We start from the raw sequence: 121,896 nt of genomic DNA, 5'->3' as shown, positions 1-121,896 counted from the left end.
TGAAAGACCCTTTAAGAAGATAAAAAGACAAGCTCCAGAATGGGAAGAAACACATGTTTCTGACAAAGGAGTAGCAAGCCACACATTAAACAAAAGACTAGTATCTAGGATATATAAAGAACTCTGAAAATTCAGCAGTAAAAAGCAAACCATCCAATTAGCACATGGGCAAAAGGCATAGACATTTCACTGAAGATATACAGATGGCAAATTAAACACTTGAAAAGATGTTCAACATCAGTAGACAGCAGGGGAATTCAAACTAACACCACCATGATAATATCACTATACACCTATCAGAATGGATAAAATAAAAAATAGTGACAACACCAAATCCTGGAGAGAATACAGAGAAACTGGATCAATCATACATTGCTGACAGGAATGAAAGATGGTACAGCCAGTCTGGAAAATAGTTTGTCAGTTTCTTTAAAAAACTAAACATGCAACTACCATATGACATAAAATTACACTCCTGGAGACTTAAACCACATAAATGAAGACTTATGTTCACATAAAAACCTGTACACAAATGTTTATAGTAGTTTTATTCATACTAGCCCCAAACTAGAAATAACAGGTGAATGGCTAAACAAACTGTGGAATATCAATACCAAGGAATACTACTCTACAGTAAAAAGGAAAAACTACTAATACACTACAACCTGGATGCATCTCCAGAGAATTATGCCGAGCTGAAAAAGCCAATCCCAATAGGTTGCATACTGTATGATTCCACTTATAACATTCTTAAAATGAAAAAAATATGAAAATGAAGAACAGATTAGTGGTTGCCAGGCGTTGGGACAGGGGGGAAGTAGATATGTTTATACAAGTCAGCATAAGGGATCCTTGTGAGGGAAATGTTCTGTACCTTGACTGTATCAGTGTCAATACCCTGGTTGTGATATTGCTATAGTGTTACAAAGCGTTACCAATGGGGAAAACTGGGTAAAAAGTACATGGGATATTGCTGTATTATTTCTTACAGTTGCAATGTTAATCCAAAATTACATCAAAACAAAAAGCTTAATTAAAAAATATAAACAACAAAACACAGAGTGGGTCAAATAAAAAGAAAAATGTGGTTACCCTGGGTTGGATTGTAGATATGGGTGCCCAGTGGATAAGAGTCAGTAGTGGCAGGGATACCTTTTAGTATGTGCCTTTTTCTTGACATAGGAAAATTCACAAATCATAAATTTATATCTTAATGACTTATCACAAAATGTACCCACCCACATAACTACCACTCAGATTAAGAACTAGGATATGACCCGACCCCAGAAACTCCCTTTGTGCCCCTTCCTGTCACTACTCCCTGTCACTCTTCCAAAGATAACCACTGAGTTTAAGTACCATAGATTAGTTTTGCCTGTTTTCAAATTTTATAAAAATGGAATCATACAGAAATCATTCTTTTGTGTCTGGCTATTATAAATCAACATTACATTAATGAGGTTCATCCATGATGGTGCATGTAGCAATAATTTGTTCAGTTTTGTTGCTATGTAATATCCTATCATATAAACTGTAATTTATCCATTCTATTCTTTATAGACATTTGATTTTTTTCCCCAAATTTTATGAATAATGTTGCCATGAAAATTCTTTTTTTCTGTGTTTTTTTTTTTTTTTTTTTTTTTTGTGCACATAGGTACAAATTTTCCTTGGATGACTAAATGAAAATGAAATTGCATTTCTTGTAAGGCAAGTCTGGTGATGATGAATTCTCTCAGCTTTGTTTCTCCTCCATTTTTGAAGCACAGTTTTGCTGGATGTAGTATTCTTGGTTGACAGTTTTCTTTCAGCACTCAGTCAGAATTTTGGACACATGTTCCACTCCTGTCCTTCCCCTGAGGGAGAGGTGTGGAGCTATATCAGCCTCCCTCTGTATGCTGTTCCACAGGCCCTCTGGGGCAGCAGCGACCTGCCAAGCTCTTTTCTGTTGTTCAGCAACCCCCGGGCATCTAGAGTATATCACGTCCCATCAGTGCTCTGAGACAGAAGACAGATACCCGTCCTCAGGCAGCCCACAGAAAAGGTGGAATGCTGTATATATGTTCCAACTCTTTTCCTCCCCAGGGAGAAGTAGAGAATTGGGGTTTTTCTCCTACTTGATCCACTGAGCTGGGGAAGGGTCTATGGTAAGTGAGTGTTCCAAAATGTTGCCTTGTTCTCAGTGGCTTCCAATCTGGTGCTCTTTCGTGTCAGTTAGATTAAGGCAAGACAGAGACCAGTCCTTCAGGCAGCCACCCCTTCCCCGCTGCCACCCAAAGTCTAAATGTTAGACATATGTTTCAATCTTTTCTTTCTCTCACTAGGGAGAAGCTAAGATCTGGGAATTTTCTCCTGATTGTGCCACGTTGAGTAGGGGGAGGAATTATGGTGAGTGCTGTGAGTTTTCCTACCCACTTTGATGTGACTGATTTTGTGCTCGTCTGGGGTACAGGAGTCTCTTAATTGGTTTCTAAGTTTCTCACAAAGGGAATTGGTTCCTGTATTGTTGTGTCAGTATGTCATGGGGGGAAAGAGGGTATGGGGCTTCCTGTTCTGCCACCTTGCTCTCTATTCTCTATCGTTATCTTGGCTTTGTCTGTTTTTGTACCAATGCATCACTGTCTTAATTAAAGTAGCTTTATATCCAGTAGTGGAAGTTTTCCAATTTGTTTTTTTTAAGAGGTCAGAGTTATTGACCTTTTAAATTTCCATATAGCTTTTAAGTTAACCAGTTTTCATGCATACACACACACACACACAACCCTGCTGGAATTTTGTTTGGAATTTCATTGGATCTATAAGATGAACCATGAAAACTAACATCTTTACAATTGTAACTCACAGTATGTGAACATACTACATCTCACTATTTAGTTCTTATTTAATTTCTCTTAGTAATATTTTATAGAGTTTTTACATAGTTTTCATTAGATTTATTCTAAGCTATTAGGTGTTTTTAAAATCTTATTATAAATGTTCTTTAAATTTAAATTTTTTTTTTTTTTTTTTTTGCAGTATGTGGGCCTCTCACTGTTGTGGCCTCTCCCATTGCGGAGCACAGGCTCTGGACGCGCAGGCTCAACGGCCATGGCTCACGGGCCCAGTCGCTCTGTGGCATGTGGGATCCTCCCGGACCGGGGCACGAACCCGTGTCCCCTGCATTGGCAGGCGGACTCCCAACCACTGTGCCACCAGGGAAGCCCAAATTTAAATTTTTTAAATTTAAATTCTATTTGTTAGTTACTAGTATTTAGACACAAAATAGATTTTAAATATTGTGATTGTTTTGAATTCATGTATTAATTCTAATAGTTAATCTGTAGAATTTTTTGGATTTTTTAAATACTTATTATACTATCTGGAAAAATGACAGTTTTGTTTTTTTCTTCCAATCTTTTTCTTATGTTTTTCTTGCCTTGCCTTATTGCAATAGCTAGGACAGTGGTGATTAGAATTGGTAACAGCAGACGTTCCTATCTTGTCCTTATTCTTGGAGTTACAGCTTTCATTATTCTACCATTCAGTATGATTTTTTCAGTAGGATTCACAGATACCTTTTTCTGCAATAAGTTGGTCCCATGTATTTCTACTATAGTAGTAATTTTTATCATGAATAGATGCTTAATTTAATAAAATCATTTTCCTGTATCTACTGAGATGATCATATGATTTTTCTAATTTAATCTTTTGATGTAGTGAATTACATTGATTTTCAGATCTTAAATCAGCCTTGTATTACTAGAATAAACCAAATTTGATCTTGATATATTGTCCTTTTCAAATATCTTTGTACTTTGCTAATATTTTATATAGTATTTTTACATCTTGAATCCTTATCTTACAGTTTGCTTCTGGGAAAACCTAGTATCAGACAGAGAATATATAATACAGGATAAATATAGCATCAAGACACAAAAAATCTTGGCCATGCTTAAACAAATAGTGATTTATTTTTCTCATGCAACAGAAATTATAGTGCTTAAATTTGATAGAATTAATTCACTTGCTTAGTGATGCCAGCAGGAACCTAGCTTTTTTCTAACTTCTCTTCCATCCTTAGTATTGCCTTTTTATCTTCATGGTTGTTACCTCATGCTATAACTTACAGTCTCACAATCTCAAGATTTGCAAGGAAAGGAAGAGGATTGGGCAAGCCTTTCCCTAAGTGAGGCTATTTATATATGGGGAGCTCCCAAGCATGTGTCCTACCTGTGATGTTTCTTTGGCCAGAAGTGTGTCACACACAGATACAGAGAGAAATCACTGGTACAGGAGAGCAAAATTCCTATATCTGGATTAAATCAATCATGATTAATCTTCTAGGTCAGAAAGAGACCTATTCTTCCTTGAAATCAGAGATCTATGTGTGCTACAGTATCTATGTCCTTTTAGCCAGGAAAAAATAGGGGAATCATACCTGCTACAAATAGTTCAAGAAAGAATAATTTTATGTGACTCTTAGAATTATAGATGCCAAAATTCTTACCCAAATGTAAGTTTAATCCAGCAAGTAAAAAAACGTCATGAAGTAGTTATTTCAGAAAAATGTAAGTAAATCCTGAAACAGAAGACTACTACAAAGCCATAGAAATGAGACAATATGGTGCAGAAACATAAATAGATCAATGGAACAGAATCGAGTTCTCAAAAACAAGTACATGTTTACATGGGAACCTGATATATATAGAAATGGACTTAATAGAAAAGGATGGTTTCTTCATTAGATGACAGTGGAAAAACAAGCCACTATATAGGGAAAAATAAAGTTAGTTCTCAAAAACACAGTTTAGATTAATCACAGGCTTAAGAATGAAAGATAAAACTACAAAGTGAATAAAAATACATCAGAAAAATATCTCTGTGTTTCTGAGTTGCAGAAAAATTATTAAATAAGACCCCAAAAGTACAAGGCATAAGATAAAAAATGATGAATTTGACTACATAAAAAATTATGAATTTCTATTCAATGAAGGGAACCATCAGTAAAGTCAACTGACAGGGAATAGGCTGAGAGAAGTTACCTGAGAACTCAAAAACTGACAAGGGATAATAACTAGAATATTTAAGAAACCCTTATAAAAAAAAAGAGGAAACTAACAGATCAATGGGTAAAGCAGAATCTATAGACTCCAACAGCTAATCTGGAAAACAGTCTGGAGATACTTAGTTTAATTTCATATGCATAGGTCCCAGGACCCATCCAGTCCACTCCAGGGGAACTTGTGGTTTATAAGGAGGCATGTGTAAGAATGCTTGATTACACATCATTTGTAGAGCAGGACATTGTAGACAACATAGGTATCTATCTCTAGGGGAGCAGATGGGTGAAATGTTGTGGATATTCACAGAGGTAACAAATTAAAGAGAGAGTTATGTGGAGAAGTCTTTCAAACATAGTGTTGAGAGAAAAAAGTAAGATAACAAGAGATCTGTAACATGATTTACCTGGCAAATTTAAAACATAAACACACAACAAAACAGTACCTCTTTTCAAATATACCCGCATGTTCAGGAAAGGTGCTAAACATATTAGAGTAATTTCCTACAGGTGGAGGAGTGGATTGGGAGTGGAGATTGAGGATAAGAAGAAAAATAAAGCAATAAAGCCTTGCATGGACAGTCGATGACTGTGTCATGAACTTGGAGTGCAATCAACTCAGTTCTCTGCATTCTAAATTATATGTTTACTTTCTAAGTCCTATGAAGATTCTAGCTTGCATGCTAGCTCCTAGTTAAGCATACCCACTATTTTAAATATTGCTTGTTAAGAAATAAATTTTACGTAGAGACTTTCCAGTAATTATTTAATTTGTAGAAGCCACTGTATACCAATATAAGTCCTCACTGTAAACAAATGATTACCTTCTTCCAAAATCACACTTTTAAATTATTGATGGGGATATGTTGTCTTTTTCATTCTGTCTCAAAGGCTTTAGTTTCTAAAAACGCACAACTTCATCTGTAATTTTACTCAATTTAAGTTCCATTTTGCTCTCTACTTTCTTACTCCTTTTTTAAACCAACAACATTGTTAAAACTTTAAAACTCCTCTGTAATACTGATCAGGTTTTCACTATTTTTCCATTTCTCATGAGAATGAAGTTCATGAAGAAATCTGGAAAAATTATACCTTGATCTGAAGACATTTTATAACTGAAGATTTGACTGGTTAATTTAAGCCATGGTTCAAAGCTGAGCACACTATATTCACTTGGTAGAAAGTTCTGAAATTCATTCTGAGATATGGGAATGAGAAGATTTTTCATGTAACTCTTTTCTTTAATTACTAGGTAAATTTAGGTAAATTACCTAAAATTTACTAGGTAAATTTTCTTTCTGATGAAATTATGATTTGATTATTTTTAATTGATTGCTTATTGTGTGCCAAGACATATATGTTATTTTATTAACCATGGATAAGTTTGCCTGACCCATGAAGTTCACTGAGATTCTAATGATGGTAAGACCAATTAGTTGATGCTGATTAGGAAACTGCTACTCAAAATGTGGTCTAAGCCAACAGAATTACCTGGGAGATTTTCAGACATGTGGAAACTCAGGCTCAATCACATACCTAGTGAATCAAAACTTGTATTATAACAAGATCCCCAGGTGATTCTTAAGTTCTTAAAGTTTGAGACATAGTGGGAATCATCCCTTGGCATCTAGACAATAACGTCAGGTTGAAGAATAGCTGTTTTAAAATTTAACCTATTTTTACATAGTTATCCTTGCTTTTCTGATTATTTCTATCATTCATTCATTCAATAAGCATTTAGTGAGTACATTACTGTATTTCAGGCTGTATATTGGGAGTACACAAAAGCAGAGAAGACATGCTAAGGAATTCCTGTGGGTTTTTTTGAATGCAGAAATAAATGTAGGGGCTTCCCTGGTGGCACAGTGGTTAAGAATCCGCCTGCCAATGTGGGGGACACGGGTTCGAGCCCTGGTCTGGGAAGATCCCACATGCCGCGGAGCAACTAAGCCCATGCACCACAACTACTGAGCCTGTGCTCTAGAGCCCGCGAACCACAACTACTGAGCCCATGTGCCACAAATACTGAAGCCCGTGCACCTAGAGCCCCTGCTCCACAGCAAGAGAAGCCACCGCAATGAGAAGCCGGTGCACGGTCGTCACAACTAGAGAAAGCCCATGCGCAGCAACAAAGACCCAATGCAACCAAAAATAAAAAAAATAAATACATTTTTAAAAAAGAAGAAGAAGAAAGAAATGTAGAAGAAGCTGGAGTGAAACCTGCTTTTGGCTGTCTGGGAAAAAGTTCCCAGCTCACCAGTCTGACAATGGCTACACAAGTTATGGAGACAACCATCCAGAATTTGTTCAGTGGTACTGTCTGTGCCCTGGAAACTCTCAGCAAAGCAATCAGCCTGAAATTAGGCACTGCTTGGCTGGGGGGACCTTGGTTTCTGGGCTCCCAGTTGAGCTTGGGCCAACTCTAGCTCTCCAACTCACAGCTGATGGCTGGCACCCAGACCTGCCTCCTCAGCTTCAGGGATGGCTTGTTGTCAAAGAACCAGAGAATGAAATTTCCATGACAGGGTGGGGCAGGGTTTGTCCAGCATAGGGTATCTTCTATAATCCTGTGTGGTCTGATTCAGGTGCTATGAGCAAAAGTTTTTCAGAACTGTGAAGGAGTAGAAATGATGGAGTGGATTCTAATGGAGAACATTGAAAATCAATGAATCTAGGCCTAGTCCCAAGAGATGGCAGGAAAATGAAGTTCTTTTATATTAAGTTTTATGGTATACCAAAATCGCATTGCATTAGAATTTTTAAAGTAATGTGTATATTGATTTCGTAATTCTTGCTTCAGAACTAAGAGTTGAAGAATCTTCAACTGATATCTGATAGCTACTCCTTTTTATGTGAATCAGGCACATAGTGAATTAGTCTGGGAAGGAGACATGAGAAATGTCTCATAGAACCTACCATCTAGTCCAGGTTTGCACACAGATTTTTTCTTTTTCTTCCTTCCTTTTTTTTTTTGCTATTCAGTGTCTCTTGCCACAAAGTTGGAAATTTTGTTAAGAAAAAGCCAAGGAAAGCAAACTCTACTTATGGGAAGAAAATCTCAGCTTTGGTGAGATGAATTTTCCTCTTTCCTTCCCACCCATAGTGCAAAGAGCAACCCTTAGTATCTCTCTATGTGGTATCTGACTGCCAAATGGGTGAGGAAGGAAGAAAACACTTGAAGTAACTGATTATTTATTGGTGATAATTTGTGAAATGCTACTTGGCTCTAGATATGGCTTTGTCATATTTGTGAGATTCAGTTCCCTTACCTGTAAAGTGAAGATAATTAGACTACACCAAGATTAAATGAAATAATGTTTATTTTGCTTAATTAGGGCAGGTTTTTAAAAATTGAGATATAGTTGATTTGCAATGTTGTGTTAATTCCTGCTGTACAGCAAAGTGATTCAGTTATACATATATATAATTCTTTTTTTTAATATTTTTTCCATTATGGTTTATCATAGATATTGAATATGTTCTCTGTGCTATATGGTAGGACCTTGTTGTTTATCCATTCTCTATATAAAAGCTTACATTTGCTAAACCCAACCTCCCACTCCATCCTTCCCCCAACCCCATCACCCTTGGCAACCACCAGTCTGTTCTCTATGTCTGTGATTCTGTTTCTCTTTTATAGGTAGGTTCATTTGTGTCATATTTTAGATTCCACATATAAGTGATATCATATGATATTTGTCTTTCTCTTTCTGCCTTACTTCACTTTGATAATCTCTGGTTGTATGCATGTTGCTGCAAATGGCATTATTTCATTCTTTTTTATGGCTGAGTAGTATTCCATTGTATATATGTACATCTTCTTTATCCATTCATCTGTTGATGGACATTTAGGTTGTTTCCATGTCTTGGCTGTTGTGAATAGCGCTGCTATGAACATTGGGGTACATGTATCTTTTTGAATTATAGTGTTGTTAATTAGGGCAGTTTTGGGTACATGGCAAGCATTCAATAAATTCTAGCTATTACAGTAGGGTCAAAATTTACACCTAGGTACTAAAGTGAGATAATGGCATGGGAAAACCCTGAACTCACCTCTTCCCATAAACATAACAGATATACAGCTACATATGAAACAGTTCCCTCTGAAAGGAACCTGAATACTAGCTGAATACCTGCTCTACAATAAAAGATAAAAGGGTCGCATTGAAATGGATAGAAGGGGCAGGGACAGGCTATTACCAGAAAAAACCTCACCCCCAGCATGATGACTGACAATTGGTATGGATCTCAGAATAATAATAATAAAAAGACCTTCTCCCTGAGGAACAAGGGGTTTGCACTCCAGTTTGTGTCTAGTTACCAGGTCACGATACAAAGTTAATACAATATTGTTATATACAGTTCTCTTCTGTCAGGGAAGAGTCAGCCAGGTTCTTTCAGGCTATTCACATATGAATAAACCAGCTTGTTTTCTAGCATTTAAGAAAAGCATCTTTTTTCCCCTGAAAGCCTGATCTTGTAATGCATTTACCCCACAGCATAGACTCTCTTTGAGGAGGAAAGACCTTATTTGGTTCGCTGAATGAAGTGGCTTGGCTGCTCTTTGCATCTTGGTGTGCAGAGGCAAATATTCTAATATTGAATTATCCAACCTCCTGAAATGCAACCATTGTGCTTTCTTGGACCTATTTGATCCCACTCATGTCTGTTCCCATATGATTTTCTTACATTTAGTGTATTCATCATTGCAGTGTGGGAAGAGGAGCTGGGTAATGGTGCTGTTCAGTGAAAGAAGAACCAAAGACTATGCAGAAAAGAGTTGCAAGTACATTTCTTCTAAAAAAATGTGGGAACACCTTTTTAGAAATACAATACATGTTTTTCAATGGGCAGTTCTTCCATCCTATGGTTGAGGCCCCCCTCTCTATGTAAATGGATACCCTTCAGAGTCTGCTTTCCTACAACAAAGAGGTGCTTTATCTACTCCAGAAGTTAGGGCTCCAAAATTGATAAATACAAGACTTTTTTTTAGAAACATAATGCAATACTAAAGAGATGAAAATAACAAAATACATTTGTCAAACTTCAGATTTATCAGGCGTAAGAGCTTGCACAACTTAATGACTTAGATGATGCCTGATGCTTTCTTGCCTGTTACAGGATTTAGCAATCTGGTTCTATCCTCTTGATTTGTCGTGTGGGTTATTTTGATGTGTGGAAATCACCTAGAGAAAAAAGTTCTACCATATAGAGGGGATTCTCTGGTTTAATTCCTTACTAATTCATGTCCTAGAAATCCTGGGAATGGATAACAAGGGTGTTTTGGTTTTGTTTCATTTTGTTTGCTCCTTTTTGCTTGTTACTTGTGATGCTGCTTTTCTGATGCTTGAATTTCATGTTAGGTCTCTTTACTGTGTTTGACATCAATACCATGCAATCTGAGGCCAAATCTGACAAAGTAAAAACAAGTGAAGAATTAGAGTTATGATCTTGGCCACTCAGGCAAAGGAAAAATTGCTTTAACCTTAGAAAGTAAAGACTCAGTTTCAAGGATGCATGATTATTTCTGGCTAGTTGTATGCATTGCTTTTTGTCCCTTTTGCTTAAATCTCCATTTTAAGGTTGACCTGCACTCTTCCTGGCTTTCTGGCATTGTACTCATGTCTGAGGAACTCTTAATGGAATAAAATTCCAAGGTATAGAGTGAAATGAGAGACTGGGTTGGACTAGCAGACTGAGTAATATGTAATCAGAATTTAGAGTATCTATTAACCTCCAAATCAAAACAGATTTGTTTAGCATACAATGAAATTTAGTTTTCAGTACCTTAATGGACTTAATGTCATCTGGATAAAACATTTCTGCTTGGAGCCTTGGTTTTTCTACTCAAATAGTGATATACTCTGGGCTGTTACACAAATATTTGAGGATTAGTCCTTAAGTGATACTTTACCTACCCAGCACTCACGTATTGGCATTACACGTGAAAGCCAGATATAAACCAAGTGTTTGATAAATAACCAAATTAAGTAATAACACCTTGAACTTTTTCCTTTATTATATATAGGTGTACAATGTAGTGATTCACAATTCTTTTCTTTTTTAACATCTTTATTGGAGTATAATTGCTTTAAAATGGTGTGTTAGTTACTGCTTTATAACAAAGTGAATCAGCTATACATATATTCCCATATCTCCTCCTTCTTGCATCTCCCTCCCACCCTCCCTATCCCACCCCTCTAGGTGGTCACAAAGCACTGAGCTGATCTCCCTGTGCTATGAGGCTGCTTCCCACTAGCTATCTATTTTACATTTGGTAGTGTATATATGTCCATGCCACTCTCTCACTTTGTCCCAGCTTACCCTTCCCACTCCTCGTGTCCTCAAGTCCATTCTCTAGTAGGTCTGTGTCTTTATTCCCATCTTGCCCCTAGGTTCATCACGACCTTTTTTTTTTTTGATTCCATATATATGTGTTAGCATACAGTATTTGTTTTTCTCTTTCTGACTTACTTCACTCTGTATGACAGACCCTAGGTCCATCCACCTCACTGCAAATAACTCAATTTCATTAATTTTTATGGCTGAGTAATATTCCATTGTATATATGTGCCACATCTGCTTTATCCATTCATCTGTTGATGGACACTAAGGTTGCTTCCATTTCCTAGCTATTGTAAATAGAGCTGCAATGAACATTGTCGTACATGACTCTTTCTGAATTATGGTTTTCTCAGGGTATATGCTCAGTAGTGGGATTGCTTGGTCGGATGGTAGTCCTATTTTTAGTTTTTTAAGGAACCTCCATACTGTTCTCCATAGTGGCTGTATTAATTTACATTCCCACCAACAGTGCAAGAGGGTTCCCTTTTTTCCACACCCTCTCCAGCATTGATTGTTTGTAGATTTTTTGATGATGGCCATTCTGACTGGTGTGACGTGATACCTCATTGTAGTTTTGATTTGCATTTCTCTATTGATTAGTGATGTTGAGGATTCTTTCATGTGTGTGTTGGCAATCTGTATATCATCTTTGGAGAAATGTCTATTTAGGTCTTCTGCCCATTTGTGGATTGGGTTTTTGTTTTTTTTGATATTGAGCTGCATGAGTTCCTTGTATTTTTTGGAGATTAATCCTTTGTCAGTTGCTTCATTTGCAAATATTTTCTCCCATTCTGAGGGTTGTCTTTTGGTCTTGTTTATGGTTTCCTTTGCTGTGCAAAAGCTTTGAAGTTTCATTAGGTCCCATTTGTTTATTTTTGTTTTTATTTCCATTTCTCTAGGAGGTGGGTGAAAAAGGATCTTGTTGTCATTTATGTTATAGAGTGTTCTGCCTATGTCTTCCTCTAAGAGTTTAATAGTGTCTGGCCTTACATTTAGGTCTTTAATCCATTTTGAGTTTATTTTTGTGTATGGTGTTAGGGAGTGCTCTAATTTCATTCTTTTACATGTAGCTGTCCAGTTTTCCTAGCACCACTTATTGAAGAGGCTGTCTTTTTTCCATTGAATATTCTTGCCTCTTTTATCAAAGATAAGGTGACCATATGTGTGTGGGTTTATCTCTGGGCTTTCTATCCTGTTCCATTGATCTATATTTCTGTTTTAGTGCCAGTACCATATTGTCTTGATTATTGTAGGTTTGTAGTATAGTCTGAAGTCCAGGAGCCTGATTCCTCCAGCTCTGTTTTTTTTCTCAAGCTTGCTTTGGCTATTCAAGATCTTCTGTGTTTCCATACAAATTGTGAAATTTTATGTTCTATTTCTGTGAAAAATGCCATTGGTAGTTTGACAGGGATTGCACTGAATCTGTAGATTGCTTTGGGTAATATAGTCATTTTCACAATGTTGATTCTTTCAATCCAAGAACATGGTATATCTCTCCATCTGCTTATATCATCTTTAATATCTTTCATCAGTGTCTTATAGTTTTCTACATACAGGACTTTTGTCTCCTTAGGTAGGTTTTTTCCTAGGTATTTTAATCTTTTTGTTGCAGTGGTAAATGGGAGTGTTTCCTTACTTTCTCTTTCAGATTTTTCGTCGTTAGTGTACAGGAATGCAAGAGATTTCTGTGCATTAATTTTGTATCCTACTACTTTACCACATTCATTGATTAGCTCTAGTAGTTTTCTGGTAGCATCTTTAGGATTCTCTATGTATAATATCATGTCATCTGCAAACAGTGACAGTTTTACCTCCTCTTTTCCTATTTGGATTACTTTTATTTCTCTTTCTTCTCTGATTGCTGTGGCTAAAACTTTCAAAACTATGTGGAATAATAGTGGTAAGAGTGGGCAACCTTTTCTTGCTCCTGATCTTAGTGGAAATGGTTTCACTTTTTCACCATTGAGAACAATGTTGCCTGTGGGTTTGTCATATATGGCCTTTATTATATTGAGGTAAGTTCCCTCTATGCCTACTTTCTGAAGGGGTTTTATCATAAGTGGGTGTTGAATTTTGGCAAAAGCTTTTTCAGCATCTATTGAGATGATCATATGGTTTTTCTCCTTCAATTTGTTAATATGGTTCATCACATTGATTGATTTGTGTAATTTGAAGAATCCTTGCATTCCTGGGATAAACCCCACTTCATCATGATGTATGATCCTTTTAATGTGCTGTTGGATTCTGTTTCCTAGTATTTTGTTGAGGATTTTTGCATCTATATTCATCAGTGATATTGGCCTGTAGTTTTCTTTTTTTGTCACTTCCTTGTCTGGTTTTGGTATCAGGGTGATGGTGGCCTTGTAGAATGAGATTGGGAGTGCTCCTCCCTCTGCTATATTTTGGAAGAGTTTGAGAAGGATAGGTGTTAACTCTTCTCTAAATATTTGATAGAATTTGCCTGGGAAGCCATCTGGTCCTGGCCTTTTGTTTGTTGGAAGATTTTTAATCACTGTCTCAATTTCAGTGCTTGTGATTGGTCTGTTTATATTTTCTGTGTCTTCCTAGTTCAGTCTGGAAGGTTGTGCTTTTTTAAGAATTTGTCTATTTCTTCCAGGTTGTCCAGTTTATTGGCATAGAGTTGCTTGTAGTAATTTCTCATGATCCTTTGTATTTCTACAGTGTCAGTTGTTACTTCTCCTTTTTCATTTCTAATTCTATTTATTTGAGTCTATTTCCTTTTTTCCTTGATCAGTCTGGCTAATGGTTTATCAAATTTGTTTATCTTCTCAAAGAACAAGCTTTTAGTTTTATTGATCTTTGCTATTGTTTCCTTCATTTCCTTTTCATTTATTTCTCATCTGATCTTTATGATTTCTTTCCTTCTGCTAACTTTGGGTTTTTTTTGTTCTTCCTTCTCTAATTGTTTTAGGTTTAAGTTTAGGTTGTTTATTTGAGATGTTTCTTGTTTCTTGAAGTAGGATTGTATTGCTATAAACTTCCCTCTTAGAACTTCTTTTGCTGCATCCCATAGGTCTTGGGTTGTCGTATTATCATTGTCATTTGTTTCTAGGTATTTTCTGATTTCCTCTTTGATTTCTTCAGTGATCTCTTGGTTATTTAGTAGCATATTGTTTAGCCTCCATGTGTTTATATTTTTTACAGTTTTTCCCCTATAATTGATATCTAGTCTTATAGTGTGGTGGTTGGAAAAGATGCTTGATATTTCAATTTTCTTAAGTTTACCAAGGCTTGATTTGTAACCCAAGATGTGATCTATTCCTGAAAATCTTCCTTGAGCACTTGAGAAGAAAGTGTATTCTTTTGTTTTTGGAAAGGAATGTCCTATAAATATCAATTAAGTCCATCCTGTTTAATGTGTCATTTAAAGCTTGTGTTTCCTTATTTATTTTCAAATTGGATGATCTGTCCATTGGTGAAAGTAGGGTGTTAATGTCCCCTACTATTATTGTGTTACTGTCAGTTTCCCCTTTTATGGCTGTTAGCATTTGCCTTATGTATTGAGGTGCTCCTATGTTGGGTGCATAAATATTTATAATTGTTATATCTTCTTCTTACATTGATCCCTTGATCATTATGTAGTGTCCTTCTTTGTCTCTTGCAATAGTCTTTATTTTAAAGTCTGTTTCGTCTGATATGAGAATTGCTACTCCAGCTTTCTTTTGATTTCCATTTGCATTGGATATCTTTTTCCATCCCCTCACTTTCATTCTGTATGTGTCGGTAGGTCTGAAGTAGGTCTCTTATAGACAGCATATATACGGGTCTTGTTTTTCTATCCATTCAGCCAGTCTATGTCTTTTAGTTGGAGTATTTAATCCATTTACATTTAAGGTACTTATGGATATGTATGTTCCTATTACCATTTTCTTAATTGTTTTGGGTTTGTTATTGTAGGTCGTTTCCTTCTCTTGTGTTTCCTGCCTAGAGAAGTTCCTTTAATATTTGTTGTAAAGCTGGTTTGGTGGTGCTGAATTCTCTTAACTTTTGCTTGTCTGTAAAGATTTTAATTTCTCCATTGAATCTGAATGATATCCTAGCTGGGTAGAGTAATCTTGGTTGTAGTTTTTCCTTTCATAACTTTAAATATGTCCTGCCTTTCCATTCTGGCTTGCAGAGTTTCTTCTGAAAGATCAGCTGTTAACCTTATGGGGATTCCCTTGTATGTTATTTGTTGCTTTTCCCTTGCTGCTTTTAATATTTTTTCTTTGAATTTAATTTTTGATAGTTTTATTAATGTGTATCTTGGCGTGTTTCTCCTTTGATTTATCCTGTATGGGACTCTCTCCCTGTATGGGAAGTTTTCAACTATAATCTCTTCAAATATTTTCTCAGTCTCTTTCTTTTTCTCTTCTTCTTCTGGGACCCCTGTAATGCAAATGTTGGTGCGTTGAATGTTGTCCCAGAGGTCTCTGAGACTGTCCTTAATTCTTTTCATCTTCTTTCTTTATTCTGCTCTCTGGTACTTATTTTCAGTATTTTATCTTCCAGGTCACTTATCCATTCTTCTGCCTCAGTATTTCTGCTATTGATTCCTTCTAGAGAATTTTTAATTTCATATTGCATTTTTCATCATTGTATATTTGCTCTTTAGTTCTTCTAGGTCCTTGTCAAACGTTTCTTGTATTTTCTCCATTCTATTTCCAGGATTTTGGATCATCTTTACTATCATTACTCTCAATTCTTTTTCAGGTAGACTGCCTATTTCTTCTTCATTTGTTTGGTCTGGTGGGTTTTTACCTTGCTCCTTCATCTGCTGCGTGTTTCTCTGTCTTCTCATTTTGCTTAACTTACTGTGTTTGGGATCTCCTTTTCGCAGGCTGCAAGTTTGTAGTTCCCCTTGTTTTTGGTGTCTGCCCCCAGTGGCTAAGGTTGGTTCAGTGGGTTGTGTAGGCTTCCTGGTGGAGGGGATTGGTGCCTGTGTTCTGGTGGATTAGGCTGCATCGTGTCTTTCTGGTGGGCAGAACCACTTCCAGTGGTGTGGTTTGGGGTGTCTTTGACCTTATTATGATTTTAGGCAGCCTCTCTGCTATGGGTGTGGTTGTTTTCCTGTCTTGCTAGTTGTTTGGCATAGGGTGTCCAGCAGTATAGTTTGCTGGTCGTTGAGTGGAGCTGGGTCTTAGTGTTGAGATGGAGATCTCTGGAAGAGCTTTCGCCGTTTGATATTACATGGAGCCAGGAAGTCTCTGGTGGACCAATGTCTTGAACTCGGCTCTCCCACCTCAGAGGCACAGGCCTACACCCAGCTGGAGCACCAATAAATACCCTGTCATCCACACAGCCAGTTATGTGTGGAGGTTCTTGCCTTTTGAGAAGTCTGAGGTCTTCTGCCAGCGTTCAGTAGGTGTTCTGTAGGAGTTGTTCTACATGCAGATGTATTTCTGATGTATTTGTGGGGAGGAAGGTGACCTCCATGTCTTACTCCTCCACCATCTTGAAGGTCTCTCCTGCATTTCTTAAAGGTTATACTTCATCTACACTTATTATAGAATATTGGCTGTATTCCCTGTGTCATATAATACATCCTAGTAACTTATTTTATACCCCGTAATTTATAGGTCTTAATCCCCTACCTGTATATTGTTCTTCCCCCTTCCCTCTCGCCACTGGTAACCACTAGTTTATTCTCTACGTCTGTGAATCTGCTTCTTTTTTGTTATATTCACTAAATTCTTGTGTTTTTAGATTCCACATATAAGTGATAGCATGTGGTATCTGTCTTTCTCTGTCTAACTTATTTCACTTAGCATAATGCCCTCCACTTCCATCCCTTTTCCTGCAAATGGCAAAATTTCTTTCTTTTTTTATGGCTGAGTAGTATTCCATTGTACCTTGCACTTTTCATATGAACATCTTTCAGCTTCTCCTGTGAGACTTCTACATTACCACTTAGAGTAAGATGGCTTCTGTTTTCTAAGCTCTGGTCAATTAGGAAGATGCAGATTTCTGGTTGATAGAAGAGCTCCTTCAGGCAGATACATTGGCTACAGGGAGTTTCATAACAAGAGAAGCCTTCAGTGTGAGAGCTGTAGGGGAGGAAAGGGACAAGAACAAGATAGAAAGTAAATATGAACTCAAAAAGAACATGTGTCTGGGGTGAGTATGTAAATTGATATTCATCATGATTGTCCTGAATTTACCAAGAAGATGTCCAATTTTGATTGCTATCTTTTGATTAAGAACATGAAATCCATTTTGGAAAGTTTGTCAACCAAATAAGTAAATAAAATTTAAAACCTTTTGATGTACAAAGCTTTATATTCTCCTTTATCTGCAAAACTTAGCTTCCTGAGCAGCTTTTTCTTCTTAAGGAAGAAAAAGGAAGAGATTGGAAACTAACTCATGGGCCATATTTGATCTACAGATGTGTGGATTCATTGGAATGGAAGCTTTGAGTTTGTCACTCTCTCCAACTCCAGCCCAGACCTGTGCCAGTGGGGCAAGAAGACAGCTTTAGGATCACAGATGAAAAGAGGAATGGAAGTTTTCTATATATTCACAAACAAATAGCTAGATAAAAACCCAAACCACCCCAGTTTCTTTCCTCATTCAGTTAGCTAGAATTTCATTTTCTGTAAAAGCTAAGAAAAATTATTAGGTTTTACTTTCAGTTTTATTTAAGACATTTACTCAACACTAAAGTAGCTATACCTTCAAGAGAAAATGTGTGGAAAATAACTAAAACAATTGCAAGAGTATAGATTTGAAATGATCCAAAGATTTTTTTTTTTAAAAAGGATTGCTTCTAATAATTAGGGTTAGAAGCATGGAAAATTCCAGAATTAAAAAACTTCCAGGTCTTCAATTCAACTAGAATGAAAGAAGCATAATACTCAGAAGTTCTTTAGCAAAAAACCTCTTCTTTCATCTGGGGCCTGCACTCTTTGACCAGGGGTGCAGTGTGAGGAGAATGTGAGTGGTGAGGGTGGGAGATGGCTGGTCACTCCAGCCAGCTGCACAGATCCTGCCATGCAGATTGATGGGGTGGAAGACAGGGTGGCTTGTTGCTTATCTGTCTGGAATAAGAAAGTGGGCTGTTTGTTAAACATTTCATTTAAATACAAAATTTGTAAGAACTGAAGAATATTCCAGTTTTATTAAGTATGTGCAGTGAATTCTTTCTGAGTAAATGGCTTCATGTCACTTAGAGGGATGTTTGCTATCTGAGCCTCTGTGACTTCTGGCCCTCCCCTCTGCCTTCTATATTGATCTGTTTCCCCCTGAGTTAGCTGCTGCCTTCATGCTCTCTCCACTTTCTGTAATTAAATGTGTTCTCAGGAAGGGAACTGGAAGCTATTTATGCTAAAGGCTAAAACTGAAGAAATGAGTAAACATTCAGTCATCAGCCAGGAGGTAGAGGAAGGATGTGGGACTTTCTAACCACCTTGTCCTCACTTTATATGATATAGACTCATATAGACCATTTGTTTCCAAAGTAAGGGAGGTGGGTGAGCATTCCAGGAGGTACTCAAGATAATCCATATTAGAACATACATACACATGCACACACACACTCAAACTCATACTTTAAATTCACATTTCTGTGTATGGTTTTATAATACACATAATATGCTAGCACTTATTACATGTATATAATATACAAATAAACATAGGGATTTTTGATGGATGTATGTGTCAACTAGACTGGGCTAAGGGATGCCCAGATAACTGGCAAAATATTATTTGGGGGTGTGTCTTTGAGGATGTTTCCAGAAGAGGTTAACATTTGTGTTGTTAGATTGAGTAAAGAAGATGCTGTCACCAGCGTGGGTGGGCATCTTCAAGCCTCTGAGGGCCTGAATAGAATACAGAGGCAGAAAAAGGATCAATTTGCTCTCTGCTGGAGCTGGAACATACATGCTATCCTGCCACTGGACATTGGTGCTCCTCGTTTTTGGGACTTCAGACTTGGACCAGGACTGGGAGACCATTGGCCCCCCAGTTCTCAGGCCTTAGGGTTTGGGCTGGAGTTACACTCCTGGCTTTCCTGGGCCTCCAGCTTGTAGATGGCAGGTTGTATCATTTCTCAGCCTCCATAGTTGCATAAGCCAGTCCCTCATAATAAATCTCTTTCTATATATCTGTATATATCCTATTTGTTCTGTTTCCTTGGAGAACCCTGACAAATACAGATGTCATGATCAACAGTTGTTTTTTTCCTGATCAAACTATAATGTCAAATATTTTGGAGATTACTTATTTAGATAATCATCTGTACACTTGCCCATAAAGCTGTCCTTGTTTTTCAAAGGTTTGGTATAGTACTTACATAATGAAATTATTTGTTTTTATAAGTCCTTTTTTTGCTGTCTCTTTTCTCACACTTTATTGTAGTCAGGTGTGTTCTGCTATGTCAGACGGGGGGTGGTTGGCAAATGATTCTTAGTTCATGTCTGGGGTTTTGACCTCTGGAGACTTCCCTTACTTTTTTCACATCTCATCTATCCCTGCCAAAGAACGTTAGTTATATTTAATCCAGTATTTCCAGGAGGTTTTAAAAAATGTGTCATATATACTATAATTCCAGAAATGGAGTTATTACATTTCAGGGAAAATGCTTTCTTATTACCCTCCTATTTTGTTTTACTATGCAGCTGAATAAATTCCTCCTTATTACTCATTTTTTCTTAATTCTTAACTGTTACTGTCTGTTCATTCTTTCAAGGAAATTTACTGTTAATTTTGCCAAGTTCAAAAGAAAGTGCTACTGAGAATTTCATTATGTGTGGATTAGTACTATGATTGCTACACACTTTAAGGAGATGTCTTCCAGCCATTTCCCCTACAGAGCTACTCTTTCTAACATAAATAAAAATTTCAAAGCCATCATTTCCTCCAGGTCTGGCATATATATTTATAAGATGGGACTACTATAAACATTTTCTATTTTACAGAAAATTTACAGAAAAATTGGAAAATATTTGAGGATGACTGCTATGTGTCACCCTCCCCACCTCAAAAATTCTATTATACTTGCTTTATCATGTATCTATCAATCCTTCTGCAATCCATATCTTATATTTTGCATTTCAAAGTAAACTTCAGATATCAGTATTCTTCCTTAAGAAAAGCATGCATATCAGTCATTAACTAGAGTTCAATATTTGTTCTTTTATTCTTTTAGTTAAAATTTAGATATAATTAAATGCACAAACAAATGTGTACATTTACTGAGTTTTGAAGAATGCTTGCTTGAACCTCTACCAAGATACTGAACATTACCACTCCTATCAAGATATTAAATATTACCACCACCCTATAAATGTTTCCCATATGAGAGGGGGCTCTTTTTGTATGTCTGATTTACAAAGTCATAGTGTACAAAGCAACTCTATAGGTAAGTAATGCTTTTGGCTGCAAATAAAAGAAAACCTGACACACAGTAAATACCAACTAGAGTTAAATTTTGTCACATAATGAGTCTGGAGGGAGGAAGCTGTTGGTATTAATTCAGTGACACAATGATATCAAGGATGATGTCTCTGGAATTCTCCTGATTTTACCTTTAAGTTTGAAGTGGCTGTTGTAACTCCTGGCATCATTCAACAATATTTATTTATTCAATAAATATTTATGTATATTGCAGGTACTGTCCTTTTTTTGTTTTTTAATTTTTTATTTATTTTTACTTTATTTTTTATTGAAATATAGTTGATTTACAACATCATGTTAATTTTTTCTCTACAGCAGAGTGACTCAGTTACACATACATGTATACATACATATATATATATATATATATATATATATATATATATATTCTTTTTATATTCTTTTCCATTATGGTTTATCCCAGGACATTGAATATAGCTCCCTGTGCTATAGAATAGGACCTTGTTGTCCATCCATTCTATGTGTAATAGTTTGCATCTACTAACCCCAAACTCAACAGTCCATTCCTCACCAGCCCCCCACCCCCACCCTCTGGCAACCACCAGTTTGTTCTCTATGTCTGTGAGTCTGTTTCTGTTTTGTAGATAGGTTCATTTGTGTCATATTTTAGATTCCACATATAGGTGATATCATATGGTATTTGTCTGTGTCTGACTTACTTCACTCAGTATGACAATCTCCAAGTCCATCCACATTGCTGCAAATGGCATTATTTCATTCTTTTGTATGACCGAGTAATATTCCATTGTATATAGGTACCACATCTGCTTTTTCCATTCATCTGTTGATGGACATTTAGGTTGTTTCCATGTCTTGGTTATTGTGAATAGTGCTGCTATGAACATAGGGGTGCATGTATCTTTTTGAATTATAATTTTGTCCAGATATATGCCCAGGAGTGGGATTGCTGGATCTTATGGTAACTCTATTTTTAATTTTCTGAGGAAACTCCATACTGTTTTCCATAGCGCCTGAACCAACTTACATTCCCACCAACAGTATAGGAGGGTTCCCTTTTCTCCACACCCTCTCCAGCATTTGTTATTTGTAGACTTTTTAATTATAGCCATTCTGACCAGTGTGAGGTGGTAACTCATGGTAGTTTTGATTTGCATTTCTCTAATAATTAGTGATTTTGAGCATCTTTTCATGTGCCTACTGGCCATATATACGTCTTCTTTGAAAAAATGTCTATTTAGGTCTTCTGCCCATTTTTCAATTGGGTTGTTTGTTTTTCTTTTGTTGTGTTGTATGAGCTGTTTGTATATTTTGGAAATTAAGCCCTTGTCAGTCGCATCATTTGCAAATATTTTTTCCCTTCTGTAAGTTGTCTTTTCATTTTGTTTAAGGTTTCCTTTGCTGTGCAAAAGCTTGTAAGTTTGATGTCCCATTTGTTTATTTTTGTTTTTATTTCTGTTGCCTTGGGAGACTGACCTAAGAAGACATTGGTACAACTTATGTCAGAGAATGTTTTGCCTCTGCTCTCTTCTAGGAGTTTTATGGTGTCTTGTCTTATATTTAAGTCTTTAAGCCATTTTGAGTTTATTTTTGTATATGGTGTGAGGGAGTGTTCTAACTTCATTGATTTACATGTGGCCGTCCACTTTTCCCAGCACCACTTGCTGAAGAGACTGTCTTTCTCCCATATTATATTCTTGCCTCCTTTGCTCAAGATTAATTGACCGTAGGTGTGTGGGTTTATTTCTGGGCTTTCTATTCTGTCCCATTGATTTATATGTCTGTTTTTTTTTTTGCCAATACCATGCTGTTTTGATTACTGTAGCTTTGTAATATAGTCTGAAGTCAGGGAGGGTTGTGTCTCCTGCTTTGTTCTTTTTCCTCAGGATTGCTTTGGCAATTCTGGGTCTTTTATGGTTCCATATAAATTTTAGATTATTTGTTCTAGTTCTGTGAAAACAGGCACTGTTCTTATTGAGATAGAGCAGCAAACAAAAAAGTTCTTGTTCCCCAGGTAGGAATAAAAAGGAAGATACAACCTAGGTCTTACTGTCCACTTATCATGAAGGCAAAATCTTTCTCAGAAAACCTTCTGTCTCTTTGGCAGAGTTCTTGTTTCTCATTGGATGCTAGGGAAAAAAATGAGTATTTATATGTTTTAATCTCCTTCTTGTGAGAAGATTTGAAATAACTGTGGAGTCAGCCAATCACCATTGTCTGCCAGAGGAACATTGGGAGCTAAGTTATGGTCCACTTGGTCTCCTTGCAGCAATAAATTGTATCCACACTTACACTAGCATTCAGATGGTAGTATGATGGGTTTTCATCACCAGAGAGATTGGGTTCATTTTCATTTCCTAGAGTGATGAGTTCTACAATTAACTTCTCCCTAATGCTGACAATAAGAAAGTTATCAAAGACCTTCAGTCACTGGCATGTAGCCTTGTGTAGGAAAAGAGTCGTGAATTGGGAGTTAAGTGACCTGGTTTCTAAGTCTGTCTTTGGTTTGCCTACTGTGAAAATGTAGGTGAATTATATCACCTCTTTGGGCCTCAGTTTTTAAACTGTGAAATGAGTGGCTTTCATGCTTCAATTTTGGGCTTCAACCACACATACTCAGGACAGAGGGATTGATCATTATAAATTATGTATTTTAGTTTTAGAATTACAATGTGCCAGTGCTTTTTTTGAGAACAAGTGGACTTGTAAAACTGTTATGCATACTCTTTGACCCTTCTCTGTTACTCCCTCCTCTTCTGCAGTAGGCAGAATAATGGCCCTCCCAAAATGTGCATGTCTTAATCCCTTATATTTGGGAATATGTTATGTCACATAACAAGGGGGATTAAGGTGCAGATAGAATTAAGACTGCTGACAAAATGACTCTGAGATGGGGAGATTATCTTGGTTTATCCTGATGGGGCCAGTGTAATCACAGGGGTCCTTATATGTGAGAGAGGGAGCCAAGGGAATCATTGTTAGAGAGATATGAGGTGAGAAAGACTTGACTGGTCTTTGATGGCTTTGAAGATGGAGAATCCAAATAATGCAGACACCCTCTAGAAGCTGGAAAAATAAGCAACAATTCTCCCTTAGAGCATCCAGAAAGGATTCAGCTATGCTGACACCTCAATCTTAGCCCAGTGAGACCAATTCAGACTTCTGATGTCCAGAACTGCAAGATAATAAACTTGTATTGTTTAAGTCACTAAATTTGTGGTAGTTTGTTACAGCAACAGTAGGAAATTAATATACCTTCCCACATGACTAGGTCAGATAAACTAAGGTTAACAAAGCTAAGCAGAAGGGGGCACAAGTGGGATCAAATAAGCCAAGGCAAGCATAATACTGCATTTCAGTAGGCTAGATAATGCAATATTAGAATGTATGTTTTTATATATCAAGATTCAAAGGAAAGTCAAACCATCACCTCTAGAGAATCAAATATGTTTTTTCCTCCTCAGAGAGATACTATGTTGTGGAGTAAATTCATTAACAGACCAGGGTTTTAGGAAGAAAAAGAATGCTTTTCCTAAGTGCTAGAAAACAGGTGATTTAGACATATGTGAACAGCCCAGAAGAACTTGGCTGACTCTTGACAGAGAAGGAGAGCCACAAAAAAGGTGATAAGATCCCAAATTTATGAACTCAGAATGGAAATTTGTGCCTTTCCATCATGGGTTATTGGGGGGATGACTTCAAACTGAGTTCCCACACCACTAAAAGGACACGTAATGGAGACTTGGAATCATAGTATTTTCATTTTCTAATCTTTCAATCTCATCATGTGTGCTGTTATATTCCTGCTCTTTGCTTTGGCTATTTCCCTCCCCACCCCACTTCAATCTTGAGAAATACTCCCTTACAATAAGTTTTCTTTTAGGCTGTTGAATATTTGTTTTGTTAAGAATAATTGAAGGCAGGAGAAACCCTTCATTACATTGCAGAGTGCCTTAAATAGAGTACACACTCCATAAATATTTGTTGAATCGAACAATGTTTAATCAACATCTGTTTAAGGCATATCAATGGGAAAATTATTCATTGGTGTCCAAGCCACTTCTTTTGTTTGTCTTTGAATGAGAGAGACTCATGCTGTAGCCCAAAAGAGAAATTATGTTCAGGAATAATATTGCCTTATAAGTCTTACCTTAATAGAAAAGAAAATCTCTTAAAACAGGTAATTATTCAAATAAATTCAACATTTTCAAATACTAAAACAAATGCTAAATTATGACATGTATTGGAGTTTTTAAAGTCATTCTTTCCTTTCTGTTGAGTTTGAAGGTGTAAAGGGTAGGGTTTGGGCTTCATGATTCCTGGAGTGTGCTGGGGCTGGCTTACACCAGCTGGTGAGAGTCAATCGAGCACATCTCTTTACGGATCTATGTTCAGTGATATCACACTGGTAGCTTGAAATTGGCCATGGTTGGAGTAAGTTCACAATGTAAACAAGCAAATGCTATAAATCAGGACTTGGAGAGCCAGCTGTGAAACATTTACCTGCACACAATTGTTAATAGACCATGGGCTAAAAAATGGACCACAGAGGGTTAATATTCTTGGCAGAGAGATGAGTATAGCAAATCATTTTGATCTTAGAAATGGCTGTTTGTTAGGGCTCAAGTTGTTTCCCTTAATCCTAAGGTTAGTCCTTAGACCTTGAGTGCAGCTCTCCAAATATGCAGAAATTCGAGCCCTTCTCACTTGGCTAGGACCTTCAACTCCAACCCCTGTCTCCCTAGCACCAGGAGGCTGCTCACTTCTGTGCTTAGCTTTCTAGCCTCCTAGCTGCTGTCTTTGTTTATGGGTTTGTTTTTATGTGTGTACTACAATCCTGTGCACACAGAGCCTTGCTGTCAGCTGACTACCAAAAAGGAATTTGTTGGCAAATCTTTAGAAGAACTGTGGTTCCTTGCTCTCTGAGACTTTGCCCCTTACATTTTAGCCTCTTTGGCTGCCCAGACTTGGACCTCTGCCTTGCCAGCCCAGCAGGACCACTGTTTTTGTTTGGGTTTGCTTCATTCCTGAGCTCTGTAAATTGGGAAATACTCTTAGGGAAAAAAAGCCAAGGTGATTGTAAAGTTCATTTCCTCTGTTTCCCTTTTCTGAAGAAACACAAAGCCTCTTATATACTGCTGGCATTGGCTTCTCTATATGCCTTCAACCATTTGTAAAGTATGTTGTCCAGCTTTCATAACAATGTTAAGCAGGAGGTTTAGTCCAGTACCATCTACATTGTCACTGCCAGAGCTAGAAATCTGAAGGAAAGCTTTTAAGTCTAGAAACATTATTGAGTCTTCAGCAAAACTAATTTCAAAAGCCATTCAGTGTTGGATAATCATAGTTGAAGGCAATTCATCTCATTCAGAAAAATCTCTATCTTGGCCTTGAGCTCAAAAAACAGCAATAAAATTTTATCTTGCTAAGCCATGGAACTGCTGTATGGTATGACAAGTGAGTATATTCAGCTTCTATTCTGACAAAATGCAAAGAACTGAAAATAGTTTCATATAGTTTTCATGTGTTATGAAATATTCTTCTACAAATTTTTATAACATTTAAAAATTTAAGAATCATTCTCAACTCATAGGTCATACAAAAACAGGCCATGGGCTGATATTTCCCAAGTCCTGGTATATACCATGAAGTTTAAATATTCATTTTGAAACTCAGTAGCCAAGAATTGAGTCCTTTCTCTGACCTCAGCCTATCTCTGGATGCCAGACTTTGAAGTTTCATTCCCCATCTCTCAGTTATAAGTTCTGCGACCTTGGGCAAATTACCTAACTTCCCTGTGATTTAGTTCCGTAACTCATTAATTGGAACTAATAATAGTACTTCTATCTTAGGGTTGTTGTGATAATGAAATGATTTCATAGGGATAAGGTGATGAATTCAGAATGGCCTGGTTACCTTGAGGAATGGGTGTTGGGAAACCCAAGGAGAAAGTAAAAACTAAGAGCAACCCAAGGATTAATATTTCATAAATATTAACGTAGTTATTTTTCTCCAATATAGGAATTTACAGTTATAAATTTACCTCTAAGAACTGTTTTGCCTATATCCTGTAAGTTTTTGTACATTGTAGTTTTGTTTTAACTCATCTCAAAACATTTCCTAATTTCTATTGTGATTTCTTCTTTAATACATTTGTTATTTAGGAGTATGTTGTTTCAATATATTTGTGAATTCTCCCAATTTTGTTCTGCTGTTGATTTATATTTAATTCCATTTTGATCAGGGAATCTACTTTGTATAATTTCAATCCTTTAAAATTTATTTAAACTTGTTTTATGACCTAGCACATGATCTATCTTAGAGAATGTTCCACAGGTACTTGAGAAGAATGTGTATTCTGCTGTTGTTGGGTGAAGTGGTCTAGAGATGTCTGTTAGGTCTAATTGGCTTATAGTGTTTTTCAACTTTTAATAGCCTTGTTGATATTCTGATCAGTTGTTCTTTCTATTATTGAAAGTGGGGTATGAAGTCTTCAACTATTATTCTTGAACTGTCTCTCCTTTCAATTCTGTCAGTTTTGCTTCATATAGTTTGAGTTTCTTTTGTAAGGTGCATGTGTATTTATTATTGTTACATTTTAATGATGGATTGACCATTTTATCAGTATAAATGTTGTTCTTTGTTAACAATTTTGTCTTAAAGTATATTTTGTCTGATATTAGTATAGCCACTCTAGTTCTCTTTTGGTTTCTGTTTGCATGGCATTATTTCCCACCACTTTACTTTCAACTTTTTGTGTCTTTAAGTCTAAAGTGTGTTGCATATAGAGACTATCTTTTAAATCCCTTCTACAATTTCTGACCTTGCTATTTCTTTTAATATATTTTTTGCATTTTTAAGTGGTTGTCCTAGGATTAAAATTAATAACCTAACTGAAAACAATCTAGTTTACCTTAGTACCAACTTAATTTTAGTAGAACACAAAACTTTGTTGTAGCATAATTTCACTCTCTCCCCACTCCTTTGTGTGATTACTGGTGAACAAATTACATCTTCAGCATATTGTAAGTGCTTCAACATGGTTTCATAATTATTACTTTATGAGGTTTTCTTATAAATCAGATAGGCAAAGTGTTACAAAAAATACAGTTGTACTTCTTCTATTTATCTATATAATTATCTTTATCAGTGTTTTTTAATTTCTTCATATGGATTCAAGTACTGTCCTGTGTTTTTTTATTTAACTTGAACGAATCCCTTTAGTATTCCTTATAGGGCAGGTCTGTTAGTGATGAATTCTTTCAGTTTTTGTTTATTTGGGAATGTCTTATTTCTCCTTCATTTTTGAAGGATAGTTTTTCGGGATATAGAATTCTTGGTTAAAATCTTTTTATTAGCATGTTATTTATGTCAATCCACTGTCTTGAGGTCTCCCTGATTTCTGGTAGAAATCAGCTGTTGATCGCAATTGGAATGTTCATTTTCTCATTGTTGAGTTTTAAATGTTCTTTGTATATTTTGGATATATTCCTTTATCAGATATATATTTCCCTTATCAGATATATTTTTTGTAAATATTTTCTCCTAGTCTTTGGTTTGTATTCTTATTTTCTTGATCATTCTTTATACAGGGATTAAAATTTTTTGACCTACTTATAATAATAATTAATAATAAAAGGTTTCATAAAATAAGTGCAACATTTGGTGCCCTTCAGATAAATTTCTGATGACCGCTATTTTTCTTGTGTACAGGCCATACTTTTCTGCTTCTCTGCAAGCCTTACTATTTTTGTTGTTGTCCTTGTTGTTGAAAACTGGATATTTTAGATAACATAATGTGGTAACTCTGGAAATCAGATCCCCATTCCCACCCACTGCCACCCCAAGGGTTTTTCTTGCTGTTTGTTTGGGGGTTTTTTGAATTTTATTTTATTTATTTTTTTATACAGTAGGTTCTTAATAGTTATCCATTTTATACATATTACTGTATATATGTCAATCCCAATCTCCCAATTCATCACAGCACCACCACCACCTGATGCTGGTTTCCCCCCTCGGTGTCCATACGTTTGTTCTCTACATCTGTGTCTCAATTTCTGCCCTGCAAACCAGTTCATCTGTACCATTTTTCTAGGTTCCACATATATGCGTTAGGGTACGATACTTGTTTTTCTCTTTCTGACTTCACTCTGTATGACAGTCTCTAGATTCATCCACGTCTCTACAAATGACCCAATTTTGTTCTTTTCTGGCTGAGTAATATTCCATTGTATATATGTACCACATCTTCTTTATCCATTCATCTGTCGATGGCAATTTAGGTTGCTTCCATGACCTGGATATTGTAAGTAGTGCTGCAATGAACATTGGGGTGCATGTGTCTTTTTGAATTATGTTTTTCTCTGGGTATATGTCCAGTAGTGGGATTGCTGGGTCATATGGTAACTTTATTTTTAGTTTTTTAAGTAACCTCCATACTGTTCTCCATAGTGACTATATCAATTTACATTCCCCCCAATAGTGCAAGAGGGTTCCTTTTCTCCACACCCTCTCCAGCATTCGTTGTTTGTAGATTTTCTGATGATGTACATTCTAACTGGTGTGAGGTGATACCTCATTGTAGTATTGATTTGCATTTCTCTAATAATTAGTGATGCTGAGCAGCTTTTCATGTGTTTCTTGGTCATCTGTATGTCTTCTTTGGAGAAATGTCTATTTAGGTCTTCTGCCGATTTTTGGATTGGGTTGTTTGTTTTTGTAATATTGAGCTGCATGAGCTGTTTATATATTTTGGAGATTAATCCTTTCTCCATTGATTTGTTTGTAAATATTTTCCCCCATTCGGAGGGTTGTCTTTTCATCTTGTTTGTAGTTTCCTTTGCTTTGCAAAAGCTTTTAAGTTTCAGAAGGTCTCATTTGTTTATTTTTGGTTTTATTTCCATTACTCTAGGAGGTGGATCAAAAAAGATCTTGCTGTGATCTATGTCAAAGAGTATTCTTCCTAAGTTTTCCTCTAAGAGTTTTATAGTGTCCGGTCTTACATTTAGGTCTCTAATCCATTTTGAGTTTATTTTTGTGTATGGTATTAGGAAGTGTTCTAATTTCATTCTTTTACATGTAGTTGTCCAGTTTTCCCAGCACCACTTATTGAAGAGACTGCCTTTTATCCACTGTATATCCTTGCTTCCTTTGTCATAGATTAGTTGACCAGATGTGTGTGGGTTTATCTCTGGGATTTCTATCCTGTTCCATTAATCTATATCTCTGTTTTTGTGCCAGTACCATATTGTCTTGATTACTGTAGCTTTGTAGTATAGTCTGAAGTCAGGGAGTCTTGATTCCTCCAGCTCTGTTTTTTTCCTTAAAACTGCCTTGGCTATTCGGGGTCTTTTATGTCTCCATACAAATTTTAAGATTTTTTTGTTCTAGTTCTGTAAAAAATGCCATTGGTAATTTGATAGGGATTGCATTCAATTTGTAGATTGCTTTGGGTAGTATAGTCATTTTCACAATATTGATTCATCCAATCCAAGAACATGGTATATCTTTCCATCTGTTTGTATCATCTTTAATTTCGTTCATCCGTGTCTTATAGTTTTCTGCATACAGGTCTTTTGTCTCCCTAGGTAGGTTTATTCCTACGTATTTTATTCTTTTTGTTGCAGTGGTAAATGGGAGTGTTTCCTTAAATTCTCTTTCAGTTTTTCATCATTAGTGTACAGGAATGCAAGAGATTTCTGTGCATTAATTTTGTATCCTGCAACTTTACGAAATTCATTGATTAGCTCTAGTAGTTTTTTGGTGGCATCTTTAGGATTCTCTATGTATAGTATCATGTCATCTGCAAACAGTGACAGTTTTACTTCTTCTTTTCTGATTTGGATTCCTTTTATTTCTTTTTCTTCTCAGATTAATGTGGCTAGGACTTCCAAAACTATGTTGAATAATAGCGGTGAGAGTGGACATCCTTGTCTTGTTCCTGATCTTAGAGGAAATGCTTTCTGTTTTTCACCATTGAGAATGATGTTTGCTGTGAGTTTGTTGTATATGGCCTTTATTATATTGAGGTAGGTTCCCTCTATGCCCACTATCTGGTGAGTTTTTTATCATAAATTGGTGTTGAATTTTGCCAAAAGCTTTTTCTGCATCTATTGAGATGGTCATATGGTTTTTATTCTTCAGTTTGTTAATATGGTGTATCACATTGATTGATTTGCGTATATTGAAGAATCCTTGCATCCCTGGGATAAATCTCACTTGATCATGGTGTGTGATCCTTTTAATGTGTTGTTGGATTCTGTTTGCTAGTATCTTGTTGAGGATTTTTGCATCTATATTCATCAGTGATATTGGTCTGTAATTTTCTTTTTTTGTAGTATCTTTGTCTGGTTTGGGTATCAGGGTCATGGTGGCCCCATAGAATGAGTTTGGGAATGTGTCTTCCTCTGCAATTTTTGGAAGAGTTTGAGAAGGATGGGTGTTAGCTCTTCTCTAAATGTTTGATAGAATTCACCTGGAAGCCATCTGGTCCTGGACTTTTGTTTGTTGGAAGATTTTTAATCACAGTTTCAATTTAATTACTTGCGATTGGTCTGTTCATATTTTCTATTTCTTCCTGGTTCAGTCTTAGAAGGTTGTACCTTTCTATGAAATTGTCCATTTCTTCCAGGTTGTCCATTTTATTGGCATAGAGTTGCTTATAGTAGTCTCTTATGATGCTTTGTATTTCTGCAGTGTCTGTTGTAACTTTTCCTTTTTCATTTCTAATTTTATTGATTTGAGTCTTCTCCCTCTTTTTCTTGATGAGTCTGGTTAAGGTTTATCAAGTTTTTTTATCTTCTCAAGGAACCAGCCTTTAGTTTTATTTATCTTTGCTATTGTTTTCTTTGTTTCTATTTCATTTATTTCCACTCTGATCTTTATGATTTCTTTCCTTCTACTAACTCTGGGTTTTGTTTGTTCTTCTTTCTCTAGTTCCTTTAGGTTTGAGATTAGATTGTTTATTTGAGATTTTTCTTGTTTCTTGAGGTAGGCTTGTATTGCTGTAAATTTCCCTCTTAGAACTTCTTTTACTGCATCCCATTGGTATTGGATCATCATTTTTTCATTGTAATTTGTCTCTAGGTATTTTTTGATTTCCTTTTTGGTTTCTTCAGTGATCTCTTTGTTATTTAGTAACATATTGTTTAGCCTCCATGTGTTTGTGTTTTTTATGTTTTTTTCCCTGTAATTGATTTCTAATCTCATAGTGTTGTGGTCAGAAAAGAAGCTTGATATGATTTCAATTTTCTTAAATTTACTGAGGCTTGATTTGTGACCCAAAATGTGATCTATCCTGGAGAATGTTCCATGTGCACTTGAGAAGAAAGTGTAATCTACTGTTTTTAGATGGAATGTCCTATAAATATCAATTAAATCTATCTGGTCTATTGTGTCATTTAAAGCTTGTGTTTCCTTAGTAATTTTCTGTTTGGATGATCTGTCCATTGGTGTAAGTGAGGTGTTAAAGTCCCCCACTATTATGGTGTTACTGTCGATTTCCTCTTTCACGGCTCTTAACAGTTGCCTTATGTATTGAGGTGCTCATATGTTGGGAGCATATATATTTATAATTGTTATATCTTCTTCTTAGATTGATTCCTTGATCATTATGTAGTGTCCTTCTTTGTCTCTTGTAACATTCTTTATTTAAAGTCTATTTTATCTGATGAGTATTGCTACTCCAGCTTTCTTTTGATTTCCATTTGCATGGAATATCTTTTTCCATCCCCTCACTTTCAGTCTGTATGTGTCCCTAGGTCTGAAGTGGATCTCTTGTAGACAGCATATATATGGATCTTGTTTTTGTATCCATTCAGCAAACCTGTGTCTTTTGGTTGGAGCATTTAATCCATTCACGTTTAAGGTAATTATCAATATGTATGTTCCTATTACCATTTTATTATTCGTTTTGGGTTTGTTTTTGTAGGTCCTTTTCTTCTCTTGTGTTTCCCACTTAGAAAAGTTCCTTTAACATTTGTTGTAGAGGTGGTTTGGTGGTGCTGAATTCTCTTAGCTTTTGCTTGTCTGTAAAGCTTTTGATTTCACCATCGAATCTGAATGAGATCCTTGCCGGGTAGAGTAATCTTGGTTGTAGGTTCTTCCCTTTCATCACTTTAAATATGTCCTTCCACTCCCTTCTGGCTTGTACAGTTTCTGCTGAGAAATCAGCTATTATCCTTATGGATAAGGATATCCCTTGATACATCCCTTGTATGTTATTTGTTGTTTTTCCCTTGCTGTTTTCAATAATTTTTCTTTGTCTTTAATTTTTGCCAGTTTGATTACAATGTGTCTCAGCCTGTTTCTCCTTGTGTTTATCCTGTATGGGATTCTGCACTTGGGTGGCTATTTCCTTTCCCATGTTAGGGAAGTTTTCAACTATAATCTCTTCAAGTATTTTCTTGGGTCCTTTCTCTCTCTCTTCTCCTTCTGGGACTCCTATAATGTGAATGTTGGTATGTTTAATGTTGTCTCAGAGGTCTCTTAGTCTGTCTTCATTTCTTTTCATTCTTTTTTCTTTATTCTGTTCCTCAGCAGTGAATTCCACCATTCTGTCTTCCAGGTTACTTATCCATTCTTCTGCCTCAGTTATTCTGCTATTGATTCCTTCTAGTGTAGTTTTCATTTCAGTTATTGTATTGTTCATCTCTGTTTGTTTGTTCTTTGATTCTTCTAGGTCTTTGTTAAACATTTCTTGCATCTTCTCGATCTTTGCCTCCATTCTTTTTCCGAGGTCCTGGATCACGTTCACTATCATTATTCTGAATTCTTTTTCTGGAAGGTTGCCTATCTCCACTTCATTTGGTTGTTTTTCTGGGATTTTATCTTGTTCCTTCATCTGGTACATAGCCCTCTGCCTTTTCATCTTGTCTATCTTTCTGTGAATTTATTTTTTGTCCCATAGGCTGCAGGATTGTAGTTCTTCTTGCTTCTGCTGTCTGCCCTCTGGTCCTTGCTGTTTGTATTTTTTTGTTGTTGTTGCTTATATGTTTGTTCAGTGACTTTATTAGACTATATGTACTCCCTGTTTTATGCAGGGGCTGAAGTCTTTGCTTGGTTAACTTAGTAATCAGGTAATGATTGGTTAGATATTTCCTTAAATGGCTTAGAGCAATAAGTCTTCCACCCTTTGCTGAGGTGTTTTATGTGTGTTGGACCACACCATCAGCCTTATTCAACTTACAACTCTCACCCTAGCCTTCATTTTCTGCTTACAGGGGCCTCAAGGTCAGACAGAGGCAAGAGATAGGTGCATGAAGAGGTCTTTCCTGGGCTTGTGCATAGTCCTGCACATGACTTGGTTCCTCTAAATCCTCAGAAATATATCAGAACTTTTTTGTGCCTGCCCTCTGGACATCTCATTCCCAAGATCTTCTTTGTAAAATTTTGGCCAGGCTCTTGGTTGCCCAAAGTGGTATCAGAGCCTCAGGAAGCTGTGATGGCAAACAGTTGTCACTGATTGTTTTTGACAGACACTATCAGGATAGACCTTTTTCTTTGGAATGAACTGCTAATTAGGTCAAATAATAAAAAAATACTGCAACTTGGCACTTTTTCAACTTGCTGTGCAATAGGTCAAATAGTGTCAATGCTCTGGGGCTGTAGCTTTTTGAGGCTCTTCAAACCTAGTGTTCCTTCTCTTGTTTTTGTAAGGCTATTGTTGGCTCTTGGTGGTTGAAAGACTGCTGGTCTTCAAGGCTCCCATGGAGCTAGGGAAGGGGGTTGGGAGTAGGTCAAGTGAAAATGCCGTAAGTTCTTACTGAGATTCTGCATTATATCTTTAATGAAGGTTCCCAAGATTGTTGAAAACGTTTGGTTAAATTTTAGAGTTCTGAATTTATTATTTTTTTTTTTAATTCTTGAATTAATTCACATAAATTTTGCTAGGTTTTTACTGCATTTATGTAGGAGCATATTTATAGAGGTCCTCACTCCATCATTCCCTCCACCTGTTTCTGAGCCTCAGTAGAAGCTGGTTCTGTGATTGGAATTTTAAATATTTGATTACGATTATGATAATAATGAAATAAAAACAATAGATCTGTTATCTATTTTAAGAAGTAGAACATTCAAGAACTTTAAATGTATGTGTATTCATTTCCCCAAGAAATAGAAGTAAACTGAATTTTGTTGTATTCCTCTTTTGTTTGTTTCTCATGAGCTGTCTGTATCTATACCTATCTATATATATATAGATATATATGTATAGATATATGTACATATATACACATATCCCTCAAACAACATATTATTTAACTTTCGCTTGTTTTTACAGAAATAGTATTATAGTGAAGGTATTATTTTATAAAATGCCTTCCTCTCCCTCAACCTTGTTTCTAAGATTCATTGATATGGACAAGTTTAGCCACAGTTCTTTCATTTTCATTGTTGTAAAGTATTCCATTGTATAAATGTCAGTTACATCAAGTTGGTTGATAGTGTTCAAGTCATTGTATCCTTACTATTTTTCTATCTAGTTCTACCAGTTATTGAAAGTGGGGTATTAAAATCTCCAACTATAACTGATGAAATAAATAGGTATTGAGAATAAAGGAGATGATCCAATCTAAGGAAAATAAAAATTCTTGATAAATAAATATAAGAATATAGGGCAAATGTCATAATCAGGGATGAAGAAAATTTTTTTTCACAAGCTTGGAAAACTTCTTAATTTCCAATTTTTTTAAATCAAATTAAATATAAATACATCTAGATTTTTTTCTTGGCAAAAGCTTGAACTTATGTGATATTGAAAATCTCTTGCAAGCTTCCTGGCATGAAAAAAACAGTTGCTGTATTTCAAGAGGCTCAAATAAGGTGAACCTCAATATTCCCTGAAATGTGAAGTGCTGGAAGATAGTAGAGCATCTAGCAAAGAGATTTGTGAGAAATGTCTGTGTTTCAAGTATTCTCTTCTTAGTGAAGATGTTATTCACATGTATAGACAATAGAAAAACATTCTCAAATATGCTATGACACAGAAAAAGTACTACTCATACAACATGGAAATATTTTCTTGGGCTCTTGGCTAATCAAAGGTAGTGCATCAGCATCACCTGGGAGCTTGTTAGTAATGCAGTCTCAAGCCCCTCCCCAGACCTACAGAAGTTAGAACCTGCATTTTAACAAGGTCCCTAGGTGATTGATATGATATGCACATTAAAGTTTGGAAAGCACAGCTCTTACTGATCAAAATTCAAAAATAAGAAGTAAAAAAGTGAGGAAGTCTGACTATAAAAAGGCTATATTATCCATTAATACAATTTAAACATATAGAGCTGTATAGATAACCCTTAAGCATTAAAAATCATCTTTGAAATATATGATCTATAATGTAAAAGTGTAATAAAACAATTTATGTTTAAACCCTTAGGTTATATTGGCTAAGATCAGTATAATGTGGGAAATAAGATTGTGCTAAATTCTTTGCCTCTGTGAGGATGGGGTCATTTCACAAAGGAAGCAGTGTGAAGTGCCTAAAACAAGATGACAGATGAATTTATTAACTATGGAAGTTAAAGTGAATAAATTAAACCATTGTTTTAAAAAAAACCTTTAAGATAGGGTTTAAAAACATTCCTGAGAGGAAGAAGTTGGGGAAATAATAATTTAATATTATTACTTTGTGTTTCTATTCTATGGCCTGCCAAAATTAGTGATGTCTATTCTCTCTGGACAAAATCACACTTTGATTCTTTTTTTTTTTTAATTGCAAAAAGGTGGGAATTTAAAAAGATACCAAAAGGTGGAAATTGATCAATGAATTTTGTCAGTTTATTCCCTATTGATTGCAAGACTGAGTATTTCCTGTCCTGCTTCCAGACTCTTCCTGAAGGTTGGCTTCTCCACAGCTTCAAACAATCCTAGGGTGTGACTTATGGGAGCAATGGCAAAGGGATTTTGCATACAATTGGCAACCAGCAACCAACCACTGCAGGGACAGCCAGGTGAATATGTCACTTTGGGGGGTGGGGGGAAGCGGAAAATGGCAAGAGCGTGGCCCCATTCTTTAAATTTTTTTTTTTCAGAGAAGATAATGTGAGCCCATGGTCTCAAATCCTTTTTGCCTTAATTAGGTACAAAGGAACAAATTTCATCTAATTTTATTTTTTTTTCTCTTATTTAAAAATCAACAGTTATTATGAAATATTTTACATTTGTAGATAATTGTAGAGGTTAATGTTGTGAACACTTACATGTCTATCAATCACATTAAATCATAAGATTTTTGCCATTTTCACTGGAGATATTAAAAAAAATTAGTTAGAGTTGAGGGTACAGTATCCACCTCCCTAACTCTATTCCCCTGCCCCTGCTCCAGAAATAACTACCATCATGAATTTAATGTCTTTCATGTTGATGGTTTTTAAAATACTTTCTGTACAAATCTAAACCTCCATAAACGTTGAACAAATACTTGTGGATTTTGAAACTATGTATTATTATACTGTGTTTCCTTCTGCAACTCATTGATTTCTTTCAACATTCTTTCTGAAGACTCTCTATGTTAATTATATGTGGCCCCAGTGCATTCAGTTTAATAGCTGCAGTTTTCCATTGTTGAATATGCTGCCATCTATCTAGTCCCCTGTAATGGGCCATTGAATTTGTTTCTGAACTGCTCTTGCACATAGTAGTATGAGGAACATTCTCATGCAGGTCTCCTTGTGCAAGCATGCAAGCTAAGTTTCCTAGGTATTACCAAGTTGCTCTATAATGCATGAGTACCAAACTCCTCTCTCCTCAGCAGTGAATGAGAAGTCCTAGTGCTATACTACTTCATCAACACCTGGTATTGTTTGACTTTAAAATATTTGCTACTATAATGGGCATAAAATTGTATCTCATTGATATTTTAATTTGCCTTTTCCTTGTAACTTTAGGGGTTTAACACCTTTCGTTAGTTTGTTGGCTATCCAGATTTTCCCTTCTATGAATCACTGCTCATATTCTTCACCCATTTTTAAAACTAGACTTTCAATCTTTGTTTCCCATCAATTTGTTGGAATGCTCTGTGAATCCTGGGTACAAATTCTTTCCTGGTTGTGTGTCTTCTCCCAAACTGTGGCTTCATTTTTGTTGTTTCCAGAAGCTTTTACTTATTATATAGCCAAATATAACAACATGGATTTTACTTTGTGTCCTGTTTAGGAAATTCTTTTCTGCTTTAAGTTCCTACCGATGTTTTTTTGTATTTTATTCTAAAAATTTCTACCTGTTATTGATTTTCATGTCCAGTGTGAGCTAGAGATCTAATTTTATTTTATTCCAAATGGATGCAAAATGATCACCGACAGGTTTATCCATTCTTCTCTTTGTAATGCCACTTTTATCCTAAACCCAGTATCACTCTGCTAGAATGTAAGATCTATGATGGCAAAGATCTTGGTCATTTTTGTTCACTGATGTATCCTAAACATCTAGGACAGTGCCTGGCACATAGTAGCTATTTAAATTTATTGGTAAATAAATGAATATTCAAATGGCATTTCTGGTGTAGAACATAAGCAAGCATGATTTCTCAACAAAGGGACTTTAATTAGGGGATTTAAGGGTGTTTTAGTGTTTTCCTCTCTTCTTTCTGAGAGGCAGGCCAGCCCATGTCTCTGAAGGGTCTCAGATACTTATAATACCTCATTTGAAAACAATAACCTCATGAATCTTTTGTAGTCAAAAGAAAAAATTGTTCCACTTTAGTAATAGATACCAGAGGAACTATTACATACACCATTAAATATAGGTATTATGTGATAACATTCAAGTGTGAATGGGAGGGGAGAAAGAAAGGATGAAATTTGATTGATTGAGTATGTCAGGTGACTTTTACTCCCACCTCCTGTTTCATTTTTTAAGGAATGTAATTGATCATAATACTACAGGGGTTGTCTTGGAAGGGAGTGATTGGCAGGTGGGGAGGGAAGTGTAGGGTGATGAGTGTGCTTCATGGCAGCAGTCACAATCCTATAGGTCACAGACATTGTCCTTTGGGCTTTCATTCAGGTCTAGAACTGAAGGTTTTCTTGAGCTACACTCTACTGCTTATGATTTGATAAGGGCTTCTTTGACTGGTGTAAAATCATAGGGAGGAACAGAAAGCAATGATGGGTTCAGATAATGCCATTCATCGAGGAGAGTCAAAAAGAAAGTTTTGGCATAAATAACTTAGACAATAACTTCGGCTGGAAGGAGTTGCTTTCATTGAACCTCTCTACCCTGTGAGATTACTGCTGTGATGTCTGAGAAATCAGCATCTCATGAGGAGTCTAATGCCTGCAGCATCATAATCTCAGTGGCATTTTGGGTTGGCCAATAGAACCCTCCATTTCCCTGAGTTCACATAGACGTACATCCTCCATGTACACTGTGGCATAAAAGGAGGCACCTTATTACAAGGTGACCACACATGGTGATGCACCTGTTTGAGGGGCCACCTAGTAGGAAGAGGACAGATTGGGATGGATTATCCTGTTCCCAGGCAATCTGATCATGTTATAGTGTTAAAGTGTTCACAAGTTTTAAGTCAACAATGAGCGATTTATCTATCTGTTGTAACAACCGACATCATTTGATCCCCTTATCAATTTTCTGAGGCCAGAACCTTCACTTATCACATGACATGAGAAGTGCAAGTTCCTCTGTGCTTGAGACTTCTTTAAATCTTCATACCATTCCAGGGTCATCTGGAGGAAGAGTCAGGTTTCTTGCCTCTCTCCATCCCTATCTACTCAGATGCTTCTTTCTTAGTACCCTTATTATGAATTATGTAAAGGTTTGTGTTTTATCTCCTCTGTTAGTAAATGGAGAGGTCTTTGAGAATAAGGAGTTTGTGTTATTCACTCTTGTAGCTGTGGGCCTAGGACAATGTCTGGAGCTTCAAGTGAGCAGAGAGTGTGGGGTGAAATGAAATAGAATAGAAGCTTGCCTCGGTCTACTGAATCAGCTGGGCTACACCAACTTTCTCATGATCCAGACTAGTGTTCTATGATTCATCAACTTCCTTTCACTTCAATTTGTATGTGTAGGGTTTTTTTTAATGTTTTTTTAAAATTGGGATATAGTTGATTTACAATGTTATTTTAGTTTCAGGTGTACAGCAAAGTGATTCAGTTATATATATATATATATATATATATATATATATATATATATATTCTTTTTCAGATTCTTTTCCATTGTAGGTTATTATAAGAAAATGAAGTTAGTTCCCTGTGCTATACAGTAAGTCCCTGTTCTTTATCTATTTTATATATAGTAGTGTGTTTCTGTTAATTCCAAATTCCTAATTTATCACTCCCCCCAACTTTTCCCCTTTGGTAACCATAAGTTTGTTTTCTATATCTGTGGGTTTATTTCTGTTTTGTAAATAATTTCATTTGTATGCTTTTTTCAGACTCCACATATAAGTGATATATGATATTTGTCTTTGTCTGGTTTACCTCACTTTGTGTGTGTAATTTTTCATTTTTGTTTATCTGCTTCAGAATTTTGAATTTTTATAGAAATTGGTAGATTTAGGTATGTATGTCAGTTTTAAAGAGTGACAGTTTATTGGGCTTCCCTGGTGGCGCAGTGGTTGAGAGTCCGCCTGCCGATTCAGGGGACATGGGTTCGTGCCCCGGTCCGGGAGGATCCCACATGCCGCGGAGCGGCTGGGCCCGTGAGCCATGGCCGCTGAGTCTGCACGTCCAGAGCCTGTGCCCCGCAACGGGAGAGGCCACAACAGGGAGAGGCCTGCGTACCACAAAAAAAAGAAAAAAAGAGTGACAATTTATTTAAGGCTCTTTCTAGCTCTGGCCTGGTCTGAGTCATTGGCTAAGAGTAACAGGACAATTTATAACATTAAAACAAATGTTAAATTACTAGTGATAATATCAGATGACATGGTGAAAACTGTAAACTTACCAATATATCAGAACTTGTGACCAGAGATAAAACCCACCTTAACAACTTGAATTTTTATGTCCATCTCTCTTAGTGCATTTTTCTTTGATCAGTTTTCTAAAAGCAAAATGTCCAGGGATGAACTGTGTTGTGAAGCTGGTGATCAGAATTGGTAGAATTTGAGACCCTGACTCAGCAACATTTTACTGAGTCCTTCACTGGGATGAGCACGAATAGTTTGGCTGAGTAATAATTTTTCTGACAGGCTGCTGGATATTAGACATATATTTGTGTATAGGATGCTGTAAAGGAAACAGTAAATATGAAGACATCTAATTCTTTTTTTGCTTATGTCATATTTTTGTTGATGGATAATATTTCTGGGAGAAAGGAGGCTTCTAGATAAGTAGTACCATTCTTTCAAACTGAAAAATATGAAATGTGTTAAGAGTTCCTAGGGACTTAACTGAATAATCAGTTCTAGGAGCTTTGTCTGTCTCTAAGATCCAAATTTGCTTCCTTGCAAGAGTGTATTAGTCCTTGGGGCCTACGGGAAGCACGTGTTGACAGCAGCTCTTAAATCAGTGTGCTGTTCTTTACTGCAGGCATTTTCACCTTGTAGAGACATCATAGTCATGCTGTTGTATACTTTTTCCCCTCATTGTAGATTACCTTTTCCAGGTGAATACAACTTGAAACCCTCAGATGATATAGCATCCCTGTGAGAAATTATGTAGCTAGTGTAGAGACCTATTCCCAAACAATTACCAAATAAAGCAGCCTTCAGAGGCTGCCATTATACTACTGTTACACTCAGTCAGGTACTGCCATCCATATCATTTCCTAGGCAGGAAGCACATCATTTTAAGTGGCATACTGTCGCCCCTCATGTCAGATAGACTTTGGATGTTGAGCCAAAAAGGTCTTATCTGCTATTTTAGCAGCAACTCATCTTTTCTATGCCAAACTGCTTTTAATGAGGGGACTGTGGTTAATATACGCTTTCCCTCCTTTCTTTAGTATTTATAAAGCCAAGAACCCTGTAAAAGTTTGCTTTTGTGAGCACACATGGGGATACATATTTTGGTAAGTGTTGACACCTTTTTTTCTTCCAGAGGAATCAGCTGTCTCTTTTTTGCTTACCGTGCTACACTTTCATTTTTACTATTCTGGTCACTCTTTCAAATGCTTCAGGGAAGTAAGTTAATGGTTCAGTGTGAATGGGAAGAGGAAGAAATATACAGAAATGTTTTCTGGGTTGTATTATTTATACATTTGTTGGTGGTATTTATTATCTTCCTAATATATGAAGAGTTTCAATATTTGAACTGTCATTCTGATATTTCATTCTAAGCACCAAGCTTAAATCAGAGTTTTGTGAAGAAGGAACACTTGAAAACAACTCTCCAAAATAGAATGTTAAGGAGCCTAGCACTAATTCACTGACATGTATATTTCTGTATAAATCATAAAGTAAAAATCATAAAAGCTTAGCTCATTTGATCAAAATTATATTTAATAGCAATTTCTTTTCTTTCAACATTCCCAGACAATTTACCCAATTAGTTACTTAAAAGACATAAATATTAATTTGGTCCTAAAGACTTGAGTCCTCACTAAGTGAATGATTTTGTTCATCTCTTTGGTAATTCAGAGTTATAATTCATTAATGTAGTAATCTGAGATGCTGCTTAGTACCTGTGAAACTTTCCCAGTATGGCAGACACTGCTGGTGCCCTCGTTTTGAAGAAAGTATGCACATTGTGGAAAGACACAATCATACAAAAGGAAAACAATAGGAAGAAGTAGGCCTTCTGAGCAACCTCATGTACAGGGTCAATGTGTTATGTGCTTTACTGTGTAGACATCTCATTTGATCCTCAAATGTCCTAAGCAAAGTGTTATTGTCCCCATTTTACAGATGAGGAAATTGAGGCTCAACAAAGGTAAATCATTGGCTGAAGATGAAAAGAAAAGAATTATGTTTTTCTGATGCCATCATGCTTCCAGAACAAATTCCGTAAGTGGAGGGGGAGAACTGCTGTTCAAGAAACACACTATTTTGCATTTAGAAATCATTTCTGGTGATGTGATGGATGTCACTCCTTACTCCTCTGGATTTAAGTTAAGGGTTCCGTAGGAAAGGAGGGAGGAAGAAGTTTTCACAAATATTTTCTAGGCTGTATTATTTATAAATCTGTTTATTGGCTTCATTATCTTCCCCATGTGTGGAGAGCTTCAATATCTCAGTTGTTAGTTTAAATTTTCTAGGGAAAAAGATACTTGAAACGATCCTCAATCTTAAACTAGGACTCTAGCTTTAAATAATTTAATATTCTCCTATAAAACAGAATTCATCCAAAACATGTCCTTTCAGCCTTTGTGTTTGATGATATGAGTTTCTTCAGTTTGTTAATTAATATGGCACGCATTTTTGGTATGATTCCTCTGTCTTTCCAGCCTGATTATGCACTGAATCTTATTAAAATGAATCAGCATTTCTCTGAGCTGACATTAGGTCTGAAGGGTCCCAAGTAGAATTGGGCCTGGGTGATTAAATAGTACGTTAGATGCTATCTGGTCTCTTTATGCTTTTAATGCGTGTATTGACTTATCATCTGTACTGTCAATGACCTTCAGGAAAAGAATGTAAAATGCACCAAGAAATTATGGTTATTTGAGAAATAGTAAGTGAAGTAGTGACAGATGGATAATGAATAAATGGTAAATGCCAAGGGATCACTTTTGTTTTTTAAAAGAAGACTTTGAAGCATCCTTATTTTGTTGTAAACCAGAAAACTGTGACTGTGTCTTTTGTCTCCTAGGTATCTGTTAATCTTAACATGTTTGCAGTTACATCACATTTATTTTTAATAGGAACACTAAATAAAGCTGATTAGTTTTAGCTGGAAGTTAAGAAGAGCTTTTAAAATTTATAACTTTCAGATGTCAGATTCCCAAATCTCCTTCACATCCATTTACTTTTTCTAAATATGCTCATCTTCCTCCCCCTCCTCCAATCCAAATTTTAGAATCCAAATAGTTTTGAAATCTGTAGATAAGAAAACTAGGCTCTAAATCTGAATGCAAGCATGAGAACAGTGAAATTTTAAATGCAACTGATCTCTAAATTCAGTGCAGTGTCAGCAGGTAATATTATAGTAAGACTCTAACATATTGAATCTCTCTGCATTCAGAGATTTAAACTCATGTCAGGACCTACTCTATTCATTTCAGGCTGTACACAAACTTAAGTCAACTTTGAATATGTTGTAATGTAATCCAATATAGGTAGAAGCTGCAGGAAATTTACGAAGAGAAAGGTAATGGTAAACCTCCATGGACTTGGTTCTTTGCAGGTCATTTGGTAATTTTGTCTTCTCCAAATCTTCACAGTCATGCCTATTGGCATCAACTTACCCACTCCCCGTGGGAATTCCACGATCCCAAGGAACATGTCAAATGATCTCCAGAGTCAGGAATTAGAAGAAGAAAGATTAAATCTTTGTATAAGACACCTTACTAAAAATCTGTCATTGGTTATTGTTGTCTCTTTAATCTGACTCAGTATTTTTCAGAACATTTTATAAGTAATAGAGATTGTTTGACAACCTATTTGATTGAACGTTGTGTCAGAAGCATTTCTCTTAAAGCTTGGCATTAAGTTGGTATCCTATGATAGTGTATTAGTTTTAGCATAAGTATAATAATATTTGTGCATAGAAACTTCTGTGGGAAGGTAACCTTCAGAATGTCTAAGTATGGCTTGTTAACTTTTTTATAACTTTGGTTCACCTGTGTATTCATTCTAGTTTCTTGAATGTATATAAAAGGAAATCCCATAGTAATAGATTTGTATGCCATATACAAATACAATGAGTAAGACCCACATGGCCTCATATTTTTGAGGTAGTCAGATACAACTCTGGATAGAATACTATTGAGCTGTATTATTGGAAAGGCATCAGAAACAGAAGTATCAGCTCATCCTTAAAGGAGTTTTCAATCTGGTGGATGAGGTAGAATATAAGTAGATGTGAGTTACTGGAACTTTATGGTTCACCCTGCAAACAAGTGGAGACCCAGTGTGCCAGGCTAAGGAGGCTCACAGTAAAGTGGTATTCAATAGCATTCCATTAAGGAAGGCTTCCTAGAGGTGGTAAACCTTTTTGAAAATTTTTTTAAAAAGCTTAAAAAGCTAATACATGATTGCAAGTACTCTGAAAGTTCAGATAATTCAGAATTACATACAGTACTGGATATAAATTTTCCTTCATAGCCTTCCTCCAACACACAATTCCACTAACTTATCTAAAGATAACTTCTGTTAGCATTTACCATGTAATGCCCTATTTATCTCTTCAGATATCTCTTTATCTATCATCTATGTTTGTATGATATACCATATACATTATTTTGAATCTTGCTTTTAACTTGTCAGTATGTATTAGAGATCTTCTCATGTTAGCATATACATATGTGTGTCTTATCCTTTTGAAAATTTTTACATAGCGTGGATGTATCATAATTTAAACTTTCATTTACTGATACATTTTTTTCTGTCACAAACAGAACTGCAATGAAAATCCTTATAGATAATTCATTCATTTATTTACCCAATATTTATTATGATTACTACATGTCAGATATTGCCTTAGGTGTGGCAAAAATGAACACAAAACACAAAATAAACAATCATAAAAATATATAGTTCCTGCCAGATTTGGAACCAGGATGAGGTGAGTGAGCCACTTACTTTAGGCACAAAATTTAAGACAATACCAAAAAGCTCAGTAATCAGGATAAATAATATTTTAATATAATTTTTAAAAAATAAAAATTCCATGATGAATAAAATATGAAAATTTTTTTTTTTTTTTGCGGTACACGGGCCTCTCACCGCTGTGGCCTCTCCCGTTGCGGAGCACAGGCTCTGGATATGCAGGCTCAGTGGCCATGGCTCACGGGCCCAGCCGCTCCATGGCATGTGGCATCTTCCCGGACCGGGGCACAAACCCATGTCCCCTGCATCGGCAGGCAGACTCTCAACCACTGCGCCACCAGGGAAGCCCAAAATATGAACATTTTAAGCAAAAGCAGACATAACTAAGACTGTGCTTAGCTTACAGTCTAGTTATGGAGATAGTGATAATCACAAAATTATTATTATTACTGTTATTTACAAATTGTGATAAAAAACAATAGAGTAACAAGAGAGGATTTTGTGCTAATTTATATTTAGGTTTCAGAGACTGTCACAGATTGGGTTGCTTTAGAAGCCATTTCAAAGATTAGCATTTAGGGGATTTATTAAGGCATGTTCTTGGGATGAACACCCGAGAAGGAAGGAAAAGAAGCTGGGTTTGGCAGGGTGAGAGGTTGCAATGCTGTTTCAGTGGAAACCTCAGGTTATCCTTTGGGGAATTCTGAAGATGGGATGACTCCTCAAAGCTCCACTAAGTTCGGTTGCGGGGTCTGGGCTTTTAAGTCCCCATGTCAACAAGTCACTTGATGTGGACTGCTCTGGGACGGGGGTGTGTTCTTGGACCAGGTGGCTCTCTTCATTTAAGGCAGTTTCCAAGGGGGTTGACAGTGGAGTGCTGGCTGCTGGCGGCACTCCCAATGCTGGAGTAATAAGTCCTTCATTCTTGAAGGGGGGCCTGAGAGACACATCACAGAGATGACAGGGTCCATCACAGACATTTCCCAGAGGAAATGAGGCCTGCTGGAGAAATCATAATGTGAAATTCATTCAACAAGTATTTTATGAAGCTCCTATGATATGATGGGCACTGTCTGAAGTTCTGGGAAATACAGCAGAGAATGAAGAAAAGTTTTTTAATTGAAAGCTTATGTGGTGCCATGCCATGTGTTAAGCCCTTCACGTGAATTATTTGATCCTTTCTTTCCAATGAACTTGTAAACTAGGTCCTATTATTATTTCTATTTTGTAGATGAGAAAATCGAGGTTCAGAGATTTTGCATCTTGCTCAGAGTCCTACAGCTAACAAGAGTTGGAAGTAGGATTTGAACCTAAAATTTTCATTCTGCAGGTCCTTGGGTATAACTGACCTCAATTTAATAATTCCTCCTTATTGTGTGCATGTTAAACTATCAATATTTCTATATTATTGATTCCTGGAAGTATAATAGTTGGGTCAAGTGCATACACATTTCAAAACGTTTGTAGACACTACCAAACTAATCTTTTTTTTAAATGTATTTTTTAAATTTTATTTTATGTTATTTTTTTTTTTTTTGGCTGAGTTTGGTCTTAGTTGCGGTACGTGGGATCTTTCATTGTGGCACTTGGGATCTTTTGTTGCAGCATGCGGGCTCCAGAGAGCGTGGGCTCTGTAGTTGCGGCATGTGGGCTCTCTAGTTGTGGTGTGCGAGCTCAGCAGTTGTGGTGCGTGGGCTTATTTGCCCTGTGGCATGTGGGATCTTAATTCCCTGACCAGGGATCGAACTCAGGTCCCCTGCATTGGAAGGTGGCTTCTTTACCACTAGACCACCAGGGAAGTCCCCCAGACTAATCTTTAAACAGTACCAATTTATGTCTTCACTCAGGGTCCATGGAAATGCCCATTTGCTCACACCCTTATTAGATAAATTTTTAAAAATTAAGTAGTCAAAGCTGTCGCTTTCCTTTAAATTTTCTAGGTTTTATGTGTTGCTTACAAAAACTTTTACTACCACAAGAATATTAAAACATTTTGTATTTTCATATATTAAATAATATATTCATTATAATTATAATATATAAAATATCACATATTTTATAAATAATATATATTTAGATAATATTTATATATGATTCAATATATAATATATGTGAATTCATTATATTATTTTCATATGTATGTATATAATTCATTGTTAAGTGATCTATTTGTAATTTATTTTTGTGAATAATGTGAGATAGAAATTTAATGTAATTCTTTTTCAAGTGGATAGCTCAAACTCTATTGAGTTTTTCTGACATTTTAAATGTTACCTTTATTATGTACCATTAATACTAGCTCTGTTTCTACACTCTATTTAGTTTTATTATTTTATTTTTCCATTCCTGAGCCAATTTCATGCTGTTTTAATTACTGCAATATTGTCATAATTACAGTATCTGGTAGGGCAAGTTTCTTTTCATTCTTCCTCTTGATGAACTTTAGGATCAATGTATCAAGTGCTATAAAATATCCTTGTGGGATTATGATTGGGCTTGCACTGAGCTGTAGAAATTTGGATGAAAACTAACAGTTTTGTAAGGCTGAGACTTGAAATTAAAATATAGTTACCAATTTAATCAGTTTTTACTTCATGAACTTCCATAAATTGTTAGCTTTCCTTATATATTTTATAATTTTCTTTGCATATTTCTAGCATTTAGGGTTAAATCATGATACAGTATTTGTTGGCATTGTAAAGTGTAGCTTTCTTCATAATATCTTTGAATTGTTGATTCCTTGGGCCAAGACTCAGAAGAAAATAGCTAACACTCAGATAGACTTCACCATATGTCAGGCATAGTACTTAACACATATTAAAACATTTAATCCTCAAACCAACTCTGAGGTGGGTGCCATTATTAATCCCATTTTATAGATGAAGATACTGAGGCATAGAGAAGGTAAATAACTATACCACAGCTATAATAGATCCAGGAAGAAGTGGAACCAGTTTAAACCAAGGCCAAGACTTTCTCCACGGTCTGTGCTCTTGAACCACTATACTATTAAGCTGTGCAATGGTCATGTCCCTGGGCATCTTCCTAAATCCTTTTAGAACTTCTAATCATTTTTTTAAAGTTGTTTGTCTTGGGTTAACTAGGTAGAAACCATATAATATGCTAATCACAGCAATTTTTAATCTTCCGTTGAAAATCTTTATTCTGCTGTGTCTTTGGTTTCATATTGCTTCAGGGCATTGTGCTTGCTGTTCCATCCTAGAACACTTTTGCCAGCCTCATCCTTTAGATCTCACTTCATGTTTCACTTTCTCAGAGACTGTCTTCTTGGTTACTCAGGCAGTAGCACTGCCCTTCTTCCTCACTCTCATCCTGTTTATCTCTTACACTCCATTCTACTTCCTTCAGGGTGCTATCACTTAGCATGATTATTCTGTATTTCATTCATGTGATTATTGGGAGATTACTTAGAATTTTCTATATAGATAACATGTTATTTGCAAAGAAAGATAATTTTACTTGTTTCCTTTCCTATCCATGCATATTATTCCTTTTTTCTGGCCTTATTATCTTGTTGAGACTTCTAATAAAATATGGACACCTTTCTTTTTAGGGGCAAATAGTTCAATGTTTCACCATTATGTGTGATGTTCACTCTAGGTTTTCAGTAGATACTCTTTATCAGGTTGAAAAAGTTCCCATCTATTCCTAATTTTTGGAGGGTTTTTATCCTGAATGAATTTTGAATTTTGTCAAATGCGTTTCATGCATTTAGATTATCACATAATTTTTGTTTTGATTTGTTAATATGGTGAGCCACATTGATTAATTTTATTTAGTTAAACCAACTCTACATTCCCATGATAAATCTCATTTGGTTATGATTTCTTATTATTTTTATATACTGTTGAATTCAACTTACAAAGTTTTTGTTAAGAATAATTGTTTCGGGCTTCCCTGGTGGTGCAGTGGTTGAGAGTCCACCTGCCGATGCAGGGGACACGGGTTCGTGCCCTGGTCCGGGAAGATCCCACATGCCATGGAGCGGCTAGGCCCATGAGCCATGGCCGCTGAGCCTGTGGTCCGCAACGGGAGAGGCCACAACAGTGAGAAGCCCGCGTACCACCAAAAAAAAAAAAAAAAAAAAGAATACTTGTTTCTATGTTCCTGAGGGTTATTGCTCAGTAACTGTCCTTTCTTTTAATATTGTTGTCTGGTTTTAGTAATAAAGTATTGCTGGACTCACACAATGAGTTGGGAAGTGTTACCTCCTCTTATTTTTCTAAGAGTTTGCAAAAAATTGATATTATTTCTTCATTAAAAGTTTGGTAGACTGCATCAGTGAAGCCACCTAAGCCTGGGATTTTCTTTGTAAGACATTCTTAACTACAAATTGATTTAAAAAAATACATATAGGACTATTTGACTTATCTATTCTTTTTTAAGTGAGCTTTCATAGTTTTTGTTTTCAATGAATTTGTACATTTTATGTAGATTGTCAAATTTAGTGACATAAAGTTCTTTATAATATTCCTTTATTACCTTTTTATTTATTTATTTTATTTTATTTTTGCGGTACACAGACCTCTCACTGTTGTGGCCTCTCCCGTTGCGGAGCACAGGCTCTGGATGCACAGGCTCAGTGGCCATGGCTCATGGGCCCAGCTGCTCCGCGGCATGTGGGATCTTCCCGGACCAGGGCACGAACCCGTGTCCCCTGCATCGGCAGGCAGACTCTCAACCACTGTGCCACCAGGGAAGCCCCTTTGTTACCTTTTTAATGTTGGTAGGTATGTCCCCTCTCTCTTCCTGCTATAGATGGTTTTTGCTTTCTCTCTTTTTTTTTTCCTGATCAGCCTGGCTAAAGGTTTATTAATTGTATTGATTTTCTCAAAGAAACAGCTCTTCGTTTCATTCATTTTTCTCTATTTTGTTTTTCTGTTTTCTAATTCATTGATTTTTGCCTTTATCTTTGTAATTTCTATTTTCGTGCTTACATTGTGTTGGATTTATTCTTCTTTATTTTCTTAAAGTAGTTTATTTCTGATAAAAGCATTTATGTCTATAAATTACTTTTTTAAAAAATATTTATTTGGTTGTTCTGGGTCTTAGTTGCGGCAGGAGGGCTCCTTAGTTGCGGCTCACCTGCTCCTTAATTGCGGCACATGTGCTCCTTAGTTGCTGCTGGCAGTCTCCTTAGTTGTGGCTTATGGGCTGCTTAGTTGCAGCTCACTGGCTGCTTAGTTGAGGCAGGCGGGCTCCTTAGTTGTGGCTCACAGGCTCCTTAGTTGAAGCTCACCAGCTCCTTAGCTGTGGTGTGCAAACTCTTAGTTGCAGCATGCATATGGGATCTAGTTTCCTGACCAGGGGTTGAACCCAGGCCCCCTGCATTGGGAGCGTGGAGTCTGTGCCACCAGAGAAGTCCCTATAAACTACTTTTTAAGCACTGCTGTAGTTGCAGTATACAAATTTTGATATGTTGTGTTTTCATTTTCATTCAGTTAAAGATACTTTTCAATTTCCCTTGCGATTTCTTTTGACACATGGATCATGGATTATTTAGCAATGTGTCATTACATTTCCAAATACTTTGGAATTTCTTCTTATCAATTTCTAATATAATTCCATGTTACCAGAAAACATACTTTGTATGACTTGAATCCTTTTAAATTTTTGAGACTCATTTTGTGGTCTAGAATATGGTCTATGTTAATAAATATTCTGTGTGCAATTGGTTACTATGTATATTCTGCTGCTATTAGGTGAAAGGTTCCTTAAATATCAGTTAGTTTGAATTTATTGATAGTAGTATTCACGTCTCCTATATCCTTACTGATTTTCTGTCTACTTATTCTAGCAGTCATTGAGAAAAAGGTGTTGTGATCTCTGTCTATAGTTTTGAATTTTCTATTTTTTATTTCTATGTATGTTTGCTTCATATATTTTGAATCTCTGTTATCAGTGACATGAAAATTTAAGATTGTTATTCCTCTTGATTTTTGTCTACTTTATCTTTTGAAATGATGTTTTTTATCCCTGGTAATACCCTTTGCTCTGAAATTTATTTTGTCTAATATTACTACTCTAGCTTTGTTTTTTAGTAAAGTTTGTTGTATTTATTTCCATTGTTTCATTTTTAATCATTCTATAACTTTATTTAATGTCATTTTTTAAAATAGACTGTATATAATTGGCTATGACTTTTCATCTGTGCTTCAGTTTGGATAATTAGCAATGCCATGTTTTCAAGTTTCCTGATCTTTTCTTTTGTAGTGTCTAAATTGCTGCTAATTTTATCTACTAAAATTTTTATTTCAGGTATCATCCTTTTTACTTGTACTAGCTTCAGTCATTTTATTTTATAGTTTCTATTTTCTCTTCATGTATTCTTATATTCCTTTAAATCCTTGAACATATTTACTCTAGCTGTTTTAAAGTCCTTGTCTGATAATTCTGTAATGTCTGCCATTTTGGTCCTATTTTTATTGAACATCTTTTCCCCTGGTTATTTGTCACATATTTCTTCTTCATATGTACAGTAATTTTTTAATTGGATATTAGACATTTTGTTGAGGTTGTTGGTTTTCTTGTTTTCCTTTAAAAAGTATGGAATTTTGTTTTCATTCTGATCTTTTCCAGGCTTATTTTATGCTTTGTTATTATGGGCCTGCAGTAGACTTTATTTAGCTGATTTGGCTCTGCTATTCAAGCACAACCCTTCTGAGATCTTTCTTCAATATCCTGTGCTCTCAATGAGGTCTCTTTACTATGACTTTTCAAAACGTGTATATCTCTCAGCTCTGTGTGAACTTGGGGACTGTTTAGATTAGAATTCACCTACAGTACTTTGCCACCTGGCTTTGTAGAGGTTCCAATTACTCATTAAGTGTGATTTGCTTGGATTCCCACTCTCTGAACTATGATTCAAAAAAAATGCCTTCAGGCAGAAAGACAGTATGACCATAGGGCTTGCTTCAGTTGTTTCCCTCTCTTCAGGGATCACATGCTGCCTGGTACCCAATGTCTGAAAACAGTTGCTTCTTGTAATATACCCAGTTTTCTATTTATTTATGGTGGTGAGAACAGGTCTGGTACCATTTATTCCTTCATTGCAGAAGTGGAAATTCTCTTCGTAGTTTTTAATTCTGTTGATGTATTGAATTTCATTACTCATAGTTACATTGCTATTATTTTTTTGAATTTTATTTTATTTATTTTTTTATACAGCAGGTTCTTATTAGTTATTCATTTTATACATATTAGTGTATATACGTCAGTCCCAATCTCCCATTTCATCATACATTGATATTTAAAATCCTATTTTATATTACTCATTTAATATATTTTTGGATAATTTTTACTAATATTTTAATTAGGAATTTTGTATTTGCACTCAAGTGAGGTTGGCTTATAATGTTTTAATCCTTTCTTTATTTACCTTTATCAACATCTTGTCTTTTTTTTTAATAGATCTTTATTGGAGTATAATTGCTTCACAATACCATGTTAGTTTCAGTTGCACAACAAAGTGAATCAGCCATATGCATACATATGTCCCCTATCCATTCCCTCTTGAGCCTCTCTCCCATCCTCCTTATCCCACCCCTCTAGGTCATTGCAGAGCACCAAGCCGATCTCCCTGTGCTATGCTACTGCTTCCCACCAGCTAACTATTTTAAATTTGGTAGTGTATATATGTCAATGCTACTCTCACTTTGCCCCAGCTTCACCCTCCCACCCCATGTCATCAAGTCCATTCTCTGTGTCTGCCTCTTTATTCCTGCCCTGCAACTACATTCATCAGTACCTTTTTTTTTTTTTTTAGATTCCATATATATGCGTTAGCATACGGTATTTGTTTTTCTCTTTCTGACTTACTTCACTCGTTTATGACAGACTCTAGGTCCATCACCTCACGAAATAACTCAATTTCACTTCTTTTTATGGCTGAGTAATATTCCATTGTATATATGTGCCACATCTTCTTTATCCATTCATCTGTCGATGGACATTTAGATTGGTTCCATGTCCTGGGTATTCTAAATAGTGCTGCAATGAACATTGTGGTGCATGTCTCTTTTGAATTATGGTTTTCTCAGGGTATATGCCCAGTAGTGGGATTGCTGGATCATATGGTAATTCTATTTTTAGTTTTTTAAGGAACCTCCATACTGTTTTCCATAGTGGTTGTATCAATTTACATTCCCACCAACAGTGCAGGAGGGTTCCCTTTTCACCACACCCTTTCCAGCATTTATTGTTTCTATCTTTTTTGATAATGGCCATTCTGACCACCGTGAGGTGATACCTCATTGTAGTTTTGATTTGCATTTCTGTAATAATTAGTGATGTTGAGCATGTTTGTATGTGCCTCTTGGCCATCTGTATGTCTTCTTTGGTGAAATGTCTATTTAGGTCTTCTGCCCATTTTTTGTTGTTGTTGTTGTTGTTTTGTGGTACGCGGGCCTCTCATTGTTGTGGCCTCTCCCGTTGCGGAACACAGGCTCTGGATGCATAGGCTCAGAGGCCATGGCTCACGGGCCCAGCCGCTCCACGGCATGTGGGATATTCCCAGACCAGGGCATGAGCCCGCGTCCCCTGCATCGGCAGGCAGACTCTCAACCACTGCACCACCAGGGAAGACGCCCATTTTTAACAGGATTGTCTGTTTGATATTGAACTCTATGAGCTGTTTGTATATTTTGGAGATTAATCCTTTGTCAGTTGCTTTGTTTGCAAATATTTTCTCCCGTTATGAGGGTTTTCTTTTCATCTTGTTTATGGTTTCCTTTGCTGTGCAAAAGCTTTTAAGTTTAATTAAGTCCATTTGTTTAGTTTTGCTTTTATTTCTGTTACCCTAGGAGGTGGGTCAAAAAAGATATTGCTGTGGTTTATGTCAAAGAGTGTTTTTCCTATGTTTTTCTCTAAGAGTTTTATAGTGTCTGGTCTTACATTTAACTCTTTAATCCATTTTGAGTTTATTTTTATGTATGGTGTTAGGTAGTGTTCTAATTTCATTTTTCTTTTACATGTAGCTGTCCAGTTTTCCCAGCACCACTTATTGAAGAGGCTGTCTTTTCTCCATTGTATGTTCTTTCCTCCTTCATCATAAATTAGGTGCCCATATGTGCATGGGTTTATCTCTGGGCATTCTATCCTGTACCATTGATCTATATTTCTGTTTTTGTGCCAGTACCATACTATCTTGATTACTGTAGCTTTGTAGTATATTTTGAAGTCAGGGAACCTGATTCCTCCAGCTCCATTTTTCTTTCACAAGATTGCTTTGGCTATTTGTGGCCTTTTGTGCTTCCATACAAATTGTAAGCTTTTTTGTTCTAATTCTGTAAAGAATGCCATTGGGCCATTGGTAGTTTGATAGGCATTGCATTGAATCTCTAGATTGCTTTGGGTAGTATAGTCATTTTCACAATATTGATTCTTCCAATCCAAGAACATGGTATATTTCTCCATCTGTTTATGTCATCTTTGATTTCTTTCATCAGTGTTTTATACTTTTCTGAGTACAAGTTTTTTTCCTCTGTAGGCAGGTTTATTCCTAGGTATTTTATTCCTTTTTTTGCAATGGTAAATGGGAGTGTTTCCTTAATTTCTCTTTCGGAGTTTTTATTGGTGGTGTATAGGAATGCCAGATATTTCTGTGCATTAATTTGTATCCTGCAACCTTACCAAATTCATTGATTAGTTCTAGTAGTTTTCTGGTGGCATCTTTAGGATTTTCTATGTATAGTATCATGTCATCGGCAAATAGTGACAGCTTTACTTCTTCCTTTCCAATTCGTATTCCTTTTCTTTCTTTTTCTTCTCTGATTTCTGTGGCTAGGACTTCCAAAACTATGTTGAATAAGAGTGGCGAGAGTGGACATCCTTGTCTTGTTCCTGATCCTGGTGGAAATGCTTTCAGTCTTTCACCATTGAGTATGATGCTTGCTGTGGATTTGTCATATATGGCCTTTATTATATTGAGGTAGGTTCCCTCTATGCCCAATTTCTGGAGAGTTTTTATCATAAATGGGTGTTGAGTTTTGTCAAAGGCTTTTTCTGCATCTATTGAGATGATCATATGGTTTTTATCTTCAGTTTGTTAATATGGTATATCACATTGATTGATTTGCGTATATTAAAGAATCCTTGCATCCCTGGGATAAATTCCACTTAATCATGGTGTATGATCCTTTTAATGTGCTGTTGGATTCTGTTTGCTAGTATTTTGTTCAGGATTTTTGCATCTATGTTCATCAGTGATATTGGTCTGTAATTTTCTTTTTTTGTTATATCTTTTTCTGGTTTTGGTATCAGGGTGATGGTGGCTTTGTAGAATGAATTTGGGAATGTTTCTCCCTCTGCAATTTTTTGGAAGAGTTTGAGAAGGATGGGTGTTAGCTCTTCTCTAAATGTTTGATAGAATTTGCCTGTGAAGCCATCTGGTCCTGGACTTTTGTTTTTTGGAAGATTTTTAATAATGGTTTCAATTTCACTTCTTGTGATAGGTCTGTTTATATTTTCTAATTCTTCCTGGTTCAGTCTTGGAAAATTGTACCTTTCCAAGAATTTGTCCGTTTCTTCGTGGTTGTCCATTTTATTGGCATATAGTTGTTTGTAGTAGTCTCTTATAATCCTTTGTATTTCTGTAGTGTCAGTTGTGATTTCTCCTTTTTCATTTCTAATTTTATTGATTTGCGTCCTCTCCCTTTTTTTCTTGATGAGTATGGCTAAGGGTTAATCAATTTGGTTTATCTTCTCAAAAAACCAGCTTTTAGTTTTATTGATCTTTGCTATTGTTTTCTTTGTTTCTATATCATTTATTTCTGCACTGATCTTCGTGATTTCTTTCCTTCTACTGACTTTGGGTTTTCTTTGTTCTTTCTTCTCTAGTTCTTTTAAGTGTAGGGTTAGATTGTTTATTTGACATTTTTCTTGTTTCTTGAGGTGAGATTTAATTGCTGTAAACTTCCCTCTTAGAACTGCTTTTGTGAGTTCCATAGGTTTTGGGTTGTTGTGTTTTCATTGTCATTTGTTTCTATGTATTTTTTGATTTGTTCTTTGATTTCTTTAGTGATCTCTTGGTTATTTAGTAGCACACTGTTTAGCCTCCATGTATTTGTGTTTTTTACAGTTTTTTTTCTGTAATTATTTTCCAATCTCATAGTGCTGTGGTCAGAAAAGATGCTTGATACAATTTCAATTTTTTAAAATTTTCTGATGCTTGATTTGTGACCTGAGATGTGATCTATCCTGGAGAATTTTCCATGTGCACTTGAGAAGAAAGTGTATTCTGCCACTTTCAGATGGAATGTTCTATAAATATCAATTAGTTCTATCTGGCCTATGGTGTCATTTAAAGCTGTGTTTCCTTATTTATTTTCTGTTTGGATGATTTGTCCATTGGTGTAAGTGGGGTGTTAGCCTTATGTATTGAGGTCCTCCTCTGTTTGGTGCATAAACATTTATAATTGTTTTATCTTCTTCTTGGATTGATTCTTTGATCATTATGCAGTGTCCCTCCTTATTTCTTGTAACAGTCTTTATTTTAAAGTTTATTTCATCTGATATGTGTATTGCTACTACAGCTTTCTTTTGATTTCCATTTGCGTGGAATATCTTTTTCCATCCCTTCACTTTCAGTCTGTATGTGTCCCTAGGTCTGAAGTGGGTCTCCTGTAAACAGCATATATATTGGTCTTGTTTTTTATCCATTCAGCCAGTCTGTGTCTTTTGGTAGGGGCATTTAATCCATTTATATTCAACGTTCTTATCAATATGTATGTTTCTATTACCATTTTGTTAATTTCTTTGGGTTTGTCTTTGTGGGTCTTTTTCTTCTCTTGTGTTTCCCACTTAGAGAAGTTTCTTTAGCATTTGTTATAAAGCTCATTTGGTGGTGCTGAATTCTCTTAGCTTTTGCTTGCCTGAAAATCTTTTGACCTCTCCATCAAATCTGAATGAGATCCTTGCTGGGTAGAGTAATCTTGGTTGTAGGTTTTTCTCTTTCATCACTTTAAGTATATATTGCCACTCCCTTCTGGTCTGCTGAGTTTCCACTGAGAAATCAGCTCTTAACCTTATGGGGAGTCCTTTGTATGTTATTTTTTGTTTTTCCCTTGCTGATTTAATATTTTTTCTTTGAATTTAGTTTTTGTTACTTTGATTAATATGTGTCTTTGTGTGTTTTTCCTACGGTTTATCCTGTATGGGACTCTGTGTGCTTCGTGGACTTGGGTGACTATTTCCTTTCCTATGTTAGTGAAGTTTTCCACTATAATCTCATCAAATATTTTCTCAGACCCTTTCTTTTTCCCTTCTTCTTTTGGGACCCCTATAGTTCAAATGTTGGTGCATTTAGTGTTGTCCCAGAGGCCTCTGAGATTGTCTTCAGTTCTTTTCATTCTTTTTTCTTTATTCTGCTCCTTGGCAGTTATTTCCACCATTTTGTCTTCCTGCTTATTTATTCGTTCTTCTGCCTCATTTATTCCGTTATTGATTCCTTCTATTTTTCATTTCAGTTATTGTGTTGTTCATCTCTGTTTGTTCTTTATTTCTTCTAGATCTTTGTTAAACCTTTTTTGTATTTTCTCAATCTGTGCTTCCATTCTATTTCTGAGATTCTAGATCATCTTTACTATCATTTCTCTGAATTCTGTTTCAGGAAGATTGCCTATTTCCTCTTCATTTATTTGGTTTTGTAGGTTTTTACCTTGCTCTTTCATCTGTGACATATTTTTTTGACATCTCATTTCCTTTGTTGTTATGAGTGGAATTGTGTTCCTGTTTTACTGGTTGTTTGTCCTGAGGCTTCCAACACTGGAGTTTATAGGCTATTGAGTAGAGCTGGGTCTTGGTGCTGAGATGAGAAACTCTGTGAGTCCTCCCTCCGATGAATATTCCCAGGGGTCTGAGGTTCTCTGTTAGTCCAGTGGCTCGGACTTGGAGCTCCCACCGCAGGAGCTTCCATCCGACCCTGGGCTTGCGAATCAAGAGCCTGCAAGTGGTTCACTCTGGGGTTCCTCCTGTCTCCTTGGGGGTCAGAGTCCCCCAGCAGTGGCCGTGAGGCGCCCTAGTTGTAGGGAGATGCTAACTCCGCATCTTCCCACACCGCCATCTTGAATCCTCCTTTACTCCTTTTTTACTTTGACTTTAGTATCAGTTCTGGTAATTTGCAAATGTATTTAGGGTGTATAATTTTTTTTTCCAGGCTCTTGAGTAGTTTTAAAAACATTGATTTTATAATTGTATTTTAAGTTCCCAAGAAAATATCTGTACCAGATGTTTTGTTTAGGAGGTAGAGAGAGGGGGTTTGATATTTTGGATTGCCTTAAAAAAAATTTTTTTTAATTTGAAGTACAGTTAATTTACAATGTTTTGTTAGTTTCTGGTATACAGCAAAGTGATTCTGTTATATATATATTCTTTTTCATATTGAACTACTTTTTAAATATTTTATTATTATGATATTTGGATTTTCTAGCTTTTTAAGTTTTATTTTGCTAAATATTTTCCATTTCATCTATATTTTAAAGCATACTCATTATGTATTTATATCTATAATTCCCTCTCATTTGGAAAATTTCCCCACTTCTCATTTATGATCCTTTCTCATTTCTAATGTTTTAAAATTTAACCTTTTTTGTTACATTTGCCGAATTTTTGCCTATTTTGTCTTTATATAATACATTTTGAAATTTTCAAAGTAGGTGAGTATTTTTAGTGAAAGTTAGGAAAATGAGAGGGCTGAGGGGAGAAGGTGACATTATATGCAGAGAGGGACAACACATGCAAAAACATGCTGGCAAGAATAGGAAGTTCTGTGGGATAATGAGATAGAAAGGGGTGAGGTGAAGAATTTTGAGAAATATCCTAAAGATTAGGCAAGAAACTTCTGAGTTGAAACAGTATATGATGAGAAACAATGCAATGTTTATAAGCTTCAGAGCATATAGAATAACTAGACTCTGAAGAAAAATTTTTTTTATCAGCTTTGTGTATATTGACATGTGCAGATATTGAAGACAGAGATGTCTTCTTGGAGTGTTGCTGCAGAACGTCCAGTGAGACATTGTCTGCTGTGTTGTTTTCAAAATGGAATAACAGACCCAAAATGATTATTGAGGAGCATATGGTGCATATATGTGTGAATATATGTGTGTGGTTTTAGTGGTGGGGAAGAGAAATTTTAAAAAGGAGAATACTGCAAAATGGTAAGACTTTGAGAACTGGAAAGTGGTATAATTAATAGTGATAATGAAATTGGGTAGAGGTGCCTAATGGATGTTGTGAGGGGCTGGATAGAACCAGCTCAGGATGCATAGTCAGTGTGACATATTTAAGTGTAGAAGTTCTACAGATGTTCTAGAGACATGGATAAAATATTGGACCATGATCAGGGTCACCAATGACCTCAGGAGTCTGGCTACCCTAGGCTTCAGAAAGCACTTTCAGGTGATAGCTTTCTCGGCTTCTTTCAACCCTGAAATTAGAGTGAGTCCTGTTGTTTACAGGAGATTCTTACCATATGAGTGGGAGAAAGGTCAGGTAAATAAAAATTTTTTAATATGCTGGGAGATAATATGCTTTACTTAGGGGTATCTGAGAATAAAGGGCATCTTTTTGAGGGAAAACTCTGGGGCAAGAGAATAATGATATAGCTCTTGAATTCCTTTTGTTTTTTGATAATCAACAGTAACATTCAATTTTGAAGGGAGGGCACCATGCTATGATGGTCCTTTCTTGTATTCCCTGCCCTTGCTCTAGGAAGGCCAGAGACTATCACTGTGTAGCAGCTGTAAATGTAAACATTAAGGTCCAGTCCGAGGCTGTGCCATTATAACACTCTGACCTCCCTGTTTTAAGCCTAGTAATAGCTGTTGTTTTAAAACACAGCATTTAACAGCAGTTGTTTTCCAAATAATGTAACATGTTTTCCCCTACTCTAATAGCTTATTTAAAGAGCTATTTTCCCAAGTTACCCAGGGATGTTGGAAATAATTTCTGCATTTCCCCTGGCTTATATTCTAGTTGTCAAAAAGTCAAAACACAAACACTAACTGAACAGACTCAGTTACATCTCAACATGGTAATTGTTAAATCACTCAGTAGGAGGAAAACCAAAAAAGAAAAAGTCACACAAGGAGTTATTGTTATGCATATGCATTTTTAATATCTGATTCTCTGTATAACCTTAAATTACAATGCAGGTTAAATTTCCCTGGCTGATTTATAAGCATAATGCAAACTCTAGACACAGTTAATGATATTGCCATGTAAAACTGTTCTGTTGCAAACTAAAGACCTTGCTTAGCACTGCAAAGCTCTGGGCTCATTTCAATGTGATCATTGAGGCACTATGCAGAGATTATGCATTTATTGTATTTTTTTCATGAATACATGAATGAATAATAAGTTCAACAAACAAGAGTTTCCTACTGGGAATGTCAAACAAATCATTCTGCAAAGTGCTCTGAATTTCAATCAATCACTCTCCATAACACTTGTCCCGCTGAGGTCTTCAGTTTCAGCAGAGTCAGCACTTGGAAACACTACAGACAGTCATGGTAGGAGACACAGGGTCCAAGAGTGCAGAAGACAGCACACCATCAGGCTGTCCTGTTGTTTTTACCCTGGCTGGGCCTCCTTGCTGAGGTCCCTATTGGTTACCTCTGTATTGGTAGAGACCTAGAGCATTGGTGAATCATATTCCTATAATCTTGCTTCCACCATACCCCCACTGTTACCCAGAAGCTGGAATCTAGAAGCTTTAATGGATAGCTTAGTGGAGGGGAAGTGTCCACTTGAGGTGAATGGACAAGACAGAGCAACATTACTTACATGTGGAATCTAAAATATGATACAAATTAACTTATTTACAAAACAGAAACAGACTTACAGACATAGAAAACAAACTTATGATTACCAAAGGGGAAAGGGGAGGGGCAGGGATAATTAGCATTTTGGGATTAGCAGACACAAACTGCTATACATAAAATAGATAAACAACAAGGACCTATAGCACAGGGAACTATATTCAATATCTTATAATGGAAAAGAATATGAAAAATAATATATATATATATGAATCACTTTGCTATACACCAGAAACTAATGCAACATTGTAAATCAAGTATACTTCATTTTTATTGTTAAGTGAAAAAAAAAAGAGAGAAATGGTATTGCAACATTGTGACACTTTTAAGACCCAGATGAAGATGAATGGTGAGATTGGGTTATTGAGTGTGAAGACACCACAAAAGATTTGTTCAGAGAGCATGGAGTCTTTATTTTAGGACGTTATCACTTGAAGTTCTGAAGTTGGATTTTGGTGCCTCTGTCTTGCGGAATCCTTATTTTCATTTTAAAGGGTTCACCACTACTCTTCTGGGGTCTTGATTTATACTGATGTGGGGGAAGGAGAGGCTTAAAGAAGAGGACAATCCTTTATTTGGAATTGTTTGTCCAAGGGTAGTTTTAGGACAGATAACTCTTTATATGGAGCTGTTTCCTCTTTCTGTCCTTTTGCCTACATTGTGACCTGAGGCAAATTCTCCTGCTGAAGTTGAGAACCTCCTGGGTGAGGCATGCCAGTCTGAGGTAGGGTTCCTATAGCTTGAGGTAGGATGCTCAGTCTGAAGAAACTTGCCATGTACCAAGGAAGCTTGCTCTTCATCACTACCGGATCAATTAATACCAACAAATTCTGAGTGAATTCCAAAGGCTGTGGTAGTCAGAGTTCTACTTCAACATCAAGGTTCATCTTAGCGCTCTCTTGCCAATTGAATGTTGCTAAACAGTACAATTGCTTATGTTTTATTTATAGCTTCTAAAATAAGAATCTTATTCTTACTAACTATTATTATTCTGGCCATAGGGCCCATCCTATATCTGTGTGGATCAGATGTTGCTTGTCAACTTTCATAGTGTGTGGAGTGCCAAGCATAGTGATTACTTAATAAAAGTTGGTTCTGTTCTTCTCTTCCCTATTCTTTTACATTCATCGTACAAACAAATACCACCAGTTGCAAATTTATCAAGTTTTGTTACAAAGATGCCTTCCCCACCAGGCATCTGTTATGAATAAATAACGTGATTCATTGCATTTTCTGTAGAGAAAAGTGACTGGATGAAATATGGTAAGCATTTCAACCTTCAGGGAAGGCTCTAGATATTCATTTGGGGTTGGAGAGTGTTGCCCATTGAAACAGGCTCTCAGATTCCTATAATGGGCTGATTGCCTGACTGGCTGTATAGTATAAAATGGGTGACATCACCTTTGTAAGCCTCAGTTTTGTCATCTGTAAAATGCAAAAGTTGAACAGATTAGTTCCAAGGACACTTTGGTAATATAGCATAGTTTTTAGAGCAAAGATTATGCTTGATGTTCAAATTCTTGGAACTGTTACTTACCCACTCCATGCCTCAGAGTTCTCACCTGTGATAAGGTCATTCTAGGGATCAAAAGCGTTGGTCTGTACAGCATAGAGTACTCTGCCAGGATGAATTCTGTAAATGTAAACTATTATTATTCTGATTCTGCCTTCTGTGGCTTTAATAATAATTAACAATATTTGACAATAATATCTATTGATGTTTGAGTAGTTAAAATGGGCTGAATATTATTTACATTATCTTGTGAAAATATCACAATAAACCTACAACGAACGTACCGTAATCGTGTCCATTTTACAAGTGAGGAAGTGAGGCTGAAGGCTGAGCTAGTTCCCTATGGTGTGGCAGTTCGTTAGGAGCTGGACAGGACCCCAGGCCAGCTCTGCATGCCCGCCGTCCTTCCACTGTTGATTCTCACCCCACCCTCTCTCTCAGGGCTCTGCTGGAAGCAGACCAGCCTGCAAGGTTTGCTGGAAGACAAAGGCAGACGGAGTGAGGAGGGAGGCTCCTTTGCTTAGCTTGATGTCAGACTCTGAAAAATACTCTGTTGAATTGATTTCCACCAGTTTCATTGCTGACTTTGGCATTTGTTTCACATTTAGTCAGTGTTTATCTAAACGGGTTCCAGTTCCTTTCTTCTTCTACATTAATCCATGTTGACCTTGCTTCTGAATTAATTACAGTTCAGGTTGCCAGTATTGCTGCATTCCTCCTTTTCTCACACGCTTTCACGGCACCGTTTGTTACCTTTTCAACCTGCTTTTCTTCTCTTATCTCTCCTGTCTCTGCTCCTTCTCAGGAAGAAAAGGTGAAAGCAGCTAACTCTGCCTTACGTTGTACCCTCAGAATTTCCCGTTGTACCCTCAGAATTTCATGTGGTTCCCCTCTTTATTTTGTGTGTGTGTGTGTGTGTGTGTGTGTGTGTGTGTGTGTGTAAGAGAGAGAGAGACTGGGGGTAAGGGGAGAGAGAGAGATAGAGAGAGGAGAGAGGCACTGTACTGTCCTTTCTTTTGATTACCCACCAGAAATATACTCAGTGCTTCTGTGGTGAGTGACAACATATCCATTTCTTACTTGGGAATCCAAGCAGGCCCTGAATGATGGTAAGCAAGAGATAAAATCATGGCATAGTTCTCAAAGTCCACTTCAGCCATTTATTTCTAACAAGTCTTTGAAGTTGGGATTTGATGTCTAAGGAGAGTGCATTACACTCTCTGAGGAGCGGGGAGTCCAGTGCTGCTTCAACCAGAGGCAAGCATATTTACATAGTTGATTTATGAAGGCAAACACACTCTTGATTACTGATTATAGTGCTAGTTTTAAATAAAAATGTACATTTAATGCTTTATCAGCTCTAGTCCTCTGCCATACTTTTAATTATTCACCATAAGATTGTGACTAAACAGGCAATTAGCAGCTAGAAAGAACATCAGATTTATCTAAAGTGGGTTTACCTTTGAATCTCCAAATCCAATAGGTCAATGATTCTAATATTCTGCTCTCCTATCATAGCTACACAGTGAGGGAGAAGTTCATGTCTGGACCAGAGATGGAAGGGATTCCTATCTCACTTCACTTTGCAGTTCTCTCCCATTTCTCCTTCGGTAACTGATATGCACTGAGGTCCATGTGTGTTTAATGTTCATAGGGACATATGTCCATCAATATAGTGAGAGCTAACGAACAGGGCACTTTATTGGGGAATAAGAGTTTGAGGCATTCTGAACATGTTTTATCACTTATAAAAACATGTAAGGGTGAGACACATTGCAATTATTACCACTTAAGTCTAGAAATTACAAAAACACAGATCTCTATCAAACTGATTATAGATATATGAAAACCTCTCTATAAACCCCTCTTTATATCCATGAAACATTTTTTTGTTCTATTACGGTTTGTTGAGTAGTTACTTGCTGCCGCTGCAATTGTCCCTATACTTCCGATTTTGTCTCCTCTGTCTCCCCTGTTTTAATGATCCATAGTTTTTTTTTTTAGAATTAAAATAGTCCATGCTGATTGCACCTCTAAATGTTCTTTCTGAGTGTCTGCGCACATACGTTATCATCAGAAGTCTCTCCTTGGATGTCTTTGTCCTTCAAAATGTCAGCACATTCCATTTTGATACTAGGGGTTTACTAGTTTGCCCTTAATCTGTCATCTTGTCCAAAGAACAGATTCTCATTCCTTCCTGTCAGTTGGTGTCACCACTTAGATATCCTCAGACCTCTCAAGCCCAACAAACTCAAAGTAAAACTCATGATCTCTTTCCTTTCCGTTCCAAACTCACTCCTCCCACTATGTTGTCTCTCTCAGTTAACAGCCTCATCGCTTTTTACAACTGTCCTACTAGACACTTTGGAGTTGGTCACAGTTCTGTCTATTTCTCCCCCACCCCCACCCCACCCCCAGGCACACTCACGCTTCCCTTAGTTTTGAAGTCATACCAGTTCTGTCTGTGCTCTCTTCTACCATTTCAGGTTCTTATCATCTCTTCACTGGATGACCTCAGTATTCTCCTAACAGGAGCCCCTGTGTTCAGCCCCTTCTCTCTTAAATCCATCCTTCCAATAGATGGCAGGGAAGTAGTTCTGAAATTCATTGCTTATGTCATTCCCATTCCCAGCCCTAGCGATAGCTCCCTTTTGCTTCAGTCCAAACTCTAAAACAAAGCATATAGCTCTTCTCATGTCACCTTCTATTCCCAGCATATCCACATGTCCGGCCCTACGCTGAACAAACTGCTCACTCTCACTGTTCTTTAAAATTAGCTTGAAATTTTATATGTCTGTGTTACTTTTTGACTAAAATGCTCTTCCACTTATCCACAGGAAACTGAAGTAAAGAGACCGTGTCTGTTTGGTCCAGTGTTGACTCCCAAGAACCCACCACAGTGTTGAGCATAGAATGAATACAGAGATGTAAACTCATTTACCCAAGGACACACAAACACAGGCAAGAAAGACCTAGTGTTTGGATCTGTTGACTCCCATCCTTCTATTTTTTTGTTCCAAAATATTTGATGATTGAAAGATTTGAGAAATCATGTTTCCCAAGTGGGGTCAAGGAGATTCATTGGCCTTTACTTGTTTAGCCCTGAGACTTTATACAGTATATATCAAATGCAAGTTGACATTTTCCGTGGGCTACAGGAAAGACCTATAGGGAATACATTGGGTTTGATTCTTCTCTATGGTTCTAATATCATAAACATAACTATATTAGTGCTTCTCAGAATTTAATGTCCATCTAAATCCCCTGAGGATCTTGTTAAAATGTGGATTCTGCTCTAAGAGGTCCAGTGACATCTGAGGTTCTGCATTTCTAGCATATTCTCAGTGATGGCCACAGTGCTGATTCCTGGACACACACTTCAAGTAGCAAGGAGCTAGAAAATTATATACAGCCCACCCAGCTTAACTAGTATTTTTCTCTTTTGCTAAGAAATTTGTTGAATTAAAAACAATTCTCTTCTCTATATCCCATGATAGTCTACAGAAATAAAGGTTTGATTATTATAATGATATGCAGAATGAATTATCTTGAGGCAATATGATATCAATCAAACCATAGTAGAGATTGATGATAAACATGATGGGTGGGAATCAATGTTCATCTACAACAGCTCTCTTCTTGGATCTTATTTCAGAGGAGTTTTCTAAACTTCCAATTCTCCATGCCGAGGCAGTAATCATTGGTCAATACTTCTTCAAGGAAATCCTTAGTATCATTAATCGGAAGGGGCATCAAAACTAATCTGGAGAATGCACTGTGAAGATATTTGTAACTGCATTTTAATGAAAGCATGGTTCTTTCCCATTTCCCAGGTGTCTGACTCCAAGAAGTAACTCCATTGGGGGTGATGTCATCTACACTGCTTGACCTGCTCTACTCAGAGTGGCTAAATGCAGACCTTTAATTGCACTGTTACCTTTGATTCTAAAGAATCCAGACTGTGACTAACCATATACAATGTCAAAAATAGATGTAACAGCTATCAGTAGTCAGTGAAACCTTTGGACCTAGACTGCAGTGCCTTTTGGCAGTGCCACTGTCGTGTAAGCTGATCTCTCATTACTGATGAGTAATGTTAAATTTGTTTTGTGTAGCTATTGCACTGTATTAGTGAGTACGGTGGATACATATTTTAGTCATATAATCTCTACACCTCCAGGTTTATTGTTTTTTTTTTTTAAGGAAACTGACAATAAAAGACAACATGGATAGTAAATAGTTTGGTTCATAAAGGTATTTCCATGTACTGCATTTACTCTATTTAAAAATAAGTTTTATGGAAAGTTAAAATAACACACAGTAATTTCTACTATAATTGAATCGATGCAAGAGTGAGGGTTTATTGAGCCTGGGAAGGAAGTAGCATGATTAATTTGGGAGGAGACTTCTATCATATGTCTGGGTAATGACAGTGCTCAGAACCTTATGAACAATGTTGGATATTGAATTATTAAATGTGATGGTTGGGGAAAGATTTTAAAACTTAGCAAGTCCTCTTAAGTCTTATAAGGGATCCCCAATTTCTGCAACCCATAAAAGACCAAGTACTTCCGTGATTGACATAAAAATGGTCTGTTTTGGTAATGTCTTAAAAGTTAACTCCCCCCTCCCCCCATATATAAACTGGAGGATTTCTGGCATGATTGTTCAAGTGTGTTGCACTGGAACTCACTGAATTCCTGTTATAATCCTGGTTTTGAGGGAATGGTCTAGGCTGGAGCTGCGTTTGCCTGGAAGTGAAAAAGATGATGTTCAGGAAGAAAGTTATTGCACTGTTTTTTGTTTATTTGTTTGCACTGTTTTAATTTACTAAGAATCTGTCTGGATGTTTGATATTTTGGTGTTCAGACATTTCCCAAGGTTCTGTTGGGGAAAATAGTGGATGCTGAATGATTGGCCACGTCTCCTTACAGCTGGTATTTTATATCTAGGTATACTTCTGGAAGTTCACTTGAGTGATTTGGTTGAACACTTTTCATGGGTGGTGAGGTCTGGGGGAGGCTATTCTCTGCGGTGCCTGAAGGAGATAGGCTGTAGAGGGAGGTGGGGTGGAAAGCTATGTAATGCTGAAGTGTGCAGTTGGGAGCCACATATTCTGCTTTAATTTTCAGCCTTTTTCTCTGCCTTCCAGTTCTGGCTGATGGCAGTGGGGGAGGAAGTTTGACACACATTTGGTGTGCTTCCTAAAGCAGTCTGGAGGAAGAGTAAAACATCCCCTTGAAGGCGTTCTCTGCAGAGCTTATTTCAGAATTAAACAGTTTGAGGCTCTGTTATGACTTTCATGGAGCTATGTCTGTTTTTCTACTGAGGTCAGCATCTCCTTCTGTTCCCCAGTGAACCCAAGGGAAGTATGAGTCATCGTCAATGAAATCACTCTGGGAATAGAACAGTGTTGCCCTGTCAGACCCCAGAGTTGGGTGTTCCTGCAGATGATGTGCTGGGCAACCAGATGAGCCTATGAAGATTTACAAATATATATGTGTTTTGAGTAAATATGAACAAATTAGGGTAGCTTTCATTTGGGGCCAGGCCTGAGAGCCAGGAGACCTGGAACTCTGCCATTAATGGACTTTGTAATCTTGGGTGAGCAACTTAACGTTTTGAGGTTTCAAGTTTTCCATTTAAAAATAAGATTACGTGATCTCTAAGGTCCCTTTTGGCAAACTGGTTCTATAATTCTCCTTTAATTTACCACAAAGAGTGCTCGGCCGGAATATTCTGTGAAAACTTGTTTATTTTTTTTAACTTTATTTATTATTTTATTTATTTTTGGCTGTGTTGGGTCTTCATTTCTGTGCGAGGGCTTTCTCTAGTTGCGGCAAGCGGGGACCACTCTTCGTCACGGTGCGCTGGCCTCTTACTATCGCAGCCTCTCTTTTTGCGGAGCACAGGCTCCAGACGTGCAGGCTCAGTAGTTGTGGCTCACGGGCCTAGTTGCTCCACGGCATGTGGGATCTTCCCAGACCAGAGCTCGAACCCGTGTCCCCTGCATTGGCAGGCAGATTCTCAACCACTGCGCCACCAGGGAAGCCCTGAAAACTTGTTTTTAACTTAAGATCAATCTGATGAATATCACCAATGTAAAAAATAAATCATTAACAGGTACATATGGTATTTGTAGTGTTACTTGTTTCTTAAAGGCTAATCTTCAGTAAATTGCTTGATCATTTGGTATGCAACATGCTCTCAGTGTATTACATACTGTATTTGTATTTTATATTTGGAAGTGCCATTGAGCATTGCATATGGTTGTTCTGAATTTGTCAATAATGTTCTGTGTGCATTCCATATGCGAACAGCCATGCGATCCTTATATGGTACAATCAATGCACACATATTTCCTAGTCTTGCACCTTCCCAAATTATACTTTTAAGATGGAAATGATGATTAGAAGCGTTCTGTATAGTAAAAAGGCTAACTTTATTTATTTATTTACTTATGTAGTTAATTGACTATAAGGAGGAGTATTTTTCAGCGGAAAATCTGTAATAACGTTATTAGATTTTAAGAATGTTTTTGGCTAGCAAAATCATATGTATTTAACTTGTATATTATTAAATCTTATTTAAATATGACTCTTCAAATCTTATTTCAGTTCTTCAAATCTCATATTTTCACACGGGCAAATTTTTCTAATTGTGAACACAGTTATTTACACATTTTGCATATTAATACCATTTTCATTATGAAGGCTTAAAAAGATTAAAGATAAATAATAATTCATATTCTTTTGACATAAATGTATATGTTTTAATTTTTGTGGCATATACTAGGAAGAGCTCTATGTTGTGTGAGAAAGCATCAAGTTTTATTGTTATGAGTTAGCTACGAAGTGGTCTCATTTTCAAAGAGGTATTTGGGACATATGCTAGCACATTCTGTCACCAGCTAGTGATCCAAATGGAGAAAAAATTTCCATGAGAAAGGCAAGTTGTATAATGAAAAGGACCCTAATAATCCAGAGGAGACCACTAAAAACATCCCAGATCGTCCAGGTTGATGATATGCATTTTGAAATGTTTTAAAGCAGAAGTCTTCTCTTTGCTGTTGATCGCTGTGTTTAGTTCATGACCTCACAATTTCATTTTCTTTAGTAAAATCCTCCCTGTTCTGAAAAGCATGTTTATTTAAGACAAAGAGATCCTTCTCTCTTGCTGTCCGTTAAAGTGAGTATCCTGTGTGTTCTGCTGTTCCACTCGTTTTCCTGACTCATCTTCAGGTTCAAAAAATTACATATTTGTTTGATAGTTTGAAAAAACCTTCCAGTATTTTTTTCCTCATGTCTGAAATGGTTCATATTAAAGCTTTCATAATACCCTTCAGTTTCTGTGCTAAATTGATGTTTAAATTGGAAAGAAAGTGGGAGCTTTGGCAGTTGAGATAATTCACTTCATCTGGTGGCCGGCTCTGTTAACAATCACATCATATGCCAGCACTTAGACCAGATGAAAGGAGCCCTCGGGGCACTAAAACTACGTGTTAGGAGCGGAGGGAAAATACAGTTAGAGTTCTTTGTTTCATCATTTTATTCTCTAAAATGGGAAATTATTTTGACCGGAAATTTAAAGTGTTCAAAGAACAATTTAAAGGTTATGTGGTGGCTTCGCCTTGGAAGCTGAATGCAGATTTTTGATCAGTATGCTGGACAGAAAGCGTTGCGCCCCATGTCAGCAAATGACGTCTTTTATTCCCTGTGTATTGAGTGCTGTGAGGAAATGGTGATATTGTTAGCATATGAATAGTATCAAAGCCCTCCACTGGAAGATAAACCTCCATCTTCTGAAATAGATGCACGGCCTCCCCTCCTGCACTGAAGTGACTCTCTTTCCAACAGTGTGCTCCCTCTAACCCCAGAGCGGTTTCTTCCAGAACAGGCACGTTGATATTCAGCACCCAGTTGAGTTGCTGGTGCGTGACTGTACATTCCATCACTTAGGAGAAAACATTTTCACACCATATTGCCTTTCTACAGAAAGGGGAGGAAGGCTATTAGTTAAAAAATTTTTTTGGCTAAATTTATGGCGGGGTGGAATTGACATTTTCTTTACAAATTTTCTTATTATTTGTCCTAAAAATGAGAGACTGATCTAAGCCGTTGACAAGAAATAAGAGTGCATAACTGGCTTTTCATGTCTGAAGGCAGACATGACTCTTTTCACTGTTGCTGGATTCTTCAATCAGTCCTGACATGCTGGCCAGACACAATTTAAAAATAATGCATCCATCCCGTCCTTCTCTTGTGTGCATATTATTAGAGGGTGATAAGTCCTTCTCATCAAGCCCCTTCTCTTTCCACCTGTCCTGTTGATCAACAAATCCTGCGGCTACTCAAAATGGAATTTTAGTTCTGCAGCAGAATTACTGGGGCTTTTAAGAGCACCAGCCACGTCAAATAGGCTCTGAGATGATAAACTGTATGACAACCCATAACAGGGCAAGTAATTCCAGATGCCTTGGATGTTTAGTCTGTTAGCTTATGGGGACATGTAAGGAATAGTCAGTTTCCATTAATGTTCAATTTATTATTGGCCAAGATGCTTAGGGTATGATGCTGCTAGTCATTTCCTATAACAACTTTATTTATAGAGGAAGTCTTTTCTGAAACATACATGGCTGGAACTTCATTTCTGAGCTCATATGTTATGCTGACCAAAAACGTCTGTCAAAACTTAGATCAATGTCATGGGCTATATTTTCATTTTCATTACTCTTGGAGTCCTTTTTTAAGAAAGTATGTTGCCAGCTGTTATATTAACATTCAGTGAAGTTTAGGTTAGCTCAATTCCAGCCTATGGTTTAGGAATAAGCAGAGCATAATGTTGACATGATTGATATCCAGTTCCTCATTCTGTGTGGTTTCTCTTGCGTGTTTAAAGACATAACTGTGTACAAAAGCAAAGAAACAACATGTTTGTTTTATAAAGAGCTAAATGTACTCTTGATGGAGAGCTGTTTTGTATGTCATTGTAATAGAAGACCTTTTCTTACTTTTTGTCTCTCACTCATACACCAAGTAATTGTTCCCATAGTCTCCCTGACTGATATACATTGAGAAAGTGAATCTTGGTGAGTCAAGCTTGTTTTATTGTTAGATTCTGGATTGCTTCCAAATGGGACGTTGGAATCGAAAGAATGAACACAAAGGCTTCTGGGACATGTTAGGAATACCAAGTACTATCTCCAGATTTTCTAATTAGTTTTCAAGACAAATGCTCAGGAAATTACAACAATGTACCTGATTCAGCTCAAATTTTAAACATAGTGGATTTTAATACGAATTAGTATTCCTACTTTTAGGTGATTCCATTTTAGGCTTCAGCTTGTTATATTTGAAGGCTCAGGTGCTTTCTTTCATTTTTTTTTTTAAGCCACATATTGATGAGCAAATGTCATTGTCTAAAATAGATTTTCCTCTCTGGAGAAGAGGCTACTTCATATAAAGCTAATCCAAGAAGGTGACAAGACTCGATACTTAATTAAAAAATGGGTAAGTCATGGCATGGCAGAGCATAAGAGTCTGCTTGTTCTTCTAATTATTTGTTCGTAATATCCCACGGTAATAATTTATACATTTTAAATAATACTTTATGCAGAACTTGGGAGGGCAGAGCTTGGAAAAAACCAAGTGATTTCACTGATAAAAAGAATAGTCTTACTTAATGATGTCAGAGTTGGATGAACTGATGGTTTTACAAGTCAGAGATTTCAAGGCATCTAAATTACCCTGAAGTTATTGCCAACTATCCTGATTGTTTGGGATAATTGTTTGGGATTAATCCCCAGGCTGGCAAAAAAGATGATTAGCGTGGCCTGTAAAAATAAGAACTATCACACTAGCAGATTTAAAAAGATCAGTTGGCCAAGTATTGTTTTGAGAATAAATAGAGTAGAGGAAAACTTCCCACCAGTGCAGTTTAGAGCATCTGCCCCTCCCTTTTCTGTGAATAATGATTGAATAAGGTCATATTTCTGTACTGGAATCAGGACTTCAGTGATTTGATAATTCGCCAGCAAGTCTAGTGACTAACTTTGCAGCCTGATTAACCTCTGAAAGCATCTCTATATGTTTCATCCTGTAATATTATTAATAATCTCAACTCCCCAAATCCACCCTTCTCCTTGGTTAGGCAAGGATTCTTTTTCAAGGTCACAGAGAAATTTCAGTTTTCAAATTATGAACCTCAAAAAGTTACAGAGAGAGCAAGAGTGAGAGAGAGAGAGAGAGAGAGAGAGAGAGAGAGATTTTCTATGTGACGTATGTGCCTGTGGGGAGGAGCAGGATATAGTTTAATAATTTCGAAGCCACCTTCAAAGTAAATTTTTATTCAAAAGTCTACTGAGTTATTTCTAGTTCTATTATAAAGTATTTCCTTTCTGTTCTTGTAATGCATTACTTAAGGATAATTTTACTTCAAAACAAGATAGCAGCCTATATATACTACCTACAGTTCTTCAGGAGCAGCTGTTTTATTTATCACAACATTTAAAAAATCAGATCAATATATTTTTTGCTTTATTAAAATTGTATATTAATTGGTCAAATGAATTATTTGGGGAAATTAATGATTAGGAAAAGGGTGCAGAAACATCTATGTACTTAAGTAAATATTTTAATGTCACATGTATGGCTCAAAATATACTATCATGATTTAAAATATACATCTTATCAATTAAGTAGAAATTTCCCTTTGTAAAAGGGAAACATTTCAAGTACTGAAGAAATGCTTTATAACAAAAATTATTTTTCTTTATTAAATAACTAGGAGGGTAGCGAGCATGGAGGATGCCAGCTAGATTTCAGTGACTCAAAATCAGGCATTCATCCATTTATTCATTCACTTTAATAAACATTTATCGAGGGTAGCAGGTATAGAGCTGAGGACAAGGTATGAAATGGCAAAAGCCCATTGATTAAGGTGAGAAATGATAAAGGCTTGGATGATGATAAGGGCAGAGGAAAGGAGAAGTAAGGGCTTCAAGAGCTGTCTAGGAGGAAGAGTGTAAGTGTAAGTCAAACTACAGAAGCCCCAACTCGGATCAGCTTGAATGTTAGAAACACTTATCTGAGATTTGTCCCATAGCTATTTATGAGGCTAGGATATTACATTGTATGTGCTCAAGCAGAGGCTCCATGGGGCTTAGCTTTGGCCTGCTAGTCATGCTATTGCATTGCCCCCTGCGATTGACATTCCACTAAACACAGAGGTTGTTTGCCAGTCTCTACTTCTATCACCATCTTTCTGGTATGAGCGAGGTGACACTGTTGGGCAAAGAGGTATTCCTTCCCAAAGTACGGGCAAAAGTATTTTCCTAATTCCCTATGGTACAAAAGTCTTAATTAAAATACTAAAATAATGCATATTATGAGACACAGGAAAAATTCCAACTGTCCAGTTCCCCATTCCTTCCTACTCCCACAGCCATGCTCCCAGAGGTAGCCATTAAAGCTCAATAAAGTATGTTAGATTCTCAAGAGAGTAGGTTAATGCAGGAGAGTATATTAAAAGATATTAATATTCCCTCTTCTTTTGCTGTTCTGTGTACATGGACTTTTCTCCGGTTAACTTGAAGCATCACTTTGCTTTAAGGAGTAGGGTTAGAATTTTTACAGTAGCAATGCGAAGAGTCTATATTCAGCTTCTGATACTTACAAGGGATGCTTGAGTTCAAAGCAAAGTGATAGACTTGGAATCTAGCGATCTCTGAGAGAGACAAAAATTTCCCAAATTCCTTTACTTACCTCTCTAACACATCAAAAGGCAGGCTTAGTGGATAAGACCATAGAAAATTATATACCTAAAGTAGTGCAAAGGAGGACCACAGCAGAGAGATCAAATGTTCCAAACCTGCTTCTCTTCTTCCTGTGGGGTGGTTGCTGGATACAGGAGACCAAAGTGGCAGATGTGACTTGATCTGTACTCTCTGGGCTTTTCACTACAGTGCGGAGCTCATGCTGAATAGGTTAAGGGGAGTGCTTGTTCCTTGACTGGGGCAGTAGAAGAAGGTGTTTGTAAGCCTCATGAACCAATTTGGGTAATGGTGACACCAAGATAAATTCAGTGGCCCAGCCTGGTTAGGAAGAAGAAGTCACAGTTTATTTTCCAAGCACTCCTGAGTTCCCAGAAGAGATACGGAAGCTGGTTGAGCTGAAAGGCAGTAGGCTCTGGCCTATTGTGGCAAGTGGTGAGGTGCCCCAGCAGCAGAAGCCATGGTGTTCAGAAGCTATGATGGCCGGGATCCAAGTGGGGCACAAAGAAGAGGATCAGAGAGCTCCTCATGCCATTTAACAACTGGGGTAAGGCCACACTAGTCAGGAGCACCAGCAGGGCTGGCCCTCATCCAGCCAAAAGATACCAGGCACAGACAATGGGAGCAGATTCTAGAACACCTGGAGACAGAAAGAGGTGATCTACTGCAACGAGCAGTCCCAGGCTCTCCCAGCCCTGGTACTCAGTAGTTGAGATGTACAAGAGGAGAATGCTGGTGGATACAAGGACTCTATTTTGCCCTCCATCACATTGCCTTGAAGTACAGATGACACACTTTTCTTTTCCCTAACTGCCTGCCATCTTGGAGAAGCAGAGGAAAGGAGAGGAAATCAAAAGGGTGAAGTTTCACTAAAGGAGCTTTAAAATTATTGCAATGGGTTGAATTTACTGTTTTGGACTAATATATAGGTTCTGCAACTGACCAGGTGGGGGTGCATGAGGATCATGGGATTACCTATCTATAAGAAATAAAGAAGCTGCTTTGAGCATCTGAATGCACTTTGAGTAAATTAACTGGATGTTGGACCTCCTGAATTGATTCTGTGTCTTCTAAATGCTTTTTCTCATATACCCCATTTTTGCCTTTTTATTCTACACCCTGGAACATTTACTTAAATTTTTCTTCTATAATTTCTGTCAATTTTTTATTTTGAAGCTAATATTTTTGATTTTGAGGAATATTTTCTTGTTCTCTGATACTTCCTATCATAGCAGCTTCTGCTTTTATTTTATTTCATTTGTAATGGATATAATGTTCTCTCAAATCCCTGCTGTTCCCAATGAGAGTTTTTAAACAATTCTCTTTTGTACTGTGAATTGTCTTTGGTTCTTCTGAGGTCACTTGTTCTGTTTGTTCATCCTGGCCCTTCTCTCTTCTAATGTTTACAGATCCAGGTAGAAGACATCAAAAAACCTAGATTTAGCTTTTGAACCTCCAGTTGGGCCCCTTTAATTAATTTCTCATCAAGCATTAGAGCTCTCAACCCAACTGTTTGATCAGTCCATGGTTATGTTCTTACAGTTTGATGTGAAAGAGGTAAATACAGGAGAGGAGGGGCTCAATGATCAAACTCATGTCTCCAGTTGTTTTCTATACTCTCATGATCTCCAAAATTATATTTCAGTCCAAATCTCTCTGCTGAGATTCTGATGCATATATCAGTTGTGTAATGGACATTTCCACTTGGGTGGAGAGACCTTAAATTTAACCTGCCCGGACTTAATTAATCATCAGCCCACCTCTTCCAGTCATCTTCTCTTCTTCCTCCCATATATGTTATATCAGTGCGTGGCCTGACCATCCACTTGGTGTTCCAAGCCAAAAACCTGGGTGTCATTCTCAACTCTTTTCTCTTCATTCTATCAGCCATCCAGTTCTGTCAATTCAGCTTCCTGAATATCTCTTGAATCTGTCCACTTCTTTTATCTCCATTTTCCATAAGACGTGTACATCCCGACCACTATAATTACCCATTTGAATGATCACAGCATCTCTTTACCTGGTCTTCCTCCTTCCAGTCTTTACATACTCAGTTCTTTCTCCAGAGTGACCTTCTAAGATGAAAAATCTCATTTATCATTCCAAACTTATCACCACCCATTTCAATGACTGTCTATTGATCTGAGGGTAAAACTTGAGCATCTTACTCTGGCTTGTAAAACCCTTTATGATCTGACCCCTCATCACCTATCCAGTTGATCTTTCACTATACCCTACCCCACCTTCTGTAATCTAGTTGTGCCGAGCCTCTTGCAGGACTCAGAATGCATTTTGCTCTCTCTTACTGTGATACCATTATCCAAGAGCTGTACAGTGGAAGTGGAGCTTATGAAATTGAAAAGAAAAGCCCAAAGTTACAAGAGGAAGTTGAAGACAGAGTTTCAAAATAGGGTAGAGGGATCATGAGCACCAAATGAAGCAGAGAGTGCAAGTAAGATAAGGATGAAAAAGTGCCAGTTAGTTTTTACAAGAAGAAACCCACTGTGAAATAAGAAATTGTCTTTACTTGTTAAATTGGAACCACTGATCAGTAACTCTTTCATTTTCAAATTAATTGTTAGAGTCTCTGTTTGAAATAGAAAATTACTAAATGGTATTCACTAACTGTAGTGAATACCATTGAGTAATTGTCTTTATTTGAAAATAGACAATTACTAAATGGTATTCACTAACTGTAGAATTTAAAAGATGGTCATTTTGTGAACTTATTGAAATCAATTTTGTGAAAGCAATGATAATGGAAGCAGATTGGTATGGATTAAAAAGAGGATGTAAGGTGAGGAGGTGGAGATAGCTTTTGTAGACAATTCTTCTAATGTATATTAGAACTTCTTCTGGTGAGAAGAAATGAAACAAGATGGTGATTAAAGTCCCGATAGAGTGTTTATTGTGTATGTGTATCTGTGTGTGTGTGTGTGTGTGTGTTAAGCTGGTATAGATGTGTTTATATGCGGACAAGAAGTCAAAGGCATGCTAGATCCTCAGATTGACTCCTTTATGCCTGTATTCCCAGTTTTCCAGACACACCCAGAGACTTCTCAACTCCAGGGAGAGGCATAGTGTAGGTTCTTGTTGGGACCTTCTTCTCCCCTAACATCGCTTACATTTCTGCTGACTTAATGGACCTCAGCTCTGGATGGCAGGATGTAGCCTCTTCCTCCTCTTCATGCACTCCCTGCAGGAGTCAACTTCCTGTTGTCCACGTGGGAAGTGGGGGATTGTCGTCCATCTGGTCGTCAGTTGCTTTACTCCGTTGCCTTTCCCACTCTCCTGGATTCATCACTTGGGTCTCAGCTCACTTTGCCAGTGTCCCTACTTAAAATAGATTTTAGCTAAAGTTTGGGGAGAGTAGAGAGTCCATACCACGTAGATAGGAAACATCTATTAATTGTAACATTATTCTTGGAAATGTATCTACAGTTCCTGCAAGACCATGCCCCGCTGTGTAATCTGGCTCTGCCATGTTGTTGGGTTCCCTCTTTCTTGACACTTCTTCCAGTTTCCCTTTCAGGGCCCCAATTCCTTTCCTAAAGCACTGGTGGATACCTCCAAATGCTCTACTACATCACACAGAGTAACTTAAGTCTTTCTTTTCTAAACTTCTTCCATCTGCCTAGCGGACCCATATTTCAGATCCTAATAGTCTGTTAAGGTAGTTTCCTAAAAAAAAGTAGTTGTCTCTCTTAGAGGAATACCATAGTCTTTCTCAGACAATTGATTCAAATGACAGCCATAGTTAATAATATTTTTGTATCTATACATATATTTCTTTCTATCCATCCATCTATCGATCTTGGAAATATTAGGTAAGGACACCAAAGAAGAAAGTCATCCTTGTTGTGTACTTACTATTAAAATTTACTTTAATTAATACAGATCAGCTGGGACAACATTATAATTAGAATCTTTAAAAGCACATGCATATAATTTCACTATTTAATTTTAGAATTATTACATAATTACCTGACTTCCTCAAATTAAAAAAAATTCCACATGTAGCTATTCATTATTTTCTCATATATATTTTCAAAATAAAATGGTAAGTTAACCCTTCTCCCATCCCTAATAATGCCACATTAAACTTAAAGAAATAAGAGACCTTATACGATCAAAGTCTGAAATTTCATTTCAGAGGAAAGGCATGTTGAAAGTTCTCTAAACTAGAAAACTTCCTATTGTCACAAAGTGTCCAAAAACAATTTGGAACCTGGAGGATTATTTTAGGAAATTTGAATATAGGAATTACCTGTAGAAGAAAGGGGTGTTAAGGTGGGAGAAGTTGTTATAACTCAAGTTAGGGCACAGTGAATGTTGTTATGTGGCAAAGTGATACTGGCCCTCTGGCAGAGTTTTCCAATAACAGAAGAGGGTTAGAATTCCAGCTTCTCTGACCTTTAGTCTTCTCACTGCTCCATACCTTCTGCTTGAGAAAGCAGATGAGAAATAGCACAGGGGAATTTGTTCAAATACCTGACCATTTTTATGGGAGGAAAGTTCCATTTGATTATACTCCTGTTTGAATGATGTTTTAAAACAAAACAAAGACACAATCTTATAAACAACGAAAATAACTGCGTATAAGTTAACAATCTTTATGTTTTACAGATTCGACCAAGAAGAAACTTAAACTGTTCTGTGCATCTCTTATTTATTCAAAAATGAAGGCTTCCCTTTCAATCCAATTGCTTGGTATTTGGAATTGAAGGAGCCATGAGAAATTTCAGTGAAGCAGACTGGTTTTTTTGTTTGTTTGTTTTGCGGTACGCGGGCCTCTCACTGTTGTGGCCTCTCCCGTTGCGGAGCACAGGCTCCGGATGCGCAGGCTCAGCGGCCATGGCTCACGGGCCCAGCCGCTCCGCGGCACGTGGGATCTTCCTGGACCGGGGCACGAACCCGTGTCCCCTGCATTGGCAGGCGGACTCTCAACCACTGCACCACCAGGGAAGCCCAAGCAGACTGATTTTGACTAAATAATAAAAATGATTTTGTTGAAAGAATATCAGCGTATGCTCTGGCATTGGACCCATCATTTTAAAACAACCTCATATTGATATCTATTTTTATTTTTTTAATTAAAGAAATTAATTGAAGTATAGTTGATTTACAATGTGTTAGTTTCAGGTGTATAGCAAAGTGATTCAGTTATACACATATATGTATCTATTCTTTTTCAGATTCTTTTCCCTTATAGGTTAATTCAAAATATTGAGTATAGTTCCCTGTGCTATACAGTAGGTTCTTTTTGGTTATCTATTTTATATACAGTAGTGTGTATATGCTAATGCCAAACTCCTCATTTATCTCTCCCCCATATCTATTTTTAGAGGGACATGTTTTTGGTATGTTCTTGGATTATAACAAAATTGTTCACATGATTAGAAGTTACATAGATATGTTGATTAAACCAGGTGGATTCTAAGCTTCCCTGAACTGTTACTGGCTAAGTTTTACATTTTTTGATAATGTGTTGCCATTTTCTTCTTGACATGGTTCTAACACTGTTTTATTTCCTAGCTTTGACTCATTTTGTTGTCAGAGCCTGGGAACATAGAGAGGAAAGCAAAGGAGTTAATGCATTATAAGCTGTGAGTTTATTCATACACTGCCTGACTCACCCTCCAACTATTCCTCTCCCAAGAGGGATTTATTGCTATTACAGTCAGTACTAAAACAAGTTGGGGTTTCAGATGCTTTGGTATCCACATATCTAAATTATAGTAGTTACTTTGCTTCTAGCTTTCTCTAATGTTATTTGGTTTTGAGAGCTAATGGTATTTCTGTTTTATTCAACAGTAAACATCAGTTTCACTAAATCGTTAGGGTTGTGTCCTAGAGTTATAAAAGTATTGATTTTTATGTAAACCAGCAGAAAATGCTAACAGATCATATAAAATGTTTGATAGTTTATTGGGGCTTTTCTGATAGCCACTTTACTTTTGGCAGGCAGCATAAAGATTGGAGATATCGGGTTAGGGGTGGGTTGAAAGAGCAACTGGGAGGGAAGGAGTGATGATAAATGCCTTGACATTCTTTCACACTAAATAAGAAGTTATGTCATATTCACAGTGCTAAAGGGTGACAGAAATATTGTGCAGCTTAAATGATTAGTTGGGGGCTTGTGTTCCTAGATTATATGATTTAGTAGCCATGCATTGGGTTTTACTACACACAGTGTACTTTGAAAAGTCAACCAATAAAAAGAAAATGTAGAATAACTGACACTTTTGGCTATAGCTTCTATTTCATTATGCCTAGTAACTTTAAAAATACAGAAGCACAAGTGTTAAAATGAAGAAGTTAATATATATGGGGAACGCTGAAATACTCCTACTATTTTAGAAAATTAAGTTCAGAGTATCTACTGTGGGAATTCAATAAAACTTTTGGCCTTCAATATAAGAAAGACCATAAATCAATGAAGTTTAAATAGTTCTGCTCTCTTGAACACCTGCTTATCTGTCTTGAGAAAATTCTGTAGTGTTTTAACCATCATTTTATGACATTAAAAAGTAATGCTCACTATTGCAGTACTTGGAAAGGCTATTAAAGTTAAGGGTATGTCAGCCATTCCATTATAAACCCTGATTTCCAGGAGTTTAATATAACCCAGACATCGCATGTAATAAACCTTAATGCAGGAATCTGAAACTTGGATCAATTTTCTCTGTTTAAAGGCCAATTGCCCCACAAAGACTGTCTCTAGCCATGGCAAATATCTTTAAGATAAGTTATAATTTTAAAAATTCACCAAATGCTATTTTTTTCCTTCCTGTGATAGTTTAGCTCTAATTTAAGCACTCAGAAAGGAAGGCTGTGTGTAAAATAGCTTTTGAATGAAGTTAATCTACGTGCTTGCAGAGGAGCCCCGCCCCCTACCCCCAACAGAATTTTGTGCTTCTTCCCACAGAGAAGAACATTTTGGTCCATAAGCATGGTACATTTTCTACAGTTGCTGAAACAAATTACCACAAACTTAGTTGCTTACAACACGATAAATTTGTTCTCTTGAGGTTCTGGAAGTCGGAAGTCGGAAATCAGTTTCACTGGGCTAATGTCAAAAGTGTCAGCAGGGCTGGTTCCTTCTGGAGGCTCTGAGGGAAGAATAGGTTTCCTTGCCTTTTTCAGCTCCTAGTAGCTGCCTCTGTTCCTTGGCTTAAGGTTCCTTCCTCCATCTCCAAAGCACATCAATCCAATCTCTGCTTCCATTAGAGGATAATGGAGTAATAAGCATTTCATGGGGAGATAGTATGAAAAATATCTTTAATTGACTAGGGTATGAACTCTTATGGATCCTGAGTGATAATGCTGGAGGAGAATGAAAGGGAAACTTCAGAACTTGGCATGCCTCAAAAGCTGGACATGGACTTCACTTTTCTTCAGCATTGTGAATTAATTGCAAGAAAAACCCTCAGAGGGAATGTATATGTACTATATAAATATTTAAATTTTATTGGAGTATAGTTGATTTACAATGTTGCGTTAGTTTCAGGTGTACAGCAAAGTGATTCAATTATACATATACATATATTCATTGTTTTTCAGATTCTTTTCCCATATAGGTTATTACAGAATATTGAGGAGAATTCCCTGTGCTATACAGTAGGTCCTTGTTGGTTTTTATATTTAGTATTTTATATATAGTAGTGTGTGTATGTTAATCCCAAGCTCCTAATTTATCTGTCCCCGCCATGTTTCCCCTTTGGTAACCATAAGTTTTATTTTGAAGTCTGTGAATCTGTTTTATAAATAAGTACATTTGTATCATTTTTAAAAATCAGATTCCACATATGAGTGATATCATATGATATTTATCTTTCTCTGTTTGACTTACTTCACTTAGTATGATAATCTCTAGGTCTATCTATGTTGCTGCAAATGGCATTTCATTCTTTTTTATGGATGAATAATATTCCATTATATATATTTAAAAAAATTTTTTATTAATTTTTATTGGAGTATGGTTGCTTTGTAATGTTGTGTTAGCCTCCACTGCACAACAAAATAAATCAGCCATACACATACAGATATCCCCTCCCTTTTGGACTTCCCTCCCATTTAGGTTACCACAGTGCATTAGGTAGAGTTCCCTGTGCTATACAGTATGTTCCCATCAGTTGTCTGTTTTATACATAGTATCAATAATGTATATGTGTCAATCCCAGTCTCCCAATTCCTCCCTCCCCCTCCCCTTTCCCTCTTCATATCCATACATTTGTTCTCTATGTCTATGTCTCTATTTCTGCTTTGCAAATAAGATCATCTATACCGTTTTTCTAGATTCCACATATATGTGTTATTGTACGATATTTGCTTTTCTCTCTCTGACTTCCTTCAGTGTCTATTACATTCTCTAGGTCCATCCATGTCTCTACAAATGACCCAATTCCGTTCCTTTTTTATGGCTGAGTAATATTCCATTGTATATATGTACTACATCTTCTTTATCCATTCCTCTGTTGATGGACATTTAGGTTGCTTCCATGTCCTGGCTATTGTAAATAGTGCTGCTATGAACACTGGGGTGCATGTGTTTTTTTGAATATGGTTTTCTCTGGGTATATGCCCAGTAGTGAGATTGTTGGGTCATATGGTAATTTTATTTTTAGTTTTTTAAGGAACCTCCATACTGTTTTCCATAGTGGCTGTATCAATTTACATTCCCACCAACAGTGCAAGAGGGTTCCCTTTTCTCCACACCCTCTCCGGCATTTATTGCTTGTAGATTTTTTGATGATGGCCATTCTGACCAGTGTGAGGTGATACCTCATTGTAGTTTTGATTTGCATTTCTCTAATCATCAGTGGTGTTGAGCATCCTTTCATGTGTTTGTTGGCCATCTGTATGTCTTCTTTGGAGAAATGTCTATTTAGGTCTTCTGCCCATTATTTGATTAGGTTGTTTGTTTTTTTGATATTGAGCTGTATGAGCTGCTTGTATATTTTGAAGATTAATCCTTTGTCCGTTGCCTCATTTGCAAATATTTTCTCCCATTCTGAGGATTGTCTTTTTGTCTTGTTTATGGTTTCCTTTGCTGTGCATTGTATATATATTTTGAAATTAAGTTTAGCTTGACATGCATTTCAAAGTAAATCTGAGTTTCACGTATCTGACCTACACATAGAAATGACTGACCTAGGCCCACCTGGAACTGGGAAGCAAGGAGTATGTTTTGGAGGCATGAAGAAGAAGGATGTGGAGAAACAGTTCTATTTCTTGCTGGCTGATCATCTTTGATGTCGGGCAGGCTAATATGTGGTGGTCAGCAGCCTTAATGGGTGGCATCAGAGTCCTCCTCCAAAAGTGAGAGAGTTATTTTTTGATGGATTCTGGGTGGCTAATAGTTACTAGATTTGTAATGGGAGGAGGTGCGTGGAGGTAAGTGTTCTTTGACCTGTTGTATTCCTTTCTCCCTCTCTGTTACAGGATTTATTTTCCCAAAGAAATCATCTTGTAAAGAAGATTAAAAAAAGGAGCTTAGGGCCCCAGACCAGCTTGCCAACATTGCACTGTTAATCCCTGGTGTAGCCAAAACATATTTTTTTTTAGGGAACAAAGTGTAAGAAGTGTAAGAACATAAGTGGTAAAAGGCAAGTGGATCAGTTCAAAAAATAAGTGCATACTAAATTAATTTCTACTTCATGATGATTTAAATGTTTTTTTTTTTCCTACTGAAAAATCAACCACTCTGTATTGTTGTTTCTTTGAGTAACTTATTTTCTAAAGAATGAGTAACCAATTAAAGAACAAACTTTTGGAGGGCTATGGACCTCCAAAAGTTTGGAGTCTCAGGACCAGCCTCATGCTCGATGACTCACTAGGACTCACAGGACTCAGAAAGGCTGTTATACTCATAGTTGTGATGTATTACAGAGAAAAGATACAGATCAAAATCAGCAAAGGGGAAAAGCACATGGATGATGTCCAGGAGAAACAAGGTACAAGCTTCCAGGTGTCCGCTGCTAGTGGCGTTGCATAGGGACATGCTTGATTCTCCCAGCAATGATGTGTGACAACATGTGTGAAGTGTTGCTAAATGGGGAAGTTCACCTAGGACTTGGTGTCCAGGTATTTTACTGGGGGTCAATCACATAGGCATGTAGCACCTGTGTGACTTACCTTAGCTACTTTGTCCTCCTGCCCCCATTCCTCCCTCCCACACCCCCAGGTCAAACTGATATAGAATGGCCTAGGGCCTCAAGCCCAGAGAAAGAGGTATTCACATTTTAGTATAAACTATCTGGTTAACTGGTACAGTGGGGTCAAGACCTCAGGCACACTTCTTTTAGATAAGCTATGTTTGGTGTCATTTTTCTTTTGGAAGCATCTGTATACCAATCAAATAAGGCATTCCATTATGACCGAGGAGTTTAAGATCTTCTCTTTTCATGGGTGCTCCTTAAGGTAGGTTTATCTAAGTCAAAGTTTCCCCAAAGTGGCCGCTGCAATTCCAAATGATCCAGAAGTTTACCCATTTTCCAAGAAAATACAATATCTTGGTCCTTAGTGGCTATACCCATAGGAAGCAGGAGTTTTTGAGGGAGGTGGAGAAAGAGTTTTTGACCAGGTGGAACCCATTTTGCCTTTAGAATTCCCTAAGACGTCTTAACTATGAGGGTCCCAGTTTTCCAACAGCTGTTCCCAACATCACATGTTTTCTCCTCTTTTCAACAGAATAGGATGACTTACCAAGAAGTATCACCAAACAAAATGTGGGAATTTACAATAAAGTCAGAGAGCTCAAAACACAGAGACAGAGAGGACCTTCAAGATGGTGGAGGAGTAAGATATGGAGATCACTCCCTACCCACAAATACATCAAAAATACATCTACATGTGGAACAACTCCTACAGAACACCTACTGAATGCTGGCAGAAGACCTCAGACTTCCCCAAAGGCAAGAAACTCCCCATGTACCTGGGTAGGGCAAAAGAAAAAAGGAAAAACAGAGACAAAAGAATAGGGATGGGACCTGCACCTCTGGGAGGGAGCTGTGAAGGAGAAAAGGTTTCCACACACTAGGAAGCCCCTTCACTGGTGGAGATGGGGGATGGGCGGGAGGGGGGGAAGCTTCAGAGCCACAGAGGAGAGCGCAGCAACAGGTGTGCAGAGGGCAAAGCGGAGAGATTCCCACACAGAGAATCTGTGCCAACCAGCACTCACCAGCCCGAGAGACTTGTCTGATCACCTGCCGTGGCAGGTGGAGGCTGGGAGTTGAGGCTTCAGCTTCAGAGGTAGGATCCCAGGGAGAGGACTGGGGTTGGCTGTGTGAACACAGCCTGAAGGGGGCTAGTGTGCCACAGCTAGCTGGGAGGGAGTCTGGGAAAAAGCCTGGAACTGCCTAAGAGTCAAGAGACCATTGTTTTGGGGTGTGCGAGGAGAGGGGATTCAGAGCACCGCATAAACGAGCTACAGAGACGGTCGCGAGCCATGGCTATCAGCGCAGACACCAGAGACAGGCATGAAACGCTAATGCTCCTGCTGCAGCCACCAAGAATCTTGTGTGCAAGCACAGGTCACAGTCCACACCTCCCCACCTGGGGGTCTATGCAGCCCGCCACTGCCATGGTCCCGGGATCCAGGGACAACTTCCCTGGGAGAACACACGGCACGCCTCAGGCTATTGCAACATCATGCTGGCCTCTGCCACCTCAGGCTCGCCCCACATTCTGTACCCCTTCCTCCCCACTGGCATGAGTGAACCAGAGCCCCCAAATCAGCCTCTCCTTTAACCCCCTCCTGTCTGGGTGAAGAACAGATGCCAGAGGGTGACCTACATGCAAAGATGGGGCCAAATCCAAAGCTGAACCCCAAGAGCTGTGTGAACAAAGAAGAGAAAGGGAAATTTCTCCGTGAGCCTCAGGAGCAGCGGATTAAATCTCCACAATCACCTTGATATACCCTGCATCTGTGGAATACATGAATAGACGACGAATCATCCCAAAATTGAGGTGGTGGACTTTGGGAGCAACTGTAGACTAGGGGTTTGCTTTCTGTAATTTGTTTCTAGTTTTATGTTTATCTTAGTTTAGTATTTAGAGCTTATTATCACTGGTAGATTTGTTTATTGATTTGGATACTCTCTTCCTTTATATATATATATATTTTTTTCTTTTTCCTTTTTGTGAGTGTGTATGCGTATGCTTCTTTGTGTGATTTTGTCTGTATAGGTTTGTTTTTATCATTTGTCCTAAGGTTCTGTCTGTCTTTCTTTTTTTAGTATAGTTTTTAGTGCTTGTTATATTGGTTGATTTCTTTATTGGTTTGGTTGCTCCCTCTCTTTTTTTTTAAGTTACTGTTTAATTATTTTATTTTAATAATTTTTTTTAATTTTAATAACGTTATTTTATTATTTTTTTCTTGCTTTCATTTTTTTTCTTTTCACCCTTTTCTTCTGAGCCATGTGGCTGACAGTGTCTTGGTGCTCCAGCCAGGTGTCAGGACTGAGTCTCTGAGGTGGGAGAGCCAAGTTCAGGACACTTGTCCACCAGAGAGCTCCCAGCCCCTCGTAATATCAGTCAGTGAGAGATCTCCCAGAGATCTCTGTCTCCACACTAAGACACAGCTCCACTCAACAACCAGGAAGCTACAGTGCTGGATACCCCATGCCAAACAACTAGCAAGACAGGAACAAAACCCCACGCATTAGCAGAGAGGCTGCCTAAAATCATAATAAGGTCACAGACACACCAAAACACAACACTGGACGTGGTCCTACCCACCAAAAAGACAAGATCCAACTTAATCCACCAGAACACAGGCAAGAGAACCCTCCACCAGGAAGACTACACAAGCCACTGAACCAACCTTACCCACTGGGGGCAGACACCAAAAGCAGCGGGAACTACAAACCTGCAGCCAGTGAATAGGAGATCACAAACACAGTAAGTTAAGCAAAATAAGACAGGGAAATATGCAGCAGATGAAGGAGCAAGGTAAAAACCCACCAGACCAAACAAATGAAGAGGAAATAGGCTGTCTACCTGAAAAAGAATTCAGAGTAATGATAGTAAAGATGATCCAAAATCTTGGAAATAGAATGGAGAAAGTAAAAGAAACGTTTAACAAGGACCTAGAAGAACTAAAGAGCAAACAAACAATGATGAACAACACAATAAATGAAATTAAAAATTCTCTAGAAGGAATCAATAGCAGAATAACTGAAGCAGAAGATTGGATAAGTGACCCAGAAGATAAAATACTGTAAATAACTGCCGCAGAGCAGAAAAAGAAAAAAGAATGAAAAGAATTGAAGACAGTCTCAGAGACCTCTGGGACAATATTAAGTGCACCAACATTCGAATTATAGGGGTCCCAGAAGAAGAAGAGAAAAAGAAAGGGACTGAGAAAATATTTGAAGAGGTTATAGTTGAAAGCTTGTCTAATATGGAAACGAAATAGTCAATCAAGTCCAGGAGGCACAGGGAGTCCCATATAGGATAAATCCAAAGAGAAACACACCAAGACACATATTAATCAAACTATCAAAAATTAAATACAAAGGAAAAATATTAAAAACAACAAGGGAAAAGCAACAAATAATATACAAGGGAATCCCCATAAGGTTAACAGCTGATTTTTCGGCAGAAACTCTGCAAGCCAGAAGGGAGTGGCAGGACATATTTAAAGTGATGAAAGAGAAAAATGTACAACCAAGATTACTCTACCCAGCAAGGATCTCATTCATATTTGATGGAGAAATTACAAACTTTACAGACAAGCAAAAGCTAACAGAATTCAGCACCACCAAACCACTGTTACAACAAATGCTAAAGGAACTTCTCTAGGCAGGAAACACAAGAGAAGGAAAAGACCTACAAAAACAAACCCAAAACAATTAAGAAAATGGTAATAGGAACGTACATATCGATAATTACCTTAAATGTAAATGGATTAAATGCTCCAACCAAAAGACATAGACTGGTTGAATGGATACAGAAACAAGACCCATATATATGCTGTCTGCAAGAGACCCACTTCAGACTTAGGAACACCTTCAGATGGAAAGTGAGAGGATGGAAAAAGATATTCCATGCAAATGGAAATCAAAAGAACGCTGGAGTAGCAATTCTCCTATCAGACAAAATAGACTTTAAAAGAAAGACAATTACAAGAGACAAAGAAGGACACTACATAATGATCAAGGGATCAATCCAAGAAGAAGACATAACAATTGTAAGTATTTATGCACCCAACATAGGAGCACCTCAATACATAAGGCAAATGCTAACAGCCATAAAAGGGGAAATCAACAGTAGCACAATCATAGTAGGGGACTTTAACACCCCACTTTCACCAATGGACAGATCATCCAAAATGAAAATAAATAAGGAAACACAAGCTTTAAATGACACATTAAAGAAGATGGACTTAATTGATATTATAGGACATTCCATCCAAAAACAACAGAATACACTTTCTTCTCAAGTGCTCATGGAACATTCTCCAGAATAGGTCATATCTTGGGTCACAAATCAAGCCTTGGTAAATTTAAGAAAGTTGAAACCTTATCAAGTATCTTTTCCAACCACAATTCTATAAGACTAGATATCAATTACAGGAAAAAAACTGTAAAAAATACAAACATATGGAGGCTAAACAATACACTACTAAATAACCAAGAGATCACTGAAGACATCCAAGAGGAAATCAAAAAATACATAGACACAAATGACAATGAAAACATGATGACCCAAAACCTATGGGGATGCAGCAACAGCAGTTCTAAGAGCACAGTTTATAGCAGTACAATCCTACCTGGAAAAACAAGAAAAATCTCAAATAAACAACCTAACCATACACCTAAAGCAATTAGAGAAAGAAGAACAAAAAACTGCCAGAGTTAGCAGAAGGAAAGAAATCATAAAGATCAGATCAGAAATAAATGAAAAAGAAATGAAGGAAATAATAGCAAAGATCAATAAAACTAAAAGCTGGTTCTTTGAGAAGATAAACAAGATTGATAAACCATTAGCCAGACTCATCAAGAAAAAAGCGAGAAGACTCAAATCAACAGAATTAGAAATGAAAAAGAAGTAACAACTGACACTGCAGAAATACAAAAGTTCATGAGAGATTACTACAGGCAACTGTATGCCAATAAAATGGAAACCCTGGGCTTCCCTGGTGGCGCAGTGGTTGAGAGTCTGCCTGCCAATGCAGGGGACACGAGTTTGTGCCCTGGTCCAGGAAGATCCCACATGTAGTGGAGCGGCTGGGCCCGTGAGCCATGGCTGCTGAGCCTGCGCATCCAGAGACTGTGCTCTGCAACGGGAGAGGCTGCAACAGTGAGAGGCTCGTGTACCGCAAAAAAAAAAAAAAAAAAAAAACACTGGAAGAAATGGACAAATTCTTAGAAAAGCACAACCTTCTAAGACTGAACCAGAAAGAAATTGAAAGTATAAACAGACCAATCACAAGCACTGAAATTGAGACTGTGATTAAAAATCTTCCAACAAACAAAAGCCCAGGACCAGATGGCTTCACAGGCGAATTCTATCAAACATTTAGAGGAGAGCTAACACCTGTCATTCTCAAACTCTTCCAAAATATAGCAGAGGGAGGAACACTCCCAAACTCATTCTATGAAGCCACCATCACCCTGATGCCAAAACCAGACATAGATGTCAGAAAAAAAGAAAATTACAGGCCAATATCACTGATGAACATAGATGCAAAAATCCTCAACAAAATACTAGCACACATAATCCAACAACACATTAAGAGGATGATACACCATGATCAAATGGGGTTTATCCCAGGAATGCAAGGATTCTTCAATATACGGAAATCAATCAATGTGATACACCATATTAACAAATTGAAGGAAGAAAACCATATGATCATCTCAATAGATGCAGAAAAAGCTCTTGACAAAATTCAACACCCATTTAAAAAAAACTCTCCAGAAAGTAGGCATAGAGGGAACTCACCTCAACATAATAAAGGCCATGTATGACAAACCCACAGCCAACATCATTGTCAAAGGTGAAAAACTGAAACCGTTTCCACTAAGATCAGGAACAAGACAAGGTTGCCCACTATTACCACTATTATTCAACATAGTCTTGGAAGTTTTAGCCACAGCAATCAGAGAAGAGAAAGAAATAAAAGGAATCCAGATTGGAAAAGAAGAAGTAAAGTTGTCACTGTTTGCAGATAACATGGTATAATACACAGAGAATCCTAAAGATGCTACCAGAAAACTACTAGAGGTAATCAATGAATTTGGTAAAGTAGCAGGATACAAAATTAATGCACAGAAATCTCTTGCATTCCTATATGCTAAGGATGAAAACTCTGAAAGAGAAATTAAGGAAACACTCCCATTTACCATTGCAACAAAAAGAATAAAATACCTAGGAATAAACCTACCTAAGGAGACAAAAGACCTGTATGCAGAAAACTATAAGGCCCTGATGAAAGAAATTAAAGATGATACAAATAGATGGAGAGATACACCATATTCTTGGATTGGCAGAATCAACATTGTGAAAATGACTCTACTACCCAAAGCAATCTACACATTCAATGCAATCCCTATCAAACTACCAATGGCATTTTTCACAGAACTAGAACATAAAATTTCACAATTTGTATGGAAACACAAAAGACCCCGAATAGCCAAAGCAAGCTTGAGGAAAAAAACAGAGCTGGAGGAATCAGGCCCCAGACTTTAGACTATACAACAAAGCTACAATAATCACGACAGTATGGTACTGGCACAAAAACAGAAATATAGATCAATGGAACAGGATAGAAAGCCTAGAGATAAACCCACGCATGTATGGTAACCTTATCTTTCATAAAAGAGGCAAGAATATTCAATGGAGAAAAGACAGCCTCTTCAGTAAGTGGTGCTGGGAAAACTGGACAGCTACATGTAAAAGAATGAAATTAGAACACTCCCTAACACCATACACAAACATAAACTCAAAATGGATTAAAGACCTAAATGCAAGGCCAGACACTATGAATCTCTTAGAGGAAAACATAGGCAGAACACTCTATGATATAAATCACAGCAAGATCCTTTTTGATCCACCTCCTAGAGAAGTGGAAATAAAAACAAAAATAAATAAACGGGACCTAATGAAACTTAAAAGCTTTTGCACAGCAAAGGAAACCATAAACAAGATGAAAAGACAATCCTCAGAATGGGAGAAAATATTAGCCAACTAAGCAACTGACAAAGGATTAATCTTCAAGATATACAAACAGCTCATGCAGCTCAATATCAAGAAGACAAACAACCCAATCCAAAAATGGGCAGAAGATCTAAAAAGACATTTCTCCAAAGAAGATAAACCAATTGCCAACAAATACATTTAAGGATGGTTAATATCACTAATCATTAGATAAATGCAAATCAAAACTACCATGAGAGGGCTTCCCTGGTGGCACAGTGGTTGAGAGTCCGCCTGCTGATGCAGGGGACACGGGTTCGTGCCCCGGTCCAGGAAGATCCCACATGCCACGGAGCGGCTGGGCCCGTGCGCCATGGCTACTGAGCCTGCGCGTCCGTAGCCTGTGGTCCACAATGGGAGAGGCCACAACAGTGAGAGGCCCACGTACTGCAAAAAAAAGAAAAAAGAAAAACTACAATGAGATATCACCTCACACCAGTCAGAATGGCTATCATCAAAAAATCTACAAACAATAAATGCTGGAGAGGGTGTGGAGAAAAGGGAACCCTCTTGCACTCTTGGTGGGAATGTAAATTGATACAGCCACTATGGAGAACAGTATGGAGGTTCCTTAAAAATCTAAAAATAGAACTACCATACAACCCAGCTCTCCCACTACTTGGCATATACCCTTGAGAAAACCATAATTCAAAAAGAGACATGTACCACAATGATCATTGTAGCTCTATTTACAATAGCCAGGACAGGGAAGCAACCTAAGTGTCCAACGACAGATGAATGGATAAAGAAGATGTGGCACATGTATAAAATGGACTATTACTTAGCCATAAAGAGAAATGAAATTGAGTTATTTGTAGTGAAGGTGGATGGACCTAGAGTCTGTCATACAGAGTGAAGTAAGTCAGAAAGAGAAAAGCAAATACCATATGCTAACACATATATATGGAGTGTATAAAAAATGGTTTTGAAGAATGTAGGGCAAGATACAATAAAGACGCTGACATAGAGAATGGACTTGAGGATACGGGGAGGGGGAAGGGTAAGCTGGGATGAAGTGAGAGAGTGGCATTGACATATATACATTATGAAATGTAAAATAGATACCTAGTGGGAAGCAGCTGCATAGCACAGGGAGATCAGCTTGGTGTTTTGTGAGGGAGATCAGCTCGGTGTTTTGTGACTGCCTAGAGAGGTGGGATAGGGAGGGTGGGAGGGAGACTCAAAAGGGAGGGGAAATGGGGATATATGTATAACCTATAGCTGACTCATTTTGTTTTACAGCAGAAACTAACACACCATTGTAAAGCAATTATACTCCAACAAAGATGTTAAAATAAATAAATAAAAATGCAATGCAACCCTGCTTCACGCCCCCCCCCCCAAAAAAAAAGCCCCACAAAGACAGTGGAGCTCAGATCTAAGACAGCCTCCAACTCCAGGGTCTGTGAGAAAGCAGCGAGTCAATGGGCTCTTTGGGTACTGACACCTGGTTGCTGACTGGCCTCAGAATCATTGGGAGTTTCCTTCAGGTCCTCCTTCTGATGCCAAAAACTGTAAAAATACAGGAATAGCAAACTTAAACCCACCAAATCAATAAATAGTATTTAGTAAGAATGTATTGTCCATATAAGAAAAGTTCGTAAACTGGGAGCCTTCAAATTCAAAGACTGATATGAAGCTCAGGGGCTTGAAGTAACAGGATGGTTTATAAAGTGAAAATGAGGAAGCTGTTTACCCTTTCCAATGATTGGTTATTACGACGAGGGTTTCCAGACAGCAGGGGATAAGTTAAAAGTGATTACCTCGAATCATTTTTAGGAAGATGACTTAAATTTATTTTATGATTGTCAGAGACATTTATAAAAATAACCTAAGTTTCACTTATGTTCATGCAGTAAGATAGGTTTAGTTTTGCTTACACGGATTAAATGGTTTTGTCTGCTCCAGGAATTTTCAAGTCCAATCTCCATTTTGTATTTAATTGTAACAGAGGGCATCTGGTCCCTGTTATTCCACGTTGGCCCAGAGCAGAAATGTCTGATAATGTTTTAAAGCATGTAAATGCTTCCATTTGAAAGAGTATTACATAAAATTCAATGGCTTATTTAGCAATTATCCCAATTTATTTCTTTTCATAATTTACATTCTCTTAACTAATCTAATAATTCCATCTGAGAAAACATTATGTAGAAAGATTTTCTTTCCCTTTACATCAGGAAAACAAAGAATGCCCCCGAAGATTCAAGGCAGACATAGAATAACTTAACATTCTACCATGGTTAAAAAAAAAAAAAAGATTAAGGAAGACAATTTAGGTGATACAAAAATTTTTATTTAACACTTCATGAAGTGGACAATCTTTTTTCAGAGACCTGCAAAATGGAGAGGAAAGGAGGAAACTTTTACAGGATAAGGAATATAAAATAAGGAAGAGACAGATAGAAAATATCTGATTGGCTGGGACCACGTAGTCAACCTTGTTTGAGGTGAGAACGCCCAGAGTTGGCTTGGCGTTTGGGGATTGGCTGAAGGCATACACTGCGTTTCCGGTCGCGGGAAGCGTTTACAAGCACAGAGAAGTGTTTGCTGACGCGGCACCCCGGGCAGAAGCCGCTCCATCTTGGGCCTAGAAAGTTATTTCAACAACAGGAAAAGATTTGCTTGTGCTGCCCCTCATCCTTCATCCCTTCTCCTTTCTCCTCATCTCACCTGGTGCTTTATTGACTTGGAAAACAATGCTAGAAAGAGCCAGTTGAGCCCTTTCTGTGTGAACGGTGGAAGGACCAGCCTCCGCTCTCTCACGGAACACGGAAAAAAGTAGGTGAAATCATAAGAATACATTTATCAGGCATGTGAATTGTAATGTCTCGGTTTGGTAAAGGAAGTAAGTGGATTAAACTTTGTTGCTCCTAAGGTAGGCTCTCGGATGGAAGACCCTCTGCTCTTAACTTGAAATTGGCTTGGTTTGGTGGGGTAATTCAACCCCTCTGGCTTATGCTATTATTACAGGATTGGGTTAGTGTGTTACAGTGTAAGCCTAAGGGGTTATGTCTGTGATTGTACCCTAATGTCATGAGTTTAGAGTTGTTTGAAGTTCACGGCTTATTTTATTAGAAAAATACCTGGGCTTTGGGAGAGAGCCAGCATTTCTCAAGTTTCATGTATTGTTGTAATGGACGCATTTTCTCCCTTGTAAATATCAGCGGCATAGATTTTATTGGTATTCGCCAACTTTTCAATCCAGAGAGCCCTGGATTCAGCACAGATGTCTGGTTCTTATGACTGTCACGGGAGTGTACCAAGTGACACGGCATCATCCAGTTACCATGAGCCTTTAATACCTCACCCCAAAAGGAAACTTAGTACTGCAGTCTGAAAGTCTCCCAGCTACTGCATCTGGCGCTCCTTAAGTCCTGTGGGCTTTTCCTTCTCTTCTCGAGGGAATTTGTCACTGAAATAGCCTCCATTCCATGCCAGACAGGAAAACACATCATTTTGGATCAGAATAACTTGCTTTCTTTTGTCAAGGATTATTATATATTTCTAAATCACAAACATCTGTCAGCAATATGAAACCCGCAGAATTTATAAAAGGCATTTCCTTAAGGGCTGTTGTGTGTGATGACTTCTTATTGGTCTGACATAATTTAACCGAGGCATCTTTCTGTGTTTATTTACTTTTAAGTTTCAATATATTGTGCATAGGCTATTTTTGGAGCCACTGTGAGGAAACTACTCATATGGAATGCATTTCTCAGGAAGACCGTGTGTTTTCAGTGTTGAATCAAACAAAGCCTTGCCCCTTGTGCTAATGGAGAAGAAGCCGTCTCCCTCTGTCTCTCCAGACTCTCTCTCCACTCCTTGTATCCTGAGCCAGGGAGACAGCTGTTTTCTCCTGAACACGGGAGGAGAGGATGAATACTAAACTGTGGTATCTGGCTGCCTGTCAGAACAATAGAAAACTGCACACCTGTCAGCTCTTGGCAAGCAGGGCTGGTAAAATGACTAACGTTTTCCTAGCTCTCTCTTCTTGACAAGCACACCACTGGCTACATTTCTCTCTCCTTCAGTTCACAAAGGCTTAGATTTCTCCCTTGAGGCACTGGGAGGAATTAAGCAGTTTTACTACTGCTTCTAATAAACAGCTTCCTTTAGACAAGGTGGATTTTCTTGCAGGATGTGGTTTATGGCCACCTCTCCACCCCCTTTCCCACACTGGTCCCCTCACCCTCCCGGGAGCACTGATAACAAGGGTTCTTTCTCCCTTTGTAATTACTGCTTTGCATCTGTAAGCATTTTTCTTCTGCAGCCTCACTTGGCTTCCTAGAGGCAATCTGAAAGCCCCTTCAGCTAATGGCTCATTTAGCAATCAATTTGTCAAATAATGTTCACAGATGTTTTTCTGATGGAGCAGCATACAGTGCAGGTAATGACTGAGTGAGTGATCATTTATGATAGGTGACGGGATCAAGGCATTGCCTTGCCAGGCTGCTCAGGAGTTGGGGGTTACTGGTCACCCAGAGAGAGAACAAGCTTCTTTTTGTTTTTAAAACATTAAACCAGCCCTGTGATTCCATTGCCTCTGAATCATGGGCTTGCAGCTTAAGTAGTTCCTTATATCCACAGCTGGAAGAGTCACACCGGTGTGAGACCTAGAGGAATGTAAAAGCAGTGTTTCTTTTAACTCGATAATTCGTGATTTTTGAGCTTTGACCATAACTCTGGAGCTGGGAACATAAAAAGAGCAGAAAAACGTTACACATGTAATAATATCATAGTGGTTTGCAACTGTCTTAATACCTGTGGACATTTTCCAGAGTCAAACACAATTCAGAATCAGTCAAAAGAAATACTTATTTTATCAGAAATGTGGAAAACTTTGTAGCTATTAATGCGGAATGATCTGTCAAAGATCCAGAAGAATGGAATCCAACTGAACTTTAACTACCAAAGCCAAGACAGGACTGCTGAGCTGAGCAGTCTGAGATTCCCACAGCTGCACTAGCTATGCTTTCTTTCATGGTCCTGAATTGTTTCCATTACCCTGAAAAGGGTTATAAAACCTACAATCAATTTAGTTTCTGGGGCATTGTGTTTTGAATACCATTTAATAGGGTGTGACAAAAACACATAATTTCTCCACATGTTCTTACATTGCAAGCAGATCTTAGGTGGTGCTCGGTAGTGCACCAGATCATAAAAGCAGTACCGGGAGCTTTGGAATTGGAAATAAAGGAAGAGCAACAGACAGCCGGAACGTTCAGCGTATGAGGATTTTAAATTTACTCGTTGACCACAATCACCAAAATCTTTGTTCTCTGCTTTCAGCTCAGTTTGGCGTTAGTCAAAGGTAGACAAATTTAATTATTTCATACATGAAAAGGAAAATCATGTTTCAGAATGGAAAAGATGAGCTTGAACACAGAGGGACAGAATACATTTAATAAGAACGTTAAGGAGAGATGGGTTGAATCTGATCTGCAACTGTGGATGTTGGAGGATAAGGATTTCTGTTCCTTTTGATGAGCAGGATTTGAACTGCTCTTCCAGCTCGATGCCCCAAACCTTTTCTTTTTCCTTCGCAAATGAGCAGGCTCATTTATTTTAATGAGAGTTTTTGACTAAAGAGAGAGACCAGTGTAGCTCTGCCACTGCTCCTAATCCATTTAGGCACTGCCTGAATGTCTCTCTTTTATGGTTGTGTTGTCTTCTCACACTGCATCAGGTTACTGAAGAATAGGATCTGCTGGTGCTTGTTAAAATTGCTAAATTTGCATACTCTGGAAGTTTCATTATTTTGCATACTTGTGATGTGGGTATTTTAGGTGACTTACAGTATACAGGAACGCTGATTGCTCAGCTATAATAGACAACCTATGGGAACAGGTGAACCAAATACTTGTCAGAGTTGTTCCTCAGTGGCAGCAGCCCACCCTACTGTTTCAGAGCAGGTGTAATGTACCCTTCCTTTTGTATATTTTGATCTGCATGTGGAGATCTTACTCCTACTGGGCAAGAAATAGCTGAGCCAGTATCTCCTTTACTTGACCTTTGTGTCTGATTCTAGGATGCTGGAAGTTTTTATAAACGTAGCTAGCTGTTCAAGTTTTATTTGGAAATTTGACTAGGATGTGTGAAAAGCTTTTCCAGGCAAATTGGTTTACTATTTACGAAACACTGTATTAGCACTTTATATAGATATGTAATTTATTCCTCAAAAGAGGAGTATGTGTTACGTGTTACTATCTCTGTTTTATAAATGAAGAATCTGAAGGTTAGAGAGATTTTTAAAAATTGGCAACACGAGCTGTGCTATGAACTTTTCCAAGTTTCATGCTTACAGGCTTTCATTAAAAATATGTTGTAAAAATTTAAAACAATTCAAAAATGTCAAAGAGAGTTAATCTCCTATATTTATGCTAATGAAATTTTGGTGACTATGTTTGCAATTATCTCACCATGCATATATACACCTTATACTATTGGTCTGAAATTTCATATAAATGAGATCATAATAAACTTTCTAACTTGTTTTTTTAAGAAATAATATGTTATGGATATATTTTTCAGTAAATATCTATACCATCATTTAAAAAGCTGTGTAGGGGCTTCCCTGGTGGCGCAGTGGTTAAGAATCCGCCTGCCAATGCAGGGGACACGGGTTCGAGCCGTGGTCCCAGAAGATCCCACAGGCCGCGGAGCAACTAAGCCCATGCACCACAACTACTGAGCCTGCGCTCTAGAGCCTGCGAGCCACAACTACTGAAGCCCGAGGGCTTAAAGCCCATGCTCCACAACAAGAGAAGCCACTGCAATGAGAAGACTGCGCACCGCAACAAAGAGTAGCCCCCGCTCGCCACAACTAGAGAAAGCCCACACGCAGCAACGAAGACCCAACGTAGCCAAAAATAAATAAATTAAAAAGAAAAAAAAGCTGTGTAATATTACAATGTATATATCAACCAAATTTATGTAACCAATTCTAGGCTGATGGACATATAAGTTGTTTTCAAAATTTCACTATTATATATAATGTTTAAATCAATATCTTTGTGCATACCTCATCCCTTTTTCAGTTATGTTTTAACATCTCTCTTTTTTTTTTTTTTTTAGAATTTCTGTCGCTGGGTTGAAGACTGCATGCATTCAAATGTTGAGGTAGGTTATAAATATATAATTAATGAAGATCATAGGCTCTGGAATCACTCTGCCTGGGTTTGAATGTCAATTCTTTCACTTAATCTGTATTTATTTAGTAAAATCCTTAATTCTCCATCTCAGTTTTGTCATTTTTAAAATAGGGAGGATAATAAACCAGTATTTTAAGTTTGTTGTGAGAATGAAATGACATGGATGCAGAGCAGGTAATGTAGTGCCCAGTGTCTGATGCATCATATAGTAAGTGGTTCATTACTGATCACTATTTTGTTGTTGTTGGATATATTTTGCAAAACTATTTCCTAGAAAAGATTTACCAATTTATATTCCCACCAACAGTCTAAGACTGCCCATTTTCACATACTGTGTCTGTCACTGGGCTTATTTAACCTTTCAGATTTTTACTATGGTAATATCACCTCTTTATTCCTCCCCTCAAAAAAACAAACAAAAACAAACCCCGGCAAATTGCATTCCTGGGATAAACTTTACTAGCTCATGGTTTATTATCCTTTTTAAATGGTGCTGAATTGAATTTGCTAATATTAAGGATTTTTGTCTTTTGTTTGTGAGGTACTTTGGTCTGTAGTTTCCTTTCCTTACAAAATCAAATGCCTCTGATTTTGGTATCAAACTAGTACTGGCATATTCTTGCCGTGATTTTTTGAAAGATTGTGTGTATTATTGGTATTATTTCTTATTTAAAATGTTTGATAGAACTCACCAGTGAAACCATCTTAGTGAATTTTCTTTGTGGGAAGATACAAATTTAATAGATATAGAAATACTCATATTTTCAATTCCTTCTGGGTTAGTTTTGGTAAGTTGCTTTTACAAGGAACTAGTCCAATGCATAAATTAGCACTTACTATAATTTTTTCCTTTTAATATATGCTGGATCTTATGAGGTATCTTTATCATCTAAACATTGGTATTCTGTGTTTTTGTTTTTTTTAATCAGTCTTTCTAGAGGACTATCATCTTATTAGTCATTTCAAAGAACCAATTTTGGCTTTGTTAATTTTCTGTTTATTTCATTGATTTCTGCTCTTCACTTTATTTTTGTTCTTCTGCTTACATTAGCTTTAATTTGCCATTCTTTTTCTTTCTTAAGGTAGGTCATTATTTTAAATTTTTCCTCTTTTTAAAACTATAAATTTTATTCAAAGCTCTATTTCAGCTGCATCCCACAAATTGATATATAATATTTTCATTATTCACTTCAAAATATATTCTAATTTTTCTTGTGATTTCTTCATTGACCCATTGGTTATTTAGAAATATGTATCTTAATTTCCAAATATTTGGGACTTTTCTAGAAATCATATTGCTACTGTTATTTTCTAATATACTTCCACATTGTTGATCATATGCTACAAGATTTCAAATGATATTTATTGGACTTTTTATGCCCAGCATGTGGTTTAACCTAGTGAATCTATCATGTGCACTTGAAAAGATGTTGTTGGGTGTCGTGTTATATCAATGTCAATTAAGTTAAATTAGTTGATAGTGTTGTTCATATCTTTTATATCTTCTACACACTTTCTGATTATTTTTCTCATCATTACTTGATAGAATGGTTTTAAATCTCCAGCTATAGTTGTGAAATTTTTGTGTTTCTTTTTAGTTCTTTCATTCTTTGCTTCATGTAGTTTGAATCTCTGTTATTAGGTGCATATGTGTTTGGATTTATTATGTTTTCTTGATATATTGATATTCCTATATCGGTGAAATATTGATTATTACTCACATATTAATATGTGAAATACTCCTCTTTATCTCTAATAATACTCTTTGTTTTGAAGTCTACTTAATCAATGCTAAAATCTAGTCACACTAGCTTTCTTATGTTTCCTATTTGCATGGAATATGTTTTTCATAATTTTATTTAATAACTGCCTCTGTCTTTATATTTAAAGAATATTTCTTATGAATAGAATATAGGGGGTCTTGTTGACTTTTTATCCATTTTGATAACCTCTGTATTTAAACAGAATGTTTAGTTCAGTTACATTTAATGTAATTATTGTTTGATTTTTTTCAGTTTAGTTTTAATTTTATATTATAGTTGATTTACAGTGTTGTGTTTCAGGTATACAGAAAAGTGATTCAGTTATACATATACATATATCCATTCTTTTTCAGATTCTTTTCCCATATAGGTTATTACAGAATATTGAGTAGAGTTCCCTGTGCTATATATATATAGTAGGTCCTTGTTGATTATTTTATATATAGTAGTGTGTATATATTAATCTCAAATTCCTAATTTATCCCTACCTCACCTTTTCTCTTTGGTAACCATAAATTTGTTTTTGAAGTGTGTGAGTCTGTTTCTGTTTTGTAAGTAAGTTCACTTGTATCATTTTTTTTAGATTCCACACAAAAGTGATCATATGATATTTGTCTTTGACTTACTTCACTTGGTATGATAATCTGTAGGTCCATCCATGTTGTTGCAGATGGCATTATTTCCTTCTTTTTTATGGTTGAGTAATATTCCATTGTATATATGTACCACATCTTGATATATTTGATTTTAAATCTGTCATCTTGCTATTTGTTACATCTGTATTTTCTTTTTTTAAATTCTTCTGTCTCTCCTTTTCTGTTGTATTATTTCATTTCCTCTATTAACTTTTTAGCCATACTTCTAAGTTTTTATTGGTTGCTTTCAGGATTAACATATGCATAATTATTATAATCTACTTACAATTAATATTATACTCTTTTACTTAAAAAAGTAAGACTCTTACAGTTGCATAATGGTGTTTACACCCATCCATTGTGCAAACGATGACATATATTTTAATTCTAAATCTATTATGACCTCTCACAGTACAGTATTATTATTTGTTTCAAACAGGTGCCTTTAATACAATTCAAAGAGGAAAAAAGAGAGTATCTTTTATATTTTCCTATATAGTTACCATTTCCAGTGCTCTTCATTCCTTCCTGTGGATCTGAATATCAACCTGGCATCATTTCTCTTCAGCCTGAAGAGGTTCCTTTAACTTTTCTTATAGTTTAGGTCTACTGGTGAGAAACTCCCTCAGCTTTCATTTTACAGTTGTCTTTGTTTTACCTTTATTTTTGAAGGTTATTTTTGCTATATGTACATTTCTGAGTTGACAAATTTTCTTTTTTTCAGCACTTCAGTGTTACTACACTGTCTTCTGACCTCTGTTTTGGTGACAAATAGCATTCATTTGTGTATTATATTGCAAGTAATGTGTCTTATCTTTTTGGATTTTAACACTTTATCTTAAAAGATAAAAAAATATGATGTGCCTATGTCTCATTTTGTTTTTTATTCTTTTTGTAGCTTGATGAGATTCTTAAATTTGAAGGTTGATGTTTTCCATCACACTTTGCATATTCCCAATCATAATTTTCTCAGAGTCAAAGTTTATTGACTCTTCAATATGTGGTCTCTAATCTTTGGTTAAACCCATTTAGTTAATTTCACATCCATTTATTTCTTTTTTTATAGTTTTCATTTTCTGCTGATATTTCCCATCTGTTCACTTAATATGTCTATCTTTTACTTTTAACTCTTTGACAATAATAGCTGTTAAGCCCCTTTCTACTAGTTCCAACCTCTAGGCCTTCTTGGCGTCTGTTTCTATTGACTTTTCCCTCCTTTAATATAGAATTCATTTTTTACAGAGGTTTTAGAAACAGAAAAAGTGAGCGGAAAGTACAGAGATTTTCCATGAAGCCCATGCCCCACACATTAACAGCCTCTCCAACTATGAATATTTCACATAAAAGTAGGACATTTGTTGCAGCTGATAAACCTACATTGGCACATCACTATCACCCAAAGTTCATAGTTTACATCAGGGTTAGTTTCTGGTGTCATACATTCTTTGGGTTTGGATAAATGTATAATGACATGCATCTACCATTATAGTATTATGCAGAATAGTTTCACTGCCTTAAAAACCCTCTGTGCTCTTTCCCCCAGCAACCACTGAACATTTTACTGTCCCCACAGTTTTGCCTTTTTCAGAATGTCACATAGTTGGAGTTCTGCTGTATGTAGCCTTTCAAATTGGCTTTTTTACTTAGTAATATTCATTTAAGATTCTTCCATGTGTTTTCATGGCTTGATAGTTCATTTCTTTTTAGAGATGAATAATATTCCATTGTCTGGGTGTACCACAGTTTATTTATCCACTCACCTACTGAAGAGCATCTTGATTGCTTCCAAGTTTAGGAAATTATAAATAAAGCTGCTATAAACATTTATGGGCAGGCTTTGGTATGGACATAAGTTTTTATCTCATTTGCATAAGTATCAAGGAGCACAGTTGCTGGATCATGTGGTAAGAGTATGTTTAACTTTGTAAGAAACCACCAAACTGCCTTCCAAATTATCTGTACCATTTTGCATTTATACCGGCAATGAATGAAAGTTCTGTTTTTCCACATACTTGCCAGCATTTGGTGGTATCAGTGTTCTGGATTTTGGCCATTCTAATAGGCAGGAAGTGATATCTCATTTTAATATCCATTTTCCTCATGGCATATGATGTGGAACATCGTTTCATATGCTTATTGGCCATCTGTATATCTTCAGATGTCTGTTAAGGTTTTGGTCAATTTAAAACTTTTTTTTCTTAGTGTTGAGTTTTGAGGATTTTTTTTGTATATTTTGGATGACAGCCCTGTATCAGTTGTGTCCTTTACAAATACTTTCTTCTAGTATGTGGTTTCTTTTCTCATTCTCTTGACATTGTCTTTTTTCTTTTTTTTTTTGCTGTGCTGCACAGATTTTAGTTCCCTGATCAGGAATTGAACCCGGGCCCTTGCAGAGAGTGCAGAGTCCTTTCCACTGGCCCACCATGGAATTTCCTTGACATTGTCTTTTGCAAAGCTTATTAACTGTCTCTTTCATGGATCATGTTTTTGGTGTTGTATATAAAATGTCATAGCCATACCCAAGGTCATCTAGATTTTCTCCCATGTTTTCTTCTAGAAATTTTGTACTTTTGCTTTTTACATTTAGGTCTCTGATCCATTTTCAGTTCATTTTTGTGGTATGTGTGAGGTCTGTGTCTACATTGATTTTTTTTTTTTTTTGGCACATGTGTGTCCAGTTGGTCCAGCATCATTTGTTGAGAAGACTATCTTTGCTCCATTATAGTGCCTTTGCTCCTTGGGTCTATTTCTGGGCTCTCTATTCTGTTCCATTGGTCTATTTGTCTTTTCTTTTGCCAGTACTACATTGTCTTGAATACTGTAACTTTATAGTAAGTGTTGGATATTGCGGATCTTTTGCCTCTCTATGTAAACATTGGAAATAATTTGTTGATATCCACAAAATGACTTGATAGAATTTTGATTTAGATTGCGCTGAATCTATAGATCATGTTATGAAGAACTGACATCTTGACAATTTTGAATCTTCCTATCCTTGGAATCCATGATATTCAATTTCATAAAATGGAATATCTCTCCATTTATTCAGTTCTTTGATTTCTCTCATGAGGGTTTTATAGTTTTCTTCATATAGATTTTGTATATATATTGTTAGATTTATACCTAAAGATTTCATTTTTGGCGGTGCTAATATAAACAGTATTGCATTTTTAATTTTACTTGGTCATTGCTTGTATAGGAAAATAAATGACTTTTGTATATTAACTTTTTATCCCAAAACTTTACTATAATCACTTATTAGCTCCAAAAGGGTTTTTTGTTGTTGTTTTGTTTTTTGGTCAATTATTTGAGATTTTCTGCATTTATGATTATGTCATCTGTAAATAGAAACAGTTTTATTTCTTCCTTCTTTATATATATATATATATATATATATATATATATATGTGCCTATTATTTCCTTCTCTTGTCTTATTTCATTAGATAGGACTTCTAGTACAATGTTGAAGTCAAGTAATAGGATGGATATCCTTGCCTTGGTCCTGATATAAGTAGGAACTTCTAGTTTCTTAACATAAAGTATGATATTAGCTGTAGGTTTTTCGTAGATGCTCTTGATCAGGTTGAGGAAGTCCTCTCCTATTCCTAGCTTGCTGAGGGTTTTTATAATGAATAGGTATTGGAGTTTTGAAGTGCTTTTTCTGCATCTGTTGATTTTGAACCAGGTTTGCATATATGGGATAAAACTCACTTGGTTGTGGTATGTAATTCTTTTTGCACATTGTTGGATTCAATTTGGTGATTTTTTTTTGAGGATTTTTACATGTATGTTCATGAGCAATACTGGTCTGTAGTTTTCTTTTTTTTAAATGTCTTTGTCTGGTCTGGTATTAGGATAATTTTGGCCTCATAGACTAAGTTAGGAAGTATTCTTTCTGCCAGTCTTCTGAAAGAGATTGTAGAGAATTGATATAATTTATTCCTTAAATATTTGGTAGAATTCATCTAGGCCTCATACTTTCTCTTTTGGAAATAATAACCTTTTGGGAGGTTATTAATTATCTATTCAATATCTTTAACAGATATAGGCCTATTCATATTATCTATTTATTCTTGTGTCCATTTGGGAAGGTCATATCTTTCAAGGAATAAGTCCATTTCATCTAGGTTATCAAATTTGTGGGCATAGAGTTGTTCACAGTATTCCTTTATTGTCTTTTTTATGTCATTGAGATCTGTAGTGATGTCCCATCTTTCATTTCTGATATTAGAATTTGTGTCATCTTTCTTCTTAGTTAACCTAGGTGAAGGCTTATCAATTTCATTGATCTTTTCAAAGAAACAGATTTTATTTCTTCTGCTTACTTTGAATTTAATTTGCTGTTCTTTGGCTAGTTGCCTAAGATGAGAGCTTAGACTATTGATTTAAGATCTTCTTTTCAAATATATGCACTCAATGCTATAAAATTTCCGCTAAGCACTACTTTCACTGAATTCCACAAATTTTGATAAATTTTATTTTTATTTTCATGTTTAGTGTTTTTAAATTTGAGATTTCATCTTCAACCCATTGTGTTATTTAGAGGTGTGTTGTTTAATCTCCAAGTATTTGGGGATTTTCCTGCTATCTTTCTATTATTGATTTATAGTTTAATTCCATTGTGCTCTGAGAACAGAGATAGTATAATTTCTGTTTTTTAAAGTTGTTACGATGTGTTTTATGGCCCACAATGTGGTCTCTCTTGGTGAACATTCCATGTGAGCTTGAGAAGAAGGTGTATTATGCTGATTTGGGAAGGAGTGCGTGTACAGATGTCAGTTATATCCAGTTGATTGATCATCCTCTTAAGTTCAACTATGTCCTTAGTGATTTTCTGCCTACTATATCCATTTCTGATAGAGTGGTGTTGAAGTCCCCAACTGTCATAGTGAACTAATTTATTTCTCCTTGCAGGTCTGTCAGTTTTTGCCTCTTGTATTTTGACACTCAATTGCTAGACACATACACGTTAAGCATTATATCTTCTTGGAGAATTGACCATTTTATCATTATGTAGTGCCCTCTTTATCCCTGATAACTTTCTTTACTCTGAAATCTGCTATGTCTGAAATTAATATAGCTAATCCCACTTTCTCCCACATATATATATATATATATTCATTCCATCCCTTTACTTTTAATCTATATATGTGCTTTTACGTGGCTTTCTTGTAGACAGCATGTAATTGGGTCTTATTTTTTGATCCACTCTGATAATCCCAATACAACTGTGATACCAATACAATTAATTGGTTTTTGTATCATTGATATTTTAAGTGATTATGAATACTGTTCCATGATGTGCAAACTGAAGGCTTTTAGTAATGTGGTGGTAAGGTGTGGAGGTAGAGAAACATGTCCTAAGATTATATCTCAAGTTTTTAGTGAGCCAGTAGCCTTGGGCTGTGAATGTCATAAGTGCCTATCAGTTTTTTCCCAGCCTTAAGTGGGAGCAAATGACCGAGGGTACTGAAATCTGGTATTTCCCTTCCCTCCTGTGAAAAGCAAGAGCTGGCTGGAGTTGAGTATTTCCTTCCCCCAGGTTAGCTAGGCTCTGATAAAACCCCAGTGGGTTAGGCTCTGGTAAGATAGTTTATCTTGAGGAGGGCAGGGGTGGTTAAAAATTACAGAATGCTCTGGCATATTATTTCAAAATGGCTACTTGCTCCCTCCCCATGCCAGAACCCCAAGAGGATTTTTCTTCGATATTTACTGTAAAAACCTGGTAGGTCTACAGGAAGTAAAACTCAAAAAAGTGTGGGAGTCCCCACCCTAGAGTTTTTAATCCTCAGACGTGTTTACACTGAGCCTCTGGCAATTCATCAATTACAGTTCAGTTTTTCCTATCCCAGCACTGGTTCTCATGGAGGTTTCTCTAGTAAGTTACGATTCTCTGTAACCACCTGTTTGTCTCTCCAATTTTGGGGACAGCCCCGTGACTTGACTTCCAAGATGGATCTAAGAAGAGTTGTTGTGTTTTCAGTTTGTTCAGTTTTTAACTTGTTAGGATGCAGTAGAGACTTGTAAGTTACTTACATGCTAGCCTGGAAACTGGAAGTCCTCTACTGACTATGTTATTTCTCGATTTTTGGTCATATTTTCCTTTTTCTTCATGTCTAGTTGTTTTTTTATTATATGGTGGAAATTATAATCATACAATGTAAGGGGAATGTTGAATTTTGTTCATGAAGGTAATGAAATCCTAGCATATCCTCTTGATCTTGTCAGGGTTTGTTTTTTGATTTGCTTGTATGGGTATGCCTACTCTAGACTGTGGTCATTATTACTAATGTATGATCTTTTGTGGTCTCTTATGAATGCCTGAAGTGGTCAAGAAGAACATCCTCTTCTGGCATGGCCAGAATTTAAACATGTTCTAACTTTGCAGAATCTCAGACTACTTTGCTTGGGTTCCACTTCTTGTTCCATGGTCCAGAGAAGGATCCAAAACAGAAAAGCAAGGTAACAAGGGGCTCACCTCACTTATTTTTCTTTGGTCCATAGTCACAATTTTGTGTTGCCTGTTGTTGGGTACCTAAAAACAGTGACCTCATGAATTTTGTCTGGTTCTAGAGTTGTTCACAGTGTGCGAGCATGGCTGATACCTTTCACGCTGTCTTAACTGGATGAAGTCCAACACCTTCTTTTATTTATGTTAGCTTTACTATGTTTTAATATGTGTAATGGAGACACCTCTATCTCTTCTCCCAAAACATTATCATTGCTTTAATTGTTTGTAGATATTCTCTCATAAGTATTACTCTAGGTAACTTTGCCAAGTTTGGAAACATTCTATTGGAATTTTGATTGGGATTGCATTAAATTTTGGCTTAATTTAGGGAGAATTCACATTTTTTTCAATATATTTTTCATTAAATAGCAAGAGTTTATAGCCTTACATTAAATCAAGTTCCCTTTAATATTCCTCAATCACTTTTAATAATTGTGCAAATATAGCTTCTACACATTTAAGTTTATTATAAGAAAAATATATTGTTTTTGTTGCTATTGTGGATATTCTTTATTCTGTTTTATATTCTAAATTGCCATCATTTATATGAAATAAGGAGTTTTTTAAAAATTCTAACTTTAACCAATCTTTGAACTCTCATTCTTTTCTAGTTTTCTAACAGATGGTTTTGTGTTTTCTACATATGCCATCTAGGTACAAACAATATTTTTTACTCTACCTTATATATATATCTTATTTATATTGTCTAATTATAGAAGATAGTACTTCCAGAATATTGTAATCTAAAAGCATTCTTATTATCACCAAAAATTTAATGGTATTTCAAAATTTAGCATCATGTCCCAGAAATAAACCCACTCACCTATGGTCAATTAACCTATGACAAAGGAGGCAAGAATATACAATGGAGAAAAGACAGTCTCTTCAACAAGTGGTGCTGGAAAAACTGGACAGCTACATGTAAAAGAATGAGATTAGAATATTTCCTCATACCATAAACAAAAAGTCAAAATGGATTAAAGACCTAAATGTAAGACCTAAAACCACAAAACTTCTAAAAGAGTACATAAAGAGACCACTTTTTGACATAAATTGTAGCAATAGTTTTTTGGGTCTTTCTCCTAAGGCAAAAGAAATAAAAGCAAAAATAAATAAATGGTACCTAATTAAACTTAAAAGGTTTTGCACAGCAAAAGAAACCATTGACAAAATGAACTGAATGGGAGAAAATATTTGCAAATGATATAAGGTAATGGGTTAATATCCAAAATATATAAAGAGTCATATAACTCAATATCAAAAAACCTACAAACAGTCTTTTCAAAAAATGGGCACAAGACATGAATAGACATTTTCCAAAGAAGACATTCAGATGGCCAACAGGTACATGAAAAGATGCTCAACATCACTAAGCATCAGAGAAATGCAAATCAAAACCACAATGAGATATCACCTCACACCTCTCAGAATGGCTATCATCATAAAGTTCACTAATAACAAGTGTTGGTGAGGGTGTGGAGGAATAGGAACCCTTGTACATTGTTTGTGGGAATGTAAATTGGTGCATACTGTGGAAAACAGTATGGAGAGTTCTCAAAAAGCTAAAAATAGGATTACCATATGATCCAGCAGTTCCACTCCTGGGTATATATCTGAAGAAAACAAAAACACTAATTCAAAAAGATACATGCACCCCAACGTTCCTAGTAGCATTATTTACAATAGGCAAGATATTTACAATAGGCAAGACGGACAACCCAAGTGTCCGTCAACAGATGAAGGGATATAGAAGATATGGTATATGGTGTATGTACACACACACACACACACACACACACACACACACACACACACACACACACACACACACACACTGGAATATTATTCAGCCATTAAAAAGAACAAAATCCTGCCATTTGCAACAGTGCGGATGGACCTAGGGAGTATTATTATGCTTTGCGAAATAAGTCAGACACAGAAAGACCAACTTATCACTTTTATGTCAGTTATCACTTACATGTGGAATCTAAAAAAACAAAACAAAACTCACAGATAAAGAAAACAAACTAGTGGTTACCAGTGGTGAGAGGGAAGGGGGAGGGACAAGATAGATGTATGGGATTAAGAGACACAAACTACTATGTATAAAATAGATAAGTAACAGGGATATATTACAAAGCACAGGGAAATGTAGCCGTTATTTTGTAATAACTTTAAATGGAGTATCATCTGTAAAAATATTGAATCACTGTGCTGTACGCCTGAAACTAAAAAAATATTATAGATCAACTATACACCAGTAAATAAAACAACTTGAATTTAAGAGACAAATTTTAAGCATCATGATGTCTTAAATTAGGACCCTAATTATACCCTTTTTATTAATTTTTAAAATTAAAATTTGACAAATATTTAATATCTAATACCTCTTCAGCCTCCATAAATATTGCCCTATAGTTTTGCTTCATTGGATTATTAATTTGGTGATTAATATGATTAGACATTTCAAATATTTAATCTCCTTGCATTTTCAGTGAACCTCACTAGATTATGCTGGCTTATAAAAAGTATTTTGCTGGCCCTATTTGCTAAGTATTTTTTCCTAAGTAAATTTTTGGCCAACTATATACAAGTAAGTTTAATTTGTTTTATTTTTGTTTGCTAACATTTTCAGATCTGTGTTATGCTGATTTATTGTCTGAAAACTTTAAAATGGAATGGGCAGTTTTTCTGTTTCTGATATATTGACAGAAATCAACTCCAAAGTCATTTGCACCTGATATTTATTGTTGATCGTGGTGATAGTAGGGAGTGGGGTAAATAACTCTTAGCCAGCTCACAATTTCTTCCTTGTTAATACTTTCGGCTTTCTAACCCTTTGTAAATCAGTTTCATAAAATATAGTTTCCTAAAAATCATCCATTTCATCCAAGTTTTGAATACATTAGCATATGATTGTGCAATATATTATCTTGTGCTATGTTTAATAGCTTCTTTTAAAAAAGAAAGAAATGATGCTCATTGTAGGAAAAGAAGCAGCAAATACAGTCATGTAGATACAACTTCTTAATTTCATGACCCAGGAGTAACCTCTGTTACTATTTTAGGCATATTTCCTTCCAACATTTGTTCTTTAAAACCTGTACTATTTACCTCCATAGTTTGTGCCACCTCTAGGAAAGGGGTGATGACTTGGTTGGACAGAGAACGTTAGATTTCCTCCCTTGTGGGGTTTTGAGAGCTGGAGGTGGATGTGAGAGTGTGCTGATCTAGCCCACACTGGGACGAACACAGGAAAAGGGAGACCGTGCTCTGTACAAAGACTAGAGAAATGGATGGACAGTGGGAAGTTTGACGTCTGATGCAGTGAGCTTAGCAATAAGTTCTTGTGCAGAATAAAGGCTCTGTAGTACAGCGTAGGAAAAAATATGGCAAATGAATCTGAGTGGCAGAACCACTGTGTTACACAGAGGGAGAGGCACTTTTGAATGATTTCACATGGAAAAGTCAGATTCTTTCTCTAATGGTTTTTAGGGTTTCATACATTTAGATGCTCTTCCAAGCAATGAGAGAAGCTGTTCTTAGTCAGGTATTCCAAATAAATACATTTAAGTGAACTTGGAGATTGAGGCACATTTGGGACATTGAGTCAGTTGTCTGTTTTTAGCTCTGTGATTTATAGTGTCTTTATATCTCTAAGTGTAGCGTCAAGTGCCTTCATACAATGCCATTTGCTGGTTTAATGACTTCAGTTGGATTTCTACTTCCTGAGTTGATATATTTTCTTTAACATACTGAGAGATAGTGAGATGGAATACTGAGGGCAGACAAGCAAATGCGTGTTCCTCACCAATAAGTAACTGTACTAGCCAAAGCTAAGAGAAAATAGGATTGGAAAAAATGTTTTTCAGAGTATGTGAAAAAGGAGAAGTAAGTAGAGAGTTAGCTGTCCTGAAATGAATGAAGCACAGGCTTTTGGAGTAAAGAGAAATTCACAAGTAGAAAACTTAGGTTGGTGTTTCTATTCTGATATGAACGAGCTGTGTGCTCTTACAATCCCTTAATTTCTGAGCCCTGATTCTTCCTCAGTAATTGAAGATAATAGTCAGTCATTTGCCAGAGAACTTGAGTTTCAACTTAGATAAAGAATATGAACTAAATTTATATACTGTAACTATTATTTATTGAGTGAGTACCTTCTGTATTTGAGCCACACCTCTGCTAGCAGTTGGTGCTAGAACAATAAATGTGACAGAAATCCCTGTGCTTAAGGGGAAGTGTAAGCGTCCCGTGGGGGAGCTTATGGTTCATAAGTTACTAATACTTCAGGACAGGGAAAGACAGTCTTCCATTTCAGCAAATATCAAAACAATATATGTTCTTTAGAAGAAAAGTATAAAGGAGAAAGGGGGAAAAAAACCTAAAAATCTACCACTGAAATTAGTTTTTATCATGAGGTAATCATCATTCCATGAATCTCTGTGAGTACACAAAATTGAAAGTTGGATACATAGATACAGGCAAAAAGGTAATAGATCCCACTAATTATGTGAAACTACAATCTTATCTATTTAAAAATGAAATTATTCAATTAATTTTATTTGAATCTAAATGAAAAATGCAAAACTAAAATGATAGCAAACAAATTGATGAAGCTCCAAACATTTTTTTTTTCCATAGCAAATGACAAAGAATTCTCCAAGATCTTGCTAGGGTTAAGGTACAAGATTATGTACATTCAGAAATTCAAGTCGTTTTTTTCAAACTTTATGTTTCAAATTTAGTAATAGATTTTTTAATTATGAAGGTTGAGAAAATAAGCACCTTCTCAACTTTGTTATGCCTTTTCTCCCCCGTTCCCAAATTTTGCTTTATTTTATAGTTATACTGCTAAGCTTACCCTCTTGACTACAATCATAATTTCCACAATTGTTTAGTCATAGCTCTATATTGAATGCTCATTGAATTCTATATCGATGCTCATCTATATAGGCCTCTATATTGATGCTCGTTATCAGTCCTTTATAATTTCCAATTTCTTTGTTTTGATTGATCTCTTGGCTGAATGGATACCACAGAAAATCTAGTTGAAGGCATCAGAGAGCTACTCAGGAATCAGAGAGCTCCTAGGCAGCCAAGACGTGCAGGGCCAAGAGCCTGGAGAGAATGAGGGGCAGGAAAGGAAGACCTACACTCAGCAGTTTTTCTACTGAGGTATTTGCTAAGTTTTTAAGCTGCAAAGGGGCAAGGCTAAGATGAATGGAATTTTTGGCATTCTCAGTGTGCCAAGGGAAAAAAGAAACTGGAGGTTATGACCTGACAAGGAGGAGGGACCCTAGTAAACGCTCCAGATCCTCCGTTGAGATCCCCGAAGAACCAAATGCTAGAAATGAAGGCAGACCAGAGGCCAAAACCTTGTGAAGACTGTGATGCAGCCTGGGGTAGCTCAGTCCATGATTGTATTAAAATAAAATTCTCCATCTTACCCACTCACTAGAGGTTAGGGTGAGCTCAGTCTGGAGGAAGATAGTATTTTCCAGAGCTTCTATTGCTTTTCATTTTTATTTCATGTATCTTTCATATATAATGTTACTCTCTTAAAAAAAACTGCCACATGCACCAAAAAACAAGACCTAGAAAACAAATGATAAAAATAGACTCAGAGAAGTCCCAGCACATTATCAAGCACAGACATTTCATAACTGTGATTAATACGTTCAGAAAAATATATGACAAGGTGGAGAATTTCGCCAGAGAAGAGAATCTATTTAAAAACTCAAATGGAAAAACTTGAACACTAGAAATGTCTCAAAGGAATAATCTATAATCTCCATTAGAGTTTGAGATCTGAATCAATTCTTCCCTGTCTTTAATGGAAATCCGCTTTGTTCCCTTTTAACCTATTTTCTATATATTTTTTCAGAGTGGTCATTCCTGTCATTCTCTATGAAAAAGAGTATAAATATCCTTCAGTATGTTTCAAGACAGTCACAGTTCAGTACCGAGCATATTAGACTTGTGAAACTTCATTCTGTTATGGAAGAAAATTAAAAATCTCACATTATATGACTGAACATATGGTAGAGAGATATTTTCTTTTTTTTTTTTGTTTTTGTTTTTGCGGTACATGAGCCTCTCACTGCTGTGGCCTCTCCCGTTGTGGAGCACAGGCTCCGGACACGCAGGCTCAGCAGACATGGCTCACGGGCCCAGCCGCTCCGCGGCATGTGGGATCTTCCCGGACCGGGGCACGAACCCGTGTCCCCTGCATTGGCAGGCGGACTCTCAACAGCTGCGCCACCAGGGAAGCCAGAGAGATATTTTCTTGAAGAATCATTTTTAACTTTCCGGAAGCACATGCTAACACTTGGAAGTCTTTGCTTCTCAAAAGCCATTTTTTCAATTGTGATATTATATATTTTATTTTTTAAAGCCTAACTTTCAATATAAATATTACTAAGGTGACATCGTAGGTAATTTAGAAATCTTGCAATGAAGTAGTAATTACAAATTCTAAATTTATTCAAAATCGTATATATTTTCTTCTGGTGCCTGATAGATTTCTGTGTAAAGCCTAGAAAAAAAAAAATAATAGCAGTGGTAACACTGTAGCATCTGATTGTTGATAACGTTGATATCTATAGTCATCATCCAGAAGTATCTTTGACTAATTATTTGTAATTCATTCATCCAGCCAACATCTGCTGAGTATCTGTTATTAGACTGTCTTTGCTTTTGAGAAATTTGAAACCTAGTGGTAGACGCAGACATTTTTAATTTTAAAAAGTACCACAAAGGTGGTAAGTGTGAGTTTGAGCAGGAATGCTTCATCTTATTGAGGCTGAGTGTGGATGTGGGGAAGGAATTTTCAGAGAAGTCTTCACAGTGGAGGGAGTGTTGAAGGTGTCTAGGTTAATAGGAGTCCAGCAAGCAGAAAAGGGGAAGGAGCATGTGCAAAGAACAGAGTGGGGTTCTTTGTACTTGGTGGGGTTTTGTTAGTTTGTTTTAGTGTTTGTAAAGAGTACTAGACACAGTCACTCTTGCCTTCCAGGAAATGATAATTTAATGGCCTCACAGAGTCTCCAGAAAAATACCCCCCCCTTAGCTTGGCCAGCACTTGTTTTATAAGGATGGAGCTCAGGTTTCCATCTATGGACCAGCTGTGCTCTGTTCTTTCCAGCTCCTCCTTCCATCACCTGCTCTCAGGATCTGTGCAAAGATCTCGTTATTCCCAGAAGCCGCTTCCTCATAAAGCTCAGTTCAGGGATGAAGAAGTCTGGAGGGCAGACCTTTTCCTCCCACAACCCCAAGGCTTCCAGCGCTGAATCAGGCATTCCTAGTACAAGTTAGGAAGACACAGTGAAAAACTGCCAAAGGAAAACAGAGTCGCTAGTACAAACATGTGAATGGACATCCTACAACTTCAGTGTACATCAAAACACCTGAAAGGCCTATTAAAACACAGATTTCTAGGCCTCAGAGTTTCCTGTATGTAGGTGTGGAGTGAGACCAAGGATGTGTTCCCAGATGCTGGTCCAGTAAGCACACTCTGAGAACTGCTGCCTTAGAGAAGGTAAATTTTCCTTGTCTGGGGTGGGGGCGGAAGGCCTGAATTAAACAATAACACAACAGTACTTTGATATTTCACCTAGGCTAATATTCACAGATTTGGTAATTCTTCAAAATTATGTGATATCATTATAGTTTACTTTGGAAAAGTAAGGTGTTAGAGAATGGTAAGGCTTGAGCAGTCTTGACAGATGAGATATAGAATGGCTCCAAATTTAGAAGCTTGAAAATTACGAACCTTAAAATAGGAGGGAAGGATAATACAGATTACCTTACGAAGGAAAAAAAACCAAATAGTCTTTAACATTTAACGTTTTCCTGTTTAGTTTTCCTCGTTGGATCAGTCTGTTCTTAATAAACAGAAATTTAGAAACAGAAACTCTAATAATGTGAGCAGTAGCTATCATCATTTTTGGATGTCTAACCTCACAAAGTTCACCTTAAACAAAACAGTATGCATTTCTGTATTGGATAGGGCTGTGGTTCTCAGCTCTGTCTGAACACTAGAAATACCTGAGAGAATCTGGGTTTAATGAATCCATGGTCCAGGCGTTGACATTCTGTTTAAAACTCAGCAGGTAATTCTAATTTGTGTCAGGGGTTGAGGATCACTGGTGTAGTCACTGAGCTGGGGGTAACCTATATTTCATGGGTTGAGATTTTACTAATTACTTCCCTGCTAAAACCCACATCAACTAATATCTAATATTTTACGTATGCCTTAATGAACCCAAATTCCCCAACTTTGGTAAATAACACTTTGAACTAATGCTATGTTCCATTCATTGCCAGTTGGTAGGAAATTATATTTTTTCTTTCTAATGAGTTTCATTATACATGCAGATTAGGAATAAATTTTTAAAACTGTAAGTCATGGCGATGGAGAAACCAGGCAGAGTATGTTCCAGCAATATGACAAAAGTGATGGAAGTTTTCAGAAACTTGCTGGCAGCAGTGTCACTGCCAAAGAGCCACAGATCATGTTAACGCCTTGTTCGTTGTCATCCTGGTAGTTAAATCGAAGGGAGTTTTTGATTAAGGGCACAGTCCAACCTAGATCAAAGTGGAAATGACTATTGACACTTGGGTTCTTTTTAAGAAAGGAGAGTTTGATTAGCCACTCATAAACTTGACTGACCACATAGAAGCATATAAATTACTTGGTGAAACAACTTCTCATTTAGAATCGGAGGGATTACAAGAGAAACCTCACCAATTAATGGTTTGTGCTAGTTGCTAAATTCAGGATTTATTTTCCTCAGGTCCCCAGATTTAACAAATACAAGGAAAGGATGTCCAGTTAAATATGAGCTTCATATAAACAACATGTAATTTTAATATAATTAAATCTTAAATATTGCATGGGGCATACGTATTCTAAAAATTACTCATTTTTTATTTGAAATTCACATTTACCTGGGCATCTTGTATTTTACCTAGCAAGTGTAAATCTTACTCTGTCTTCCAAAGGGGTTTTGGCAGGATTGCATAACAAAAAAGGGCTGTCGTGAGACTACTGTCTTAGAAAAATTAGATCTGACCCTCACTTACCTCTTCTTCCCCTTGTAAATTATCATAACAGCAAAGTACAGTCCTCTGTTTTATTATTGTGAAGCTAGGAAAGCAAAGTGTAGGAAAGATACACCCAATACACCCAATGAACAGAGGTAAGTAAAAATCTCTTCCTATTTTTCCATTGTTTGTCCTTCATGTTTATGGATCTCCCCAAACTTGACCTTCCCCTTGTCTCTGAGTTTATCACCCTTTATGATTTCATTGTCTCCTTTCTTTCTCAGCCTGGATTCCATGATTCTTCTTTGATACCTCATTCTTACCAACAATCTCAAATTGTACTTTCTTGTGGTCCATCTACTCATAGACCCTCACTGCAGGAGGGAAGGAGTTATAATATCAGAATGACCTGGGGAACATTTTCTAGCTAGACATCCCTGCTCTCCACTTCTGCCTCCTTGATAGAAAAGCCTGGTCTAGTGCCAATGGGTGGGAGAAAAACCAGGCTATTCCTCTCCAGTCTTTATAGGGTGAAAAACCTGATGGTCTATGTCTAGTTTGCCTTTTTGGAAGGTGTTTCCAAGAAGGCACAAACAGCCCTCCCAGCAAATATGTAGTTCTTTAGTTGTTCCTCTTTAGCTCTATTCTATTAAAAGGAATCAAAAGGTAGCGTAGACCTGAAATGAATATACTCTTATATGTCAATGATATCCCAATTTAAAAAGGGGGAGTTAATTTTTTCTTCTGTTATCTCAGTGGCCACACTTGCCTGCATTCAGCGCACTTGCCACAAATCACGTGATGCTTCCAGGCATCATGGGGTGGCTGAGTGCATTCCATAGCATGGGGCTGCCGGTGCCCATGCACATGATCACTGCAGACCAAGAAGTGATAGGAAGCAGCATTAAAGTATCTTTAGTGCCTGCTAACCAGTTCAAAATCATGGTCACAAGATAAAAGTTGGAGATGCTCCAACTTCACACCCGCACTCTAGAACAAACCCCACTTATTATGGGTTTAGATTTGGACACATATTTACAATGAAAAAGTATATTGCAAATTGCTTATTTTTAATATTAGGATTTCTTTATTTACCCTTTTAACAGTGGGAATTTTTTGTAAATACTGAAACGGTAAAACGTTGTTTAAGAAAAGTTAACCTTTAAAATCATGTATTTTCTTGAATACTTTATTTACTTGTGTGTGTTGTATGTGACTGTTCCTGTCTTCATGACCTGTGAAAACTCATTACTCTCAGTTGAGCTAAAGCAGTTTGAAGCTCGAGGGAATGACATTTGGCTGTGCTTGTCAGACAAGTTGACTATGTAAAAACACTTAGTTTGAATATAGAGTTTTCTCTGGGGAGGAGCAAAAGCAGTGATTGAAATCACTGTCATGTTTCGGTCATGGAGTTGGTCATTTGGAGGCAGATAAACTTATTGGGGATTCCTGAGCAGCAGTTAGCAAAGGCCCAGCTGACTCATCCTTGGAAATGGGAAAGGTGAGAGGAGTGGTTCAGCAAGTGCCCCTAGCACCTGGGACTTTCCCTCTTTGGAGAGTGGGCTTCTGTCTTGCGGTGGAGTTGACACCACACCAAAAACACCTCATTACCGTGGTGTGATTGAGGTCATGCCCTCGAGTCACTTCATTCCAGTCTCCAGTTTTCACTGAAAAGTAAAACACCCTCAGTGAGTCTTCTTGAGGAGGAAAAACCCAGCTTCAGCTTTGCTTCCAACAGAGCCCGTGACTGCCAGGCCTGAGCGCCAAGGTAATTGTCTGTCTGTCTGAGGCTGCTTGCAGCCGCCCCCGGTGGTGATAAATGCTGACACCTTGAGGTCAGAACTTCCCCTCGAGGTGTGTTGCAGAATCCCTGACAGAAAGAAACAGCAGCTCAGTACAAGACGGAGGGGTCCTTGCAGGTGGGTCTGGCTTAGGGGCCTCCGGGCATTTCTCAGCCTGTAAGGAAGTTGAGTGGTAAGCTTGCTGGAAGAGACTGGGAGAAAAAAGTTACGTGAAATCTGGACTCTGCGGCTCCCAGAGCAGCTTTGCAGCGCTGTAGGAAGGAAAGAAAGTGCTGCGCTAGCTGAGGGGTCCTTGTGCCCAACAGGATACAAACAAGCGCTCCTAAATGGCCCAAGAGTGTTTGTCATTGGTGCTAGGGGTTGTGAGTATGGCAAAGGACACACGGGGCTGCTGGGACCACAAACAAAGGCTAAGCTAGAGAGTTGCACGTGTGTGTGTATCTGTGTTTCAAAAATGAGGGTTAAATTAGGTGTTTGGGATTAACAGATACACACTACTATATATAAAATAGACAAACAACAAGGACCTACTGTATAGCGCAGGGAATTATAGTCAATATCTTGCAATAACCAGTAATGGAACAGAATGTGAAAAAGAATAGATATTTATTATATATTAAATATATAACTGAATCACTTTGCTGAACACCTGAAACTAACACAACATTGTAAATCAACTATACCTCAAGGAAAGATAAATTTAAAAAATGAATCTTTGAAAACCAATCTTAATCTTAAAAAAAATTTCTAATGTGGGAAGGCATTTGAGTCTAATTTGCTTTAGTTGTTTGAGGTTGGTAAGGTCAGTAATAATACAGGGAAAGTTAATGGAAGGAAGTGTCACTTACATATCTATTAATTAGGGAGTGGTTCCAAAATCTGAAATCTAGTGATTTTGGGGGAGTATGAGTATAAATCGGGACTACAAGATTCTTTATCTCCTGAGAGAGAGTTCTCTCTTTATTTCTCATGTATATATATTGATACATGTATGTGTCTATACATACCCACACATATGGTAAATGTATATATTTACCGTTATCCATATAAACAACGTTGGAAACTAAGGGATTGAGAAGGAATTCGTGTTGCTGATGTAAAATAAGTCTTGTAAGGAAATGATTTGATGAGAGCCAACTGTGTCAGTTTGCCATAAGAAGCCAAGAGGTCAAACTATGTAATTTATGGTTTAGCACAGCATTCTTTAATATGTATTATATGGTCTTCTGTCTCTCAGTGAAGTTTTACAATGTACAATCACAAATTTGTGTCCTAAAATATATAGACGAGTGTATATATGCACACACACACTCACACAAAAGGCAATGTTTATGGTGGAGTCGTGGCTTCTGTTCGGATCATGTTCTAAGGTCACCAAGTAAAACAGAAATCATGAATTATAAACTTAGCCCTGGAAAGCTTTGAAGTTGCTCATAAAAACAGTAGGTACAATTATGTTTTTACAGTAACACTTGTACATGCTGAAGTGTGAGTGTGCATAGAATGAGCTGACTGAAGTAAGGACAAGTATGAAATTTTCATGCTGATATTTGGGTATTCAAACTATTCCACTTGGCATTCACAGCAGGCATCAAAAACAGCTTTCAAGTCCCTCCTGGGATGAAGGGGTACATGATTTTAAGGGATTTCTGCTTTCTGGAATTTTATCTTAATAGTAGTCTTCTGTACTCCTAATAAATACTTCTTTTTCCTGTAATGATGAGGATTAGAAAAGATACAGAGATCTCAACTCATGGGGGTTGAGTTCCAAAGTCTGTGCAGAAGGTAGAGTATATGAGGCAATTCCACTTTATTTTGAGAAAATAAACTTCAAGTTGAGTTGATTTCACGTTATAAGTCATTTTCATTACATTGTGTCTACCTGCACTTATTCTTTTTGTCTTGGTAAGTGGAAGGAAGATGGGTTTCATCTCCTTAAGTCAATACCAGTTAATTGGTTTACTGTATCTGGTAAATTATATTTACCATAAAACTGATTTTTATAGAAAGTGATATCAGTCTCTTTTACAATTCCGTTTGCTTACATGGTATGTGTTGGGATGTTTGTGTACGTGTGTGTGTGGTGAGTGTCTGAGTGTATCAAGACATCTTGTTCAAACCTCTGTCGATGCTTGAGTGTGAGGGAGATACAGACATGTCTGGAATTTCTTACACCCTGTGGGAGTGGGTCCAGCAGAAGCCTCATAATAGGAAGACAAAGAAACTTTGTGTGAAAATTCAACCTGCAGGAGGAAGGAGTGTGGCACGGGGCACTTGGCCCAGTAAGAAAGGCTTAGTTGTGGTAGTAGTGGGGACAAATCTGAGGACAGCATGGCATTTTTCACTCAGGTCTGTCTCAGCCCAACCCTTCATGGACTTTTTTCTGACTCCTAGGGAGCAGGGTGGACTGTTTTACTAGAAACTCTGTAAGAGATGTGGCTCAAACAGCACTGCCTTGGTAACCCTTTAAGAGGGGCAACTCAAAAGACAGAATGGGGCAGAAGCTGTGACCATTTGTGCCATGACGCCTGACACAACAGGCGAAGTAAAAGCGGTATTAGAATTGTTAATGAGCACATGTGAGGCTCTGTCTGGGGACTTCCAGAAATTGGTGAGTGTACAAAGCAGAGAAATTTGAATTATTACTGTTAATGTGACCACATCTGTACCCACAGACAAGTGATGCTGAGAGAAGATCTGTTTTTACCTCTATTATTAAACATCCCACTGGTAATTATTTACATAACCACTCCCCTACTAAGGCCCTGCAGGCCAGGCCTATATTTTATTCATCTTTGTTTTTCTAGAGTCTAGCCTTCGCCCCTGGTACATAGTAGGGGCTCACCAAGTGGTAGTACTATTTTGTTTTAAGATGAAGGAGTGATTTCTTTGTTTGTATTTGTTGATTATGAAAGTAAGTATCTGAGATATAAAATTATTGGGTGAGGAGGAAGAGGAAGAGGAGAAGGATGGGTTCTGACTTTGTTTCCACCTTTGTAGCATCTTCCTTTACAGGCTCTTGCCCTGGGCACGAATAAAGTAGCAGATAGAGATTCCTGCCTGAGAGGAGAATGCCAAATTAGAAACTGGGGAGGAACCTCAAAATATCCCATTAGATCAGAGCAGTCGTGTTTTTATACAGAGGTTGGATAAAGGAGAAAAGAGTATTTCAGTTAGAGGCTTTGAAGGGCTGACAATGAGTGCAGCACAATATAAAGCTCAGTTTATTGTGTCTGAATGAATGCATTGGCATTTCTAGACTGTAACCTATACATCTGTTTTATGGGGGGAGGGGATCAGTG

At 36.9% G+C, this 121,896-nt stretch overlaps 1 long non-coding RNA gene across 1 annotated transcript; it reads left to right on the top strand.

Moving 5' to 3' along the window:
• The first annotated feature begins 2,154 nt into the window (after window positions 1-2,154).
• Window positions 2,155-80,467, top strand: LOC117200544 (uncharacterized). Its single transcript, XR_004482129.2, has 6 exons — window positions 2,155-2,388; window positions 39,920-39,976; window positions 41,660-41,725; window positions 42,561-42,659; window positions 72,142-72,223; window positions 79,111-80,467. It is a non-coding gene; the product is annotated as an uncharacterized LOC117200544 (long non-coding RNA).
• The last annotated feature ends 41,429 nt before the right edge of the window (window positions 80,468-121,896 follow it).

This window comes from Orcinus orca, chromosome 3 (assembly GCF_937001465.1).
Source record: "Orcinus orca chromosome 3, mOrcOrc1.1, whole genome shotgun sequence".
NCBI classification, from domain to species: domain Eukaryota; kingdom Metazoa; phylum Chordata; class Mammalia; order Artiodactyla; family Delphinidae; genus Orcinus; species Orcinus orca.
Note: the sequence above shows the minus strand (reverse complement) of the source record. Positions and strands in the feature narration are given on the sequence as shown.